The following is a 144,179-nucleotide window of genomic DNA, read 5'->3' as shown; positions in this document are numbered from 1 at the left end:
AATGTTATGTCAAAAGATCTCGAGTGATGGCTGCATTTTTTTTCAAAATCCAACATGCTCAATATTATCGAGATGTTGTAATTGACTATGATTCAGTGAATTCTCTTCCTAAAATATCAACATATATCTCCTCTAGGCTTAAATTTGTTTATTATGATATTGAAGATTTGAGATCAATGCAACTAATAATGAAGGGTTTCCTGCTGAGCATTTTCCCTCTCATCCTTCGTCTTTTGTTGCTCACCTACCAAATGAATGAAGAGAAGTGGAAGAAATTAGAGATTTTCTTCATAATGTTGATTCTTGACATGTTCAAGACATGGATTGGCCCAGTATTGGAACCTCTCCAGTGAATGAATATAATACAGAGGGGTTATTAGATATGGAATTTCCAACATTGTTCCCCACTAGTGATGTTGATTGGTTGCAACCACATATTTGTAGTGTTGAACTTCATGAGTACGCATTGCATCTTATTAGGTACTATGATCAGAGATTTGGAAGGCATCCTCGCTTTCAATATTACCTATTGAACATGATAATGTGGCATTGGAGCCAAGCAACTACTGCAGTTTTTATAAAGAAACATTTACTTGATAACTCACCTACAACAATTGAAGAGTTGAGTCACCAACTGTATGATTTACCAGATAATAAGCTGGTTGCGAATCTTATGCAGTTTGGTTCTTCTATGAGAGGTACAAGCACATACTGGACTAAGTGTTGAGCTGAATTGACTAACAAGATTACTCAATTGGGATGTCCGTCTTTATTTTTTACTTTGAGTGCATCTGACACAAAGTTGCCAGAGTTTCATAACCTCATGCCCATACATTCACATTCTCGTTATTTAAATGAGCATCATATGAAAATTGATATTGTTATCCAGTACCCTCATATTGTTGCCACATTTATGCACCATAGATTCAATATTTTTTGAGAAGAAGTTATACAAAAATATCTTAGAGCTAAAGACTTCTGGTACATGTTTGTGTTGTTGAATTTATTTTCTATACTTTGTCAACTTTTATTACAATTCTATTATATTTTTTGTAGTAACTATATCTTCATTTTCTTCAGATATGACAAGAAACATAGAGGCTCAAAACATATCCATGGTTTCCTGTGGTTGGAAGGTGCTCCTGACATGGAAAGACTTGATTGGTTAAATGGTTATGATCTACAACTTGCAAAGAGATTCTTTGACAAATATGTAACTGCATGGAATCCACGTGACATTCATCGTCGCAAAATAATGGTTCCAAGAAGCCTCAATGATGACCCTTGCCTATTGAATATTGGTTAGATTTTCTCTTTTAATCCTCATAATGATTATGAAGAATTGTTAAACCATGTCCAAAGGCACACAAAGTCTTGTGTAGATTCTTGTTTGTGCAAAAAATGCACTATTCTGACATGTCGGTACAATGCTCCATGGGATCTTTGTGATGAATCAAGATTATTCATAGATGATCAAGGAAGAAAAAATATGAGCCAGCAAGAAATGATGACATGTTAATGTACATAACATTGAAATTCTAACAATGTGGCATGCAAATGTTGATTTCCAGCCACGTTATGCTATCTTGAAATATATTTCTAAGTATGCATCAAAAGTAGAAAAAAGGTATGAAAGTTATCATTGTATGTTAACAAGAATTTAAAATTCTATTGGCTCTGAGTATCATGCTTTATGTGCATATATAAGGTTTCTTGCAGAAATGATTGTTGACCGCGACTTTGGAGCACAAAAAACATGCCATATGTTTCTTAAGCTACCTCTTGTTGTTTGTAGTCAGAAATTTGTTTCCTTAAATTTTGGAAGAAAGGTTTTTAGGAAAATTTCAAAGGGATGGCTTGCAATGTTCATCTAAGAATATTTTTATTCAACATTATTAGAAGAGACCTTTTTTCCTTGAACATCTATTTTTGATAGAAAAAACAAGATCTTGGACATTTGATATCAAGCATAAACAAGTTCCATGGAAGCCCAGAGATGTTCATGTTGTTTTCCGGGTTTGGCCACAGTTTTATTCTATTCCTGGTGAGGCTTCAGATGAATTTGAAACCTTTTATTGGACACAATTGCTCTTGTACAAGCCATTTCGTGACATTCCTACAGAAATTGGCCTTTCAGTTGAAATTATTATTGAAAATTGGAGGAATTTTTGATATCAAGCATGACATGTTGATCGAAATCCATCAATTTTCGACAATATCGAAGATGAAGAAGATGGTGATTTTTCTAACTAGGAAATGAATCTTGAATATGATTTTCAAGAATGGAAGATTTTTTGTCGCTTGGTTCCACCAAATGATGTGAATTTTTTTGATCTCCACACCCTTTGTCGAAGGGATTTTGATATATCCTTTGACTGGGAAAGTACAACTATTTCTGATGATGTTGCAGAAGAAGCTATTAATTTTATAAGGAATGCAAAATAAAGGGGTGATATTGTTGACCTTTCAAATAGAACATTTGCATCTCTAGATTCATTGCATCTCTAGACTTGGTTTTGAAATTTTTTTAAGGCACTTTTTTGAATATGATATTCATGAAGCTCTTATTATGATTGTTCATGGCACTACGGGCACTAGTAAGTCTTTCTTTATCCATTGTATTTTTGAAGCTCTTTCTAATTTGTCAAGTAATGGAAGAAGCCCTTTGCTTCTTCTTTACCCAACATGAACAATTGCTTTTAATATACATGCAAAAACAATACACTCAACTCTAAAAAATCCAATTAAATATATGCAACCACTACAGGGGTAGTCACTTGTAGTATTCCAAGAAGAAATGAGACATGTTAGATATATATTGATTGATGAAATGAGCTTTCTAGGATCAAGGTTGTTTATGCAAATAGATGCTCCATTACGAGAAGCATTTCCAAAGAAAAATAATTCTCCTTTTGGTGTAAGATCCATCATCCTTGTGGGTGACCTTGGCCAGCTACCTCCTATGAGAGATAAGCATTTGTATGCAGGTAATACAATAGGGAAAGTCTTGTCGAAAAAGTTCAACATTGTTGTCACTCTTGACACAATATTTCACCAACAAGGGAATAATGAGAAACAATGTTTTTCTCTTAGAGTCCTCAATAACATAAGAAATGTAGAACTTGTTCTTGAAGATTGGGAGTTTCTTATGTCACAGGCTAATATGAGGTTGCATCCTAGAGAAAAAGATTTATTTAATGCAGCAATTCACATGTTTCCAACAAATAATTTGGTCTCCTTCCATAATAGGCATATGTTAAAATCATTAGATTCTCTAATTGCACGATGTATTGTTGAGCATTCAAGGCATTCATAAATCATTGGTGTTGATGATGATATTGGACTGTGAAGTTTTGTTGTGTCGTGGTCAACGTGTTATGTTGAAATGTAATTTGTGGGTTGAATCTGGCTTGGTGAATAGTGCACTTGGTTATGTTAAGGATATATGTTATACACCTACCTCTAAGCCACCTCAACTTAAAATGTTCACAACTGTTGTTTTTTATAAGTGTGTTGGTGTTCCATTTGATGCAAGCAATCCGAACATTGTGCCTATCACACCAGTGATAAGAGGAAATCGAAAACAAATTCCTTTGAAGATGGCATAGGCTCTTACAATCCACAGGTCACAGGGATTGACTTTAGAATGAGCGTCAGTTGATATCAGGAAGATGGACTAGCAAGGCTTTACCTTCACAACCATATCAAGAGTGAAATCAATAGATGGTTTATGCATTGTACCACCTTTCTCTTTTCAATGTTATGCCAAGATGAAAGATAATGCATATGTTACAATTAGGAAGAAAGAATAGGAGTGATTGAAGTCCATATCACTATGACATACAAATAATAACATTGTGACCTTTTTTATAGTATGTTTTTTGAATTGCTTTTATTGTCCTCTTGATTTACTTTTAATATAGTAATCATTTTCATATATTTATGATATTAATACATTCATCACATTCATAGTAATATTTGAGAAAGTTGTTTACATCGTTTTTCATGTTGTTCAATTTACTTTTTTTTTTAAAGTGGTTATTGTTCTTTTCTTTGCAACAGACCATTCATACATAAACAACGAGTTATATGAACCAATCATTCAAAATCAATTTTATAATTGGTTCATATTGATATTAATATTGTGGATTCATATTATATCATGAAATGCAAAAATGGAGGTTTTGAATATTGGCCACATTTTATTCTATTTCCATGGTTTTTTCTATTGTATTGTGAAATGAGGCTTATATTTGTAGAAATTTTTATATCATTTCATTCATGTAACACTAAATTGTTTTATTTCATGTAACATTATAAGATTAAGTTTTTTAACATAAATAAAAATCGTGTGTTATGTTTTATGTATATATATCTATATATGTGTATGCCTATTTATTTGTGCGTGACTTTGTTGATTTCTTTTCTTGTTTAAATGTAGAAATGGACTATGATGATGGCATCTATTATTCTAGAACAGTGCGCAATATTGTTTGAGCGATAAGTTTTCTTTCTTATCTTCTAAACAAGTTTTATAGAAAACATGGGTCCCATCCTTCTTTTATTAATTAGCATCTTCGTGTGCTAGATGCAACAAAAACACACGTAAAATACTTGTTACATGTGCATGAGAGGGAGTCTAGGAGGAGAACAAGAAGGAATTGGTTGAAAAGTGTTAAGTATCGTGATCATTATCCTGTTGATTTGAATTGGTGTTACTTTTGTCATCGGTGTGGTTTTGTTTTGGAAGAGGATATTCCATGGATGAATTTTGATTGAGTGTTTCAAGTTGAAATTTTTAGTAGATTTTTTGATGTAAAGAAAACAAAAAATCTATGTTAAGACTTAATGTTATTTCTGTGGTTGCAATGTTGGTGAAATTGATTTTTTTTTCATTGTTGTTGTTAAGTAGAAAATTATATATCTCTGGTCTTAAAATGTCCTATTATGTTGTTCTTCTTTAAATAGAGTGTGTGCAATTTATGTGTGTTTTTTGCATTTATGTTCCTTTGCTCCAATGGCAATGTTACTATTTTATTTTTTTCTCTTGCATTTCTAATTGTTTTGGTCTTTTGTGTGGGTCCCTTCACTTTTTTCATGTCTTTCATAAATGAAAATAGTGTTGAAGTTTATAATATTATTGTTGGGCTTTCATGTTCTTGCTATTTATATCAATATTCTTGAGATTTATACTATTAATACATTCATGTATTGATATTAATGTATTTATGCCTTAAAATTTATTTATTGTTTATAATGTAGTGATATAAATGTGATGATGATTTGTCATGTTTTAATTCTTTATAGTGTATTATTATTAATGTATTCATATTAATTTTATGTATTGATGTCTTAATGGTTTACAACATGGTTCTTATATTGGTTGTGGTTTATGTTTATTATTATTGTTTTGTGTTATATCATTATTTACATTTATAATATTGATGCCATGGATTTAGGGCTTAGGGGTTTTACAATATTTAATATGACATATATTCTCTCATTTTCAAAACCAATCATCGTGAGCGTTGTCGAACATTGCGTTATAACAAAGATTGTCTTGAGATGAAAACCATAATCAACCATGGTGAATCATGGTCAACCATGGTCCAATGCCGCATTGTAACAAAGATTGTGTGAATATGAAAATCAATGATGGTTAAGGATGGTCATTGATATTTATTTTTTGATTTATAATATTTATCGTAGGGTTTAAACAACTTGGATTTATAATATTAATCCATCGGGGGTAAAATATCAATCCTTTTTGTTTTTAATATTGATCCCCTGCATTTTTTGATCCCTTTGGTTTATAATATTTTTCTCTTGGATTTATAATATTAAACCCTTGGGTTTATTTGTTCTTTGAGTTTGTAATATTAATAATTCCTTTGGTTTATCATTTTATCCCATGAGTTTATTAATATCGATCCCTTTTCTTCTTGATCCCTTAGGATTTTAAAATTTATTCCTTGGGTTCACTAATTCATTGGGTTTATAATATTAAACGGTTGGGTTTATGAGTTTCTTGAGTTTATAATATTAATAATCTCTTTGGTTTATTAATCCCTTGAGTTTAAAATATTAAATATTAGGGTTTATTAATCTCTTAGGTTTTTATATTAGTTTGTTGGGTTTATTAATTCCTCGGGTTTATTAATCGCTTGGATTCATTAATCCCCAATATTAAGGTTTAAATAATAGTCCTAAGGTTTAATATTAATCTTTATTTTTACAATGTTTATCCCTTCAATTTATTCACCTAGTGGTTTTATAATATTAACAATCCCTAGGGTTTGTTGATCCCTTGGGTTTATAATATTCATAGCCATGTGGGTTGATCAATCCTTTGGGTTTAAAATATTAATTCCTAAGCTTTATTAATCCCTCATGTTCTTAATATTGATCCCTTGCAATTCTTGATCCCTTGGGTTTATAATATCAAATGCTCAGGTTTTTTATTCTTCAAGTTTTTAATATTAATAGTTATTTTGGTTTATCATTTAATCCCTTGAGATAAAAATATTAATTCCTAAGCTTTATTAATTGTTTCGGTTTTTAATATTAGATCATTGGGTTTATTGAGTCCTTGGGTATATTGACCCCTTGCATTTATTAATCATTTGTTTTTATAATACTAATTCCTTTGGGCTTGTAATATTAATAATGCCTTGGGTTTATTGATCTCCTATATTTGTAATATTAATAATCCCTTAGTTTTATAAAACCCCAATATTAAGGGTTAAACATTTGTCCAACTATTTATGATTATTTCAATATCACAATAGATTAATCTAATATGCAAATGAGCCATAATCAACCATGTTTATTTTAGGGTTTATAATAGTCGTGTTAAGGTTTTGGTGGTCTGGTTGCAGGTGTAAGGGATAATCGTTCAAAACCAGAAACGATCTCCTCAAGTTCAGGCGGAACTTCTTGTATGGTTTCTTTTGGAAAATATGTCATCAACCTCTAATTTTAGATTTTCTTCTAAAACAATAGAACTCTTTCTTTTACCCGAAATAAGGTAAAACTTCAATTACTATAGAATCAAAAGGAATTAAGACTCCGAAACATAAACCTCTCATGTTCGCCTTTTCAACCAAGCTCTACCTTTCCCATGGAACCGAAAGGAAACAAAGCTGCAGTTTATAACTTCTCGGGTTCAAAATTTAGATTAAAGCCTGTGTACTTTTTGACACGATATCCATCGGATCTCATCACTTCATAGGGAATGACTGTGATCAATCTGGACTTCAACGGATTAGATCACAATTCATACAATACCATGTCCGATTTCCAAATTAAACCCTGTGTATGTTAACCATGCGATTGTTGTCGGGTCGGCCTCCTTCAAGCAAATAGTCTAGATGAACTGAGTTATTAACTTAGTTAAATAATTTCTCGCATCTGGTTTTAGAATTAACATTCGCTCTTGTGAGCTCGAGATCACCGTTAGATCTGTGCCTGTCGATTGGATGGTTCAGGTCATTTCCTAAGGTTTTTCACAACTTTTGTCGAGGTTTTCATTGTTCTGCCAAGAATTTTCCTTCCGCTAAGTTTAGACTATGTCTAAGTTATATTTATTTTAAACATATCTCGGCTATATCAATACACAGAAATAAAGATTTAATCGTGATAACACAAGATTATACCAACCTTTAATTCTAAAGTGCTAAACTGTAAATCAAGAAAACTCAGAGATATTTTGAAGGAAATTCGACCCTCTGGGATTGACCATTCATTCATAGAATACATAGAGACACAAAGATATTTCTATTTCTCAGTATAATATCCCACAATCAAATCCAGCGAAATCGCATTACAATAATTCAAAACTTACATAAATACCAGTACATACAAATAATCAGATCCTCAATCAATGGATCGAATATGTCTAATCCTAGATAATACCTACTCTGCATGATATTCTCCTCGAGAATCTCAACTAAGTCTAAACTACTTGAATTAATTACAAAATCATTCAAATCCCTGAATTCTAGCTCTAATCCAATCTAGAAAGCTTTGTAAAGTGGTAGCTAAAGGATCCCATTCCTTTGCTTCTAATTTTTTTTTTGTATTTTTGGAATAAAATCGAAGTCTTTTGTATTCAACCCTCATGCTCCTACATCAGACTCTTGAGGAAAAAATTCTTCATGGGCTCCTATCCATGAGCTCTTCTACAAAACTACCCAACTTTTGTAGCATGGCATCTGTCATCCAAGTAGCATCAGCAATTGGTTGATCCTTCCATTTGACCAAATACTAAAAGTACTCCTGTCCCCTTGTCCTTTTAAACACTCCCTTATCCAAAATATTTTCTGGTTGCAATACCTTTGTTGTAGGTAACTATTTTACCCAATCAACATCTTGTTCTTCTTTATCTTCTGTTGTATCATATGCATATCCACCTTCATACTTGTAAAAATTAGCAACATTGAAAATTGGAGATATTCCAATATCAGGGGGTAATTCAATCTCATATGCATTTGCAAAAAATTTCCTCAAGGCTTTGCATGGTCCAATTTTCTTAAATTTTAACTTGTTATACTCCCTTTTTTGAAATCTTTCCTTCCTCGGGTGTGCTAAAACCAAATCTCCAACCTCAAAATTAACTTCTCTCTTCTTCAAATCTACTCTACTCTTGTACTTTATTTTTCTTTCCTATAGCTATTGCTTTACCTGTTCATGGATTGCTTGAATCTCTTAAGCAAAATATTCTCCCTTAGCACTTCTCATCTCAAATTTTCCCAAGTCCCTCAATTCAGACACTCCTCTTGGGTGCATTCCATAAACTATATGGAATGGACTCTGCCCTGTACTCCTGTTAGGAGAATCATTATAAGCATATTTAGCCTGTGCCAATATTTGATCCCATTATTTTTAATCTTCACCTGCATGACTTCTCAGAAGATTACCCAAGCTTCTGTTTACAACTTCAGTCTGTCCATTAGTCTAAGGATGATAAGCTGAACTGAAACTCAATTTAGTACCAAGCTTCTTCCACAATGTCCTCCAGAAATGACCAACAAATTTGGTGTCCCTGTCTGAAGCAATGCTCTTAGGTAAACCATGCAACCTTACAATCTTCTTAAAAGATAGATTAGCAATGTGAGAAGCATCACTGATTTTATAACATGGAATAGAATGTGCCATTTTAGAAAATATGTCTACCACAACATAAATTGAGTCATTACCTCTTTGAGTTTTTGGTAAACCCAAAACAAATCCATACTTACCATGTCCCAAGGTCTATCTGGAATAGGTAACGAAACATACAAACCTATGTTTTGACTCCTTCCCTTCGTATACTGACAGACTTTACAAGTTTTCGCATACTTCTCCACTTAAGATCTCATCTTCGGCCAGAAATAAAATAGACTCACCTGCCCATAATTCTTGTATTCACCAAAATGTCCTCCAAGTCCACCACTATGTTTCTCCTTGATTAAATTTTATCTCATAGAAAAATTTGGTATGCAAAACTGATTTCTTTTAAACAACAATCCTTCTTGAAAGAAAAAATCTAGCCACATACGTTTGTCTAACAAAACAGGGTTTTCGCAAGCTTCAAATGCCTCTTTAAAGTCTAAATATTTCTCATATAACTCCTTAAGAAAATCAAAACCCAACACTTGAATTTGACATTCCTGAACTAAGATACATTTTTTGCTGAAGGCATCTGCTACTTTTTTTGATTGACTAGTTATGTGCTTCAATATAAAATTAAAACTTTGAATATATTCTACCCATTTTGCATGTTTCTGACTAATCTTTGTCTATTTCATAATGTATTGCAATGCATGGTTGTGTGAATATAGTATAAATTCCTTAGACATCAATTAATGTCTCCACTTCTTCAATGATTGTACAACTGCATAAAAATCCTTATCATAAGAAGAATATTTCTTCTTTGATTCATTCAGTTTTTCATTGGAATAAGCTACAAGTCTGTCCTCTTGACCTGAAACACTGCCAATAGCTTCTCCACTAGCATCACATTTCACTTGAAAAGGTTTATTAAAATCAAGCAAAATAAAAAAAAATTCTCAGTGATCTTCCTTTTCAACAATTGGAAGTTGTTTTTTGCTTCAACAGTCCATTTAAATGGTTGTTTATCCTTCTTTATAGTGTCAATAATAGAAGCATTGATCTCACTAAAATTCCTTATGAACTTTCTATAAAAATTAGTAAGACCATGAAAACTTCTTACCTAAAAAACACTTTTTGGTGAAGGCCACTCCATGATTGCCTTTATCTTCTCTAAATCCATCTTTAACCCATCAGTAGAAACAATAAAGCCCAAATATACCAATTCTTCCTTCATGAATGAACATTTCTTTAAATTTAACAGTAAATTTTCTTGTTGTAGCTTCTATAAGACATAATTCAGATGTCTCATATGTTCCTCTTTAGATCTACTATAAACTAATATATCATCCAGATATACTATTACAAATTTTCCAATAAATTCAACACTTCATTCATTAACCTCATAAATGTACCAGGAGCATTTGATAAACCAAAAGGCACCATCCATTCATACAGTCCTTCATTTGTTTTAAAAGCATTTTTCCATTCATCACCTTCTCTAATCCTTATTTGATGATAACCACTTTTAAAATCCAGCTTTGTAAAATATCATGATCCACTTAAATAGTCCATCAAATATTCAATTCCAGGTAAATGAAATTTTTACTTCATTGTTATTTTGTTGATGGCTCTTGAATCAGTGCACATTTTCCATCCTCCATCTTTCTTTGGACTCAACATTGTTGGCATTGCACAAAGGCTCAAACTCTCTCTAATCAGTCCTTTATTTGACAATTCCTAAACCTATTTCCTGATTTCTTCATTTTCTGTGCGAGTCATCCTATAAGCTGCTTTATTTGGTATATTTTCTCCTGGAATCAAATCAATATGATGACTCATTTTTCCAATGCGTGGTAACTCATTAGGAAAATCATCTAAAATGATATGACAATAGTTTTCTAGCATCTCTTGAATTTTAATTGGCAAATGAGAAATCTTATTGGAAGTCATTATTACCTTGGGTTTGCAAATTAATGCAAAATTTACCTCATCCTCTTCAATCTACTGCAAGTATTCTTTTCCACTAAGAAATAGGGTCTTTGGATCAAATTTTCCTTATGCATCCTCTTCTTCCATAAGCAACAATGTATGATTAACACCATCCTTACCAAACTTGTATGTGTTCTTTTTCCCATCATGCATAGATCCTTTGTCATACTGCCAAGGTCTTCCCAACAATATGTGACACACATCCATAAGCATCACATCACATAGAATTTTGTCTTTAGATTTGCCCAATTGCAACTCCACTTCACACTGTTCATTCACTAACAACTGATGTCCTTTTTGAAGCCATGCCACCTTGTAAGGTGTTGGATGTTTCTTTGTCTTTAAGTTTAACTTCTTCACCACTTCTGTAGAGACCAAATTATCAGTACTACCACTATCAATTATCATTTGGCAACATTTTTTTTGAACCTTGCACACAGTCCTAAACAAAGTCTTTCTCTGTGCTGGTTCAACAACTTCCTTTGTTGGCTTTAAGAAAACTTTGTTAACTACCAAAGATTCCCCTTTCTCTGGTACATTTTCTTCTTCTGGCACCTTTTTGCTTCCTCTTCAATCTTAGCAACAATTACATTTCTCTGATTTGTTCCTATGTTCTCTAGGAACTCATAGGCTGTGTGTCCCAACTTATTACATCTGTAACATTTGATTTCTCTTCCTCTTCCCCTTCCTCCTCTTTCTCTAAAAAACTCCTTCTGCCACTTGCATCACCTTCTGTGGGTGTATGCTGACTCGAGCTGCTGCTAGCTCCATCTCTAGGTGTTGTAGATCTTCCTCTACCACCTTGACTTCCCCTTCCTCGAAAAGTACCTCTACTTCTGGAAGATTGCTTCCTTATGAGTTTTTATTCAACTTTCATTACTATCTCATAAGCCTCTTCCACTATTTTAGGAGACAACAAAATTATCTCATCTTGGATCTCCATTTTGATACCATTTATGTATCTTGCAACCTTCTCATCTGTATCTTGAATTTGTCTAGATCTTACGCTCACTTTGTAAAATTCCTCTATGTATTATTTCACTGTCAAAGACCTCTGTCTGAGATTCTGCATCTATCTAAACAATGTCTGTTGATAATCACTTGGAAAAAACTTACCTCTCAACTTTTCCACCATCCTGCTCCAATTTCTGATTAGCTGCTTACCAAGTCTTTTTCTTTATGCCTACACTCCATCCCACCAAAGTGTTGCATGTCCTTTCAATTTTGTGACAACAAATTTCACTCTCTTTCCTTCTTCCATTTCTTCATAATCAAATAATTTATCCATGCTATTAATCAAGTCTATCAACTCCTCAGGGTTTCAACCTCTTGCATAAATTGAACCATCAAGTCCGGGTTTAGATGTGGATCCTAACACTGATTTAAAGAATCTCATTTTAGGAGTAATTACTGTAGGTTCCTCTGCTTCTGCAACTTCAACTTTAGGCTCACTGACATCTCCAACATTAGAATCTCCTTGATTTCCCATTTCCACTGCTTCCAATTTTGCTTGCATCTGTTGCATAGCTTCCAACACTTTCGCATTTGCAATTGGTCTTCCTATTCTTTGACCACGTCTTCCTCCAACTCTGAAAGCCATGTTGGACTTCTTTCTCTGATCTTTGATATCCTGTTCAGTGTCAATAAGTTGCTCTAATACCACTAATGGTGGTCTAGTTGCAGGTGTAAGGGATAATCGTTCAAAACCAGAAATGATCTCCTCAAGTTCAGGCGGAACTTCTTGTATGGTTTCCTTTGGAAAATCTGTCATCAACCTCTAATTTTAGATTTTCTTCTAAACAGTAGAACTTTTGCTTTTACCCAAAATAAGGCAAAACTTCAATTACCAAGGAATCAAAAGGAATTAAGAATCCGACACATAAACCTCTCATGTCCACCTTTTCAACCAACCTTTACCTTTCCCATGGAATCGAAAGGAAACAAAGCTACAATTTATAACTTCTCGGGTCCAAAATTTAGATTAAAGCCAGTGTACTTTTTGATGAGATATCCATTGGATCTTATCACTTCATAAGAACGACTATGATCAATCCAGACTTCAACAAATTAGATCACAATTCATACAGTATCGCATCCGATTTCCAAATTAAACCCCGTGTAGGTTAACCACAAGATTGCCGTCAGATCAGCCTCCTTCAAGCAAACGATCCAGATTAACTAAGTTATTAACTCAGTTAAATAATTTCTCACGTCTGGTTTTAGAATTAACATTTGTGCTTGTGAGAACGTGATCACCGTTAGATCTGTGCCTGTCGATCAGATGGCTTAGGTCGTTTCCTAAGGTTTTTCACAACTTTTGTTGGGGTTTTCCTCGTTCTTCCAAGAATTTTCCTTCCGCCAAGTTTAGACTGTGTCTAAGTTATATTTCTTTTAAACATATCCCAGCTATATCAATACATAGAAATAAAGATTTAATCGCGATAACACAAGATTATACCAACCTCTAATTCTAAAGGGCTAAACTGTAAATCAACGGGACTCAGATATATTTCGAAGGAAATTCGACCCTCCGGGATTGACCATTCATTCAAAAAATACACAGAGACACATGGATATTTCAATTTCTCAGTCTAATCTCCCATAGTCAAATCGAGCCAAATCTCATTACAATAATTCAAAACTTACATAAATACCAGTACATACAAACAATCAGATCCTCAATCAATGGATCAAATCTGTCAAATCCTAGATAATACCTACTCTGCATGATATTCTCCTTGAGAATCTCAACTAAGTCTAAAATACTTGAATTAATTACAAATTCATTCAGATACCTGAATTCTAGCTCTAATCCTACCTAGAAATCTTTGTAAAGTGACAGCTAAAGGATCCCACTCCTTTGGTTGTAAACTTTTTTTGTAATTTTGGAATAAAATCAAAGTCTTTTGTCTTCAAGCCTCATGCTCCTGCATCAGGTTTATATGCACGGGGTTATAATTTTTGTCCCTTGTGTTTATTATTCCCTTGGGTTTATAATATCAATCCTTTCGATTTATTGATATAAGGGTTCATATTCGTAGGGTTTAATATTATTCAACAATGGTCAACAATAAACAACCATGTTCGACCATGATCAACCATGGTCCAACATCGCATTATGATAAGGATTGTCTCAATATGAAAATCAACTGTGGTGAACCATGTTTATTTTAGTATTTTTAATATTTACCTAAGGCTTTTTATACCATGGGTTTAATATTATTCCATCGGGTTCAAAATCCCTTGGGGTTTTAGTATTAATCCCTTGGGTTTATTATTCCTTTGGTTTTATAATATCCACCCCTTGGGTGTATTATTCTCTTAGGTTTATAATATTAATCATGGTCAACCATTGTCAATCATAGCCAACCATGATCAACCATGGTTGAATGTCACATTGTGACAAGGATTGTCTCACCATGAAAATAAACCATGTTTATTTTGTCTCAATATGAAAATCAATGATGGTTAAGGATGGTTATTGATATTTATTTTTCGATTTGTAATATTTATCATGGGATTTAAAAAACTTGGATTTATAATATTAATCCATTGGGTTATTTTTCGATTTGTAATATTTATCATGGGATTTAAAAAACTTGGATTTATAATATTAATCCATTGGGTTTAAAATATCAATCCTTTCTATTTTTAATATTGATCCCTTGCATTTTTTAATCCCTTAGGTTTATAATTTTTTCTGTTGGGTTTATAATATGAAATGGTTGGGTTTATTAGTTCATTGGGTTTATAATATTAATAAACCATTTGATTTATTACTCCATTGAGTCTAAATATTAATTCTTAGGGTTTATTACTCTCTTCGATTTTTATATTGGTTTGTTATGTTTATTTATCCCTTGGGTTTTTTAATTGCTCGGATTTATTAATCCTTTGTGTTTATAATATTATTTTGTTGGGTTTACTATTTCCCTTTGGTTTACTATTTTCTTGGGTTTATAATATTAAATGCTAGGTTTATTTTTTCTTTAAGTTTATAATATTAATAATTCCTTGGGTTTATTAATGCCTAATATTAAGGTTTAAATAATACTCCTAAGGTTTAATATTAATCCCTTAGGTTTACAGTTTTTATCCCTTCAATTTATTAACATGTTGGGTCTATAATATTAACGCTCCCTAGGGTTTATTCATCCCTTGGGTTCATAATATTCATAGCCATGCGGGTTTATCAATCCTTTAAGTTTAAAATATTAATTCCTAAGCTTTATTAATCCCTTATGTTTTTAATGTTGATCCCTTGGGTTTCTAATAATTTTGCCTTGGGTTTATAACATCAAATGCTTGGGTTTTTCTTTCTTCAAGTTTATAATATTAGTAATTCCTTTGGTTTATCATTTAATCCCCTCATCTTTAAATATTAATTCGTAAGGTTTATTGATCTTGGGGTTTTAATATTAGTTTGTTGGGTTCATGGATTCCTTGGGTATATTGATGCCTTACATTTATTAATCATTTGGTTTTATAATATTAATGCCTTGGGTTTGTAATCCCTTGGTTTTATAAAACACCGATATTAAGGGTTAAATACTTGTCCAACTATTTATGATTATGTCAATATCACAATATATTAATCCAATATGGAAATCAGTAATGGAACCATGTTTTTTTAGGGTTTATAATAGTCATGTTAGGTTTTATATGCTTTGGGTTTATAATTTTTATCCCTTAGGTTTATTATTCCTTTGAGTTTATAATATCAATCCTTTTGGTTTATTGATCTAGGGGTTCATATTCCTAGGGTTTAATATTATTCAACAATGGTCAACAATAAAAAACCATGGTCCAACATTGCGTTGTGACAAGGATTGTCTCAATATGAAAATCAGTCGTGCTCAACCTGTTTAGTTTAGTATTTGTAATATTTATCTAAGGTTTCTTATTATAATATTACTCCCTTGGGTTTAATATTATTCCCTTGGGTTCAAAATCCCTTGGGGTTTTAGTATTAATCCCTTGGGTTTTTTATTCCTTTGGTTTTATAATATCAATCCCTTGGGTTTATTATTCTCTTATGTTTATAATATCAATCATGGCCAACCATTGCCAACCATAGCTAACCATGATCAACCATGGTTGAATGTCGCATTGTGACAAGGATTGTCTCACCATGAAAAAAACCATGTTTATTTTAGTGTTTGTAATATTTGTATTAGGGTAAACCAATATTAGGTTTATAATATTAGTCCCTTCGGTTCATAATCCCTTGGGGTTTTAATATTAATCCTCATTGTTTATGTTTCCATTGGGTTCATAATATCAATCCCTTGGGTTTATAATATCAATCATGGTCAACCATGGTCAATCATAACCAACCAGGTCAACTGTGGTCAATCATGGTTAGATCTCGCATTATGAAAAAATTTGTCTCCATATAAAAGTCAAGCACAATCATGGACACTCATGGTCAACCATGGTTGATGATGGTAAAACATGATTTATATAATCAAACATGGTCAACCATGGTCAATCGTGGTCAAACATGTTTGAATATTGCATTCTGAATAAAATTGTCTCGATATGAAAATCAACCATGATCAACCATGGTCCAATGTCACATTGTGACAAAGATTGCCTAGATATGAAAATTAACCATGGTCCAACATGGCATTTCTATAAGGATTTTTTCAATATGAAAATCAAACATGAGCAACCATGGTCCAGTGTCGCATGGTGACAAAGACTGTCTAGATATGAAAATTAACCAAGGCCAACCATGGTCCATTGTGACATTGTGATAAGGATTGTCTCAATATGAAAATCAACCATGGTCAAGCATGTTTATTTTAGTGTTTATAATATTTATCTTAGGATTGATATATGTTTGGTTTATAATATTAGTCCCTTGGGTTCATAATTCCTTAGGTTTTTAGTATTAATCCCTTGGGTTTGTTATTCCCTTGGATTTATAATATCAATAGATTGGGTTTATAAATATTAATCATGGTAAACCATGGTCCATCATAGCCAACCATGTTCAACCAAGGTCAAACCATATGGATATGGAAATCAACCATCCTCAACCATGTTCCAACGTTGTGTTCTGACAAAGATTTTCTTGATATGAAAATCAATCATGGTCAAGCATGGTTCACCATGGTCTAACGTTACATTGTGACAAGGATTGTCTCGATATGGAAATCAACCCTCAGGATTTTAGTATTAATCCCTTGGGTTTATTGTTCCTTTGGGTTTATAATATCAATCACTTGTGTTTATTATTCCACACTCAACCATGGTTTATTATGAGGTCAAGCATGGTCCAACATCAAATTATGATAAGGATTATCTCAATATGAAAAATCAACGATGGTTAGGCATGTTTATTTTAGTGTTTATAATCTTTATCTTAATGTTTATATATGTTGGGTTTATAATATTAGTCCATTGGGTTTAATATTATTTCCTTGGGTTCATAATCCTTTGGGGTTTTAGTATTAATCCCTTTGGTTTATAATATCGATGCATTGAGTTTATAATATTAATCATTTTCAACCATAGTCAATCATAACTAATCATGTTCAACCATGCCCAAACAAGACTGGATATGGAAATCAACCATGGTCCAATGTTGGCTTGTGACAACGATTGTCTCTATATGGAAATCAACCATGCTCAACGATGTTTCTTTTAGGGTTTATAATATTTATGTTAGGGTGTTATATCCCTTGGGTTTATAATTGTTATCCCTTAGCTTTATTATTCCCTTGGGTTTATAATATAAATCCCTTGGGTTTATTGATCATGGTCAACCATGTTTTATAGAATCAAACATGGTCAACCATGGTCAATCGTGGACAACCATGTTCAATCTTGGGTTTTTAGTATTAATCCTAATCGTCTCTCATTCCTTTGGGTCAAACATGGTGAATCATAGTCAACCATGCTCAAATGTCACTTTGTGACAAAGATTGTCTCCATATGAAATTCAACCATGGTCAACCACAATCAACCATGATCCAACGTCACATTGCAACAAATAATTCATTATTATTATTATTATTATTATTATTATTATTAATTTTACATTATTAATTATTATTATGTAAAAATGAATGAATTATTATTATTATTATTATTTAATTAATATTCATATTATTATTACTTACCAATATTTAAGTAAATAATTATTATTATTGTTTAACAATAATTCACTATTTTACTATTGTTTATTCAATTTTTGAGTAAATTATTATTATTATTGTTTTTTTTTGGTAGGTAACCACCCATAGGGGATTTAAACCAGTGACCTATCACAAGGAGTGCCTTAACAATGCACTCATTCACCGTCAATCCAAAGCCCTGTGGGCATTATTATTTTTATTATAACTTATAAAATAAAATAAGATAAAAATATTTATATTTTTCAAAAAAATAATTTTATTTATTTTTAATAAAATAAATAATAAAATATATTACTTTATTATGAGTAATAAATTATTGTTGTTGTTGTTGTTGTTATTATTATTATTATTATTATTATTATTATTATTATTATTATTATTTATTATTATTATTATTATTATTATTATAATATTAAATAATAGTCATTAATATATAAATATGTAAGAATATAGTTGTTTTTATTTATATAGTTATTAATAATCATAAATAGTTGATTTTAAAAAAAATACACATAATAATTATTAATGTGGTTGATATAGTTGATATAATCTTATCTGTGTATATCATCAATATTGGAAAATGTGGTTGTATATATGATTCATAATCCCAAGTATATCAACCACATTGGTAAATATGGTTGTGCTAGTATCTAGCATTGACTTTAACATTGATTTTATTTTACAGATCACATCTCATAAAGAATATTTGATACACACTTGATATAATATAACCACATTGGTAAATATGATTGTGCTAATATTTAGCATTGACTTTATGTTAGGCACCAACCACATCTCATAGAGAATAGAGAATATTTGATACACATGTGATGTAATGTAATTCAATGTGACTTTCATTACCACGTGCTTGTTTTTACATTCGTCGCAGCAATTATGGTCGCAGAGAGAAAAAGAGGACAAATTTGTGAGGTAAAATAGTCAATGTTACTTTTTCATTACTTTCATTACCACGTGCTTGTTTTTACATTCGTCGCAGCAATGATGGTCGCAGAGAGAAAAAAGGACAAATTTGTGAGGTAAAATAGTCAATGTTACTTTTTCATTATCAAGTGCTTGTTTTAACATTCGTGGAAGGAAGGATCGTCGTAGAAAGTAAAAGAGGACAAAATGGACAATTTTGTGACCTAAAAATTTTAGGTGGTTGTTGTGAATGAATATTTTGAAATTTTGATTTACAGGAATCAATTTCAATTTCAATTGCTTGAGATTTTGGATGACGTGCAGGCAATGTTTCTGAATTCCAACGTAGGCTAACATCTATTTATTATTGAAACCTTCGAAGATGGACGAACATATATTTGTTTATGTTGAAACCTTCTGTTTAGGTCACACTTTCTGGGCGCCACTTCTGGTTGATATGCATTACAGAGATGTATTAGCGGCCGCCCACATTCATTCGTTTTATCCCAAATTACAAGATTGCACCCGAAATTCATTCATTGGGAAATTAGAATATAGCTGCACATGATGGCAGACTTGCTCTACCTATAAATTAAGTAACACCACACCGCCATCGTCATCGTCAGTTTCCCTTACTCACCGATTTGGAGTGTGAAGGTGTCGGATCATAGCTTCGGCATTCCTCACGATTTCTCACTCCCTAGCATTCTCAAGTTTCTATGTTGTGAATTTAATTTGAGTTAGTGTGATTTTAATTTGTATACAGAAAATAATTAGTTCAGTATCCAAATACTCTCGAAGGAGTGTCTAAATACAAAAACAACTCCAACAGAGTTTTCGAGTACTCATAGTACTGGATACTGTGTCTAGATACATATACAAATCCAATAGATATGAATTTTCAAGTACTGATTAAATTTGGATTTTGATGCAGCAGGTGAACTCTTATTCTTCACCATGAGTAGCGCAAGAGAATCACCATCAGTGGAAATCACGTTACGGCCGTTCCGGGAGAGCGACTTGGAGGATTTCTATGCATGGGCCAGCGATGATGAAGTCACTCGTTTTATGACGTGGGAGACATTTACATCTAAAGAGAAGGCGAGAGAATTCTTGAAGAAAGTAATAATTCCGCACCCATGCTACCAAGCAATATGCACTACTGGCGATAAGCCCCTAGTGATAGGTCATGTTGTGGTGGAGCAAGGGAGCGGCATAAACAGATGCCGCGCAGAAGTGGGGTATGCCATTGCCAGAAAGTACTGGGGTCAAGGATTCGCCACCAAAGCCGTAACAAGAGCACTGCGCATCGCCTTTGGGGAGCTGGAGGGAGTGAAGCGCATTCAAGCTCTGGTTCTGCCAGAAAATGTGGCTTCCCAAAGGGTTCTCCACAAGGCAGGCTTTGTCCGAGAAGGTGTCCTCAGAAATTACGTCAACATCAAAGGAAATATCCGAGATTGTATACTGTATGGTTACGTATCACCTGCCTGATGACTACACTATTTCTCTCTCTATATAAAATACCTTAACTATTATGGTGTCTTAATACCATTCCCTGTGCAGCTTACGCTGTCGAATTCTGGGGCCGGTATACAAATATAAATAAGTCTACTCAGACACACTGTCATCTAATCAAATGTTACGATAATATAATCAATAATGATTATGTCACACGGTTTTCAACCCACTAGGTTTTCATTCGAGCTATTAATTTTCTTTGGTTTTTGAAATCAAATTTGTTCTAGTTACGATTATATCAAAAGAGGTAGCATGCATTGTACCTACTGTTTAACGGTTTAATATCAGAGTACATATCTATAAATTTATAATCTTTGTTTCATTATTGACCCCCAAAAACACAGTTGGATCTGAATCAATGATTTGTTCGTCGTTTCTATCTCTTTTCTTCGTGGTTTCTGTCTCTTTTCAATTATTAAAGCCTTGTTTCTATTGGAATTGCGGTGGATGAATTTTGATTATTAAAAAATTATTAATGGGTTAGATTTAATAGTGTAAGAATATTTTTGTTGGTATACAGAATCCAATAGATGAAATTAAAAAGTCTCCACAATTTTCAGTTTCAAAACATTGAAATAACAGGTGCAGACGTTATTAACTGGTTTCGAATTCCACACACCACTCTCGTCAAATAAAAGATATACAGTTTCCCTCAACTTCAGCCCTTCATTTCCTCAGCCACTATGTTCCAGTGTAAGTAATAGTGATGTGAATGGAATGAGTCTGGATTCACATCACTAATAACAGATATACAGAGAGAATAGAAGAGAGAATGGAATGAGTCTGGATTCACGTCACTAATATTTGACACTGATTTTAACGCAAATTGCAGGGTACGACGAAATCCGTGGATAAAAAAGAGCCGGCCTGAGGCTTCATTGGAATTCCTAGGAAGAAAGAACCGGTCCCAGAGAAATGGAAGCCCTGAACAAAAAATAGATAAAAATAGATATTGCCTCAGTGTAATTAAAAAAATGGCCATAGTGAAAGTGTTTGAGCTAGAACGGTGGAGAAGAAATCCCACATAGAAAAGGAGGCAACGCCCATGATGGAAGCCCTAGAGAGGAAAGAGTGCGGTATAGAAGCCCCAAAGAAAAAGGAGTCGTCCAGAGAGTAATAGTTGCAATGGCAGTAGTTTCATGCATTGAGATTCAATATTAGTTGCATTGGTAATAGTTTCATACATTGAGATTCAATATTTTCATATGTTGATATAGGGTTTTGATATATTTTGAATAGTTTATTAATAATTTGATATAACTAAGGGATATCTGAAATGGTATATTGAAACCCAATGACATTCCCAATAGCACTATCAATGTTAGACTAACTGAATCAACACTTTTCTTATTGTATTAATATGTATACATTATACATCATTTTTTGACACCATGATTATAATATAGTTGAATTGTTTTCTAATTTGTGTGCCTTATTGTGATATGAGAGCTGGCCCTCTTGAATAGATTGAATAGATTGAGGCATTAGTTTTGTGGCAAGCTAAGTGGAGTTTGCATAGATGGTAAGGAGATGAAATGTTGTCCCAATTTTTCTTCCTTAGAATATAAACTTTGTTATAAAGTTCTCTTCATATAAAAGGTACGATCATTCTTCTTTGAAAATTTTCTTTACATTACTAACATCATTTTGTCTAGGGTTTTGAATCTCAAATATTCTTGTTTGGGTGGTGAATCATTAGATTGAATCTACCCTCATTATATTATCATTTGATCATTCTTATGGAACCCTAAAAGTTTCACTATAAAACCCTAACCTAACGGTGTTTCAAAAATTGATTATGAAACCCTAGTCTACCTAAGGTTCTTGATGAAATCTAGAAAACCTATTCATTTCATGTTTAGGGTTTTGGTATTGTTATGATAGAAACCCTAGTACTTTAGGGTTTTCTATTGATATCTAAGTTATATATTGAAACCCTATATTTTTAGGGTTTGTGAACAAAATCCTTGAAAGTAAGATTCTAGGAATGAAACCCTGGATGTATGTTATTATGAGCGAAACCATAGCCCGATGAAAATGGTTGTATATATAACTTTGATGTATGTGTATTGGGTTCACTTAGTAGATATTTGTAAAATCAAGGGTTTGTGACAAAACCATCGCACAGATTGATATTGTAATATCTCTAGCATAAAATACCATAAAAACTCTCGTAAAATGAGTGTTGTTACATAATTAAATATTATTAATGCTTATATAGATATTACAAGAAGAATATTATTGTAATTCTTAATTACAAGAATATTATAAGAATTAATTCTTAATTCTTATATTGAATATAATTTATATTCTTCTATGTAAATCAATTATATTTCTGAGTTGGAATATTTTATGAGTTTTGAAGTAATGTGTCATAGTTTTAGAAAAACTATGGACAAATGTTAATTTTTTCATAAAGAAACAACAAATTTACCTTAATATAATATGAGAGATTTATGGATGATTTATTGAGTGATTGTAGAATTTAGAAAAATACGATTTATGGGGTGATTTTAAGGTTTAGGAGAAATATGATTTATGGAGCAAATTATGGGTGATTTATGGAATGCTTTTAGGATTTAGAAAATCTATTACATTTTATTAATTCTACTTGTTGTAAGCCTATGGGAAATTATGAGTAGAAAATGACAAAATACATATAGAATCAATCTAATAGAGAAGAATGAGTGTTTTTCAATAATGATATGTACAAAATTGGTTGAATGAAATTAAGTCTGGTGGGGAACTCAACACATAATTGCATCATCTCTTACTTGGCCACTGTTGACTACAATAGTGTGGTAGACATTATCGATTTGGCATAGAATACTACATCATAAGTCTCACTAGGCTGAGGGATTCCACGCATGCCTTAAAATATAACTAAATATGCTCTTTGAAAATTATTGTGTTTTCTATGTTGCATGAAGAAATAAGAATCAAATTTATTTTCTTGAATTTTTTCATATGATAAATGGTTGAGATTATTCTCTTGTGAAAACCTCCACGGGCTTTCATACATACATGAATAAGTGTTTTTTTCATTGAATTATTAAAATATTTCATGTGAATTGAATTCTTAAAATATTTTCAGGGCTGAATAATTGTGTGAATTGCATGAGTTATTGAAAAATAGGGTCCAAATATGTCTTTGTATCCCCCAAACCATGATATATGTGTAAAAAATGAATGAGATTTATCTAAATGGGTTTGTCATCGACAAAATCCTCTTTCATATTTTAAAAATTCATTTTCAACTTCTCGAAAACCGCACCCAAAGTTGATGGCTAAGACAAGGAATTATTTAATATTTAAATTTGGAAAAATGGGATGCAAAGATTCATTCAAACTTCCAAACCATGAAAACTTGGTAAACACAGAGAGAGGTTTTTTTAAGGAACCCCTTTCCAACAAAAACCTATTTTTTATTTCAAAAATTCGTTTCCATATGTTTGGAAACCATGGCCAAAGTTGATGGCTAAAACATGAAAAACATAGTAAAAGAGAGTGTTGTCATTTGATTTGTGAGTGCGATAAGAGTATTGGTTTATGTACATATAGAGATAACTGATAAGAGTATTGGTTTATGTACATATAGAGATAACTATTGTGTTAATGTTCTTGAAAAGAATAAATAATTTCATGCACGAACAACTAACTATTAGGTTTGATATTTCTTAAAAGTAAATAAGTTATTTGTATGCACAAAAATAGAGAAATTATGTTGATATTTCTTGAAGATAAATAAATTATTTGCATGCACAAAAATAGAACAATTATGTTGATAATTATTGAAAAGAAATTAAGCTATTTTATTTAAAATGTTACTAGGGGTTTTCTCATGATGCATATGCATTAAAGTTTTAAAGAAAATATTGGACTCTTAAAGAGATTATGTGCTTATGTGCATAGGAATAATATCTAGGATATTTTATCTATAGAAGAGTTTTTTGTTTTGATTAAGCAAGAGTCGTGCCTTCTATTTCATTAAATCAAACATTATTTACAATATATATACTTTTCCACCCTACTGAGTGGTGAAAGATACTAAAGAAAGATGTCCTAAAGAATCTTGGCTCTCCAACCTCAAAAAGTGCTCGCCAAACACATTTGAGTACAGTCAGAAACAAGCAACGGGAGACATAGGGCCCATGTACCCTCCCTACGAATACCCGCTCCGACAAACCCTTAGCCTACCTCAAAAAATCTACCATTCATGATCCTACTTAAATCGATGGTGGAGATGCACATCGCTCCAACAAGAAGCCAGATGTTTAACCCCCCGGCCCCACCAAACCACTCGCCTCAAACTGATTGTTGATCGGGCTTGCAAGGATCGGACGACAACGCTAATAATCGCTTGCCTGAAATAACCAAAGTTTAATGTGTGATGAGGGTGGTTTTCAGACCCCGCCCTCATCCACGTGTCAATAGATGTGTGGTATGGCTGCCCTGAATTCGAAACCGACTTCAGGTTAAATGCGGTGCGATCGCAACAAAACCACCCGAGAAGTGGTTTTATCTCCCAACGCTGGAAAAAATGGGAAGTGATTCCGCCCGAACAGGGCCATTGGTTATGTTTCTCATCCTTTCCCCTGGCCATGAGAGACAAACTCCCACCTTCGGGTATTTTCGTTATTATGGTACCTATAGTTGTTGAGGCCGCCCCTAGCGAGCAAGCTACCATAGACCTGTCTAACCAAAAATGCAAGTCCTGTATCAATCTGCTCATTGCGTATTAGCTTAGTTTTCTCCTGATATACTCTTTTATCCTCTTTCGCATGGTTATGGCAAAGTTCTTTTAGGCCGCTCTATGGCATTGCAAGCCAACCCCTCGAAATTTTTCTATCCTTGCAGTTGACACCTTGGTTGGCTAGAATATCTGCCAATTTGTTGGCACACATGGATGAATCTAAGTGTGTGTAGTCCCTGAAGATGATCTTGAATTTTATGGAGCACCCTTATGAACCTCCAGTGTTTTGTGACTTTCTTCGGCCGTGTTCCATGACTAATTTTCTTGGCTGCGTTGATGACTAACTCTGAGTCAGCTTCTATTATCACATTTTGGTAATTTTCCTGTTTCAGAAGTTCTAAGCATTGCTCCAATGCCATTAGTTCCGCCATGTTGTTGGTGGCTTTTCCTAAATGACAATGGAAAAGGGAGATGATGCTTCCATTTTCATCTCAAAGAACTCCTCCAAAACCAGCTATACCCAGGTTATTTTTTGATGCTCCATCGATGTTATATTTCAAAAAGCCTTCCAGGTGGGGATTCCAGAATTATTTACCTTTTTCCTTCATGCTTATTTTCCTATCCAGAGCTTGTGGAATTAGCCCCTGCATGTCTAACTGCTTGAGTATTCACAACTTTGTTTTTGAGGGAGGATTCTTGGGAGATCCCTAACTGTTGTGCTTACTGTCTCTTTTAACTATTTCAACATCTGTTTCAATAGGTGAAGAGAGGAATTCTTCTCTTCTTTGAAAATTATTTTGTTTCTTTCTTTCTACACATTCCATATTATGAAACTTGGCAAGAGAGCCCAGGCAGAGTTAAGAACTTCATTATCTGAAACATTATTCCTCCAATTGTTTAGGATGTTGGTGATACTATCTTTGTCTCTGTCAGACTGCTTGAAGAGGATGGCAAAAAAATCCCATAACCTTGAGGTAAAAATGCAGCTGTTGAGAAGATGTTCCATTGTTTCCTCTTGTTCTTCACAGAGCTGGCATCTGGAGGGCCCCAACATACCCCTCTTTCTAATATTGTCCCAGGTTAGGATTTTCCTATGGTGAACCAGCCACATAAAGAGTTTAATCTTCATCCAAATTTCGCTTCTCCACAGCTTCTGCCAAATTCTGACTGGAGCTTGTAATTCCAGCCCCAGGAGAATACCTTTTGCTTCCTTAATATTGAAGTTGCCCTCTTTGTTGCCACCCCATCTTAGTTGATCCTACCTTTCCGTGGCAAGAATCATCCTCTGATCCATCATCCGCTTTAGGGTCTCAGCTTTACTATTGAGGGTACTATCCTCTCTGCCATCTATTTTCTTCCATGTTCTCCATTTTCCTGTATAGTGAGTCTGATCCCAAAAGTCCTTTACCTTTACTAAACCTTGGTTGTTTGTCTCCTGCTTGAGGTCCATAAATTCCTCTTTCAAGAGTGCTGGTTCTTGTTGCCATTTATCCTCCTAGAATAGTGCATGATCTCCATCTCTGATTTCCCAGAAACTATTTTTCTATACCACCCCTCTATTCTCCCAAGCCTTGTTCCATATGGGAGAGCCCTTTATATTTCCAGACATTCTTATTAGTTCAAAAAAAGGCCAGGAGTTGGCACATCTTTCCTTCTAGATGCTTGCCCATTGAGCCTTAGGATACTTAACCCACCTCCACCAAAGCTTGGCCCCAAGAACCTTATTGAGAATCTCTAGATCATCCAATCCTAGGCCTCCTTGGTTCTTGGGTTTGCAGATCTTTTCCCATGAAACTAAAGCCCATTTTTTCCTAGTTTCCTCCTTGCCCCAAAGAAAATCTCTTTGTATATTTCTAAATTTTTGTAAGACTCCTTTTGGAACTGGGAGAGCTGATAGCATAAAGATTAGGATAGCTTGGAGCACAACCTTTGTAAGGACCAGTCTACTAGCTAGATTTAAAGACCTGATTGTCCATTTTATGACCTTATCTTGCATCTTGATGATTAAAGGTTTGGCCGTTAGAGGAACTCTCAAATACTTAGAGGGGAGGGATTCTCCTTGAAAGCCAAGAATTCTAGAGACATTTTTCTGAATGGCAATGTGGCTGTTGAAGAATTTTTTTTTATTTTGGAAAGATTGACCTCCATACTTGTTGCCATTGCAAAGTCATTCAAGATTTGTTTGTAAGCAAGCGCTTCCTTGACTGTGGGGATTCCTTGTAACATGGTATCATCTACAAACTGTTGGTGGGTCATAACTTGATCATTCTCCGATAATTGGAGTCCTTGATTTTTTCTCGTTACCTTGGCATGCTTAATGGACCACCCCAGCCCTTCCATCATGAGGATGAAAAGAGAGGGAGAGAGTGGATCCCCATGTCTAAGTCCTCTAGAAGGAAGAAAAATTTCAGAGGGTGAGCCATTCACTAAAATTGAAAAGCTGGAGGAAGTCACCAGGGCCATGACCCATCTGATCTAGTTATGATCAAAACCAAACGCGCTGAGCACTTTCTTGATATATGTTCAGTTTACTTTATCATAAGCTTTGGCGATGTCTAATTGCATTATCATACCCACTTTCCTTTTACTAGTTAGCAAGTGAACCACTTCGTGAGCTTGAATGATGTTATCTAGTATTTGTCTACCTTCCACGTACCCAGATTGTTCCCCCGAAACAAGCGTAGGCAGCAAAGGTTTGAGTTTGTTGGCCACTACCTTGGAAATTATTTTGTAGACTACATTGCATAAGGCTATGGGTCTATACCTCTTTGGCATTTGTGCATTATCCTGTTTTGGAATTAGGGCGATGAAGGAGGTGTTGAGAGCTTTCAAAATAGTTTTGTTCACCCTGGAATCTTCCACTACCCTTACAATATCCTTTTTGATAATATTCCAACAAACTTTGAAGAAATCCACATTGAATCCATCCGGACCTAGAGCTTTTCCATTTTTCATTTCCTTGAGTACCTCACTGACCTCGTTTTCAGATACAGGTCTGTTTAGATTACAATTGTCTTCTCTGGAAACCAACTTAGGGATATGTTTAGTGAAGTCCTTGATGAAAGGTTCCCCTACTAGGATGTTTTCCTGTGTAATGTCTCTGAAGTGTTTAACTAACACAGCTTCTATATCCTCATGCGATTGGTGAATCTTCTCGTCCTCATCCTTGATCGAATATATCCTGTTGTGAGTCCTATTAGCAATGGTGGGACAGTGAAAAATTTTGGTATTGCATTCTCCTTCCTTTAGCCATTGAACTCTTGATTTTTGTTTCCAAAAAATTTCCTTTTGTTTGCATAAATTTTCCTATTCTTGATGATGTTTCTCTACATGATCATTTTTGTTCTTATCAAATCCATCCTTGATCAAAGCTTGGTTGAGCTCCAGTATTTTTTTTTCAACCGATTTCTTAACTGCAAAAATATTTCCAAATTCATTCTTGTTCTAGTCCTTTAGTTTCATCTTGATGTGCTTTAATCTTTTGTGAAGCTGGAACATTGTTGATCCCTGAATCTGCAAATCTTCTGCCCACCATTTTTCAATGTTGCTGCTAAAATCTGGGTGTGAAAGCCAGATATTTTCAAATCTAAAAGGTTAGTTTCTTGGGTTTAATATGCCTTTGATCTCCATTTGAACCGGCCAGTGATCTGAGCCTCCAAAAGGTAGAATTTCTGCCATTATTTCCTTGTCTAAAAGCATGAGATCTTCAGAGATTTTGAATCTATCTAACCTGGAGGCTAACTGTGAGTCTCCTCCTCTTTTGTTATTCCATGTGCAGAAGCCATTGTTTGTCTTAATGTCAACAAGCTTCATGCTTTCTAAAAAGGTTTGGAAGGTTGAGGAATCTTTATTTAAAGCTCTTGTACCTCCTTTTTTCTCCGAGAGAGATCTGATCATATTGAAGTCTCCTCCTATGACCCAAGTTAACCCTACATGCCTGGCTCGGAGATCCACCAAGGAGTCTATAAACTGGATTTTGTCATCTAACCTTTGGAGGCCACAAACATTCGTGACTAGATAAGTGTCCCTGTCTCCTATAGGTTGTATGACCACTGATAGATAGTTCCTTGATGCCTCTGCATCAATTATTCCAATCTTTTGGGGATTCCAGAGAGTGAGGATACCTCCTGTTGTGTTTTCAGCTTTAACTTCTTGAAACTCAAATCTACTGAGCCATTTACTATGGATTTGTCTTAACTTTTGAATAGATCATTTCGTTTCTTGGACAAAAATTATATCCAGGGCTGCTTGCTGCATTCTATTATTTAGCAATCTCTGTTTTCTCTTGCTACCTATTCCTCTAATATTCCAAGTTGTGAACTTCATAATCAAAGATTGTTAAAGGAGTAACTGGTTAGATATTTCATCTTACCTGAGTCAACCATGAGCTTGCCACATTCCATCAGGAGCTCGTTCTACTTTTTCCTCCCTCTTTTTTTCCTGGATTTCTCGATGCTAACCCTGGAGTCGTTTTTACTACTTTCCCCCCTTCATTCATCTATCTTTCAGTGTTGTTTACTTGCTTCAAACCCTTGGCCTAAGTTTTCCATAGGAATAACTGTTGTATTCTATTGATCTCTTCTTGTGGTAGTGTTTCTACCCTGTTCATAGTTCCCTGATTCAAGAACCCTTCTAGATCTAGGTTTTCTCTATCAAGAATCTCCTATAGCTCATTGTCTTTCATTTCCATCTCATTCTGGTTCATTTCCTGATCCATTTCCAGTTCTGAATCACTCAACATGTTTCATTTCTGTTTTTCATTTTCTTGTGTATAGTCATTATCTTCTTCCTTATCCTTCTTCTCATAACCTTCCTTCATTTCTTGATCTTCTACTGCTATTTCTTCATTCTCTTCAAGAACTTGGAACTAATTTTGATTAGCCTTTTGTCCTCCCGGTTGGTGTTGCTTTGTCCCTTTTTTGCCACTTTTTCCTTTATAAACTACTTTGTGAAATCTTTCTGTGTCTTTCGATGTGTTAGTGTTTCCTTTTAATTTATCTTTAGTGAGAGGGTAGTCTCTTAGAAGGTGCCCATGTTCATGGCATCTATGGCATCTGAATGGAATATGTTCATAGTCTACTGTCTGCACCCATTCCTCATCAAAAGCTTCCAAGATAACTTCGTCCGGAAGAGCTCCAGATAGATCCTTCTCCACACAGATCCTTGAAAATGAGGTATATTTTCCCCTCCTTGTGGCTTCAGCAGCTTTGACAAACCTTCCTAATTTATTGCCTATGGCAGCTAGCGATTCTGTCTGCCAATAATCCAAAGGTAGAGAATAGAGTCTTACCCAAACTGGGACTGAAGTAAAAGTTTCCCTCTCGGGAATGAAATTCATCATCCATGGCCTCATATAGAGTCCTGTTGCTCCGTAGAAGTAGGGTCCACCTTCAAACACTCTATCTTTATCCTCAATGTTGGTGAATACTACAGTGAAGAAACCCTTGGACCCTAGATGAAGATCAATGCTTCCTTTGGGCTTCTAGTGGTATCTGATCTAGCTTTGTAATGCTTTTTCAGTGGGCCATAGCCCCATGAATTTGCATATGATTTGCATAAGTCTGCATGTGCTCCCTGTGCGCCTGCAACTCTGGATTATTTAATACTACTCTAGGAGTAATTTCAGCCTTGGTTTTGCATGGTCCCTTCTGTTTTTTGTCAGTTTCCTCCTTGTTTTCAGCGTTATCATTCTCCTTTAAAATGGAACCATCCGTATCCTCTTCCCCATTTCTCCTTCCTTCTTCGGCATTACCTCTGCCTCTCTCCGGCAGTTTCTTGCACTTGTTGGCCACCGCCTCCTTGTAGGAGGGAGTGGAGCTCCCTCCTTTGTGCCCATCGATGGGGAAAATTCCTCAGAAAACCTCAAACCCTAGACGCTCCCTCTTCACTCCCGCTTCTTTCTCCTTCATCAACAACCTTCTCCTGATCTATAGAAGAGTTATTCAAAATGGTTATTGTATTTAGAAATTAAATCTCTATTCCAAAAAAAATTAATATAATATGTGCTTATGTGCACAAGAATAATATCTAGCATATTTTCTTGTTGGGTTAGTTCTCTTGAAAGGTTGTTATACATTTTCATGCATAACAACAATATCTAGTATGTTAGCTTTCCTTTGGAAAGAATATGAAAGTGCATGTAAGATTATATTAGTGTTTTGTTGGAAACATGATTCTTGATAGTGATTTGTTTATTACAAATACATGTGAAATGATGTTAAAGAAGACATTTCTTGACATTATATTTATGTTTTATGCATCCCCACAAGTAGATGTTGAAGTGTCACTAATAAATATTGATTATTGGTTTATTAATATTTTATGGAATCATGATATCAAGTGTGCTGATGACATCAGTAACATGAAAGGATGGTGACTTGTGCAAAGGATAGTTCATGTTTAACATTGTGGTAGATAAATATTTGTGGGTCTATGAAAATTGAGAAATTCTAACTGCAGGCTAATCCACTACTGGAAACATTTAGACCACAAAGACATAGAGATTGATGGTTTTTGGGTAAATGATATCATCTTGATTGTAATATCTTATAGCTAGTTATGTTGCATTTAAGATTAATTTTCTATGTAATATTTCATGATAATGGTGAAGGGATGGTCTCCCTTATAACCATTGTGTGAGGGGTGAACACCCTCATGACCGTTTAATAATAAAATTAAACGTTTATTAGTTTTCACCCTATGAGTTTTCCAAGGTATATCGATGTCTAATGATGTGATTGTTCATTGTGCCATTTTTATGATGATAATTCCTTTCATGATGTGATGTTTATATTATAAAGTATGTGATTTACTAACTGATTTAAAATAATCATGGAACCGATGTATAGTTATAGAAGGAAATTTAAGTTAATATGCTACAAAAATGATAGTTAATGGTTGTGTAACCTACTATGATTTTACTAAATATTTCTTTATGTAATGATGATGGTTATTCTAATGATCATTGAGGTAATATATAAAGTAATTTGGAAAGTTACACATTGGTAAATGCCAAAGAATTTCCTAACTCCTTGCATTTTCCTGCGAGGTTTCCCAGGGGATGTTACAAGTGGTATTAGAGCTGAAGGTTGCAACATTGGCACCTTTTGGGAATTGGTAAGAAGAAAAGAGATCGAGCTATGATACTAGTGGGAATTAACCCATATATGATTGTAACTGAACTTGCAGTAGACTATAATTGACATGAGATGCGTGATGCATGATTAATGACATCATTAAACAATATAAATTGATGATGTTTCTTTAAAATATGTGCTCATGACATTTGAATATGGATGCAAATAAAAAACAATAAAACCTATGTTGCACCTATGAAAAATCTTGAGCACTCACTAGTTATAGTGAGGATTAATTACCAACATTTACATGCATACATTTATGACAATGATTATGGTACATAAAGAACAATAACTAAAGTTATAATGCACTACTTATAAATAATTAATGCATGTATGGTTTGTGAGATAACTAAAGAATATAGAAATTGGGGTTTTCCCTTAAGAGTACAGTAGAATGTTTGCAAAAAAACATTGAAAGAACCTCTTTAGATGTTAAAAATGAATAATGAGTCAAGTGAAATTCATATAGTGAACTTAAATTCAATAAAAAATACATAATATCATAATGTTGGGTTCTCTTTATTCATGTAGAGTTGTAGACAAAAGTTTGCATTCCATGTGTTTGACAGATAAGGGTAAATGTGATCCAAAGTTTTGTTGTTTTAAAGAATTTCATCCTGGGCATTTTGGATGCGATTCAACTTGAAATCAGAGGGTATTCATACCATTTTACCACATAATCCCCACTTTTATTCCAAAAAAGTTTTTTTCATACTCGAATTCCATAATCAAGTCGATTTTGTTGATTCAACGTTGCCCTGGAGGGATTGTTGATTTTGGTGTTTTACAGAAATTTTACCATTGATGATATTAATATGATTCATGCTATTTTGTAAATTATAGTTTTATTGTCTCTTTGATAGTTTAAACATATTTATAGCAATTTATTTCATGTCTGCTAGCTATTTGTTAAAATGCATCATTGGCTATAGATTGAATACTTGCAAACTGTTTGATAAAATTCCTCAATGGTTGTAGATTGCATTTGCAAACTATTTGATAAAATGCCTCATTAGTTGTAGATGGCATGCTTGCAAAATATTTGCCAAAAATTCCCCAAAGGTTCTAGCTTACATGGTCGCAACGAATTGTTAAAAAAAAAAATCCCCCAAATCTTGTAGTTTTTCATGTTACTAAAGTGGTTGTAGGAATGCATCAATGAAGTTGGCTTGTAGTTTTACTTGTATGTGAAGTATTGGTATTATTGTGATACAATAAAGAATTAGGTTATGTAATAAAACACATATTGATAATCATTGAAGACGTGATTAATAATGTGAGATCATGTTTGGAAAGGTCATTAAAGATCAGGTATTAATTATAGAGTTAATTTTTTATAAGATTTATAATGAATGCTTAGGAGTGAAGCAGGGACAAATGCTTTGAGTAAGAGTTTAATTCAAAAATGTTGTATATTATTTTATAATAAAAGGGCATCTTTTCTTAGCATCCAAAAATGTTATTACTGGACATAAAGTATCTTGAAAGATGATGGATTAAAGTAAGGGTACTAAGTAATTAATAAATAAAAAATTGTATCTTGTGTCTTAGTGTTGAATGGGAATGTTATTTCTCTATAATATTGATGGTTGGTAAGGTATATTCTTACATAAAGTATAATTTTATGGTATGCAAGATATGTTGATTTTTTTCTAAGTTGCATGATTGTTATTGTGTGGAAACTTGGAATGTATACCACTTGTATGACATGTGATGATTTTTTATCAATGTACTTTTACAAATTGTGTGACCCATGTTGAGGGTCAAGTATGAATGCATGACATACATAAATGTTATTTTTCTTTAAAGATAATTTGAAAATGGACAACTATGTAAATTAGAATGGATTTTTAGACATTAACAATTTTTAGACCTTGAATTATTATTGGATTGAATGGCTATGGAAGTCATAATGGGGCTTATGTGATGATGTAATATTTTATTTTATTATTGAGTTAATGAATACATTTTTTGGGATAGTCAGGAAAGAACACTAGAGTTTTATAATACTTCTTGTTAGCTTATGAAAAATTATTGGTGGTTAAGTCCACATGATGGACCTTCCTTAACACATTCCTAAAAATCTCTAGGAGAAAATCATAAAAAGGAAAATATTAACATAATGGGAGAGAAATATTATGTTAATCACTTAGAGAGAAATACTAAGGAGGGTGAAATAAAGCATAGTGGGAGAGAAAGACGTCTTCAAAGAAAAAAGAAAATAATCTTTCTCGAAAAAACTAAAACAAAAAGGCATGGACAAAATTATGGCAGACCTTATAGCAAGACGCTACTAAAACTCTCTTGGGAAGAAATCTATAAAATAAACCACCTAGGAGTCAATGAGGTTGTTGTTTCTAGTGACATGTATATCTTAGTTCAGTGGGGAACTATTGGAGATAGTTCCCATTTAGGTGGAACATGCTCAGTTCCTAAATAATTCCCAAACATTAACTACGGTTAGATGAAATTATTTCTATATTCTGCTATTGATTTTGAAATTGCCTAAATTGCATATCTCTAATCTATTGTATGTCTTATAGTTCTGCATGCATGATCTATTAATTTATCTAAGCGACAATTTCAATAAAATAGGTTATGTCTATAGGTCCGTGTAAGTAAATGAACATGTTAGAAAACAATTATCTATATGCATGCATAGAAGAAATAAATTGAAATATATATGTGGCTGAAATAATTCGTATTAGATAAAATAGTGAGCGATTGAACTTGAAATTCTTCAGAGAGGAGAGAAAAATGGCTAGAGGTCAATTCCATGAGTCTGAATTTGATTGAAATTATTGTGGGGGAGAAAGACAGTTATTTGAAAATGACACCATTGGGAGAGGAAGATAGGTGTAACCCCTAAATAAAAGACAATATGAACTTAATGCAAATTTTTTTGATCATTTTTTATGATTAGAGGGTTGACACTCTCTAAGTACTTGTGGAAGTATTATGATTATTGATAAAATTATTGTTTCTACTTATTAAACATAAAAATTCTTCATTTTTAATGGAAAGGATCCCACTTTTGGTTATTTATATTGTTATATTATGAGTAAAAGTTAATGTTCCAACAAGAGAAGAACACTGAGGATGGTGTTCTCTTTAAGGGGGGGAGTATGTAATATCCCTAGCATATGTTGTTGGGAAAATACTGAGTGGGGGGGTGAAAAAGTTTTTTAAAAGGTCACTTAAACCTTTCAGTTTCTTATGGATATTTTGGTACACTACTGTCATTAAGTAGACCAACATATGTATGTGACCATGACGAAGGAAAATTGCATATATCTAGTTAACTAACTTTTTCATTTATTTCATCATTCTTTCTACTTTATCGAGTGTATCATTACTACATTATCCTTTAATTAAACAATAGCCATGAGAAGTAAGCACAAAATAAATCTTCACACATAAGCAACACATCAACACATGAGGACACCAGAATTTTTAGGTGGAAATCCAATGTGGTAGAAAATCACCGTTGTCATCATCTTTGTCTTCATCTTTTATTATAAAGGAAAACATCTTACAATATTGTATTGGTGTAGACTCATGTCAGTATGCACGAACTGACCTGCAAAAGGCTACAACATTCTGTCGTTCTCTGGCACCCACTAGAAGGGAGCTTCAACCCCCTGATCTCATTTATCGGCACCCACTGGATGGGAGCTCCAACCCCCTAATCATATTTACCAGCTATCACTAACAGGAAGCTACGACTTACTCACTAAAGGATCCAACCCTCAACACCTTTGTGGACCACGTTTCATAATATTTCATACTACATCCACCTCATCGAAAACATCAAATTTGTAGGTCACTTTTCATCATATTTTCAGACTGCTCCCTCTTCCATCATTTAAGCCCAATATAAAATACAAATACTGAAATCAATCACTGAAAAAACTAAATCATTATATCAATCGTTGAGTCTAAATCAATCAATAAAACTAGATCAAGCTAAACTATGATATATCATAAAAATTCACAACTACTCATCAATAACCCAAACATAGTACCCATCACAGAAGCTAACTGCTACTACTGTAAAATTTGATCTACCATATGTCACAATATGTACGCTACTATTCTTAATCATACCTATGTATGTATGTGCTTCTCCTGAAGCATACCCATCTATGGATCTCAAAACACTAATACTTGAATCTGAATCATTGTAATCACTGAAACACATGATGAACCTATCACAAATCACTTAATAAAGTACACATTATCATGCAGTATCATCATCACTTAGTCAAATTATAATTCGTAATCAATTCAACCCAAACAATAATGTCAAACACATATTATTATAAGAGAGAATTCATCGACAGAAAACAAAAAAACATAACATAATTGATCAGACATCATTAACAGCTCATACTGCAAAACCATAGTAAATGTATGTGACTCTTATAAAGTACTTCCACATATACACAAGCTTATCATTCGCCACACCTGTGTATGTATCTGTCCATGCTGGAGAATATATACACGACTAGTCAGAAGAATATTTGTGTATGTACATGACTTTTCAGTAGAATGCCAACGTACATATATGTAATCACTGAGTGATACCTTCACTGTGCAACACAAGATTTGTCAAACCCAAATATCAACATGCAAAATGTTACATCATAATATCATCATCACAGATCTATCAAACCATAAACAGATTATTCAATATGTGGTCATTTCATATCTATTAGATTTGATCCATTTACATGCTTTGTGGTGCACAACTATTTCAGATCAATTCATTCATAAATAATCCATCACATGCACACACCAACACTTGATCTCCATCTCCTTATATATCTTTATTCCTTATCTAATACCTTAGGCTAATCCCTTAGTAATGTCAATGGTATTCTTTTATGGAATCAAATATTCATTGTCGTGCTCATTACTATGGGCCAATACCATGGTAAAGACCCCTGTTATTGAATATACCACGGTGTGGAAACTATATCCAAATTTTCTTCACCATACTCGTGTATGTACACAATCTTTATACATAGGGCTCATGCATACTTTATAAACATCACCTTTATCATTCCTCTGTCTCTGAACTAATATTCTTTTGTCTATCACACCTATAACATCTGCAAAACGATTATGTTGACATGCTTATGAAGTAGATTGTCATCAACGAGAACACATTATTCATAATTCCAACAATCTCCGCCCTTTGGACTTGATGTAAACCACCTTGGTGTTTGGTTACCACCACTTATAGATACCTATATAGACATACCAAGTTCCTTTCCAAGGATTCTTCTCAGAACACCAAGCTACTTCCCCCCTTTAACATCAATGGAAAAGTGTTGACCAATGTTGAATGAAGACTTATTTCTCCCTTTGTAGAGAGGATCAGTGTAGGTCTGATCTGTTGAATATGAACAATGACCATACTCCCCCTGAACATATGCTAAATATTCTTGGAATATTTTCAATGTAGTGCATGACTCTATGACTCAACCAAGTATGAACTTTCTTATCACCATGGACTCATGCTTACATCAATCACCCAACATAGTGGGGTTACATACTTGACTCAACATTACATCAAATGCCCAAAATGGGATTACATACATAATTTACTTCACCATGAATAGTCCAAACATGACTAAATATTACAATTATTACATCATGGGTCTTTACATGACCTTTACATGAAGAGAGAGATATGACATTTATGATCAAAAGCTGAGAGAAGGACCTCAACCATGCAGTAGCAATTCCATAATAGTCATCATAAGATCTTGCAACATATATAGCAACAATATGAACAATAACATGCACAACCTCATCATAAATATACAAGATAAGACATTGTAGCTTCAATATCATCAACTTGTGACCAAGTACGAAGCATTACCAAATTGTAGCAGGGTAAGCATGTGAAGCTGGATTACACTTTTGTGAGAAACACCCTTGAAAAATTCATAATCGCACTTTTTGACCCAACAATATTTTATTTTATTTTTTATTTTTATTTCTATTTTTTATTTATTTATTTTTATTTTGTTTTATTTTTATTTTTTATTTATTTATTATTTAATTTTTTATTTATTTAATTTTTATTTAATTTTATTTATTTATTTTCTTTCAGCTAAATTAGTAAAATTAATTTGGCCAAACTATTATTGTCATTTACATTAATGTCAACCATTAAACGAATTTTTGGCTAGAGGTGGAAAAACTGATAATAATTTTTTTTTGCCCAATCATTAATTCGATCAAAATAATAATTCAACCGAAATAATAATTTAGCTCAATTAATAATTCAGCCAAATTATTAATTCAGATGAATTAATGTTTATATTTATCAGGACCTTGATGCAAAAGAAATAATTTTTGTGATGTTAATTTACCATTATTTTTCGTTTGTCACTGGAGGAATTGATTTTCGTACAACGTATGTGTTGGCATGGAAGTTATTTCAAAATGTTTTAGCTTTTACTACATTTTTTACTGTTGTTTTTTTTATTATTTTTAATGGTTTTTTTTTAGGATTAGTTGTCACCATTCATCATCATCACTAGAGGAATTTCATAGCCTCCTCTTTCTCCTGTCAGCCTCCTCGTCCTCTTCCTCCTGTCAGCGTCCTCATCATCTTGACTAGGTATGCAAGAAACAACTAATACAATTTTTTAACTGGAAATTTCGAGAAAAACTCAAAAGGAAGGAAGGTGTGAGAGACATCTAATGTATTTATCATGAAGGAACTAAATTGTAATTTTTTCTTTGAGAGGGGAATTAATCTTCCATAGGACCTTCCACTACCAAATTTTGGGTCCCTCTTAAATTTTGCCAATCTATCACATATATGTTCAGCCATTGAATTCTTTCTACGATAGGATGAACATATTATTGCAAAGGGATTGGTGTATTTGATATGATTGTGCTCAAGACTAAAAAATTTAATTTCACTTTTAGTTAAATATATCGATATAAAATTTTTATCAATTCCTAGATTGATGGAAGCCACACAGATAATGATGTTTCACTTGCTGGTCATGAATACGCATGGAAGCCACACAAATAATGATGTGTCCATTCGTAGTCACGAACACACACATAAATTATATATTAAAAATGAATCACCTTTGACATGTGTGATATTGCACAGAAAGAACTATATATGTAGCCATTGAATCACCTTTGAAGCCTGTGACATTGCACATAAATAGTTATATGCGTAGCCATTGAATTCTTTTCGTAATAAGATGAATAAAGTATTGCAGCGGGATTGGTGATCCCGCTGACAGGTTTTATCAAAAGAAATCATCTCTAAGGATAGGCAGACATGCTAATGGGTTTTGAACATAGTGTGCATCAACTGTCCTTTCCAATTGCTTTAGCATTAACTAGAACAAGAACTTGAACCAATGGCAAAGGAAGCATGCAATGTTACTAAGCATGATGTTGCCTTCATAAGGCTGATGTCGTAGATAGAATCCACCATTGATTCTTCTCCATCTTGGCAGCAGTAGGCACTAGGCTCCAGGTTCAGACAACTTGTTGGCTTGACTAGCTCATAGGTATAATATTTGTCAATCACTTCATCAAAGATCCTACAACTATTTTCCCTACCAGGTCACAATGTAGTATATGCCCAGTAGCTTCAAACAATTTTTATGGAGATTCCCAACTACACCTGTGAGTACTTAGATTTGATTGGGATTTAAATTTTGTAAAATAAAAATTCAGAGATAAAATATGATCATCTTACATTCAATTTGCAGACACAATTGCACACAGTATGGGCAGTCAAACTTAGACACTATGACTAGCCAATATTAGATTTTGGAACTTTTCTTATATTTTTCTCTTTATGCTTTTCTATCATTGAATTTAGACATTATGACTAGCCAAAATTAGATGTTGTGAGTTAGCACGAAGAATGCTTGGGAGAACTTAGGGAACTACTTGTCTTGACTATTCTTGAGTACCATAGAAAAATTTCTTGAGCTTCTTATGACTCTCCTCAGAGCGATCTAGGAGAACTAAATCCTTACTAGAAAGTACAATTACAAATAGATTTCCATTCCAAAAGGCATTTGATATGATTAGTCACTCATAATACATTTAACAATAGTGTAATTAGGTTCGTTATAAGCCCTAACACATACAATCATTAGATATGACAAATCAAGTGTACTTGCAGATAGAAAGAAAATCCTGATAGAGATTAGTGTTTAGGGTTCAATGTAAAGCATCCAATTTAGAAAAAAAAGTATTTCTCTATTTACGGATTACATGAAAACAATCAGACCATTCAAATAATTTTTGAATCTAGCGGATCTAAGTTAGTTTGAGAGAAAATTAGCCTCTCAAAAATCAATCACTACAATAATCACACATTGAAATCTTTGTCATTCCAATAATCACACATAGTGAAATATCCAGATCAGATCAGTTAGCCTTCCTTTAGGTCCTGTTGAAGATATTAATAGAAACATGAATTGCAATATATGGTTTAAACCTTAACAAATTTAAGGCATCATACGAGCACACAACTACTTACCAAGTTACCATAAAGATACTCTTTAAATATGTCGTGAAGTATGCCCAAGTTATTTCTACACCTTCTAATGCACAACCACAGAAAAAATGGTACATATATTTATGTTTCTTACTTGAGAAATAGGTCAGGATAAAGAAACGCAAATCAATGACGTTGTCTATGCTACATGATATACAAAAGAATTTTGCATACTAGGAAGTAGTTGCAAGAGCATCTTAAGCTCTTGCTTGATGTTGGTCCATAAAACTATTTGCCTCTTGACCTTGTCATGATGCATTTAGCAATCCCACATTGGCCTGTAACCGAGGTTATCCACCTATTTAAAACAAAAGCCATAAATAAATAAAAAATAGAAATTGTTGTAGATAAATAATTGTTACAGGGTGAAAAAAAAACACAAAAAAGAACTAAAATCCCACCTCCCACCTTCTATTGCAGCATATTTTTGTTTAGGTTGTACACCCCGCTATGCTCCACATGTTATTGCTCTAGTTTATGAGGTAAAAGCTAGAGACCCACATGTAGGACAAGTCTAATTTCGTAACACCATTGGGGAAAATTACCAAATTCAATGGAGCTAAGAAAAAGAGTTCTAAAATTTGACAGTTTGATATGATTCAACCACTAATACTTCAAATTTGTATTAGTATGAGTAAAATAGTTTATCAAGTAGTCCTCCATTTCACAGAACAAATATTGTTTAAATTTGACCTCCTCCATGGCTACCAGATAAAAAATTCACTTCCCCCACTCATTACGTTATGTGATGCAGATGTACTTCATTCATTAATTCTGACATGTGCATTAACTCATCTCTCTATTTCAATTAGTCTTAATTTCATCATACAAAATAATTCCTTTGTTTTATCTCCATTAGTGTTACACATCCTAATTCTAATTGGTTTCTTCTCATCTCATTCGTTGATTTTCTTACCCTATTATTTTTGTAAATGTTCCCCTTCACTTAGTGAACTCTTTGTAACCTCCTATATCCATATTTTCGTATTCGATGATCTTCTACCCTATCATCTCTCTTACCCAACAACCTCTTTAATGAGCAGATATTCTCTCTTAACAATCTTCCTCTCATGATGAGGATTGTAACGCCTGTGAGTCTTGGGCAGGCGTGCACGATGGCGCGAGCGCCCCGTGCACGACGACGGGTGCGTTTTGATACGACAATGAACGGCGGGGCAAACCTCTGACATATGGGCAGACCCGACGATGGGCGGACCCGGCGAATGAGTCACCAGCGAGTTGGGATGTGAACACGGTGCAGCAGATGGGCGAGTGGGTGCAGCAGAACGACGAGCTGGGCGGCAGCATACGCAGGCGAGCTGGTTTACAGTAGGTGGGCGAGCGCCCCGGCAGACGACCGCGCACGACGGGCGGACAAACCGGGCGAACGACCCGACCGTGCGACAAAAGGCTGCAGATATGCGACGAACTGTATGACATTGTATATGCGACGAAGGGAAAACGTTGGACGAACTAAAACGTTGGGCCTTTAGCTATATACGATAGGTTATAAGTGTTGAGCGCATATATATGGTGGCTGAACGCACATATAAATATGTGCGTGGATCAATTAAAATAAAACACAGCATAATATGTCACATACGTGGCCTTAATATGCATAATGGGGTCGACCATGGGTAATACACCCCATTAAAATATAAAGAAGGGCGTATGTGGAATTAATAAGAATATAATAATAAAAATTAAGATAATACGTGGGCTTCACATGTAATAAGGGTGGTCGGCCATAAAATGAAGCAACCCCCTTGTGAACATGGAGAGATACGTATATATTGGAGGATGAGACTTCATTATCATCCATCATCACATCTTCGCTCACTTAACTTCACATAAGAGGCAAGAGAAAGTGCGAGGTCTTTGTAATGCGCATTCCTCATGCGCATGAGGAATAAGGTGAAGGGATCTTCACATATTTTCAGATTGACTTATGTGGAATGAAAATTCAGTTAAGGGAGATTCAAGGTCACGGTTGAGGAAGGTCTTGTGCGCAGGTTGGTGCAGATTTTCGTGAACGTCTTGGTGACTCGTAGGGGTGCCCGTTAATGAATAAAGGTGCAGAATTGTGTACGTTGAAAGGCTTCTTATGCCTGATTGTATATATTGTAAAAGATCTTAAGTGTTGGCCGTGGATTTGCCCGGCACACTTGTTTATTGTATTATTGAAGAAAGTTCATGATATAATATATTTGGGCAGACTTTCTGGGAGTTGCCCCTCCCATTCTTCTCGGTTGTGTTGCAATTGTTACTCGGTTAAATTGCATATGATAATGTTAAGAATGGTTTATGAAGTTTGAAGAAGATTTATGCTTATGGTAATAAGTGAAGATATATTTATATTGGTTTAAAGTTGTTGATATTGGTTAAGGCGTAGTCCATAAACGTGCACTTGGTTAAAAGTGAACGTTCGGTGGTGCCGCACCCCGCCCAATAAAAGAAAAAAAGATTGGGGGCGTGACAGGTGGTATCAGAGCCAGGTTGCTCGTTCAGGTGTTGAAGCTGCTACACACCTTTACCGGAGTAAAGGTGGTATCAGAGCTCGGTCAGAGCTGGTGAGCAAGATTTGCTCGTGAAGATTTCAAGACTCGGTTTGAGCAAGGTTGCTCGTGACAAGGTTATGGAGGGCGTGTTGGGCTACATAGACTTGATGGTTTATGGTAAAACCGTTCAAGCCTTGATAGACATGAATGTCGCACATAGCCTTATGACTACATGGTTAGCGAAAGAGACGGGGCTGACATTTACTATGGAAGCAGCAGACCCTAGCGCTAAGGTGGTCGGTTTGGTACACGATGTGCCTATACAGATAAAAGGATGGAGAGGTCGGTTAGACTTCATAGTGATGAAGTTGAATGGCTTCGACATGATACTTGGACGAGACTTCTTGGAGGACAACAAGATTATTGTTGACGCCCTTCGTAATGAAGATGTTGCAAGCTCGACTACGATGAAGGATGAACTTGAGGATGATCAGGTCGACCCAAGATCGTGCAGTTTGTCAACATGGATGGGTGAGGTCACTCATATGGAGGAGCCTCATATCGATAAAGTAAGTATGGATACATGTGTTTCATTTGATCATTTGGTAGATGGGCCGTGTGTAGGAGATGGCAAGATCAGCTCGCCTAAGCATGGAGACATTTTACCATGGATGACTATGATAGAGCCTTGCGTGGAGATGCAAGGGTTGTTACCTGCTGAAGGACTTGTTGAGGTTGCTTGCTACCTTGAGATGGAAGGTGCAAGGGCCCGTGACAAGGGTGGAACTTGATGACCGTTGTGGATGATTTGGGTCATGCTTTAGCCACATGGCTAAGTGCCCGGCATGACTCATGGACTGATTGAAGGGCACACCCTTGGGTGGACTTCTCATGGCCGAACCTTTGGTAAAGGAGCTATGGAGAAGGGACTCGTGATGACATGGCGATATGGTTGGTGACCGAGTTCACTAAACTGAAGACTGATTACTTGGATGATGCTAGATGGACTTCTCATGGCCGAGACCAAGAGATAGTCTTGGTGGACCTTTGGTGGAGGAGTTCATGATGACATGAGATCATTGTGACTTTCGGGACATCATACATGGTGGACTTAGAGATCTGATGCATTGAGGAGCTGAGGTCAGGAGACTTTGATGCAGTATGGGATGCATACTTCCAAAGTACATGTATGGGCATGGCTTGGAAGAGTGACTTGGTGTGGAGGATCGATGAGACACTTTGAGGTGATGGGGTTACGATGATGATGATGATGGTTGAGCCGAGACTCAACTACTTTACACACATGACGATGTTGGGGATAGGTGTGGCTGATTACTTATGGCACATTGACACCAACACTTCGTGGACAGCATGTTGCAGATGTGATGAATGGAGTTTTCATGGACCTGAGCATGGATTATGGGAGTGGATTCTTGATCGAGTTCAGGATGTGACAGGATGCTTTGAGGAACAACTAATGGTGACATGAGGATGTGAATTCTCATGGGTTGGACGTGACGGTTGGATTAGCTACCCAACTAGTTCAGACATGGGGGTTAACAATGTACAGAGATGTGTTGGTATTTGTTGGAGTATCATGGCAGCGGTTCACATGAGGACGACACATGATCGAGATGACTTCCTGTTGATAATGATCTTGGTAGTGAGTTGCCGAGATGATACGTTGTCGAGGACGACAACGACTTCAGGTGGAGGAGAATGTAACGCCTGCGAGTCTCGGGCAGGCGTGCACGATGGCGCGAGCGCCCCGTGCACGACGACGGGTGCGTTTTGACATGACAACGAGCGGTGGGGCGAACCTCCGACATATGGGCGGACCCGACGATGGGCGGACCCGACAATGGGCGGACCCAGCGAATGAGTCACCAGCGAGTTGGGATGTGAACACGGTGCAGCAGATGGGCGAGCGGGTGCAGCAGAACGACGCGCTGGGCGGCAGCATACGCAGGCGAGCTGGTTTACAGTAGGTGGGCGAGCGCCCCGGCGGACGACCGCGCACGACGGGCGGACAAACCGGGCGAAACGACCCGACCGTGCGACAAAAGGCTGCAGATATGCGACGAACTGTATGACATTGTATATGCGACAAAGGGAAAACGTTGGACGAACTAAAACGTTGGGCCTTTAGCTATATACGATAGGTTATAAGTGTTGAGCGCATATATATGGTGGCTGAACGCACATATAAATATGTGCATGGATCAATTAAAATAAAACACAGCATAATATGTCACATACGTGGCCTTAATATTCATAATGGGGCCGACCATGGGTAATACGCCCCATTAAAATATAAAGAAGGGCATATGTGGAATTAATAAGAATATAATAATAAAAATTAAGATAATACGTGGACTTCACATGTAATAAGGGTGGTCGGCCATAAAATGAAGCAACCCCCTTGTGAACATGGAGAGATACATATATATTGGAGGATGAGACTTCATTATCATCCATCATCACATCTTCGCTCACTTAACTTCGCATAAGAGGCAAGAGAAAGTGCGAGGTCTTTGTAATGCGCATTCCTCATGCGCATGACGAATAAGGTGAAGGGATCTTCGCATATTTTCAGATTGACTTATGTGGAATGAAAATTCGGTTAAGGGAGATTCAAGGTCACGGTCGAGGAAGGTCTTGTGCGCAGGTTGGTGCAGATTTTCGTGAACGTCTTGGTGACCCGTAGGGGTGCCCGTTAACGAATAAAGGTGCAGAATTGTGTACGTTGAAAGGCTTCTTATGCCTGATTGTATATATTGCAAAAGATCTTAAGTGTTGGCCGTGGATTTGCATGGCACACTTGTTTATTGTATTATTGAAGAAAGTTCATGATATAATATATTTGGGCAGACTTTCTGGGAGTTGCCCCTCCCATTCTTCTCAGTTGTGTTGCAGTTGTTACTCGGTTAAATTGCATATGATAATGTTAAGAATGGTTTATGAAGTTTGAAGAAGATTTATGCTTATGGTAATAAGTGAAGATATATTTATATTGGTTTAAAGTTGTTGATATTGGTTAAGGCGTAGTCCATAAACGTGCACTTGGTTAAAAGTGAACGTTCGGTGGTGCCGCACCCCGCCCAATAAAAGAAAAAAAGATTGGGGGTGTGACAAGGATTGTCTCAATATGAAAATCAACGAGGTCAATCATGTTTATTTTAGTGTTTATGATATTTATCTTAGGATTTATATATGTTGGGTTTATAATATTAGTCCCTTGGGTTTAATCTTATTCCCTTGGGTTCATAATTTCTTGGGATTTTAATATTAATCCCTTGGGTTTGTTATTCCATTGAGTTTATAATATCAATCGATTGGGTTTATAAATATTAATCATGGTAAACCATGGTCCATCATAGCCAACCATGTTCAACCATGGTCAACCATGTTCCAACGTTGTGTTCTGAAAAAGATTGTCTCGATATGAAAATCAATCATGGTCAAGCATGGTTCACCATGGTCTAACGTTGCATTGTAACAAGGATTGTCTCTATATGGAAATCAACCCTCAGGGTTTCAGTATTAAACCCTTGGGTTTATTGTTCCTTTGGGTTTACAATATCAATTGCTTGGGTTTATTATTTAGCACTCAATCATGGTTTATTATGATGTCAACCATGGTCCAACGTCGAATTATGATAAGGCTTATCTCAATATGAAAATCAACAATGGTCAGTCATGTTTATTTTAGTGTTTATAATCTTTATCTTAGCATTTATATATGTTTGGTTTATAAAATTAGTCCCTTGGGTTTATTATTATTCCCTTGGGTTCATAATCCCCTGAGGTTTTAGTATTAATCCCTTTGGTTTATAATATCAATACATTGAGTTTATAATATTAATCATTTTCAACCATGGTCAATCATAACCAACCATGTTCAACCATGCCCAAACAAGGTTGGATATGGAAATCAACTGTGGTCAACCATGGTCCAATGTTGCGTTCTAAAAAAGTTTGTCTCAATATGAAAATCAATCACAGTCAACCATGGTTAACCATGGTCCAACGTTGGCTTGTGACAACGATTGTCTCTATATGGAAATCAATCATGCTCAACCATGTTTCTTTTAGGGTTTATAATATTGATGTTAGGGTGTTATATCCCTTGGGTTTATAATTGTTATCCCTTGCATTTATAATATGAATCCCTTAGGTTTATTGATCATGGTCAACCATGTTTTATAGAATCAAACATGATCAACCATAATCCAACGTCACATTGCTATAAATAAATAATTATTATTATTAAATATTCACATCATTAATTATTATTATTTTTATTATTAATTAATATTCATATTATTATTATTTACTAATATTTAAGTAAATAAATATTATTATTGTTTAACAATAATTAACTATTTTACTATTGTTTATTCTTTTTTTGTAAATTATTATTATTAATATTACAACTTATAAAATAAAGATATTTATATTTTTCTAAAAACAATAATAAATGTTATTTATTTTTAATAAAATAAGTAATAAAATATATTATTATTATTATGAGTAATAAAATATTATTATTATTACTGTATTTTTTATTATATATCTATTAATGGTTTCTGTCATAGATAGAAATGAAATGAATCCTTATCCGTATATCAATAACATTTAAAAAATGATTTAAAAAATGATTATTGATATTAAGATTATTATTGTTAATTAATATTACTATATTATTATAAGTTAATATTATTATAATAATAATAATTATATTATATTATTATTATATCATAATTGTTATATTATATTTTTATAACAATAATATAATATAATTATTATTATTATTTTATTCTTATTGTAATATAATAATTACTATATTAATATTATAATATTAAATAATAATTGTAAATATATAAATATATGGTTATTATTATTTATATAGTTATTAATAATTATAAATAATTGATTTTAAAAAATACAATCAAATTAATGTTGTTGATATAAACTTCATATATCAAATAATGTATATCAACCACATTGGTAAATCACCCATGTGATTGTTATTGTGGTAGTATTTCGCATTGGCTTTATGCTGCCCACCAACAAATAGAGAATATTTAGTACTACCATATGATATATTGTAGATCAATGATACTTTCATTACCGGTCGTAGAAAGAAAAAAGAGGACAAATTTGTGAGGTAAAAATAGTCCTATTTTTAGGTGGTCGTTGGGATTGAATATTTTGAATGAGATTTTGTATGACGTGTAGGCAATGTTTCTGAATTCTAACGTAGACTAACATCTATTTATTATTGAAACCTTCGAAGATGGTGTTGGAATTTTCTGATAAATCCCATAACAAACAGACAAAAATCGCACTCTGTTTTTACACAGAAAAACAGAAAAATTCGCTTGCTGGAAACGGTGTTTCAGCAACACAGTTTTTTTTCAGTTGCTGAAACAGGTGTTTCAGCAACGTAAACTTTTTGACGTCAAGTAATTTTTGAGTTACGAGGTGTTTCAGCAACGGTGACGGTGTAACAGCAACAGGAAAAATTTAACTTGTATTTATCAAAATAAACTAACTGTTACAGATTTGTCTTCCTCATACAGAGGGAATTTCAAAACTTCTATTGCTGAACATCTACTTCAGAAATTCACTAAGGAACGAATCTGTTCCACACAGATGAACATAAAAACAAATTACATTCAAATTTCTGCACTGCTGTGCATTTCACTGTTCTGAAATTATTCTTCTTCTTGTTCACGCTGCTGCGTGCTTTCCTCTGCTCTGTGTGATTCTTCAGCTGCTGCTGCTGCTTCTAACTAACATTAAAACAGAACTGCTGTGCGGTATTTATATGCTGAAAGATATTTGATTAAAACAATAAAATATTACAAAATATCTTCTAATGTTTATCTCAGAATTTATTGCAGCAAGGCGGTGATGCCTTTATCAAAAACAAGTCGGCTGTCTGCAGGGGAAATCAACTCAAACTTTAATGCATATTAATGTCCAGAAATATCAAAGGCGACTTTGCTGCACCGAACACCCTTTAACATTTACTGCAAATCAGATTCATGTACAGCTGTTCATTGTTGCAGTTGGAATTAAATTCCAACACTCCCCCTTAATTTCAACTGCTGCATACCCAGACATTTTCTGAAATGATCAAAACATTTCTTTGCTAATGGTTTTGTCAAGATGTCTGCAAGCTGATCCTCTGTTCTGCAGTGCTGCAAAACAATCTCACCATTGTTAACCAATTCACGTATGAAGTGATATTTGGTGTCTATGTGCTTTGTTCTTTTATGAAAAACAGAGTTTTTAGATAATGCTATTGCTGAGCTATTGTCACAGTAAATGGTTGTGCCATTTTCTTGTTCATGACACAAATCTTTGAGAACTCTTCTCAGCCATACTGCTTGGCACGCTGCTGCTGTTGCTGCCACATACTCTGCCTCTGCTGTTGACAAAGCCACAACTGGTTGCTTCTTGGAAGCCCATGAGATGGCTCCCGATCCCATATGAAACACATATCCCGATGTGCTTTTCCTATCATGAACACTTCCAGCCCAATCACTGTCAGTGTAACCTGTCAACATGAAACTTTCAGAAGAGGAGTATAAAATACCAAACCCCTTCGTTCCATTCACATACCTTAGAATTCTCTTGGCTGCCTGCCAATGAGTCTCTTTCAGTCTTTCCATAAATCTGGAGATTAAACTCACAGCGTGCATAATGTCCGGCCTAGTTGCAGTCAAGTACATAAGGCTGCCAACTATGCTCTTGTACAATTTTGGATCAAAATATTTGCTGCTGTCTTCTTTGGTTAATTTCAGCCCCACTACTGTTGGAGTCACAGCAGCCTTGCTGTTCTGCATGTTAAATCTCTTCAAAACAGCTTCTACATATTTATCTTGAGAAATGAAAACACCATTTTCACTTTGGTCTACTTCAATTCCAAGAAAATATCTTAAGAAGCCCAAGTCAGTCATTTCAAATTCACTCTTCATGACTGCTTTAAAATCAGCAATGAGAGAAGCATCATTGCTAGTAAAAATCAGATCATCTACATATAAAACAACAATAATAATCTTACCGTCATTCTGCTTTATGTAGAGTGTGGGTTCACCATCACACTTAGCAAACCCATTCTCAATGAGATAAGCATCAATTCTGCTGTACCATGCTCTTGGAGCTTGCTTCAGCCCATAAAAAGCCTTCTTCAGTTTACAAACTTTATGCTCTTGTCCTTTAACTTCATAGCCCGGAGGTTGATCAACATAAACCTCTTCTTTTAACACTCCATTCAGGAATGCAGACTTAACATCCATCTGATAAATCTTCCATTTGTGTTGTGCTGCAATAGACAACACTGTTCTGACTGTTTCCATCCTTGCTACTGGTGCAAAGGTTTCATCATAGTCTCTACCTTGTTGCTGCTTGTAGCCTTTCACAACAAGCCTTGCTTTGTGCCTGTCAATCTTACCTTCAGCATTACTTTTGGTCTTATAAACCCACTTAACTCCAATGGCATCTTTGCCTTTAGGGAGATCCACTAACTTCCATGTTTTACTCTTCTCAATTGCACCAATTTCTTCATTCATTGCTTCAATCCATTTATCTTCATTTACAGCATCTTCAAAATGGATTGGGTCATCAATATGACAATACAAAGCAAATAATGAATTCAGACCGGTATTGTTACTTACCTCTCCTTGCTCATAAATCTCATTCAGATTTTTGAATCTTGGTCTTCTTGGTGTGCTTGGAGTTCCATCCGAACTTGAGGGTGTATTTGATCCCTGTGGTGTTTCAGCAGTTGCTGTTTGTGGTGTAACAGCAACTGTTCTTCCTTGACTTCTCAAGGTTGTTCGGATTCCAGCTTGTGGTGTGGTTTGTTGTACTTGCTGTGGTGTAGGAGGAGCCACCAAGGAAGGATTATTTGCTGCTGTCCCTTCCTCTTCTTCTTCATGAGACACTATTGTCTTCACATTCACTGTTTTTTCCAAGCTTCCATCCCAAGCTTCATCTTCAATGAACTGCACATCTCTGCTTACTATTAACTTCTTGGTGGATGGATTATAGAGTTTGTATGCTTTTGACTCATCACAATAGCCAATAAAGACACACTTCTCCCCCTTACTATCAAGCTTTTTTCTTAGCTGATCTGGTACATGTGCATATGCCACACAACCGAATACTCTCATGTGAGTGACAGTTTGCTTTTGACCACTCCATGCCTCTTCTGGTATTCTGTTCATGACAACTTTAGTTGGGCATCTATTCAAGATGTAAACTGCGCAAGTAACAGCTTCTGCCCAATACTCATACGGCAAATGTTTTGCCTTCAGCATACTTCTGACCATGTCAAGAATGGTCCTATTCTTTCTTTTAGCAACACCGTTTTGCTGAGGTGTATACCTTGCTGTGAATTGCTTTTGTATGCCATTCTCTCTGCAAAAACGTAGAAATTCTTGGGAGATGTACTCTCCTCCTCTATCTGTTCTGAGCACTTTGATATAATGCCCACTCTGCTTTCCAACAAGAGTTTTGAAGTGGCGGAATTTCTCAAACACTTCACTCTTCTGTTTCAGCATATACACCCATGTCTTTCTGGTGTAATCATCAATAAAAGTTAAAACGTATCTATTTCCAGCAAATGATGGTATTTGCATCGGTCCACACACATCAGAATGAACAATTTCCAATGGTGCTTTTGCCCTTATACTCTTTCCTGCTGGAAAGCTTTCCCTGTGTTGCTTGCCCAAGATGCAGCCTTCACAAAGGCTGTCCGGTTTCTCAATCAACGACAATCCCTTTACCATGCCCTTTCTGTGCAACAGATTCAGGCCTCCGAAATTGAGATGTCCAAATCTCAAATGCCACAACCAATTCACATCTTTCACCTGTTCTTGAAAGACTTCTTGTGTTACAGCCGCAATAGTTCTGCCTTCCTTCAAATCTGCCCTGAGTTTGAGAGGAAACATTCTATTGCTGGTCATCTGCACCTGTGCAATGATCTTCTTACTTGGAGGTATGTCTCTGATAGTACACAAATCATCTTTAAAGAACACGTTGTAACCTTTGTTCATGAGCTGTCCAATGCTCAAAAGATTACATTTCAGACCAGGTACATAGTATACAGCTTGCACAGTCATCTGTTCTCCATTTTTTGCTCGGATATTGACACTGCCCTTACCCTTGACAGTTATCTTATCATCAGTCCCTGTTGTTACCTCAGATTTCACATTTTCATCCAGATTGGAAAACATCGCAATATTTGCAGTCATGTGATTACTACAACCTGAGTCTAAGAACCAAAAATCATCTTGTTTGTCTTGTGCTATGTTACATGTTAACAGCACATTCTTTGGGTTCTTATCTTCTTCATTTGCAAAATTAACATTCTGCCTATTGTTCATGTCATTTTGTTTTTTCTTGCATTTATTGGCATAGTGCCCAAATTTTTTACAATAATGACATTGGACTTGGGATTTGTCATACCTTTGTCCATGAGCTTGCTGTTTGCTTGAACCTTCAGCTTGGTTCTGATTGCAGCTCCTTCCGCTTGTGCTAGCTGGATAATTTCTACCTCTGTTTTGGCTTCTTCCACGACCTCTGTAATTTGCTCTGCCTCCACCTCTTCTTTGGCCAAAAGACATCTGAGTCTTGAATGCTTGCTCAAAAGAGGAATCTATTCCTCTACTCAGTCTGTGTTCATGAGACAACAGAGAAGCACTCAGCTCATCTACCGTGAACTGTGAGAGATCTTTTGTTTCTTCTATTGCCACCATAATAGATTCAAACCTTGAGGGTAAACATCTCAAGATTTTCTCTATAACCCTTCTATCTTCAAGAATCTCACCATGAGATCTTATCTGGGTTATCAAGCCAATAACCTGGGTGAAGAATGAATCTATTGTATCAGATTCCTTCATGCTGAGATTTTCAAAGTCTCTCCTCAACATCTGCAACTTTGCAGTCTTCACCTTCTCCATACCTTGGTAGGCAGTTTGGAGAATATCCCATGCCTCTTTAGATTTTGTTGCTGCTGCAATCCGCGGAAAAACACTTTCATGTACTGATTGGAAGAGGAAAAAGAGGGCTTTGGCATCCTTCTTTCTGTCACTCTTCAACTGGTCTCTTTCTGCTGCTGTCAAAGCAGCCAGTGCTGTTGCATCTGCAGGTTCAGCATAACCTGTTTCAACCAGCTCCCATATTCCTTGAGAAGCAAACAATGCTTTCATTGTTATGGACCAATAACTGTAATTTTTCCCATTAAACTGAGGCAGTTGGGGATTTGTCAAACCTGTTCCAGCATCTGCCATCTTAACCTGTACTGGTAAAGAAAAGGTACTGACTGTATTTTGAAAAACAAGCAAAAACTTTCTCTGCTAGAAAAATCTGCTTAACAAACTTCTTACAGCTCCTACAGTGAAAAACAATCTCTGTTTTTGACTCACTGAGTGCCTAGACTAGCTCTGATACCATGTTGGAATTTTCTGATAAATCCCATAACAAACAGACAAAAATCGCACTCTGTTTTTACACAGAAAAACAGAAAAATTCGCTTGCTGGAAACGGTGTTTCAGCAACACAGTTTTTTTTCAGTTGCTGAAACAGGTGTTTCAGCAACGTAAACTTTTTGACGTCAAGTAATTTTTGAGTTACGAGGTGTTTTAGCAACGGTGACGGTGTAACAGCAACAGGAAAAGTTTAACTTGTATTTATCAAAATAAACTAACTGTTACAGATTTGTCTTCCTCATACAGAGGGAATTTCAAAACTTCTATTGCTGAACATCTACTTCAGAAATTCACTAAGGAACGATTCTGTTCCACACAGATGAACATAAAAACAAATTACATTCAAATTTCTGCACTGCTGTACATTTCACTGTTCTGAAATTATTCTTCTTCTTGTTCACGCTGCTGCGTGCTTTCCTCTGCTCTGTGTGATTCTTCAGCTGCTGCTGTTGCTTCTAACTAACATTAAAACAGAACTGCTGTGCGGTATTTATATGCTGAAAGATATTTGATTAAAACAATAAAATATTACAAAATATCTTCCAATGTTTATCTCAGAATTTATTGCAGCAAGGCGGTGATGCCTTTATCAAAAACAAGTCGGCTGTCTGCAGGGGAAATCAACTCAAACTTTAATGCATATTAATGTCGAGAAATATCAAAGGCGACTTTGCTGCACCGAACACCCTTTAACATTTACTGCAAATCAGATTCATGTACAGCTGTTCATTGTTGCAGTTGGAATTAAATTCCAACAGATGGTACGAACATATATTTATTTATGTTGAAACCTTCTGTTTAGGTCACACTTTCGGAGTCTGGGGCGCCACTTCTGGTTGATATGCATTACAGAGATATGTGCCTAAAAAGGGTGGTCGGATCACTAGATGTATTAGCGGCCGCCCACATTCATTCATTTTATCCCAAATTACAGGATTGCACCCCAAATTCATTCATTGGGAAATTAGAATATAGCTGCACATCATGGCAGACTTGCTCTACTTATAAATTAAGTAACACCACACCGCCATCGTCATCGTCAGTTTCCCTTACTCACCGATTTGGAGTGTGAAGGTGTCGGATCATAGCTTCGGCATTCCTCACGATTTCTAGTAACCCTCACCTATTATTTCTCACTCCCTAGCATTCTCAAGTTTCTACGTTGTGAATTTAATTTGCATACAGAAATAAACTTCAATAACTAGGAATAGTGGAAGAGTTGGTGTGATTTTAATTTGTACACAGAAAATAATTAGTTCAATAACTAGGAATAGTGGAAGAGTTAGTGTGATTTTAATTTGTACACAGAAAATAATTAGTTCAATATCCAAGTCCAGTGGATGGAGTGTCTAAATACAAATACAACTCCAACAGAGTTTTCGAGTACTCATAGTACTGGATACTGTGTCTAGATACATATACAAATCCAATAGATATGAATTTTCAAGTACCGATTAAATTTGGATTTTGATGCAGCAGGTGAACTCTTATTCTTCACCATGAGTAGCGCAAGAGAATCACCATCAGTGGAAATCACGTTACGGCCGTTCCGGGAGAGCGACTTGGAGGATTTCTATGCATGGGCCAGCGATGATGAAGTCACTCGTTTTATGAAGTGGGAGACATTTACATCTAAAGAGAAGGCGAGAGAATTCTTGAAGAAAGTAATAATTCCGCACCCATGCTTCCGAGCAATATGCACTACTGGCGATAAGCCCTTAGTGATAGGTCATGTTGTGGTGGAGCAAGGGAGTAGCATACACAGATGCTATGCAGAAGTGGGGTATGCCATTGCCAGAAAGTAATGGGGTCAAGGATTCGCCACCAAAGCCGTAACAAGAGCACTGCGCATCGCCTTTGGGGAGCTGGAGGGAATGAAGCGCATTCAAGCTCTGGTTCTGCCAGAAAATGTGGCTTCCCAAAGGGTTCTCCACAAGGCAGGCTTTGTCCGAGAAGGTGTCCTCAGAAATTAAGTCAACATCAAAGGAAATATCCGAGATTCTATACTGTATGGCTACGTATCACCTGCCTGATGACTACACTATTTCTCTCTCTATATAAAATACCTTAACTATTACGGTGTCTTAATACCATTCCCTGTGCAGCTTACGCTGTCGAATTCTGTGGCCGGTATACAAATATAAATAAGTCTACAAAGACACACTGTCATCTAATCAAATGTTACGATAATATAATAATGATTACGTCACACGATTTTCAACCCACTAGGTTTTCATTCGAACTATTAATTTACTTTGGTTTTTGAAATCAAATTTGGTCTGGTTACGATTATATTAAAAGATCTAACATGCATTGTACCTACTCTCTAACGGTTTAATATCAAAGTACATATCTATAAATTTATAATCTTTGTTTCATTATTGACCCCCAAAAGCACAGTTGGATCTGAATCAATGATTTGTTCATCGTTTCTATCTCTTTTCTTCGTGGTTTCTATCTCTCTTCAATTATTAAAGCCTTGTTTCTATTGGAATTGCAGTGGATGAATTTTGATTATCAAAAGATTATTAATGGGTTAGATTTAAATTTTAATAGTGTAAGAATATTTTTGTTGGTATACAGAATCCAATAGATGAAATTAAAAAGCCTCAACAATTTTTAGTTTCAAAACATTGCAATAACAGGTGTACATTATTAACTGGTTTCGAATTCACACTCCACTCTCGTCAAATAACAGATATACAGCTTCCCTCAACTTCAGCCCTTCATTTCCTCAGCCACATGTTCCAGTGTAAGTAATAGTGATGTGAATGGAATGAGTCTGGATTCATATCACTAATAACAGATATACAGAGTGAAAAGAAGAGAGAATGGAATGGGTTTGGATTCACATCACTAATATTTGACACTGATTTTAACGCAAATTGCAGGGTACAACGAAATCCGTGGAGAAAAAAACGCCGGCCTAGGCTTCATTGGAATTCCTAGGAAGAAAGAGCCGGTCCCAGCGAAATGGCAGCGGGGACTAAAATGGAAGCCCTGAAGAAAAAATAGATAAAAATAGATATTGCCTCAGTGTAATTAAAAAAGAGAAGAAATATGGCCATAGTGAAATTGTTTGAGCTATAACGGTGGAGAAGAAATCCCACATAGAAAAGGAGGCAACGCCCATGATGGAAGCCCTAGAGAGGAAAGAATGCGGTATAGAAGCCCCAGAAAACAAGGAGTCGTCCAGAAAGTAATAGTTGCAATGGTAATAGTTTCATACATTGAGATTCAATATTAGTTGCAATGGTAATAGTTTCATACATTGAGATTCAATATTAGTTGCATTGGTAATAGTTTCATACATTGAGATTCAATATTTTCATATGTTGATATAGGGTTTAGATATATTTTGAATAGTTTATTAATAATTTCATATAACTCAGGGATAACACTGAAATGGTATATTGAAATCCAATGGCATTCCCAATTGTATTATTAATGTTAGACGCATAATCTTCAGGATTGTAGTTTGGGTTAATGTGTGTTATGGTGAGTAGTTATGGGAGTGTAAGAAAACATGGTAACTGAATCACCACTTTCCTTATTGTATTAATATGTACACATTATACACCATTCTTTGACACCATGATTAATAATATAGTTGAATTGTTTTCTAATTTGTGTGTCTTACTATGATATGAGAGCCCGCCCTCTTGAATAGATTGAGCCATTAGTTTTGTGGCCAGCTAAGTGGAGTTTGCATAGATGGCAAGGAGATGAAATGTTGTCACAATTTTCTTCCTTAGACTATAAAATTTGTTATAAAGTTCTCTTCATATAAAAGGTATAATCATTCTTCTTTGAAAATTTTCTTTACATTACTAACATCGCTTTGTCTAGGGTTTTGAATCTCAAAGATTCTTGTTTGGGTGGTGAATCATTAGATTGAATCCACCCTCATTATATTATCATTTGACCATTCTTATGGAACCCTAAAAGGTTCACTATAAAACCCTAACTTAAAGGTTGTTTCAAATATTGATTATGAAACCCTAGTCTACCTAAGGTTGTTGACGAAATCTAGAAAACCTATTCATTTCATGTTTAGGGTTTTGGTATTGTTATGATAGAAACCCTAGTACTTTAGCGTTTGCTATTGATATCTAAGTTATATATTGAAACCCTATATTTTTAGGGTTTGGTGAATTAAAGTTTGTGACCAAAATCCTTCAAAGATTCTAGGAATGAAACCTTAGATATATGTTATTATGAGCGAAACCATAGGCCGGTGAAAATTGTTGTATATATAACTTTGATGTATGTGTATTGGGTTCACTTAATAGATATTTGTAAAATCAAGGGTTTGTAACAAAACCATGGCAAAGATTGATATTGTAATATCCCTAGCATAAAATACCAAAAAAACTATCTTAAAATGAGTGTTGTTGAATAATTAAATATTATTAATTCTTATATGGATATTACAAGAAGAATATTATTCTAATTCTTAGTTACAAGAATATTACAAGAATTAATTCTTAATTCTTATATTGAAAATAATTTATATTCTTCTATGTAAATAAATTATATTTCTGAGTTGGAATATTTTATGAGTTTTAGAAGTAATGTGTCATAGTTTTATAAAAACTATGGATAAGTGTTACTTCTTCGATAAGGCAACAACAAATTTACCTTAATATAATATGATATGTTTATGGATGATTTATTGAGTGATTATAGAATTTAGAAAAATACGATTTATGGAGTGATTTTAAGATTTAGGAGAAATATGATTTATGAGTGATTTATGGAATGCTTTTAGGATTTAGAAAAGCTATTACATTTTATTAATTCTACTTATTGTAAGCCTATGGGAAATTATGAGTAGAAAATGACAAAAGAAATATAGAATCAGTCCAAGGGAGACGAATTAATGTTTTTAAATAATGATATGTACGAAATTGGTTGAATGAAATTAGTCTAGTGGAGAACTCAACACATAATTGCATCATCTCTTACTTGGCCACTATTGGCTACAGTAGTGTGGCAGACATTATCGATTTGGCATGGAATATTGCATCATATGTCTCACTAGGCTGAGGGATTCCAAGCATGTCTTAAAATATAAGTAACTATGCTCTTTGAAAATTATTGTGTTTTCTATGTTGCATGAAGAAATACGAATCAAATTTATTTTCTTGAAATTTTTCATATGATAAAGAGTTGAGATTATTATTTTGTGAAAGCCTCCACAGGGTTTCATATATGCATGAATAAGTGTTTTTTTCATTGAATTATTAAAATATTTCATGTGAATTGAATTCTTAAAATATTTTCAGGGCTGAATAATTGTGTGAATTGCATGAGTTATTGAAAAATAGGGTCCAAATATGTCTTTGTATTCCCCAAACCATGATATATGTGTAAAAAATTAATGAGGTTTATCTAGATGGGTTTGTTATGGACAAAAGCCTCTTTCATATTTTAAAAATTCATTTTCAACTTCTCGAAAACCACACCCAAAGTTGAAGACTAAGACAAGGAATTATTTAATACTTAAATTTGGAAAAATGAGATGCAAAGATTCATTCGAAACTTCCAAACCATGACACCATGGTAAACATGGAGAGAGGCTTTTTCTAAATAACCCCTTTCCAACAAAAACCTATTTTTTATTTCAAAAATTTGTTTCCATATGTTTGGAAACCACACCCAAAGTTGATGACTAAAACATGAAAAACATAGTAAAAGAAAGTGTTGTCATTTGATTTTTCAGTGTGATAAGAATATTGGTTTGTGTACATATAGAGATAACTATTGTGTTAATGTTCTTGAAAAGAAAAAATTAATTGCATGCACGAACAACTAACTATTAGGTTTGATATTTCTTAAAAGTAAGTAAGTTATGTGTATGCACAAAAATAGAGCAATTATGTTGATATTTCTTGAAAACAAATAAACTATTTGCATGTACAAAAATAGAACAGTTATGTTGATAATTCTTTAACAGAAATTAAGCTATTTCATTTAAAATATTACTAGGGGTTTTTTCGTTATGCATATGCATTAAAGTTTTAAAGAAAATATTGGAATCTTAAAGAGAATGTGTGCTTATGTGCAGAGGAATAATATCTAGGATATTTGATCTATAGAAGAGTTATTCATAATGGTTATTGTATTTAAAAATGAAAGCTCTATTCCAAAAAAAATTAACATAATATGTGCTTATGTGCATAGGAATAATATCTAGCATATTTTCTTGTTGGGTTAGTTCTCTTGAAAGGTTGTTATGCATTTGCATGCACAACAACAATATCTAGTATGTTAGCTTTCCTTTGAAAATAATATGAAAATGCATGCAAGATTGTATTAGCATTTTGTTAGAAAGATGACGCTTGATAGTAATTTGTTTATTACAAATGCATGTGCAATGATGTTAAAGAAGACATTTCTTTACATTATATTTATGTTTTATGCAAACACACAAGTAGATGTTGAAGTATCAATAATAAATATTGATTATTGGTTTATTAATATTTTATCGAAGCATGATATCAAGTGTGTTGATGACAGCAGTGGCATGAAAGGTCGGCGACTTGCCAAAGGATAGTTCATTTTTAACATTGTGGTAGATAAATACTTGTGGGTCCATGCAAATTGAGAAATTCGTATTGCAGGTTGATCCACTAATGGAAAGAGTTAGACCACAAAGACATAAAGATTGTTTTTTTTGGGAAAATGATATCGTGTTGATTGTAATATCTTATAGCTAGTTATGTTGCATTTAAAATTATTTTTCTATGTAATATTTTTTGATAATGATCAAGGGATGGTCTCCCTTATAACCATTGTGTGAGGGGTGAACACCCTCATGAGCATTTAAAAATAAAATTAAACATTTATTAGTTTTCACCTATGAGTTTTATAGGGTATATCGATGTCTAATTGGTGGTGATCACGAGGAGGGACACATAGCTGTGACCGTTTAATTATTTCATTTTCGAATTAAAGTCAGTGGCAGGGTTTTGGCATATGGTTTTAATGTGATTTATCGTATTCTATTTTCCCTTTGTGTTGGCCTCGGGCTTGCAACCATGGGTTATCACTTTTGCCGAGTTTATTTGAAATTCATTCCTTCTTTGCTATGGTTTGGCTTTGTGGGTGTTCAGTGCCTTTGCTTGGTTCTTGTGATGGTTGGTAAGTGTCGTGCCTTGCTTGTCTCGTATGGTGGTTTGTTGTGCTTCGCTTGTTCCCTATGTTTTGTTGGTGTTGTGCCTCTACTTGCTCTCTGTGGTGATTCACTTCTCTAGTTTTTGGAGGGTTTCAGGTCATTTTCCACCTGCAAGTCTATTTGTCTCTGTCATTTGGCTCAAGCTTTGTTTCTGCTCTATTTTGTGGTGATTTGTGTGTTTGACGTTGGGTCTGGTGATGGTTCATCTCTGCAAACACAGGTTCTCGCTTAGCTGCTGCACAGGACAGCTCAGCGAACTCGCTCTCAGGTAATCCTCTCATTTCGATTGCAATTTAACCTTTTTTTTTAGGTTCTAACATTTTGGCTCCTTGGTGAGCAGGAAAAATGATTTCATAGCACTTCTGTTGGGAGAAACCCTCTGTTGTGGGTCTCAGTTCTCATCCTCCGTCACAGAATCGATCCTCCTCCAGGTAAAACCCTCGCTCCTCTTTCAATTTGTTGTTCATTGTGTTTTGGTATCGTGGCCCTATCTAACCACTGCCCTGTTCTATGGTGTTGTGCGGGTCCTTTCGGGGGAACGATGCTCCATGGCTTCATCCTTGGGATTGTTTGCGGGCTTAGGGAAAACTCGGGTAGGGTCTTTCCATGGCTGCAACTTTCTATTTCTTGCTCTGTTGCTTGTTCTGTCTATAATCAAGTATAACCCTTGCGGTTTCGGTTCCTCTATGTATGTGTGTGGTCTCAGAGGTGTTCATGCCCTTGTTGGTTGATTAGTGTTAAGCCTGTGAACTGTAATGTTTTTGGTTTGCATGGGTTTGGAACCTTCCACTATTTCTAGGGTTATAGATTTTGTACAGTGAACTGTTAAATGGAAAATGAAATGAAATGTATAGGAATGTTTGAATACTGAATATAATAATACCTAGTTTTTTTTTTGAGGAAAAAGGAAAAATGTATTGTATATGTTGATGTACCTTTGTTTGGTTCTCGGTTTGAGATGCTTCCTGTTACAAGATTCTTGTTGATGCTATTCAGATTCTTTAATGAATTGTTTCACTATCTTGCTTTCATTTCGATGCCTGAAACATCTATACACAAGGGAAAATAATAAAAACTACTATACTTCCTTAATGACAGATTTTAGAATTGTTTTCTTCTATAGAGATTCAAAATAATTGTAAATTACAATTTTTGAGCTCTCTCTCCTCTCTAGATGGCAGCCCCTCAATGAGCTTTGGTTTTTCCTTTTCAATGCATTATTAGCAGTTTCTTTACAGTTGAGGAACTGTTCCTCAGTTACTTTTTAGTTGTCTAATAGTTTCTTTAAAGAAGTCCCTAAATAATCCTAACTTTGATCTGCTTGCCTAATTTTAAAAACAAACAATGGCTAAGTGAGCCTTAATTTTAAATGAAACAAAATAAAACAAAAACTCAAAATGTTTTTCTCTCTGTCCAGCAAAATATAGTAAAATAAGAACATTTCCTAGATGTCACCTTTTCACTCGAATGCTCTTGCATCATTAATGATGTGATTGTTCATTGTGCCATTTTTATGATGATAATTCCTTTCATGAAGTGATGTTTATATTATAAACTATGTGATTTACTAACTGATTTAAAATAATCATGGAACCAATGCATAGTTATAAAAGGAAATTTAAGTTAATATGCTACAACAATGATAGTTAATGGTTGTGTAACTTACTATGCTTTTACTAAATATTTCTCTATGTAATGATGATGCTTATTCTAATGATCATTGAGGTAATATATAAAGTAATTTGTAAAGTTACACATTGGTAAGTGTTGAAAGAATTTCCTAACTCCTTGCATTTTCCTGTGAGGTTTCCTGGGGGATGTTACAAGTGGTATTAGAGCTGAAGGTTGCAGCATTTTTTGGGAATTGGTAAGTGGAAAAGAGATCGAGTTATGATGCTAATGGGCATTAACTCATATATGATTCTAACTGAACTTGCAGTAGACTACAATTGACATGAGATGCATGATGCATGATTAATGACCTCATTAAACAATATAAATTGATGATGTTTCTTTAAATGATGTGTTCATGACATTTGAATATGGATGCAAATAAAAAACAATAAAACCTATGTTGCACCTATGAAAAATCTTGAGAACTCACTAGTTATAGTGAGGATTAATTACCAACATTTACATGCATACTTTTATAATAGTGATTATGGTACATAAAGAACAATGAATGAAGTTACAATGCACTGCTTATAAATAATTAATGCATGTATGGTTTATGAGATAACTAAAGAATATAGAAATTGGGGTTTTCCCTTAAGAGGATAGTAGAATGTTTGCAAAAAACATTGAAAGAACCGCTTTAGATGTTAAAAATGAACAATGAATCAAGTGGAATTCATATAGTGAACTTAGATTCAATAAAAAATACATAGTATCATAATGTTGGATTCTCTTTATTCATGTAGAGTCACAGACGAAATCTTGCATTCCACGTGTTTGACAAATAAGGGTAAATGCGATCCAAAGTTTTGTTGTTTTAAAGAATTGCATCCCTGAGCGTTTTGGATGCGATTCAACTCAACATAAGGGTGTATTCATACCATTTTACCATGTAATCCCCACTTTGATTCCAAAAGAAATTTTTTCATACTCGAATTCCATAATCAAGTCGATTTTGTTGGTTCGACATTGCCGTGGAGGGATTGTTCATTGTGGTGTTTTGCAGAAATTTTACCATTGACGATATTAATATGATTCATGCTATTTTGTAAATTATAGTTTTATTGTCTTGATGGTAGTCTAAACATATGTATGGTAATTTATTTCATGTCTACTAGCTATTCGTTAAAATGCATCATTGGCTATAGATTGCATACTTGCAAACTGTTTGTTAAAATTCCTCAATGGTTGTAGATTGCATGTTTGAAAACTGTTTAACAAAATTCCTCAGTAGTTGTAGATGGCATGCTTGCAAAATATTTGCCAAAAATTCCTCAATGGTTCTAGCTTACATGGCAGAGCAAATTGTTAAAAAAAAAATCCCCCAAATATTGTAGTTTTTCATGTTACTAAAGTGGTTGTAGGAATGAATCAATGAAGTTGGCTTGTAGTTTTACTTGTGTGTGAAGTATTGGTATTATTTTGATACAATGAAGAATTAGGTTATGTAATAAAATACATATTGATAATCATTGAAGACATGATTAATAATGTGAGATGGTGTTTGGAAAGGTCATTAAAGATCAGGTATTAATTATAGAGTTAAATTTTTATAAGATTTATAATGAATTCTTAGGAGTGAAGCAAGGACAAATGCTTTGAGTAAGAGTAAAATTCATAAATGTTGTATATTGTTTATAATAAAAGGGAATCTTGTCTTAGCATCCAAAAATGTTATTACTGGACATAAAGTATCTTAAAAGATGATGGATTAAAGTAAGGGTACCAAGTAATTAATAAATAAAAAAACATATCTTGTGTCTTAGTGTTCAATGGGGTTGTTATTTCTCTATAATATTGGTGGTTGGTAAGGTATAATATTACATAAAGTATAATTTATGGTATGCAAGATATGTTAATTTTTTCTTTCTAAGTTGCATGATTGTTATTATGTGGAAACTTGGAATGTATACCACCTGTATGACATGTGATGATTTTGCATCAATGTACTTTTACAAACTGTGTGACCCATGTTGAGGGTCAAGTATGAATGCATGATGTACATAAATGTTCCTTTTCTTTAATGATAATATGCAAATCGACAACTATGTAAATTAGAATGGATTTTAGACATTGAGTTATTATTGGATTGAATGGCTATGGAAGTCATGATGGGACTTATGTTATGATGTAATATTTTATTTTAATATTGAGTTAATGAATACATTGTTTGGGATAGTCAGGAAATAACACTGGAGTTTTACAAGACTTCTTGCTCGCTTATGAAAAACTATTGGTGGTTAAGTCCACATGATGGACCTTCCCTAAAACTTTCCTAAAAATCTCTAGGAGAAAGTCATAAAAAGGAAAATATTAACATACTGGGAGAGAAATATTATGTTAATCACTTAGTTAGAGAGGAAAACTAAGTGGTGTGAAATAAAGCATAGTGGGAGAGAAATACGTCTTTAAAGAAAAAGAAAATAATCTTTTTTGAAAAAACTAAAACAAAAAGGCATGGACAAAAGTTTGGTAGACCTTGTAGCATGACGTTGCTAAAACTCTTTTGGGAAGAAATCTATAAAATAAACCACCTAGGAATCAATGAGGTTGTTGTTTCTAGTGACATGCATATCTTAGTTCAGTGGGGAACTATTGGAGATAGTTCCCAGTTAGGTGGAACATGCTCAGTTCCTAAATAATTCCTAGATATTAACTACGGTTAGATGAAATTATGTGTATATTCTGCTATTGATTTTGAAATCACCTAAAGATGGTTAATGTTAAAATAGACTGTAAATTTCATATCTCTAATCTATTGTATTTCTTATAGTTCTGCATACATGATCTATTAATTTATCTAAGCAACAATTTCAATAAAATAGGTTATGTCTGTAGGTCCATGTAAGTAAATGAAAATGTTAGAAAATAATTATCTATATGCATGCATAGAGGAAATAAATTGAAATATATATGTGGCTGAAATAATTCATATTAGATAAAACAATGAGTTATTGAACTTGAAATTCTTCAAAGACCATAGAAAAATGGCTAGAGGTCAATTCCATGAGTCTAAATTTGATTGAAATTATTGTGGGGGAGAAAGACAATTATTTTCAAATGACACCAATGGGAGAGGAAGATAGGTGTAACCCCTAAATAAAAGACAATATGAAATTAATGCAAATTTTTATATCATTTTTTATGATTAAAGGGTTGACACTCTCCAAGTGCTTGTGGAAGTATTATGATTATTGATAAAATTATTGATTCTACTTATTGAACATAAAAATTCTTCACTTTTAATGGAAATTATTTCACTTTTGGTTATTTAGATTGTAATATTATGAGTAAAAGTTAATGTTCCAACAAGAGAAGAACACTGAGGACAATGTTCTCTTTAAGGGGGGGAGTATGTAATATCCCTAGCGTAAGTTGTTGGGAAAATACTGTTGGGGGGGGGGGGGTGAATCAATTTTTTTAATAGTTACATAAACATTTTTGTTTCTTATTCAAATTTTTGTACACTACTGCCATTAAGTAAACCAACATATGTATGCAATCATGATGAAGGAAAATTGCATATATCTAGTTAACTAACTTTTTCATATATTTCATCATTCTTTCTACTTTATCAAGTGTACCATTACTTCATTATCCTTTAATTAAACAATAGCCCTAAGAAGTAAGCACAAATTAAATCATCACACAAAACACATCAACACATGAGAACACCAGGATTTTTAGGTGGAAATCCAATGTGGGAGAAAACCACCATTGTCGCCATCTTTGTCTTCATCTTTTATTATAAAGAAAAAATCTTACAATATTGTATTGGCTCAGACTCATGCTAGTATGCACGGACCGACCTGTGAAAGGCTACAATGTTCTGTCGTTCTCTACCGCCCACTGGAAGGGAGCTTCAACCCCCTGATCTCATTTACAGGCACCCACAAGAAGGGAGCTCCAACCCCCTGATTAGATTTACCAGCTACCACTGACAAGAAGCTACGACTTCCTAACTAAAGGATCCAACCCTCAACACATCTATGGACCACGTTTCATAATATTTCATACTACATCCACCTGCCCGAAAACATCAAATTTGTAGGTCACTTTTAATCATATTTGCAGACTGCTCCCTCTTCCATCATTTAAGCCCAATATAAAATAACAATACTGAAATCAATCACTGACCAAACTAAATCGTTAAATCAATCGTTGAGTCTGAATCAATCAATACAATTAGATCAAACTAAACAATGATACATCATATCAATGCACAATTACTCATCAATAATCCAAACATAGTTACCCATCAAAGAAGCCGACTGCTGCTACTGTAAACTTTGATCTACCATATGTCACAATATGTACGCTATTGTTCTTAATCATACCTGTGTATGTATGTTCTTCTCCTGAATCATACACATGTATAGATATGAAAACACTAATACCTAAATCTAAATCATTGTAATCATTGAAACACATGATGAGCCTATCACAGATCACTTAATCAAATATATATTATCATGCAGTATCATCATCACTTAGTCAAATTATAATTCATAATAAATTCAACCCAAACAATAATGTCAAACACAGATTATTGTAAGAGAGAAGTCATCAATAGAAAACAACAAAAATAACATAATTGATCAGACATCATTAATAGCTCATACTGCAAAACCCTAGTAAACGTATGTGACTCTTATAAAGTACTTCCACGTATATATGTGCTTATCATTCACCACACCTGTGTACTTATCTGTCCATGTTGGAGAATATATACACGACTAGTCAGAAGAATATTTGTGTACATACATGTCTTTTCAATGGAAAGCCAACATACATATCTATAATCACTGAGTCATACCTTCATATAAAATAACATTGATATTGCAACCCATTTTGAAGGAGATGTGAAATTAATTCCATGCTCAAAATAAAGTTGACATTAGTATTTAAAAATGAAATATTAATAACAAAGCAAGTTAACTGTGGGATGGAAGTAGCTAGAAACCTAGACTTGATCCCATAGCCACATGAATTAAGGAACTGCGAGGGTTGGGGAAAATAAGAGGGGTATTTGTGAGTGTCTGGGAAAGGCACCTTTTGAGGTTTGATAAACAGTTCAGGGTGTGACCTCAACAAGTGACTTGGGAATGGTGATTATGTGTGGATCAAGCTCGTGGTTTAAGCTATTGTGGGGCTTCAAAAATAAGTTGTGACTAGGGGATGAGAGAAAACCATTCTATCTTGAAATAATATGGTTCAAGTCAAGGGAGACACATTGGTTGTGTCAAGATGTCGTAATGGTTGTAAATGAGTGTAAATATTTAAGTTTAATCTTAATATGGTGGAGATTGTGTAGTGGTTGCAAACGAATGTACATATTTAAATATTGATTTAATATGAGAGATATGTTGTAGTGCTTGTAAAATGAAGCATTAAATCAAATAATAATAATAATAATGTAAACTCAACCAAAAAATTAATAAAAAGTAAAAAGTAATAAAATTATGTATTGTTTCAATTCGATATTTTTTTGTTGTAATTTTGTTTTTCTTAATAAGATTATAAGCGATTTTTAAAGAAAAAATCATAATATATTTAAATATTAATGAGTTTAAATAATTCATATTTCAAAACATATAATTAATAAACATGTAGAAACTTATAAATTTAATTAAAAAACCTATAATTCAAATTCTAGTCATGGGGGGCATTTTCGACTTCTAAGCTCAAGTCTTTTAAGGATGTTCTCAACCCTAACCCTAGCTCCCTGACTTCAAAAGATATATTAAGTCATTCTTTCATGGTAAAGAAATAAAAGGATACCCAAAGCTCAAGGTGAGTGATGTAATGGCCAAGATAAAGGTGGTATATTATAAATAATGGGCAATTATTTATAGATTTAATGGGTTTTGGCCCTCAGTATCTTCCCTCCACAATTGGGTTCATCAAAACGGGTCCCACAATGTAGATCTTATTTTTGTTCATGAGGTTGTTTTTTGGTTGTTTTTAAAGATATGGAAGATCAGAAGAAGGTTTTCAATGAAGGTCCCTAGTTTTGGGTTTGAGTTGGATTTTAATTTCATCCATGGTTCCCAAACTTTAATACTCTAACCATGAAATAGCTGTCTACTCTAGTATGGTTAAGACTCCCAAATTTAGCTCTTCACTAGATTTTACCAACCATCCTTCAAAATATTGGAGATTTAATTGGCCATTTTATCAAAATAGACAGAGAAATATTAGTAAAATGCTTCATCAATTTTGTCCGCATATGTGTTGAGGTGGACCTTAGTGAAGTATTACCATGCAAAATCCTTCTTAAATGTGATGATAAGAAGTATCAACAACCATTTGACTACAAAAATACTACTTTCAGGTGTAGAGGTTGTCAACATATAGGGAATCTCGAGAATCCATGTCTCTTCCCTAAAGGGAATTTTTCCACCTATGACCCAAAGAAAAACTAGGGATGGCATGAATTGAAGGCAGCGTCAGGTCCTAAGATTATTGTAGATCAACGGAAGGGAAACATTTAGTAGTAGAAGACATCTAGTGACAACCTAGCTTCACCATTTCATCAACGCTCAGCCAAATAGTAATATCACTTTGCAGAGGGGAATGTTTTGGACAAGGTTGATAAAAGAAAATTAGCTCTTATTATGCCAACAAGTAATGGCCAAATGTGCTCCCATCAGTCGAATCACGCATACAGTGAGAAAGAATTAATGAATAGGATGTGATGGTTATGGACCTCTCTCGAAGAGATGGGAACATGGTCCCAATTTCAACTATTATAGATAACTTTGTAGGATGGATTCATGTAAGAAAGATAAAGGGGAAAAAATAAACCTATGATTCAATCATTTCTGGTATTTGATACCATAAATGCAAAGATTGTATGATCTTGATGTAACATGTTTTTTTGGAATTAATAGAATATATATATAATCATTTCTATAAATATCACATTAAAAACTACATGTATTGTAGTTTTAATAAAATTAAAGATAAGAATATTTTAGTTTATAGATATGTGAAATTTATATAAATATAAATAATAATATTAATACTAGCATCTATTTATCAAGCATCAGGAGGAATAAAATTTCTTAAGATACAAAAATTTCTTCAAATTTAATACTAGAAATTAAGTTGACATATTAATTTTTTTTTATCCCTCTCTTTAATAAATCCAAAATTAAAATAAATCAATACTAATTAACACAATAATTGAAATATTTTATTTACATTTTTTTTTTTTCCTCTCATTAATTATATATATCATTAATCCATATTAAAAACTTACTAATACTAAAATATAAATTTTCTAAATTTTTAACTAATTTATTTTATTTTAAGCTTAAATGTACTTTTAAATATTAATTATTTAGCTCTTTCATAAAACTTCAGTGTATTATAATATTTTATAACAACAATTTATAAATATTCTGTATTCTGTTATTAATTCTTTCAAAGCGATGATATTATTTTTCATTTCATTCTTTCCTCATTACGATGATGTCTTAAAAAAACTTATGAATCACCATTTTGATAAGATATCATACCTTAATATTTCTTAATCTATAATTCCTATTGTTTGAATTATAATCTTATCCCATTTAAATTTAATATTTTCAATTTATCTTCTTAAAATCGATTAAAATTATTATATTGTTATGTCTACTCAATTATTAATTTAATTTTTGTATTTAAATATTTTTTTAAGAATAAAAGGAAAAACAATCAAAGAATTACTATAATAAATTACATATTTAATATTTTAAAAAATTAACATTACATTAAAAAAAATAATAATAATTACATTAAAAATTAATAAAAAAATATTTTAATATTAAACATAAATATTAATAATAAATATTAATAACAAAATATATTTCAATGTAAATACATCAACATCCACTTTAAATAATATAATTATATCGATTATATATAGAGATAAATAAATTGATAGTAAAAGATTCTAATTTTATGTATAAGTGTCTAATTCCTTTATTTTTTAACCTGAAATTTTAAATAATATTGATATTGCAACTCATTATGAAGATGTGAAACCAACACCAATAACACAATTATATCAACTCTATAAAGAAATATAATAATTGATATTAAAAAAGTTATAATTCATTCCTAAGTGCTTTCCACTTTTTTATTATGAAGGGATGTGTGATTCATTCACTACGTGAAATGGAGACAAGACATAACATTTAAAATAGTATTGATATTGCAACTCACCATTAAAAAATATGAAATTCATTCTGTGATCAATACAAAGTTTACAATAATATTTTAAAAACAAATATTAATGACAAAATAATTAATGTCACCCATAAATAAAATATTTCAATTTCCATATTAATTCACATAAGTTTACAATAATATTTTAAAAACAAATATGAATGACAAAAAAAAATTAGTGTCACCCATAAATAAAATATTTCAATTTCCATATTAATTAACATAATTTTATATCAATTTCATATAAAGATACAAAGAAAATGAATTTAAAATTTTTCTCATATTTTTATCTTTTCAATATGAACTTTTAGTATGATTTTAGAATAAACTAATACCAGCTTCATATACACGTATATAGAAAATCTAAAACAATATATTCTAATGTTGACCATAAACAATGAAAAAGTTAACAATGAAAACATTAATAATAATAATAAAATTAATGGTTCATCATTGGCAACTCCTCCTTTGTCCAGAAGTAACACTAACACTGCCCGTCCTTGTTCAAACAATAAAGTGGTCAACATCTCTCACATGTACTAAGAAACAACAAAACTGATGTGCTTAATAAGGGCCTAGGATTCGCTATTGCGCCAAAACGAATCCCTTTGAAAACATCATATGTGGTGTGGAGGATAACATTCAAGGATTAAATGATGTAGACAAAGAACACATTCATCAGGATTGCGCTTTTATCATGAGAAAAACCAAATCTCAAAGCCCAATCTAAGTAACAAATTATTATTGGCTCTTAAAAACCTAAGAAATAATGACAATATTGTTATTTTGAAGGCGACTAAAAGTGGAGCAATGGTAATTATGTACAAAGAGGAATATAACTTAGAAATGAGAGATCACCTCTACAACAGTGGAAGTTACAAGAATTGTAACATAATATGATTTAAAGAATTATTAAAGAGGTTAAAAAAGTAGTCAAAGAATCAAATCTCAATGAATATCTGATAAAGAGATTATCTCCGTGAAGTGAAATCACCCTAAGAATTTATGGTCTCCCTAAAATTCACAAAGAGGGAATTCCACTGAGACCTATCGTGAACACCATTAGTTCTCCCACATATATGTTAGCGAAATATGTTGTCAGTATCCTTAGCCCTCTTGTTGGTAACACTCACTTCGTCATTAAGGGTATCAAGCACTTTGTTGAACTGATCACAAATGATAAATATGAACCTAATGATATAATTATAAGCTTTGCGTTATTTCACTATTCACCAAAATTCCTCTTAATGAATCAATGAAATTTGTAAAAGGTGTTACCGACCCTCTAACAACTAAACTCACAAAGATCTGTCTTAGATCAAATTTGTTCACTTTCCAAGGGGAATTAATTGAACAAACTACTGGTGTTGCAATGGGCTCTCCCTTATCACCCCTTGTTGCCAACCTTTTTATGGAAATGTTTGAGAAGAAGACCACCAACACCTATCACTTAAAACCAAAAAGATGAAAGAGATATGTTGATGACGCCAATGTCAAATAGCCCCATGGTGAATTGGAACTTAACAAGTTTTTGGAACATCTCAAAGGAATTTATGAGAATATGAAATTTACCATGGAACTTGAAGACAATAATACCATTCCTTTTGTGTATTTTATTCTCACAAGAAAAGAATATGGAAGCATAAGACATCAAGTATATAGAAAGAATATTCATACAAATAGATACCTCCATGTCGATCCGCATAAAATGGGGATTTTAAACACACTCATCACTAGATCCTCTAGGTTATCTAATAAAGAACATTTCCTGAAAGAAATTGACCACCTTACAAAAGTGTTTCTTGAAATTGGCTATAATTACAAATACATATGCATAGCTATTAGGAAAATTAGAAGAAACTCTCCCTCTCTTAAGTCTTCTTCCCCTTCCCCTTCCCCTTACCCTACAAGTAAAGCATTCCTCCCATACATTCATGGTACCACTGACATAATTGCAAAAATACTCAAAAGAAATGGTATTATTACATCATTCAAGCCCCTCGAAACCATCTGACATAAGATAAAGATAAAGTTGATTAATTTTAGTTCAAAGGAGTTTATAAGATTAACTACTCTTGTGGAAAGTGTTACATTAGGGAGGCTGGTCGGTCATTCAGAATAAGACTCAAGGAACATGGGTCTGACATAAAGAAGGAAATAATTCACTTCTTCGGTTTTGCTGAACACTCATAAAAAACTAAACACCACTTATGCCTTGAAGACACTGAAATTATCACTAAGGAATATCATTATTTCAAGAGAAAGTTTAGGGAAGCTTTAGAGATCATTAAATATCCCAACAATATTAACAAAGCTGGAGAGGGTGAGATCAATAATAGTTGGATGCCTTTAATCATAATCATTTAACTTATTCTTCTCTTTTCTTGATACTCTTCTTCTCTCCTCCTGAAGCTCTTCCTCTTACTTTCCATACACCTCCTTTCCCTTCCCCTTCCCTCTTCTTTTTTCTCTTCCTTCCCCTTACTGTATTTTTACTATATTTTTACCCTTTCCTTATTCCTGCTTCTTTCTCTCCTCTTGTCTGTATTCTCTTCCTTGCCCCTAGTTTGTATAATATTCTTTTTTACTTTGATTCTTCATTATCCTTTATTTATTTTATATTATTTTCATCCTTCTTACTTTATCCTATTATTTTATAAGACTTCATTTCAACTTAATTTTATTGATTTGCTTCATTTTAATTTTGTCCTATTATTCTTTCATTTTCTTTAGTTTACGATAGATTTTTGTTTTTGTTTTTATTTTATTTTAATCTTATTATTATTTTAATCTTTATGAGAGATTTTTTTGCTTAAATCACAAGATATTTCATTTGTCGACGCGTTTTGAACCAACCAGTGTGGTTCATCGTCAGGACAAGTTGAAAGAATAGATCATGCTTTACATGTTAAATAGATAGAGCAGAACCTCCAATGGCTATATTCCTTGACCAGGTAACGACTATATTGACAACGGCTAGATTTGACTGGATCGCCAACATCCTTTGATGGATTTCCATCCTCGGATTCCTCCTTAAGCGTTTCTTACCCGTTCAATGCATTGAACTGTGCCATTAGCCGGGTCTCATCCAGTCCTATAGTAGTCGGTGGCAGTTTATCTATGCAGGATTCAGGCGTGCAGGTTCCGATTGAAAGAGTGCATGGTAACATTGAGCGCGGGGTTAGTGGGCCAATATCCCTCGCTAGTTGTCCAACGCAGAATTCTTCCCTCCGTGTGTCTTGTCCTGATAGTACTTCGATTCTTTCTGAGCCAATTCGGAGCTGCAACTTGGTTCCTGCCATCCGGATGGGCTCTAGCCTCCCCTTGCATTGCTCTCTTGGTAGTTTATTGTCTAATTTTAATATTAATTATAATAATAATAATAATAATATTTTTTTTTTATCGTTAAAAGACTATCTAGGCTATTATATTATATTTACAAATAAACATTACAGACAGTGAGACAGGCATTCCAGGGCCAGCAGTTGCACCTTGGATAGTTTAACCTTGAGACAAAAATCTCCCTCGCAGGGGCAGCACCTACAGACCTTCCAAAATTACCTTCCAGACTAACAAAGACCCTCCAAAATCTATTTGCTACTGGAGGCCCAAAGGATGTGAGAGTCAGCATGCTAAGGGACCTCATTACTCTGAACAGACCCAAGACCGCCCATGCAAGGGCTTCCGACATACACTAACTGAACCCAACAGTAAAGAGAATTGAGACTAGACTCGACATACATAAACCAGAAAGACAGACTCAGAAACTGCCAACCAGCAAGCATAGTGAAATCCGGAACCGACATACCCGCAGAAGCATTAGTCCTGGTTTCTAGCTGAGAGAGGAGGAACTGAATGGAGTCGAGGCTCAGTGTCCTGGTCCTCGCAGAGGCTTGGGTCTTCCACCACGTAGCACCATCCCCGTCCCTCAGGGACTCCTTCCCACATCGCTTTCCACTTGTCCTCATCAATGCCCGGAGGTACTGGCCCCAATGGGGGTGAGGTGCGTTGCACAGTCTCCTCCCCCAAATTGCCTGCCTCATTCGGCGGCAGCACCTCAGTAGTTTCCTTAACAGGGCTGTCCTTACCGGAACTTCCTGGAGGCTTCTCCATCGCGTCCTTACCCGAGCCTTCTGGAGGTTGCTCCATCGTGCCCAGAGGATTTCCGGCTCCAGAATCTTAAGGGATTTTTGTGAAGAGAACAGAAATGTGGGCTTTGATGCCTGCATTGTCCATTGAGCTACCCAGAGTGAACACCACCGAGCCAAATGCCGGAAGCAATGGCCCTCCCTCGCTTGAGCTACCGACCTCCAAGAATTGCCCACATGGGAGCTGTGTGGCTCTTGCCCGCCTATGACAGTAGCAGCAACAACAATGGTGATGCTCGTCTGCTGCAGGGGTTCGAGAAGAGGATCCTCTCCCTGGTCCTCGTTTGCTGGGCTGTCGCTCCCATAATTTGACCATGTTTTCTTCATTGCCACCCGCGTATGCCCACACCAATGGAATGATTTCTGAGCACCCTCCTCCTGCACGTGAGTTAGCCCTTCTCGCATCCAATTGAACCAGAAACCCTTCGAATTGCCTCCTCTGCTTCCGTCTACAACCTGAATTGCAGCGGCCGACCACAGCTTGAATTGCAGCAAGAGGCCTAACATCCACCACCTCGCAGCCTCTCTGCTCTCGCACCCGTCTAACTTTAACCTGCCAATGCACCCACATCCTCTGTTGATAACGTGTGCCATTCCCTCTCTGCATCCGAGCATTAACTACACTCTGCGCCACCATCGAGAACCTCTGCCTTGCATTGAATGCCCTTTGCTTCTCTGCTTAACCATTATACTGTGACGGCGGTCGAACCAGGCTCATTAAGGTTACCACGGGGCGGCACATGCTGGGCATGTGGCACGTCCCCCCTTGACAGGTCATCACCCGCATCCGGGGATTCAGCATCCCTGTGGAGTATGCTTTCACAGTCCTGTTTCTGTTGGTTGTTTAGGATGCAATCCAGTTTGCCTTCTAGGAAAGGCTGGTCACAGTCTACCCCAATATTTGCCAGGAGATCAGCTATCTTATTACCCTCTCTTTTGGTGTGATGGAAGGAAAGGGCATTGTGATTGCGCAGTTCATAAGCAATGTTGCTTAGCCTGGCCTCTAATCTCCAGCTGTTAGTTACCTTCCTGGCTTGAGAGCCATTTTGAATGCGAGTTGCCATGTTTATGAGGATTTGTGAATCGCCCTCTACAATCAGCGGTTGAAGATTAAGGCGTCTTGCTACCAGGATCCCCTGCCACATCCCTTCCAACTCCGCCGAATTGTTGGTATCCCATCCTATATTGCCGAAGTAGATCTGTAGGGGAGAGCCGTTGTGGTTCCTTATGATGCCCCCAAATCCTGCTGGCCCAGGGTTGCCTTTCGAGGCTCCATCAAAATTAAGTTTGTATGAGTTGATGGGTGGGGCAGTCCAACCAGTAACCTCCTTGCCTTTTCGGTTCGCTGTCTGATGCATGGTAGGCTCTTGTAGCAGCTGCAACTTCCAGTTGTCTAGGATGTTTTTCTCGTTGTCTGTTGTAGGGAGATCCTCTTTATTCCATGTTCTCAGAAGCATGGTTTCTTGGAGATTGCTATGAATGTTGTTCCAAATGTTCTCAGTGGTCCTACTTTGATTTTTGAATATGCGCCTGTTCCGCTCCTTCCAGATGTTCCATAATAGAGTGCCCGGGATAATATTCCACAAGTGGTTGAGAATCTCACAATTGTAAGGTCTTTTCGGCCATTGACGGATGGTGTCTATGATACCGTCAGCTTCTCTGCATCGCCTTTGGCATCTGAACTCTACCTTTTCCCATAAATGAGTGGCTATTGAGCAAGTTTCCAGGAGATGCTGCAATGTTTCCTCATTTTGAAAGCAATTATGGCATATGGAAGGTCCTTGAAAATTACGTTTCCTTAGCTTGTCCCATGTGAGAATCTTCTTGTGCCCAACCAACCAGAGGAAGTGTGATATTTTAGGCCAGGCTTTGAAGCTCCATATCCTGTCCCATAGAGGATCCGATCTGATGGGGAAGTTGCCTAACAGATTGTAGGCTTCTGAGGTAGAGTAGGTGCCCTTAGGTAGGTAGCCCCATCTGAGAATGTCCTCATTGTTTTCATATCTGATTCTTCTTTTTTTTAACTCGTTTTCTAGTGCTGCTGTCTCCTGGGGGCTATTGCTGTTGGTTATTCTATTGCCTGATTGCCATTTCCTGAATCCGTTCTCCACTTCCTGTGTCCAGAATTGATGCACCTTGGCTTGCTGCTGCTCCTGGCTGCTTGGGATGGTCATTGCAGAGAGAACACTTGAGAGTTTGGGCATCTGGTTCCAGGCATCATTCCAGAACCTAGCACTGTGACCATTCCGTATTTCCCAAAAGCTATGTTTCTGAACGAGCTGATGATGCTGTTTGGCTGCGTTCCATATAATGGACCCATTGGCAGTGGGCATGAACCTTATGAGTTCTGCTTGGGGCATGTTGTTGGCGTATTTTGCAGTCCATATTTTGGCCCATAACTTGTCTGGATTAGTCATCCATTGCCACCATATTTTGGCCGTCATGATGGCGTTGCTGTACTCAGGGTCCCGAAGACCAATTCCGCCTTTGTTTTTGGGCTTACAGACAGTGTCCCATTTAACCAGTGCCCATTTGCGATTGGTTGCAGAACTTCCCCAGAGAAAGTCGCGCTGCAGATTTCTCAGTCTCTTTAAGACCCACTTAGGTGCAGCCAGGATGGAGAAAAGATAGAGAGGCATGGCTTGAAGGATGGCCTTGATAAGCACTACCCGGCTAGCCAGATTTAGGGAACGATTGGTCCATAGATTGAGCTTGGACTCAAGCTTCTCCAAGAGGGCACGCCATGCAGGCTGCTTTATAGCCGAGTCTGTGAGGGGAGCCCCCAGGTACGTGGAGGGGAGAGAAGCGGATTGGAAACCCAGGATACGGGTGACAGCGAGCTTAACAGATGGAGGGGTATGGAAGAAGAATATTTGAGATTTGGAGCTATTGACATGAGTGCCTGAGGCCTTTGAGAAGTCGTTGAGCAGGGTTTTCAACCTAGAGGCTTCCTGAGCTGAAGGATAGCCATAGAGCATGGTGTCATCAACAAATTGCTGATGAGAGGAGGCCGGTGTGCTGTGAATGGAGATCCCTTTAAGCTGGTTAGAGTGGAGGGCTTGCTTGATGTGCCTGCCTAGACCTTCCGCCATAATCACAAAAAGGAATGGGGAAAGGGGGTCCCCTTGTCTGATACCCCTGGAGGGTTTGAAGGGACGGGAGGGTAAGCCATTGACGAGGATGGAGAAATGAGAGGATGAAATGAGGCTCATGATCCATCTTACCCAAGAGTCACAGAATCCAAAAGCTTTCAGCATATGTTGGATATAAGACCAGCTGAGCTTGTCGAAGGCCTTGGAGAGGTCGATTTTGAGTAACATACCAGCTTGGTTGGATTGCTTGAGCGAATGTATGATTTCATGAGTGAGGATAATACCGTCCATGATCTGTCTACCCTCAACATATCCTGACTGCTCCGGAGAGATGAGCATGGGTAGAAGAGGTTTGAGCCTGTTGGCTATGACTTTGGATATGACTTTGTAAAGAACATTACAGAGGGCAATGGGTCTAAATTTATCAGGGGTGATGGAGTTTTCCTCTTTGGGGATGAGAGCTATAAAGGTGGAGTTAAGGGAGGGGAGCAGCCAACGAAGGGCTCTGGATTCTTCTACTATTTGCCAAACCTCCAGTTTGATCAGGTCCCAGAAAGCATGAAAAAATGTAGTTGTGAAACCGTCAGGGCCAGGGGCTTTACCTTCTTTGAGCTGCGCCATGGCTTCGTCTACCTCGTGAATGAGAATTGGGCGCATGAGCAGCTCGTTGTGCTCCTCTGTAACCAGCCTGGGAATGTTGCTGGTAATTTTCTCAATTGCACTCTTCCTATCCACCGTCTGCTCCTGGTGTACCTGCTTGAAGTGATTGATGAGGATTTCCTCTATCTTCTCATGATCTTCTTCTTTGGTTCCCTCTGGGCTTTGGATGAAAGGAATCTTGTTGTGCATTCTTCTTTGCACTGTAGTGTTGTGAAAGAACTTAGTGTTGCGTTCCCCTTCTTTTAACCACCTGATTCTTGATTTTTGCCTCCAGTAGATTTCTTCCTGCTTTCTTCGTTCTTCGAGCTGATTGTAGATATGCTTCTCTTTGTTCAAGGTTGCCTCCGTGTGCCCTGTGTTGATTACTGTCTGGTGTAGATCCTTGAGCTCCTGATTGAGCTCCTGTTGTGCTTCAAAAATGTTCCCAAAGGTCTCCCGATTCCATCGTTTAAGGTGGCCTTTTAGGAATCGCAGTTTCTGTTGTAGCTGGTACATCCTTGAGCCTTCTGGTGGGACAAAGGAGGTCCATATGGTTCTGACGAAGTCCTTGAATGCTGGATGCGTTAACCAAAACCCTTCAAAGCGGAATGGTTTTTTGGTTCTGTCCCCTGGTCGTTGCCAATGCAGAGCTATTGGCCAGTGATCCGATCCAGAGTGTGCCAAAATTTCCGCAGTGAAGTCGCCACCGAGATGGATCGCATTATCCGAGATCAAAAAGCGATCGAGTTTGGAGGCAATCTGGTGCCTACCTCCTCTATGATTGCTCCAAGTGAAGGTTCCATTGCAGAAAGACATGTCGATGAGAGAGGCGTTGTGGATGAAGTCCTTGAAATGTTCTGCTTCAGGTTCCAATCTGGATCTTCCTCCTGTTTTGTCCTCGATTTTGGTTATCATATTAAAATCACCTGCAACTATCCAAAGCGGATGCTGCCTGTTGGCGTTTAGCGCCTCAATGGTATCAAGGAGCATTTTTTTGCTGCCCCCGTCCTGCGGAAAGTAGACATTGGATAAATTTCCATGAACCTTGGTGCCCAGAATGTGAAAGGCAGCTTGAATGAGGTGATGGGAGGCGTGGAAGTCAGTAAGCGAAATTGCCTGTGTGTTCCAGGCGATTGCTAGCCCTCCCGAAGCCCCCGTTGCATCCACGGCTACTGAGCGGCAACCTGGCCAGGCCTTTGAAAGTATTCGACCTAGCGTGTGACTATTGCATTTTGTTTCTTGGAAGAAACACATTTGCGGTTTTTCCAACTTGATCATGTTTTTTAACATCCTAGATTTTGCGGGGCTGTTAAGCCCTCTTAGATTCCAGGAGATAAGCTTCATGGATAACTAGTTTGGGTGGGGCTGAAGTACTTCGTAAGCTTCGCATACCTCCCTGAGTCCACCAGGAGTTTGCCTACCTCCATTGTTCTCTGAAGATCTGTCTTTCTCCCTCTTTTTTTGGAATCCTTTGGACGTAGATTGCTGTCCCAAGCGCCATCAGGTTGAATGCCTAATTGCTGTTGGTGGTAGGCTCTGGAGATGACCTCTTCCAGCTTTTCTAAATCAGTCTCTGAGATGGAGTCATACGCCTCTTTCCTACAAGCTAGCTCCAATCCAATGATGTCCAAGCCATGGAGATCTATGCTTTCAGGTTCTACTTCCATGATTTGAGCTTGACTTGTGTCTTCTTGAGTGATCTCTGAGATCTTTATGGGTGTCGACGTCTCATTCTTCTCCTTTTCCTTGGGGATCTCCTCTGGTTCTTTCTGGTGCCTGCTTAGGATGGTCGGGATTAGAATGGGGGTTTTTGATTTGGGAGGGGGACTGGAAGGGGGGGGGGTGGGTGGAGGAGGATGGGCGAGATGGGGTGTTATTGTCATGTAAGACTTGATCTTCAGGGAAATCGCTGAGAGACTCAAAGCTGTTCTTGGAAGCAGGGTTGTGGGAGTTGGGAGGCTGGGGTTTAGAGGCGTTTGGGGGCTTCTTATGCGTGCGTTTTCTATAAGAGACCTGGGTGAAGCCATCATGAGATGGGGGATCAGAAGATTCAGGCGGGCTGGCTTTTGCAGAGAGAGGACAGTCTCTAAACAGATGCCCTATTGCATGGCATCTACGACACCTGAACGGCACATGCTCATAGTCTAGGGGCTGAGTCCATTCCTCGTCGCGATGGGCTAGGGTTATTGAGTCAGGAAGAGCTTCATTAAGACGGATGAAAACACAGATCCTTGCGTAGGATATATACTTACGAGTTTTTGTGTCTTCAGATGCTCTGATATATTGTCCCACTCCATTACCTATGCGCTTCAAACTTTCCTCTTCCCAGTATTCATCGGGGAGCGAATATAACCTGATCCAGACCGGAGCCCATGTGAGATCCTCCTTGTCAGGGTTGAATCTGGGTTTCCAGTTTGTGATATAAAGGCCTGCTGAGTTAAAAAAGTACGGCCCCCCTCCTAAGATCCTGTATTTATCTTCTAGGCAGTAAAAGATGGCGGTGAAGAAGCCCTTCGGCCCTAGCTGGAGAGAAACATCTCCCTTAGGCTTCCACTTTGCCGCGATCCATCCATTTAGGGCCCGTTCAGTTGGCCAGAACCCTATAAATTTGCCAATGATTGCATGATCTGTCATAAACTCAATCCTACTGTCAATCTTATCTCCAGGCAGTTCTATGCGCGGCCTAACCTTGGCTACCGGTCGGCAGGTGGAAGAAATGACCTGCGGTTCAGTCGTCTGGGTGTCTTGTGCTTCTGGTTTATCATTGTCGTCTTCCTGATGCTTTTTCCCTTTGCTCAGTATGTCCGGATCCACAGATCCAAATGTGACTTCAGGTCCCGTGCCATGCTGTGAAGGGGAGGGCTTTGACGCCCCCCCCGGGGGTTGAACCATTGTTGTTCGCTGCTCCCCTGCAGCTCTGTCACGCTGCAGCGAATAATGATCAGAGCTTGAGCCTGATCCGCCGTGCAGAGTACGCCGTCGAGGGTTTCGTCCTTCGAACCCTAGCTCAGTCGCTCCTCATCCTCTTCGAAGAACAATAATAATAATAATATTAATAATTATAATAATATTAGTAATAATAATCATCATAATAATCGTATTAATAATAAAAATTATAATAATATTATTATTAATAATAATATTGATAATAATAATAATGGTAATAATAAGGATAATAAGAATAAGAATAATAATATTAATATTAGTTACAATAATAATGTGGGTGTTAGTAATAATAATAATAATAATATTATTATTATTATTACTAATATTAATAATAATGAAGAGGACGATGTAATTAATTTTAGTTTTAGGAATAATAACATATAAAGTAGTAGTAGGATCTCTAATAATAATTATAATAAGTTAAATGTTCTTAATATGAACAGTAATTCTAGGTTTAAGAAGAATCATAGTTTTAATAAGTTTAATCCTCCTCCCCCTCCTTCTCATGGTAATAAGAAGGTTGTCAATTTGTCTAGTTTCTCCTTTCCCCCTTCTGTTTTTAAGGTTTTAGGCAAAGGTTTAAATTTTGCCTTGGCCCCTAAGAAGATCCTGGTTGATGAAATTATTTGTGACATAGAATTTGGGATTCGTGGTTTACCTGATAGTATTAAAAACACTATTAGGCAGGATTGTGTTGTTGTCCTTAGGAAGGCTAAGCCTCCTAAGAGCAACCTTAGCAGGGACGAATTTGAAGCCCTAAGATCCTTAAATCAGAACAAAGATATTGTTGTTTTGAAAGCTGACAAAGGTGGGGCTGCTGTCATTCTCAACAAGGAAGACTACCGCAATAAAATGTTGGAGAATCTTCATAATAGTGGAAGCTATAAGAAGCTTCCCAAAAACCCGTTAAAGAAGATCTCCAAGAATGTGGCCCTTGCCATTAAATCTATTAGCTTGGTGGGCCCCCTGCACAATAAACTCATTGAGAGCAATCCTATCACTCTTAGAATCTATGGTCTCCCTAAAATTCATAAGGAAGGATATCCCCTTAGGCCCATAGTCAACACCATTGGAGGTCCTACCTATCTTCTAGCAAAGTTCCTTGCCTTGAATCTTAAACCCTTAGTGGGTCATACATGGTCCTTTGTTAAAGACTTGGCTTCTTTTATTGAGGAGCTCAAGGACATTAAGCTGGACTCTGGGGATATTCTGGTCAGTTTTGATGTTGTTTCCCTGTCACTTGCAACCCTATAAATGAGGCCATAGAAGTAATCAACCGTTTAACCGATCTGGATACTGCTCGGTTAGTTGAGATCTACCTTACTTCGACCTTTTTTAGTTTTGAGGGGGATTTCTTTGAGCAAACTTGTGGGGTTGCCATGGGCTCACCCCTTTCCCCCATTGTTGCGAATCTGTTTATGGAGGATTTTGAATCCAAGGCTCTTAACTCAGCCTGCCTCCTACCTAAGATTTAGATAAGATATGTAGATGACACTAATGTCATCTGGTCTCATGGTCAAGAGGAGTTAGACCTCTTCTTCGATCATCTCAATAGTCAATCCTCAACCATTAAGTTCACAAAGGAGCAGGAAGTCGATGGCTGCCTCCCTTTCCTTGATATTCTTATCTCTAAGAAAAGTGATGGTTCCCTCTCCCACGGAGTGTTTCATAAGAAAACTCATACGGAGCAATATCTTCATGCTAGTTCCCACCATTTCTCCGCTGTGAAGTTAGGGGTTCTCAACACCCTTGCTACTCGTGCCTTAAGGATCTCTGATGAAAAGAGCTTTGAGGAGGAACAATCTCATCTCCTTAATGTCTTTGTTGAGAACGGTTATAGTAAGAACTTGGGACAGAAGGCTTTTTTCAAAGCAGTTAGGAATTCGTTGACTAAAAGAGATAAAAAGGAGAGGGTTCCTGGTGTCCATCTTCCATTTGTTCAAGGGACCATGGATAAGATTGTGAGGATTTTTAAGAAGCATAATGTCCCCTTGACCTTTAGACCTCTTAACACCATTCGTAAGTCCCTCAGATCAGTGAAGGATCCTATCGACCCCGAGGACATAAAAGGGGTTTATATTATTCCTTGTTCTTGTGTGACCCCCTATATTGGTGAGACTGGGCGCTCCATTAATCAAAAGATTAGTGAGCACGCAGCTGACCTTAAGCATAGGAGAGCCAAGTCTTCTACTTTAGTAGAGCATGTGGAGAAGACCAATCATCATGTTTACATTGAGGAGGCTAGTGTGATTGCAAGAGTGTCCCAATTCCATCACCGGAAATTTAGGGAAGCACTTGAGATTGAAAAAAGGTTGAACAATCTCAGTAGAGAGGATGGCTGGAAGATCAGTAGCTGTTGGGTCCTAGCCCTCTCCTCCTAGGCGTTGTCTTCCTGCCTTCCCCTCCCTATTTATTGTTTTTTCTTGTTGTCTTTTAAGAAAATTTTCCCCTGGTTTCATGTTTCTTGTGGCCTTTGTTCTTTGAAGTTGATTTTGTTGGAGGTTTTGTAATAACACTTATTTAGGCTAATAACATAAAGAAAATAATCTTGAAAATAATCTATGATAATTTTAACACTTAAATAAACCATTAATTTTAAATATTAAAATATTCTTTCTAACCCTTAAATTACTCTAATATTTATATATTTATTTAACTTTTATAAATAACTTTTAAATTAAAATTACTTTATTTTTAAATTATTTTATTATATAAGTCCCTTTAACTTACATTTTAATAAAATTATAACTTACTATTTATATATTACTCTAATATTTATAACTTTTATAACTAACTACTCTAATATAATATCTTGATAACTTACTATTAATTTATATTAATTTATTTAGATATATATTTATAATATTACTCTATTATCATACCCTTAAATCACTCTAATATTTATATATTTAACTTTTATAAATAACTATTAATTTAAAATTAATTTACTTTATAATTAATTTTATTAGTGTATGAAATAGTCCCTTTGACTTTTATTTTAATAAAAATATATCTAGTTATTTATATATTACTCTAATAATTTATATTTTTAATAATTTTATTACTAACTATTAATTACTCTAATAGTTAGATATAATAACTTTGATAACTAACTATTAATTTTAGGTTATAATTTATTTTTTTAATATATATTTATAATTGTAAGTGGATAAAAAGGGTCCATTTACTTAATAATTTAACTAACCAGGGTAACTTATTTAATTAATATACCCCTAATCCTGTCCTAACTAACTAGTCAAATCTAGTCGTTGTCAATATAGCGGTTACTTGGTCAAGGAATATAGCCGTTGGAGGTTCTGCTCTATCTATTTAACATGCAAAGCATGATTTGTTCTTTCAACTTGTCTTGACAATGAACCACACTGGTTGGTTCGAAACGTGTCGACAAATGAAATAGCTTGTGATTTACACTGAAAAATCTCTCATAAACTTAATATAGATCACAGAAGCCTCAATTCAACTATTTTTATCTTATTATTTAGTTTTATTTGTTATGATATTTATTAATCATTAATTTTGGTTTTTATTGTCTTTTTTGTTTGTTTTTTCATGTTTTTTTTTTAATTATTGATTTTTCTTTATATGATTTTAGTATTATTAATTGTTTATTACTATCCTTTCCTCTTTGGTCTTTATTTTTGGTTTAATATATTGATTCTCATTTTGACTCTCTTTCCTTATTCTAATTATATCTTGTTTTCTAAAATTTTACTCTTTCAAATCTCAACTACAGAAGCCTCTAAACAAAATCCAAAATATAAAAAATCAATAAAAGGTATCATTATTTACAATATTGGGTTATAAATATCTCTTTTTAATAGAGAAGCCTCTAAACAAAACCCAAAATATAAAAAATCAAATAAAAGGTATCATTATTTACAATATTGTATTATAAATATCTATTTTTAATAGAGAAGCCTCTAAACAAAACCCAAAATGTAAAAAATCAATAAAAGGTATCATTATTTACAATATTGTATTATAAATATCTATTTTTAATAGAGAAGCCTCTAAACAAAACCCAAAATGTAAAAAATCAATAAAAGGTATCATTATTTACGATATTGTATTATAAATATCTATGTTTTAATAATAGATTTCGAGTATAATTATTTTTACTTGATTAAGAATTAGCTTTCCTCAAACTTAATGAAAGAGTTCAAGATAATAAGAAATTTAGAGTGAAGATTTAATCCTTGGGAAAGTTAAGAGTAACAAGATGATAGAACTAAATTTGGGAACAAAATTACAATACATTTTTTCCACATATATTAATATTATTAACTCTCTATTCAATAATATTTAGCAATAATATTTAGCATAGAAAGGTATGTTTTACACTTGTTATTGAGTCTATCTTATCTCACTTTCCCATCAGCATGCCCCCTCAAAATCAACAAAATGTCAAGAAACAAGCTGGGAGCTCGATGGATCTTTCTGTTCTTCCTCGTGCTTATTTTGACGGGGCAACCTTGAATGGAATCTGCGCTTGTGGGGTTTACATAATTCCTCATGTGGACCAGCATATTAAAATCTCATGGAATGGCCGGAAGGAATCGAATAACAAAGCCGAGGCAATGGCCTTGGCTGGTCTCCTGAGCTTTTGTGACTTCCTAAACATTCAAGGACTGCACATTTTTGGTGATTCCAAGGTGATCATAAATCATGTGAGATCTGCTCATATCATTCAGAATATCAATCTTTTGGGGTGGTTGGAAAGAATCACATTTATATGGAATTCTCACAAGGATTACTCAATTCATCACATTGGAAGGTCATTCAACAAGGAGGCAGATGCGCTATCCAAAGAAGGTCTTTCCTCTCCAAACGAATTATGGCAGGTTTCCATCACTGTTGGAGAAATTCGGCACAACATCTAGGAATTCCCTCTCCCCATAACATAGCATAATAGTTTTCTCTTCTCATATCTGGTACTTTGTATGAACTTGTTTCTTCTATATTTTCGATTCCTTCTCTTCTCATATATGGTACGTAGCATGAACCTGTTGTCTTCTATGTTTCTTCTATTTTCTATCATCCTCTTCTATTACAGATGCTATTATTCAGCATATCTTTATATATTTTGATATGTCCATCATATTCTGTTCTGATATAGATCTATATCATTTCACTGTTTTGCATGTCAATGCTCAGGCTCTTATAGTTTTTATTCTCATGATCCTACTTAATGAGCCTATTGGCTGACTCCAGCTATCTACCACATATTGTATATTCCAAAATATCTATGAATGTATATTCCAAAATATCTATGAATATAATACAGTTTTTTTTTCTTACTGGAAAAAAATATCTAGCATAAAATCTATGCTACCGACTACATCACACAGAGAATATTTGGTACTGAAATATCTAGCATAAAATCTATGCTACCGACTACATCACACAGAGAATATTTGGTACTGAAATTTATAAACGACCTGTGATATTCAATAATATTTAGCATAGACTCTATGCAGACTACATCACATCGAGAATCTTTGGTACTGAAATTTATAAACGACATGTGATATAAAGTAAGTCAATGTTACTTTAATTAGCACGTGCTTGTTTCTATATTGGTGGCAGGAAACGAGAAGAGGATCGTCGTAGAAAGAAAAAGAGGACAATTTTGGGAGGTAAATAGTCCTCTATTTTAGGTGGCTGTGAGTGAAATTTTGATTTACAGGAACCAATTTCAATTCCCGTGAAGAAAAAGCCCGTCGCTAAGAAATGGCAACGGGGCCTAAAATGGAAGCCCCGGAGAAAAAAAGATATAGCCGCAGTGAAATTGTCTGAGCCCCCACCGTGGATAAGCAATAGCTACAGAGAACGCGAAAAATAGGCAAAGCCGAGGATGGTTTTGAAAACGATTTTTTCATACAAATCAATAATCTTGTCTTTCCTTCTTCTTAATAGTTAAACACATTATTGATTTAAAAAATTATATATACGTTATGAACTCGGTTAACCAGATCTTTTTCTATAAACTTAGCTCAAATTTAATATCTGGATTGGTGAACCATCTAGAAGAGAAATATTATCTTTAACCAGTAGTTTCTAGAAGATACATTTACTGTAACATTTCTGTATAGTCAGTTTGTAACTAGAAGTGTCATGTTGCATTCCAAATCTTTTAAACTTGAATGAATATATATATTGCATCACAAAACACACTTAAAGTTTCAATAATTTTATTTATAGTTTAATAATAATTTAATAACGTGATAATATGGTTGAACTCTAATCTTATGTTACAATCTCCCTTTTGTATACAACACCTAAAATAAATGAATAGCATAGCTTTCAAAGTATGCATCATAAATCGAATTATTACAACATACGAATTGGTTCAATCTGCATTTCATATGCACCATATAGTAGAATAAATGGATTATATAGTTTGCAAAGTGTTCATCTTGAATTGAATTATTACAACATAGGAATACCCCAAGCCATCTAACCATTTAGCAATTTGAAAATTCTTATTATATTAAATATTATTGGATTTTGAAATATATTGAAATTAATGCATTATCTTTTATTTTTTGACAGAATTAAAAGTTATGGGTTTATGATATTGATTGATTTTTTATATTAGGTTTACAATATTAGGGTTGTAGCGGCTATAACCACTGTCTAAAATTTTGGCCTACACTCGATTTCAGAGCTTCTTGAGAGTTTCACTCGATGACTGCACACACTTGGGTTCACTACGTGAGCTCGTGTGAGTTTTAGCATTCGCCTTGCCTGTTCATTTCACCAAGTCTTGCATGTTGATGTCAAAGTCATGCTTGCAACCATTGTTTTGGTTATGCTCAAAGTCTTCACTTCTTGTGTACTTTTTGTGTTATCTATGAAAGCATTTGTCGTTCTCATACATGGAGTCACATCCACTTTCGCACAAGCATCGTCACGGTCAATCACGAGTTGTCGCTTGCACCGTTGGTTAGTCATATCGAACATGTGTGTCTAGTTGGTTTGAGCCATCATGTCGTCAAGTCATGTTGGTGTGTGTTTGTAAGATCACATTTGCATCTTTCACTCGTTCACACACTTAGTCAATTTGCTCAGTTTTAACGACTGGACTTCCTTGTGACAGCCACACCATCACCCCGCCATCGACTGTCACCCAGAACAATGCAGAAGCACCAAGCAAATCTTTTCAAGTTGCATTGTCCGCAAGCAATTCAATCAACCTTCATGCTGGCCACCCGGAGAGTTGGACCTAGTAGCCACCCCGTGACTAACTCCCCTGAAAAATTGCGTAGAGGTTGTTGACCTTGCTCGTTTCGCTGACTGAAGAAATTGCGTAGACCTACCAAAAAGATATCTAGTGCCCGTCCCTGTCTCCCTCAGAAAATTGTGAAGTTTTTCAAGTCAGTCCTCCCGACAGTCGAACGACTCCTCATTCAGGAAATTGCACAGTTTTCATGAGCAGGCCCTCTGCTGCCCAACAGTCTGTTTAGCTCAGAAATTATGCAAAGATGATCAGCAAGCCAACCTCCCAACCCCAATGCAGTTTCTCTCGCCAATAGCAGATTTCCAGTTTCCTCCAAGAATTGCGTAGTTTCTGCTAACAAGCTCCCGGCAGCTGAAAATGCGCAGATTCTGCCTGCTTGCTCTTCCTGTAGCCCAGATTTTCCGTCGCAAAGTTTGCTCAATTTTTCCTACTAGCTAAGCTAGACCTCATGTACAGTCACTGTTGACTTGGACTGCCAATCTTTACCACACAGTGACTCTTGCACATTTTTCATTAACAGTGCCCAAAGCCATAATCCTACCTCACAACCTTGCTGCCTCTCTTGGTCACCTACATCTGAAATGATCATGTGTAATGGTAGACTAAGAGGTTTTTAGATTTGATGTCGTCTCGTCATGAGTGACTGTAGGTACAGGTACACCAACAAACATGGTTCGACGATGAATGAAATGAATGAAGGGAGCACATGCAGAAGGACATGTTCACTGACAGATGAATGAAAGATGCATGCGAAGATATGTGCTTGCGAATGAATGATCATGAAAAGATGTTTTTACATATGAACATATGAGAAAACATGCAGGACGTTCTCACAGACAGATGAACATGCACCTTTCACGGACAGATGAGCTTGTCAAGCCTTCCAACATACAAGCAAGGAGCAACGTGCCAAAGAAACATCAAGTGAGTGAAAAACCATCAAAGACTCCGTTCAATTTTCCATGCGGAGGTGAAGCTGTGATACACCATAAAGACATCCATCACCCAACAACACTGCAACTCGACAAGCACTCCAGCGGTAGCACGAATGTACCAGCACTGTCATGTCAAGTCATGCCGTGAGTCATGTTGTCCACATCTCCACTGTGGGCCATGTTCTCAAATCAATGTAATGTAACGTGGAAGTCCAAGAGACCCACTTGTTGTACAAAGAATCATGTAAAGTTGAAAAGTCATGGGAGTCAAACATTCATGAGGGTAGTTGAACAACCACAAGAGTCAGTGTCACCCTTGGCTATAAATACCCCCTCATTTGTACATGGAAAATACTTTTCACCTCAAATCTTCCCACATAGCCAAGAGATTTTGTTATCTTTTCTTTGAGGAGTAAGCAGTGGCTCCAACGCCCCTCACACGGGGTTTGTGATGTATGGTGTAATGATGTGCCTTGGAGCTTTCGCTTAATTCAAAAGCCTACTAATAGGACAACACATTTTCACACGTTCTATATTTGTTGTAAGACTAACATTTAACACTTGTAATGCATGTTGCTTGAACTTATGTTTAACACTTGAACTAATTCACTTGTTATAATACTTATATGTTAATGAAAATGTGTTGTATATGTTGTTAATGCTATCTTGCCCGTGTAGACTACTCTCCTGAACATCAAACAAACCATTCACATGGAACTTGATATAAAAACCATTGTACTCATGCAGACTAATCCACTGATTGTTATATGTGTTATCTTCCCTTGTGTGTTGTGACTGCCACATCCGTGTGAACTGTTCGGCCGAGAGCTGCACATGTCCTATTGTGTTGTGTGTTCCTAGCAGAGTTGGGACTTCTCCCAACCAACTTGGGACTCAGTCCCACCCTCTCCCTCTATGGTGAAAGAACCATTGACACAAGTGACACTTACACTCACTAGGCATGTGAACCTCACTTCTCAGAAGACAAAGCAAACCACTCTCCTATGCTGACAAGTAAGAGTTGAGGAAAATCATTAAGATAATGGCAACCAGACCATCGTACCGGATGGGACTCCTACCCAAAACGGTGTGAGGTCTAGTTAGGACTTCATACCTGGGAGATCCCCTGATGTTGGTGGGTTCGACACCGTTGACATTTTGGCGCTAGGAGGACAGCTAGATGACAAGTTGAGCATGTACATTTGGGTTGAACCTTTTACCCAATGAATAATACATAATTCGTGCTCCCAGGGTGTTTCTCTCATTTCTCCCTTAATCAGTTATCAATCCCCAATGAGCTTCTCAATCACTTGTCCTTGTTAAAGTTTGACAATGAGGATAGAACGTCCGTAACCGAACACATTTATGATTTTCTTAATTTATGTGAATCTCATGAAATCGATAGTGATGAGTTTGTATGCGTACTCTTCTTCCTCACCCTTGAAGGTTGTGCTAATCGGTGGTGTCATACCCTACCACCTACTTCCGTCCATTCCATTCTCACTTTCCTCAAGGAGGTCCATCAAGCTTTCGATGAGTGTGACCACAAAGATGTCTATGAAAGAATCTCTCGTTTAAGAATGAATCCCGACGAATCAGTTGAGGAATTTGCTACCCGCTTCCTTCCCGTATGTCACAAAATTATTGAGCAGTTTGTGGACCTTGACTTCATGAGCCAAGAGCTGAAATGCTTCGTTCATGTCTCCCAAAACGATGAAGTTACTGATTTCCCTTCTTCCTCAACTCTTGCAGATCACGAGACACCTCATGTCTCAAAGTGGGTGCCCCCTCGTAGCAACCGCAAAACTAAGAAATCTGTGCAGTGGGTCCCCCCCCGCAGCAGTTGCAAAGCTGAGAAATTTATGCAACACGTTCCCAATCCATCTTCTCAATGATCTCCCGCCCCAATGGAGGAAATTCCAGAATGTTTGGGAAAGCCTATGGCGAAAACTCATCCCTCCATTTCGCAAGAGGACATCACTATTCCTAACCCAAGTCTTGAGTCTAATATTCATCTCTGCCATCCTCCATCATCTACAAGCCATGACTCCTTGCACCATGATTCGCTTGAGTGATCTACTTCACAAGCTATCTACGCACACTATTTTGATTCTCGATCTGCTGGCTCAAGTTGCAGTCATGTGAAAGGTAGTCCCATGATACAAGCGGAGGAGCAAGACAGTGTAGACACAATCAATTCCTCTCAAAATATTGAGCTTCCATTCTTGATCGATCCTCAATCTATGAATCTTGGTGAAACATCATGCACAATCAATTCTTTCGATCAACCTCCAGCCTTGGGCTGTCATTACTCCCACGCTTCCATTTGTTGTGAGGAACTCCAAGCACATCATTGTTGTGGGGGAAAGTATCCAACTCGGAATGACCCTAACCCACTCTAAGGGTGACAGTTCCTTAGCAACAGCTGCAAGCAAAACTATCTAAAGTTTCTTTTTTATGACATGCAAGAGATAAAAGGAAGAGATCCACTTACCGATGTCTTGCGCAAATGGTCGATCCAATCTCCTTTGATTGCCGCTTGCTCCCAGCTCCAAGTCTTTTCACGGGCCCAGCTACACGAGATCCTGCAAATAAGACAAGAAAAGGAAACTACAAGAAGCATGCATGCATAACTGATTCAAGGATTAGCATAAATCAAATACGCAAGTAAGACAATACATCATTGAAACACATGCGAATAGAAGAACCTCAAAAGCTTTATTAATATATGGAAGTAAGGTTCAGGCGGTGATACAACCATGAGAGGTCCAATCCAGCATCACCTTCCCGACGGAGAGAAATCTCTTCTTCACCTCCCTCAAGCGATCACCCAATGCTCACAACTGTAAACCAACAGCAATTCTTTGCACTAAATTCCGGCCTCCAAGATCCCATGCGATGAGATCCTTATATAGAGTTTTGGAGTGAAGATAAGTCAGCTTGATGTGTGACTTGTTGTCCTCTTCAACTCCAGTTGTTCTTCAGTTCTTCACTCGGAGTTTCTGTCTTCCACTTGGAGTTTTAGAAGCTCTTAACTCATCATTAGGCGAATCTTATCATCAAGTGTCTTTTTAGAAGCTTCCTGGGCACTGGCACTTTGAGAAAAAGATTCCTCCACATGTCCAAGTACGCCCAACGCAGGTAGCCTTTGTTCTACTTGCTATGCAACGCAGGTAGCCTTTGTTGTACCTGCTATGCAGCGCAGATGCCTAGTGGAGCAGCTGCAATGATCCAAAATTGACCTGGAGTGTTTTTCAGTGGAGAACTGTTTTGCAGTGCTGTGGTTTGCTGACCTTGTTCCTCTAAGGGTAAGAACAACTTGTTTAGGGACTTTGGATCCCTCAGATTATTGACATTTCATGCTCTATGATGTAAGGCACAAAAATGTCTATAACAGTTGCCCCCTAAAGTATGAGGTCGTTTATCGGGTGAAATGCTTTATTAGGAGGATCCGAAGTTCATTCAATCGCCGGGAGGTGACCTGTAACAAAATACAATACAATACATTATCTTTTCATACTTTCTTTTCATGATCTAGCTGAGGCGGGCATTTCCCATGCTCAGCTTTATAAATACATTTGTTGTACATAAACAGACGATCATCTGATAATAGACGGATAATTCTCTGCTTTTAATTATCATCCTTTTAGTAGGATGATCATCTGCTGCACATGTCTATGTCTTTATCTCCTGAATATATATCGCAGCCCAGATGGATGAAACTAGATCCGGGGTCTTCAAACTTGTCCGATCTTCACATTAGTACAAGTCGATCCATGTGATAATTTCTTGAAGTCGAACATGGAAAGACATCGCTTGATTACCAGTCAATAATGTAAACTGTTAACAAGCACGAGAGGAATCACCGATAATGATGATGACCCTCAAGGTACTGCAACACAATTCACGTGGTGTGAATATAGGATCTGACGTCGAACACCACGCAAAGTCTCCTGGTCGAAGGTCATTAATGTATACCTATCGCCGGGAGTGAGAAACTTGCCATTGAGGCATGCAAGCTTCAAAGTACTGAGGAGGTGTTCCTAGATCAACTTCTTGGATAATGAGCTGATGTCGACAAGAAGTGATCCGTCAAAGGAGGGCCCTAATGAATCCCACATCAGTGACACGGAACGGAGCTAGTGATGATTGGTGAAAACAATTTGTGAAATATGATTCAGGGTGGCGGTCATGGAAGGATGAAAGATGATGTATGGTAGTGGATGGGACCCGGTTGACACATTCTGAATGACATCTCTTGAACATATAACGACACTGATGTGATGGATCGGTAGCATTACCCCATGTATGGATGGTATGGCGAGACCATGGTGAAGGGACCGGTGAATGATAATAACCCAACCCGATATTTACGGAGGCAAAAGTGTCATGTTCAAGAGCGACTTGCTACCATTAAGATTTGAGGTTCTTCCCAATTTTTCCCCAGTCATTTCTGACCAGTACCTCTTTATTTTTTGACAAGCTTGAGGAGGATAACATATGCTTGATCTATAACCTGCCCTTCGGGCAAGCCCATCGCTATGTTTTTAATGAGCCTAGCGATAGGGAAACTCGTTCTTGTCTAAGGACAAGTTTGTCGCTATCTAATATTTTTAACGAGCCCAACGACAAAGACAACTCGGTCCTTTTCATTTTTAGAGAGTCTGAAAAGTGTACATAAAGTAGACTCCAAGGGGTCCTTTTTCGTCATCTAATCCCTTAAGTCCGAAAAAGTATAAAACAATACAAAAGGGATGAATGTTCGATATCTTTATCGAGCCAAACTAGACAAGCGCTCGATATTTTTGTGCAATAATCCCTCAGGTCCAAAAAGATTAAAATCTAGAGGAGGGATAGCTCTTCCGATCCTTTTAACGAGCTGGAAGGCCAAAACTCGGCAAACTTTTCATATTTTACGAGTCAGTGAAAAGAGCTCAAAGAAGACTCGTCTTTTGAGGAACGAGTGATAAACAGGGATAGCAGCAGATTCTAGGTACAGGTTGGAATTTTCCAATCATGGCAGTATTACAAGGATGGCTAGGTGGAATCACTCTTCGCAGTTGTTCCTCAAAATAGGTAAACAATCAAGTGGATGTGAATGATCGGCCAAATGAGAAGTGGAGGTGATGGTGCACAAACACGACCAAGGCTTTTATGGCTGATGAATTTACGGTCTCAGATGTTTATTTACCGGTACTGGGTTCATTTTTTTTTAAAGAGCTTGAATGCGCCAAAACACTGCTCAATCTTATGTTTATTTTTTAACGAGCATGAACTATGCACTAAAACTGCTCGGTTCTTGCGTTTATTTTTTAATGAGCATGAACTTTGCCAAAACTGCTCGTTTTTACCAGTCATAAAGTAGTAAGGTCTCATGGAAGATTCCTATTTTTTAAGGAGCTTCATCTCCCTACGCTTTGCTCCATATCCTCTCTTTATGCAAGCTGGGTATCGGCCCATCCTACGAGTTAGAGGGGCTAGTCCTATCTAAAACTAAAAAGCCGCCCGCGCTTGCATTCCAAGAGGTTTGCATGCCCCCAGGTATAAGTTGAATTTCAAGGTTACCCCTCAATTTGCAGGTAAAACATTCGTTTTACCGGGAGAGGCCTACCTCTTTCTGGTTACCCAAAGAATGGTTTTATTTGCAGCCGCAAATGAAACTCTTTCTTCGGCGATGTCTATCATTAGGGTACACAAAGATGGTTACAATCTGTGGCAACAACAGCGTCTCTATCTTTGGGGGCTGCCCCTACTTATCCTTTAAAACATTTGTTTTAATGGGTGAGGCTGGCCTTTTACCCAAAGCCGGTACCTACTTGCTGCCACAAACGGATCCCCTTCTTTGGTAGAGCCTACCTATTTAGACAAAGGTGAATGACCTTTGTCAAACAAGTAACCTTGACAGAAGAATCCTTTTCCAGAACAACCCCATCCCTAACAGCCCCTTCTGAGAGTCCAACTCTCTCTTTGTCTTCTTGTCCTTCTTCTCCACGAAGATAGCTCAGAGGAAGATTCTCAAAGATGAAGGAGGGGGACGGGGTACGGACTAGTCATATTCTTCCGTGGAAATTCTACTTTACACCTAAGGTTTTTTCTGCCTCCAGAGCAGACCAGGATGCATGCCCCCTGGGCTCCTGCGTTCCTTTCCCGAATCACTCGCATTCATCAGGAAGAAGAACCGGGGGAAGAGACCTTTCTTGATCGAAAAGACCATTGAGGATAGGTATGTGACTACTTGCGATGTGTGATCCCGGAAGTGAAAGTTGGTCTACGAGCTTGACCATTCTTCCTTCGTATGGAAAACACATTATTCGAAAGAGTGAGGAGACTATTGCTTTCATGCAATATATGTAGTCTCGTCCAAGGAGTAGGTTATAATCCAAGGGTCCTTGGACGACCATCAAATTCATCTTGACAACCTTCCCTTTCAGTGTGATAGGCACATTAGGTAGAATCCCTAATGGTCGACTGGTTCCTCTGTCAAAACCCGAGAGACGCCTTGTCTCGGGCAAAAGCGTCGGGCAACCCAGTGCTTTCCAAGCAATAGAGGACAGGATACTCACAGATTCCCCTTCATCAATGATAGTTCCAGCCATCACCATTTTGTATATTTGGACTATAATTCTAAATGGTATGCTGGCTGGTAATCGGGGTCTGCCTAGTTGGTTCCAATCAAAGGACACAACTAGGTTACTTGGTGGTGGGACCGAATATACGGCCGGATATGATCCTGACGATGCTCCTTCCTGCGATAAAGGAGTGGGCGCTTTGCCCAGATGCTCATCAGAATCAGAGTTGATGAAAAGAATATGGACGGTGTCATCCTTATTCTCTTCGGCGGGGGTGTCAACTGAAGATGAATCCTCAGTGACTGTGGTGTTTGAAGATGAAACTTCTGAAGGGAGAACCGGGTCAACTGCCGTTTCGACCTTTGGACTTTCGTCCGGTCCGGATTCAGTAGGTTCACTTTCAGCGACTGACACTTCAGCTGGCCCTCTAAGCAAGACCGCTGTATTTTCGACCAACGAAGGACCTGGCGCGAGTTTTTGATATCCAGGAGGAAGTAGCAACGGTGCAATCGGTTGATCTTCCAAAACTCTCTTGGCTTCGTCTAAAAAGAGACAACGACGGAGGGTGTGATTGCCTTCACACAATTCGCAGGAGGATGTCCATCCTCTTCGTCGTCTAATACCTTCACGTTCGTTGGTCGACGGTAAGCATTCAACCTGACTGTCAGAGGTTGACGCTTCCGAACTGTGCAAGCGAGGGGACCAGTCCCTTAGTATCCGGGGAATACTGGGGCAATCACTGTGGAAGTGGTTCCCTCTACATATGACACATGGCGACTTGGGCCCGGTCCGTGCTGTGTGTGGGTTTTCGTTAGATACCTTCTGCTTGCCCCCAGGCGCCTTTGGCTCCTTCTGCTTCTTTTCTTTCTTCTTCTTTTCCTTCTTCTTTTCTATGGGAGCTGCGCTTTCGACGGCTTGACCTTTCGAAGAAGAAGGATCGGAGGAAGGCTCATAAGAAGTGGAAGGCTGGAGGGTAGTTCTAGACTGGTCTAACTGTTGACTCGACTGTTCAGGAACTGTGGTGGTCTGAACTACAGCGGTTGAGAATAGCCAAACTGGCAGGCCAATTGTCAGTCCTGGAAGCGACAATGTGGCCATGTGGGGCGCACCAACTTCTCCCCAAGAGGAGAAAGGGCTAGGGGTCCCCCCCTGTGGGATCCCTTGGTTGGTGTGTTCCATGTTCTCAACTTTAAAGATCAACGTAGGAATCAAGGGTAATTATGTTCCGTTTAAGATGAATTTTATATGACGACGCTTTAGACACAACTTGCTTTTTCACTTTTTAAGAGTCGAGAAAAAGCTAAAGATGACTCTAGTCTCCTTCGATGTATTAACGAGCCCGAAGTGACAAATGCTCGGATGGACTTTTTCAGTTATAGAGTTTGAAAAAGGCCAAAAGAAACTACTCTGGAGTTCTAGGCAAGGGTGTGCCAAACCTTTCGCGAAACCACAGAATACGTTTTACGGTACGAGTGGTCGATCTTCGTGAATGCTGTGTTCACTGCATCGCGATCAGTAGGGCGGCCGACACGGCTTCCTATGGATAAAGGCTTTGTTCCTATAGGGGTCCCCCAATATACGCGACGGTACGGGGGGGCACAAGTCCGTATTAGTGCTATCGTCCCTCAGGAGGAATCACCCACCTTCGTAGAGATCGACAGTCACTATGTTTAACGACGTCGGTTCACGTCTCTACCTAGACCTCTACTGTGTTTCGTTATGTTTCAAAGCGTTGTTAGATAAATTCAGTTCTTTTTAGGTTGATCTTGCTTAGCAGTTTGCCTTTATGGATCACCATGTGATGTATGAGACAACTCCTAAATGCAGTCTAAGAATGATAAGCAAGCTTTTTCAATTCTTTCAACTTATGAAAACCTTAACTACTGAAGGAAAAGAAAGACATCATCTTTTCAAACAAATCATAGAGCACACACTGACGCACTTTTCCTAAATCGACATGCAAACTGTCAAAATGCACATGCACAATGCAAGTATTTCTTTTCTTCTTTCTTAATGTTTGGTGTATGACAAAAAGAAAGCTGTTGTACGATTTCGAATTCAATTTCAAGCGAAAACAAACAAGTATTGTCCAATAATCAAAAGAACACCTTAATATTTACTCGTTTCAATCACAAGAAATACTGAGATTCGAACCATATAACGAAAGCAAATGCTCAAGCAGCTATGAACAACAATAAACTAACTCTTAGAATCCCAACGACACTTTCTCACAGGTCTAGATTCAAGAGGTCATAGCAAGACTAGTTCACTTTCGCTATGGGAAACTGTGAATGACAGCAAGAAATACAATAAGAACAATCACGGTTTCTTCACACAACTGAGGCGGAATGATGGCAAAGAGAAGTGGTTTCAGCTGGGTATACAGGTTGACAACAGGCTGCAAAAACAGTACTGAAAACTGGGCAACAGACAGTGGAGAATCCCAGCTGCACAAGGCAAGACTGGATCAGCGCAGGTGCTGCACTGTCAATCTGAGATGCAGCGCAGGTAGCCCCTTCGGGACCTGCGTTGCAGTGCAGGTAGCCTTTGTTGCAGCTGCACTGAACGAGACAACTCTCGTCTCTCTCAGATTCCGGCTCACAGTTTGCTCAAAAATGAGCGGTTTTTGGCCAAATCAGTTGCTATCAGTCAAGTATACTCTAGAGGATGATTAAAGGAAGATGAACACTATCACAAAGAGCTAAAAAGAGTCCTTGTGGATCAGCTCTTCAAATCATAAACATGCCCAGCACTGGGCTAGAGTAGCTGCCCTCTACTTTGCATTCGAAGGACTCACATGCAGTTCGATTCGGTACTCTTTTGTTTAAGAAATGAATAGCAAGAAACACAAGCTACCAACAAGACACGCTCCCCAGCGGAGTCGCCAGTCTGTTGTGGGGGAAAGTATCCAACTCGGAATGACCCTAACCCACTCTAAGGGTGACAGTTCCTTAGCAACAGCTGAAAGCAAAACTATCTAAAGTTTCTTTTTTATGACATGCAAGAGATAAAAGGAAGAGATCCACTTACCGATGTCTTGCGCAAATGGTCGATCCAATCTCCTTTGATTGCCGCTTGCTCCCAGCTCCAAGTCTTTTCACGGGCCCAGCTACACGAGATCCTGCAAATAAGACAAGAAAAGGAAACTACAAGAAGCATGCATGCATAACTGATTCAAGGATTAGCATAAATCAAATACGCAAGTAAGACAATACATCATTGAAACACATGCGAATAGAAGAACCTCAAAAGCTTTATTAATATATGGAAGTAAGGTTCAGGCGGTGATACAACCATGAGAGGTCCAATCCAGCATCACCTTCCCGACGGAGAGAAATCTCTTCTTCACCTCCCTCAAGCGATCACCCAATGCTCACAACTGTAAACCAACAGCAATTCTTTGCACTAAATTCCAGCCTCCAAGATCCCATGGGATGAGATCCTTATATAGAGTTTTGGAGTGAAGATAAGTCAGCTTGATGTGTGACTTGTTGTCCTCTTCAACTCCAGTTGTTTTTCAGTTCTTCACTCGGAGTTTCTGTCTTCCACTTGGAGTTTTAGAAGCTCTTACCTCATCATTAGGCGAATCTTATCATCAAGTGTCTTTTTAGAAGCTTCCTGGGCACTGGCACTTTGAGAAAAAGATTCCTCCACATGTCCAAGTACGCCCAACGCAGGTAGCCTTTGTTCTACTTGCTATGCAACGCAGGTAGCCTTTGTTGTACCTGCTATGCAGCGCAGATGCCTAGTGGAGCAGCTGCAATGATCCAAAACTGACCTGTTTTTGAGTGTTTTTCAGTGGAGAACTGTTTTGCAGTGCTGTGGTTTGCTGACCTTGTTCCTCTAAGGGTAAGAACAACTTGTTTAGGGACTTTGGATCCCTCAGATTATTGACATTTCATGCTCTATGCTGTAAGGCACAAAAATGTCTATAACAATCATATGATCTATTTTCATCTCATGTACACTCTAACTCAGATCTGGGATGTGCACCAGTCAAAGAAGACATCCATATCGAAGCTTCCTCTGCACCTCACTTTCCTATGTATCCTATCATTCACAACTCATCAACATGTGTCGGAGGCACTCTGCATTCTCTTGCTTCTTCATCTTCTGATTTATCTCCTCGATCGACACAAGGCAATGAGGTTTTCCATGATGAAAATAGTCTCAATACACAAGACTCTTCCCACTCATCATCATCTTGTGTGTTGCATGAAGACATCTCGTCAAGTCAGCTTGTTGAAAATTTTGATGAAGCCTGTGAAAGAGATGGCTGTCATCCTAAGAGAAGTTTTGAAATCAGTAACAACAACCATCCTCAAACCATGCATGATATGGTTCACATCCCAAAATGAAAATTTTCAATTCTGGAATGTTCCGGGACGTGCCAGGGAGTCGAGGCACTTCAACATCGGTTGATGGTTATGTCAGGACCTCATGACTTTGGTAAGCCAATCAAACCAAATCAGATCTCGTTTCTCATGCACAATCCATCAATCTACATGGTTTCACTCGACGTGGATCCCTGTGTAAAGGATATTTACTATTCAGGGTATAATATTTCAAAATTTCAGATTTTCGCTAATGATTGAATCCACGAGTCCATTAAAACATGTCTGTCTTCATACACCTCTCTTACATCCAATTTGGGTTGGGAGTGTCCATCCCTCATCCAATCATGGGACGATGAAGTTGATCATCTCAAAGACTATCTCTATCTAAAATTTTACTTATCAGATGTTCTCTCTCGTAATCAGCTCCTTAGTCTTTTTGCAAATTTTACACGTCAAATCTGCCCACTCATTACACCAGAAATCTCCCTGTGTGATGACGAGTGCACAACTTATCGCATGAATCAAGTTACTCTCATTTCGCCACACCCCAACCAATTCCACACATTCACAGTTCCAACATCCTTTCTACATTTCTGTGATGACCATTATGCCTGCATACTTTTTCACTAGTTGCAGGTCGGTGTTCTATCATGCTTAGCACACAATGAACTTGGTTCCCTCATTCAGAGCGTTCACACGATTGTTCAAAATGTTTCTTTGTTCATGTCAAACTGGGAATCTGTCATCTCGACCGACTGGTCTGATTTCTCTTCTATCTTGGGTGGTTGTCATGCAGTTTATCATTTTCCCAACAATACATCCATTGACATTTGCTTCACGCACTATGATCTTCACCATGTAACATCTCTCTTCTTAGACTTATGTAAAGCAAGTGAGGCACTTAGGCCTGCACTGATGTGTTGGAAATAATACTGAGCGGGGGGGTGGGTGAATCAGTATTATCTAATTCTTTTAATGAACCTTCCTTATTTGATCTTTGAATTATATTTGTATGTCAGTACCATAAATAATGTGCATGAACAAAGAAAACAGATAGTCACACCAAAGAACACAAGATGTAAGGTGGAAACCCAATGTGGGTGAAAACCACCTGCTGCAATATGTCTCTATCTTCTTTCAAATTAGAAACTTCTTTTACAATGGTTTTGTACTAGTGCAGTCCTTTACCAGTACGCAGGCTGCAACCTGCAGAGAGCTACAACTCTCTCTCGTTTTCTAGTCTCTCCTGGAAGGGAGCTACAACCCCCTACTTCTTTTCTTACAAGGACCACTTTTCATAAATTTTGAAACTGGATCCATAAGCATCAATTGATCATCAAGTATGACAGAATCACCCAATCAACTGTAGTAACTAGATCAACAGTAATAGGACCAAACCCAGAACACAACAATGATAAACAAAGATTTTAAGAGAAGGAAGCACCCTGCTCCACTGCTAGCCTGCTTCCGGACTCACCTTGCTCAACTGCTAGCCTGCTTCCCGGACTCACCCTGCTCAACTGCTAGCCTGCGTCCCGGACGCACCTTGCTCAACTGATAGCCTGCGTCCCTCGCTCTGAGTCTATTGAACTGCCTGCGTCCCGACGCACCTGAACCCTTCTGCGCCTGCGTCCCGATGCACCTGAACCCTTCTGCGCCTGCGTCCCTCGCTCTGAGTCTATTGAACTGCCTGCGTCCCGACGCACCTGAACCCTTCTGTGCCTGCGTCCCGACGCACCTGAACCCTTCTGCGCCTGCGTCCCGGCGCACCTGAACCCTTACTGCACCTGCGTCCCTCCGGGCATAGATGATTTCAAGACTTCAGAAGTAACCCAGACAGTCAGATCTATAGATCTGAACATGCGCCGAAGAGATCTCGGTCCATCAGTAGATTCGCCTTGTCTAGACCAGATCTAGCCCTCATAAGATATTCAACCAAAACCATGCTTAAACCAAATGATCTCCTTTGCTTTATATAGGCAAGCTCCTTCTCAAATCATGGAACAATACCACGAGCCGACACCATAATAACACAATACCGTCGGCTAGATACCAAGAGTAAAACACAAGAAACCCCCACGTGAGCTTTTCTCTACCTTGAAATGTGTGCACTGGGTGGACGCACCTCCTGAATGGCTGGCCTGCATCTCTGGACACGGTCCCTGCAAGGTGTACCTGCGGGTACACACCTTCTGAACTGATATCCTGCGTCCTTCTCATTTTTCAATAAAATGAGAGGCTTGTCATGGGAGTTGCCATCAAGTACAACATCTGTAACATATAGCCATACCAGAGAACATAATGCCAACAATCTCCCCCTTTGGACTTGATGGCAACCTTACAATCTTTCTTCAGCTTCATTCTCCCCCTTTGACATCAAGGGCAAAGGGGTATGCTCCCCCTAAGATCATGCTCCTCCTGAAAATGAACCAGATCTGCAACAAAGAACCATAATCCACCATGAAAGAGATAGAGACATATTGCAGCAAGATCTCCTTCTGACCATCCTCCATAATGCCAACAATGCATTATATGCTCCCCCTGAACCTGTGAGCTAACCATGACTGAACCATTTCCTGAGTCTGTTCTGCTCCCCCTGAGCCTGAGCCAACCATGACTGAACCTGAGTCTGTTCTGCTGCCCTTTCTTCATATACGCGACTTTGCAGCCTGTAACTCGTGTATATACGCGACTTGTCTTCATTATATCAGCGTATGCAAGATGGAATATTGAATTTCATCACTTTCAGATTCCCCTGTGTCTGTTATGTCCGCTGTCTGAATTATGCCACACCTTTCTGTCTCTGTCTTCTTCAATTCCTGCAACTGTGATGATGTATGGTCCTTTTGTTTTGAATTTTGAAATCTGCTCCTGCATTCCCTTGCTTTATGCCCATAGTTGTTGCATGTATAACATCTTACATTTTTCATGTTCCTTCTATCACAATCAATTTCTTTGTGTCCATATGCATTGCAGGCAAAACAATATCCTCTGAAATACCTGGGATGCGATGATCTGTCTTGAACCATTCTACTTCTACATCTGGCTGCAACATGTCCAAGATTATGACATACATAACATTCAACATTTTTTAGTGGAGGAAATAATCGTCTATCATAGTTAGGAGTAAAGGATCTTCCTTGAGGAATTTCTTTCCTTGGTTGTTCCTCGTTGAGCATTTCAGATTTCTCATTAGAGTTTCTTGCCTCACCTTGTGAACTAGATTCACCTTCAACATATTCATGAAAACCAAGACAAGTCTTGATAGCAGGAGACCTTTGACTATTAAGAATATCATCCAAGACTTTAGTACTATCTTGAAATCGTAAAAGCTTATCCTTTTCTTCTATTTTACCTTTCAAGATATTTACCTCAACTTGATGTTGTTCTTCCTTTTTCAGATATTGATTCCTTAGGTCTTCTTCAGCTTTTCTTCCTTCTTCCACTTGTCGCTTTAGTTTGATCACTTCATGTTCTTGATCTTCAAGATCTTCTCTGTTCTGTTCTCTTCATTTTTTAAGATCTTCTTTTAGAGAGAGGATCCTTGATTCAAATTTCTGAATAGTTGTACTCTGATCCTTTACTATATCCTGCAATTGCTCCCTTACCCTGATTTCTGTCTCCAATTGTTCTTTTAATTTGGCAACTTCTTCAGTTTCTGCATTCTTCTCTTCATGTGCCATGAGACTTTTAATATCTTCGCTATTATTGGATGAAGCATTCTTCTTCTTATGTGCCATGAGACTTATAATATCTTCACTATCATTGAATGAACTTTTAATATAGGTATAATAGCTTCTACCATCTTCTTCAGATATCTTTCCTTTGTTATGAGGACATCTAGCAGCATAGTGACCAACTCTACCACATAGAAAACATTTGAAAGGTAGCTTACCTTTGAACCGTCCAGTTCCCCGTTCAAGATTCTTGACAAAATTTACCTCATCTTCTTCCTCTGATACTTCGAATGCGGCCTCTGGTGGTACCTCTTGTCGCATTTCAAAAGCAGTTAAGATCCCATGAAGTTGTGACATGGTGATTTTCTGCACATTCTCCTTTTCTTCTATGGCAGATACTTTAGAGTCAAATTTAGCAGACAGAGATCTCAAAACTTTTTCAACTAAGACAACTTCCTCAAATTCTTCACCCAGATCCCTCATACAATTCACAATCTCATCCATACGCAGGAAATAATTAGCTATGCTTTCATTATTACGCATCTTAAGAGTTTCATACCGGATTCTGAGAGTTTGAAGCTTTGCTCTTTTTACCTGATCATCTCCTTCGTAGCTTGTGACGATTTTGTCCCATATTTCCTTAGCTGATTTGAAATGCATGATCTTCATAAATTCTGATTGAGTCAAACTACTCAATAGGACAGTAAGAGCTTTGGCATTGAGCTCATATTGCTTTTTCTCTGTTGGATCTGTAGGAGTTGCTGATGGGAATTTGTATCCTCCTTCTACGATTCCCCAAACTTTTGCTCCAAGTGATTGTAGATATGTAGTGGTTCTTATCTTCCAGTGAGTAAAATTGTTCCCGTCAAAGACTGGTGGCCTGATGTGTGCCTCTCTTTCTGGATTAGCCATTCTGATGGATCTTTTCCTTCAAGCGATCAAGCTTCTTCAGAAGGACCTTCTCTGATACCAATTGTTGGAAATAATACTGAGAGGGGGGGGGTGAATCAGTATTATCTAATTCTTTTAATGAACCTTCCTTATTTGATCTTTGAATTATATTTGTATGTCAGTACCATAAATAATGTGCATGAACAAAGAAAACAGATAGTCACACCAAAGAACACAAGATGTAAGGTGGAAACCCAATGTGGGTGAAAACCACCTGCTGCAATATGTCTCTATCTTCTTTCAAATTAGAAACTTCTTTTACAATGGTTTTGTACTGGTGCAGTCCTTTACCAGTACGCAGGCTGCAACCTGCAGAGAGCTACAACTCTCTCTCGTTTTCCAGTCTCTCCTGGAAGGGAGCTACAACCCCCTACTTCTTTTCTTACAAGGACCACTTTTCATAAATTTTCAAACTGGATCCATAAGCATCAATTGATCATCAAGTATGAGAGAATCACCCAATCAACTGTAGTAACTAGATCAACAGTAATAGGACCAAACCCAGAACACAACAATGATAAACAAAGATTTTAAGATAAGGAAGCACCCTGCTCCACTGCTAGCCTGCTTCCGGACTCACCCTGCTCAACTGCTAGCCTGCTTCCCGGACTCACCCTGCTCAACTGCTAGCCTGCGTCCCAGACGCACCTTTCTCAACTGATAGCCTGCGTCCCTCGCTCTGAGTCTATTGAACTGCCTGTGTCCCGACGCACCTGAACCCTTCTGCGCCTGCGTCCCGATGCACCTGAACCCTTCTGCGCCTGCGTCCCTCGCTCTGAGTCTATTGAACTGCCTGCGTCCCGACGCACCTGAACCCTTCTGCGCCTGCGTCCCGACGCACCTAAACCCTTCTGCGCCTGCATCCCGGCGCACCTGAACCCTTACTGCACCTGTGTCCCTCCGGGCATAGATGATTTCAAGACTTCAGAAGTAACCCAGACAGTCAGATCTATAGATCTGAACATGCGCCGAAGAGATCTCGGTCCATCAGTAGATTCGCCTTGTCTAGACCAGATCTAGCCGTCATAAGATATTCAACCAAAACCATGCTTAAACCAAATGATCTCCTTTGCTTTATATAGGCAAGCTCCTCCTCAAATCATGGAACAATACCACGAGCCGACACCATAATAACACAATACCGTCGGCTAGATACCAAGAGTAAAACACAAGAAACCCCCACGTGAGCTTTTCTCTACCTTGAAATGTGTGCACTGGGTGGACGCACCTCCTAAATGGCTGGCCTGCGTCTCTGGACGCGGTCCCTGCAAGGTGTACCTGCGGGTATGCACCTTCTGAACTGATATCCTGCGTCCTTCTCATTTTTCAATAAAATGAGAGCCTTGTCATGGGAGTTGCCATCAAGTACAACATCTGTAACATATAGCCATACCAGAGAACATAATGCCAACATGATGGTTATGGAAGGTCCTCATTGTCTCGAAATGACTTATGAGAATGACTAGATCTATTTATCTGTATTAGATTCCCATCGTGATCCCCTTTCTCGAATCAAGAATCCATCTTCTCAAAGATCACGAAGCTTTCAAAATGGCCATCACGAATTTTATGATCCAATCGCTGAACGGCTGGAACAATCTTACTTGGCGAGTCATGTTGCAGGTAACAAGCTTCAGTCCTTCCTCGCACTCACTGAGAAACTTGGCGCAGAACAACACACACTCGCAAGAGGCCTCCGAGGTATGTTGAAAAATGGTAGTCATGGAAGAGGTAAGTGTGTGTGTTGGGTGTTTATGACACATTCTTCTGCCCACAGGTGAGACCTTCTCTCTTGTGTGCAAGTTTTTCAAGTTTTTTCATTTTCTGTTGCACACAATTTTTTATGTGTTTTAATCACTCGTATCTTTGTGACTGCAGGTTGGGTATGCCTACGGTGGCTTTATTGGAAATTTCATTTCACGTAACCCCAACTGTTTAACATAGGAGTAGGAGTAGTGTCTGTTTTTTCACTTGTCTTTGCTTTCTGGTTTGCATGTTTGTTTGCTTGATGACTTGATTGCTTTGCTTGCTTGTTGTTATTTTCACTTTGTTTTCTTTTCTTATTATTTTTGTTTTCATTTATTTGGTTTGCCTAATACCTTACTATTTTTGTTTCCGGAAATAATTGCTGCCAACTACTACGTTCTAGCTTTTGAATAGAGTATGTGGCCTAGATTTGAAGAGATTTGTGACGCTGCAGTACTTGGCCAATCTTGTATCTATCTTCTTTGTGATTGGTTATAACCCTCGGTCAATGAAGTCTGGACAAAAAATAAGAGCCATCTGCAAGGGAAGTTTTGGTCCAACCATGAACCTCTGTCCACATTGGGAAGCCTCATGCCTATACTCAACTATTTTCTCTATGTGTTCAAGCTCATCCAACTAGTAGAAACAGAGAAGGGGAAAATCTAAATGAGCAAACCTATGTCAGAGGTCTTACATGCTTCTCTGAAGGAACAACCCCTTCCTCTCTCAATAAGTTGGGATCCCTCTTTAACCCCAAAAATAAATAAGTGCCTATGCACAGTCCTATTTAAAAAATACAAAGGCAAAAGAAAAGAAAGGCTTCTTGTGCAGAGAGGTGAAGCATGCAACTCCAACGGGGTGCTGACCAGGCTGCCGGCAGTGGAGCAATGCGTGTGTTCTTGTGTGACTCCACCAGGGTATTGTTCAGGCCTGCTAGCAGTGGAGCAACAACAAATATGAAAACTTATACTCTGAAAATCCTCAACTCACAAGCTAAACTACCCTTCTCGGATTCAAAACACTATGATCATGCTGAAATTTTGATTGTGTTGATTGAGTTAGCAATAGGTGAACCATGTATTTCCATGGGGTAAGTGGGGAAGCTGAAGTAACCTGCACAATGATTAAATACTCTTCGAAAGACTAAGGTCCTGTGCTAGAGATGAACCAAAAAAGAGAATCTAGAGTTCTACCAGTGTGTCGCCAAGTGTTGTAGCGGCTACAATCACCCTCTAAAATTTTGGCGTACACCCAATTTCAGAGCCTCCCTTGAGAGTTTCAGTTCATGACTGCACACACTTCGGTTCACTTCGTGGCCTTGTGTGAGTCTTAGCATTTGCCTTGCTTGTTCATTTCACCAAGTCTTACATGTTTATGTCAAAATCATGCTTGCAACCATTATTCTGGTTATGCTCAAAGTCTTTGCTTCGTGTGTACTTGTTGTGTTTGCTATGAAAGCATCTGTCATGCTCACACACGGAGTCACATCCACTGTCGTACAAGTGTCATCATGGTCGATCAATGATCAATCACGAGTTTCGCGCTTGTCACTTGCACCGTTGGTCAGTCATGTCGAACATGTGTGTCTAGTTGGTTTGAGTCGTCGTGTCATCAAGTGACGTTGGTGTGTGTTTGTAATATCACATTTTCATCTTTCACCCATTCACACACTTATTCAATTTGCTCAGTTTTGACTACCGGAATTCCCTCTGACAACCAAACCATCGCCCTGCCATTGATTCGATTGACTGTCACCCAAATCAGTGCAGAAGCACTAAGAAAGTCTTTTCAAGATGCGTTTCTCGCAAGCAATTCAATCAACCTTCATGCTGGCCACCTGGAGAGTCGGACCCAGTAGCCACCCTGGGACTGACTCCCCTAGAAAATTGTGCAGAGGCTTCTGACCTTACCTGTCCCGCTGATTGAAGAAATTGTGCAGACAGGTCAGACAGACACCCAATGCCCGTCCCTGTCTCCCTCAGAAAATTGCACAGTTTTTCAAGTCAGTCCTCCCAACATTCAACTGACTACTCATCAAGGAAATTGCGTAGTTTTCATGAGCAGGCCCTCTGCTACTCAACAGTCCACTCAGCTCAAAAATTATGTAGAGATGATCAGCAGGTCGGCTTCCCAGCCTCAATTCACTCTCTCTCACCAGCAACTCCCAGCAGAAGGCTGCCATTTTCCTCTAGGAATTGTGTAGTTTCTGCTGCCAAGCTCTCGGCAGCTGGCTGCTAGTTCCACTTGGACATTGCGTAGTTTTTTGTGCCAATGACCCAGCAGCCAGCTACCAGTTCCCTCCAGTAAATGCACAGTTTTGGCTTGCAGGCTCCAAGCGAGTTCCTCCAAAAAACTATGTTCGCTCCGAAAATGCGCAAATTTTGTATGCCTTCCCTTTTTGTAGCCCGAATTTTCGCTCCCAAAATTTGTGCAGTTTTTCCTTCCAGTCGTGTTAGACCTCGCGGATAGTCACTGTCGAATTGGATTGCCCATCTTCATCACACAATGACTATTGCGTAGTTTTCATCAGCAGTGTCTGAAGCCATCATCCCGCCTCGCAACCTTGCTACCTCTCCCAATCACCTGCATATGAAATAATCATGTATCATGGTAGACTAAGATGTTTTTAGATTTGATGTCGTCTCATCATGAGTGACTACAGGTACAAGTACATGAAAAAACATGGTGTGAAAATGAATGGGATGGATGAAGGGAGCACATGTAGAAGGATCGGTTCACCAATAGGCAGACGAACGATGCATGCGAAGAGATGTGCTCGCAAATAGATGATCATGCAAAGATGTGTTCGTGGACGGACAGATGAGCAAACATGTAAGATGTGGCCATGGACGGATGAACATGTACCTTTCACAAACAGGTGAGCCTATCAGGCATTCTAACATATAAGAAAGGAGCAACGTGCCAAAGAAAGATCAAGCGAACCAATGACCATCGAAGACTCCACGCACCTTTCCATGTAGAGGTGAAGCTGTGATACACGATAAAGACATCCATCACCCGACAACATTACAGCTCAACATGCACTCCAGTAGCATCACGAATGTACTAGCACTATCATATCGATTCATGTCATGAGTCATGTTGTCCACATCTCCACTATGGGCCATGTTGTCAAATCAATGTAATGCAACGTGGAAGTCCAAGAGACCCACTTGTTGTACAAAGAGTCATGTAAAGTTGAAAAGTCATGGAAGTCAAATAGTCATGAGGGTATTCGAGCAACCACAAGGGTCAGTTTCACCCTTGGCTATAAATACCCCCTAATTTGTACATGGAAAGGACTTTTCACCTCAGCTCCTCCCACATAGCCAAGAGAGTCTATTATCTTTTCTTTGAGGAGTAAGAAGTGGCTCCAACGCCCCTCACACAGTGTTAGTGATCTATGGTGTAACGATGTGTCTTGTAACTTTTGCTTAATTTAGTAGCTTGCTAACAGGCCAACACGTTTTCACACATTATTGTATCTGCTGTAAGACTAATCTTTAACACTTGTAATGCATGTTGCTTGAACTTGTGTTTAACGCTTGAACTAATTCACTTGTTGTAATACTTATATGTTAATGAAAACGTGTTGTATATGTTGTTAATGATGTCTCACCCATGTAGACTACTCTCCTAGACATCAGATAGACCTTTCACATGGAACTTTCTATAACAATTGTTGTAATCGCACAGACTAATCCATTGAGTGTTATACGTGTTATCTTCCCTTGTGTGTTGTGACTGCCGCATCTATGTGGAATGTTCTACCAGAAGTTGCACATGTCCTATTGTGTTGTGTGTTCCTAGCAGAGTTGGAACTTCTCCCAACCGACTTGGGACTCACTCCCACCCTCTCCCTCTACGGTGAAAGAACCATTGACACAAGTGAAACTTACACTCACTAGTCATGCAAACCTCACTTCTCGGAAGACAAAGCAGACCACTCTCTTCTGTTGACAAATAAGAGTTGAGGAAAATCTTTAAGATAATGGCAACCTGGCCATCGTATCTGATGGGAATCCTACACCAAACGATGTGAGATCTAGTGTTTATAACTTTAATTTATGGGTTTAATATATTAATCTTAGGATTTATAGTTTTGGTGTTTATAATACTAATCTATGGCTTAAATATATTAATATTAAGGTTTATAATCTCGTGGCTTATACAATTAATATTTTTATATATTAATCTTAACATTTATAATTTTAGGGTTTACATATATATATATATATATATATATATATATATATATATATATATATATATATATATATATTGTAAATCAATATTCTATTCATTCATCAAAAGTAGAGTACATAGATATCAAAATGCAAGTAGTCTCACCCCGACTGATTTTGTTGACTAAAGCTAGTAGAAAAACTAAATGAATACTCCACAACTTGATAGGCCAAAAAGACCAAAAGACAAATAGAACTAGAACAACACCTGTGAGCATGCTCAATCGTCACAAGTAATAGACGCAGGGCTATCTAGCCCCGTCCCTAGAGGGGGAGGGAGACGATAAGTACACTAGGCATGTTGTTCAAAGTGAGCCATCCACATTTCTAGCTTTTCCACCTTTTCAAATAGTAGGTTTTGTTCACGCCAAACCACCACAATCCTTTTTCTCACATGGCATTGAAAGTAATGTAGTTATTTGAGTGTTACAATAACAACCCCATGTTCTTCCTTCCTAGACTAATCATAAGCTTCCACGTGATCCAGAATAGACTGGAACAAGTGAAGACAAGCCTCCGAGCACCGCTTCTGGCCAACAACCCCTGCAAGCCTCGACCAATGATTCTGACCCTGTACACCTGATCCTACCCCACGTGCCACACTACCCTTCTTTCCATTCCGAGCTGCCCAACCACCCCATACTACTCTCGCACCACTCCTTCCACCACAGACCCCCGATGCCACTTGGATCATACTTCGAAAAGTTAGACTGCTCTACCTTGTTGGTCAAAGATCCCCTTTGCTGGGGTTGGGAGCAAGAATTACGTGAAACAGGTCGCATGGTGAGGACCGAGGGATACACCTATAATACAAGAACAACAATGAACATTAGCACCTCTCGATGCACCGTAAATAGTAGCAGAGCAACATGCAGCCCTGAATTATCCAACAGGCTCCTACTTCTTGGAACTACCAAACTTCTCTCTCTCTCTGAGGGAGTTGCAATTGAAACCACAAATAAGAAATACACCAACCAGACTGAGACCTTTTTGTCGCCTCTACGGGAGGCAACGCCTAGGAATGAAGTCGCAGACAAAAAGATGTGACACTGAGGCACAAACACATGACGTATGAACCCAAGATGATAACCAGTGATCGCAGACACCTTCAGACCATTTTCCCAACACCAAACCCAATTTCTGCTCACCTAACAACGGGTCTGAGGAATCCATGGAAATCCCACAAAGGTAGGAGGATCTAAATCATAACCAACTAATAAGAGACTCAAACGCTCTCATGAGCACAGATATTATCTTGGAACAAAGCTAACAAGTAGCACAAAATTGGACTCTAAGGCCAATCAAATTACCATGTAGAATTCACTCAAACCTCCGAAAAAATTGAGAAACCATGGAAGTTGGTATTATAGAATAATAATAATAATAATAAATTCATAATAATTAATCTAATTATATTATAATTATAATTTACAAATGTTATGATATTAATACAATTAGAATTTATATTAATTAATATATGATTATAGTAAGTATGACGTTTTAGTGTTTAATATTATTACTAGGTTTTAATATTTAGTTTTTGTATTGGGTTTTAGTATAGAGTTTTAATATTTGGTTTGAATATTAGGGTTTTAATATAAGTATGGACAAGTTAAGTATTCAACTGGGTACGTAACTTTAAATTAACATTGAAATTTTATATTAAACTCAATATTATAAACCCTATATAATAAATCCAATAGTATAAACTTTAATATTAAACCTGATACCATAAAATTCAATATTTAAAACTCAATATTAGACACCTAATATTAAACCCTAGTATTATAAAACCAATATTATAAACTCTAATATTAAGCCCCAATTTTGTAATGCCACAATGCAATGTTGAACAAATTGCAATGTAATGTAACATTGCAACAACGATTGTTAGATTGATTGTCTCATTAGGACAATGTTTGTCACAATGCAATGTTGGATAGATTTTTGTACCATTCCAACGTTGCAATATTAAACCCTAATACTAAACCAAATATCATAAGACCAAACACTATAAAATAAAATATTATAAACCCTAACATTAATATTAAAAACCCTAAAATTAATATATTAAACCTTAAGTTTAATGTGTTAAACCCTAGGATTATAAACCTTCAAATCAATATTGTAATCCCTAGGATTATAGATTATACAATTAATATATTAAACCCTAAGTTTAATATATCAAAACCTAGTATTATAAATGTTAAGTTCAATATACAAAAAATTAAATTTTTCATATTAAATCCTACGACTACTAATATAAACTCTAGAATTAATATATTGATATTATAAAACCTTAACATTACAAAACCCAATATTATAAAGCTTACGATTAATATTATAAACCCTAAATTTAATATACTAAACCCTAGAAGTATAAACCCTACGATTAATATTATAAATCTGAAGATTAATACATTGAACCCTATGTTTAAAATGTTAAATCGTAGGATTACAAACCATGAGAATAATATTATAAACTCTAAGACTATACACCCTATGATTAATATATTAATGTTATAAAACCATAGCATTATAAAACTCAATATTATAAACCCTCATATTAATATTTTAAAATTTACGTTTAATATATTAATCCCTAAGTATATAAAACCTACGATTAATATTATTAACCCTAATATTCTAAACCCAATATTAAATCTTAATATTATAAACCATATCATTAGACCCCATTTTTTTGATGTCGCAATGTGATGTTGAATAAATTGCTATCTAATGTAACATTGCGAAAATGATTATCACATTAATTATTGCATTGAGACAACATTTGTCACAACACGATGATGGACAAATTTTTATATCATTCCAGCATTACAATATTAAGCCCTAATATTAAAGTAAACATTATAAACCATAGGACTAATATTATAAATTACATAATATTAATATTAAACCTTAATATTAACATTACAAACCCGATAATTAATATTATAAACCTAATTTTAAACCCTAATATTACAAAAACAATATTATAATCCCTAATATTAAACCCCAATTTTATAATGTCACAATGCGATGTTGAATAAATTGCAATGTAATGTAACATTGTGACAATGTTTATGATATTGATTTTTGCATTGAGACAATGTTTGTCACATGCGAAGTTGGATAGATTTATGTATCATTCAAATGTCACAATATTAAACCTAATATTAAAAAAAAAAATTATAAACAATGATAGTATAAAAACCCAATATTACAAACCCTAAGATTAATATATTAAACCCTAAATTCAATATATCAAACCGTAGGATTATAAACCCTAATATTAACATTAAAAACCCTAGAATTGATATCATAAACATATAATTGAAAACCAGACATTCTAGATCGTAATATTAAACCCTAATGTCACAATCCGATGCTAAATAAATTGCAACGTAATGTAACATTGCAACAATGATTTTCAAATTGATTGTCAGATGAAAACTTGGAAATTGAAAACACTTTTTGGTATGTAGGGATAAGTCACGTTATGTTTATTGAACTCTCTCTTTTTTTCTTTTTTTTTTAATGTTCAAATAGGTTCTATTAATTCTTCAATAGACTACCAAAAAAATTCTTATGAACCACTTCTCTCCTCGCCTCACTCTAGCTGGATTTATCGGTCAGGAGGGAGATACAAAAAATGATAGCAAAATGCCAAAATTTACAACATTTTTAGAAGAAAAATGCACAAAACATCCAAAACACTTGGAGAATACATATGCAACCCACCACCATTAAGGATTAGGAGGAAGTGTCATTTCCTGTCCAACATAAAAAATGTTGAGGGGTCTAGGGCCCCTATGAGCATGAAACTCCAAGTGATCAATCCGACCCTTAATATCATCTAGTTGCTCATGAGTTCATCTTTGGCTTAATCTAAGTGAGGTCATCCTATCCATAATTTCCCGTTGATTGTGTTGTAATTTGTTCATGAATGCTATCACCTTGTTCTGATCAACATGCCTCTATTGCCCTAGCTCTTTTAGGCGCAAAATAACACTCTTAAGCGACATGTTTAAATATTCCAAAGAAGGTGACACGTCAACTTGACCAGGTTAAAGAACATGTTCATGTGCCAATTCACCCTAGGAAATAGCCTTAACACCCCTATCACCATCCAGTTCACCCACCTTTTTTCCATGGCCTACCAAATCTCCATGAGGTCTCCCACCTCACCCAACACACCTACTTTTCTTAACCATCTCTCTGAATAAGAAAAACCACTAAGGCTACTTTAAGTCAACTACCCAAGTTTTGTGGCTTGAAAAAGGAAGTCGGATTCAAATCCCAGTGAGATAAAAACCATCTAACACCATGGATTCCTCCACTAGAGTCACCGAACGATAATCCCCAAGAGCCTAAGGTTGCTTCTTAGGAACAATACCCCAAGCATCTAAGGAAGAAAACTCCCAAGGATAGAGGCAAAAATTCCAAGACCTCAAACTCCCCCCCCCCAGGCCCAAGAAAACTCAAAAATAGAGCAACGCAATAAATACCATTGGAGACTATAAGGACCCCAATGAAATTCATAAGGAAGAAAATTGAAGAAACACAAAAAGAATGGATGTCCACACTGAGACTTCCAATTTCAAAGGATTTCCTAGGACCTAGATACGAGTATGTATTTCTTACCAGACCATCAAAGAAAAACACCCACACCCATTTGAATTATGTTGTGAAAAAATTCTCAAAATTACATGTCCTACCCACTTCCAACCAACAACGAGATATTTCGCCACCCTTCAATTCTCTGGGTCCCATACCCTGCAAGGTAGCACACCAAAGTAGTCGAAGCACAAACCCCTCTAGCCTTCACTAGCCTTACACTCAAAAATGATAATTTTAGTAAACATGCACAGGTTGTTGGCCTGTGCCTACTCAATGTTTTCCATACCACCTTCCTAATCACCCATAACAAAAAAAAATAGTTTCCAAAAGAAAAGCAACATCAAGGCTATAAACACACTACCTTGTCTCTCGAATGTTCCAAGTGCCCTATGCCACTTGTTTGTGACATTCATCATGCATAATATCTTAACGTGTGGTTGGTTCACATCCCCTCCCCCTATTATTTATGTTTCCATGTTCACCCACTGTCATCGTGGTTTCCTCATCATTACCGATGATGCTTTTTAATTGGTTTATCCAACTAGAGGATACCATAAGAGGTCAATATTGAGAGGTTGAGTGGTTTATATCCTAGATATCCTAGCTTGAAAGCCACTCACTAGACTTATTCCCAAATTGCAATGAATGAGTTGTGATAACATCAGGAAAATATAACAACATAAATTGGATTCAATGGACTAGAAGATCAAATCTCCAACTCTTTATTACTTTTTGCACAAGATATTTCTTGAGAAGTTTCTAAAATGCATTAATCACCAACTTTGAATCACCATAAATATAAAGCCTATTATAGCCTTCCTCTTGAGCCAAAGATAAACCCCTTTCCAAAGCTTTAAACTATGCCACATTATTACTAGTATGACCACAATAACTTGCTTGAAACTGAAGTGGCTTACCTCTGTCATCCCTAAAAATTCCACCATACCCATCATGTCCTCCATTTCCCTTAGAGGCCCCATCGAAGTTCAAGTTTATGGACACCTAGGTGGGAATAGATAAAAATGATGAAGAGGCCCCCGAACATTAGACGATTGTGCTAGGTGTTGGGCTAACAAATTTTTTGAGAGCTCTAGTTCTTTTAAGATGCATGTCTCCTCTCCTTTAGTATTCTAGTCATCATCAAACCATTTTTACAAGATAATTTTTTCTTTAATTATCATCCTCATTCTCTTACATACCTATCCCCTTCCCCTTCACTCCTATATTTCTTGAGAATTATCCTGTTATGAGCCTTGAAGACATTCCACATCAAGGGTTCTAGTGCTAGTACTGAAGCCTTATTCACAATCAGATTTTTAAACATAGTGATTCTACATGATTCATTGGTTTCCCCAAGAATATTTCATGACCTATCAAGATGCCCAAATAAAGATCCAAGCCCGATCTAAATAGTTTCCATTTTTAAGAATGTGTTGAGTATATGTTCCATACTTTATTTTGTGCTTGACGAATTGGACACTGTGACGTGCCTTCAAATCCTTTCTTCATCAAGAGTTCCCAAGTTAGTAGCCTCTATCGTACAATAAACCATAAATTTTTTTTCCAATTTTAGCCACAACTTGCCAGCCCACACCCTTTGCAAATAATTCTCCTTTATAAATTCTTTATGATTTTCCACAAGATTGTATACTTCTTTAATGGAGAACATGCCATGAGTTCAATACCCCCATCATAGCTTATCCTGATATGGTGTCACTTGTATTTTTATTTCTTTTAAATGGATCAAGATAACTGTGAAATGAAAGGATAAGTTAAGTAAAGGGTAATTTGGAATGAAATACTAATTCCCCCCCCCCCCCCCCACAGTGTTTCTAACAATTGGTATCAAAGCAGGTCTCTCAAGGAGAATCTTAACTTCTTGAGAGTGGATTAGGGAAAATGGGAAGGAAGCACAAGAAGAAAGTAGCACAAAGGAAGAGTCCACGCCAATAAAGTAGTGGCAATGATGTATTTCATGTAGTGGAAATATCAACAATCATAGACCAAGGACAAATTGTATTAAAAGATGTCAGAAAATATTCAGATTTAGGAGCACCCCGTTTTTTGTTGATCAAGGATGAAGAAGATAACGATGATAGACAAGGTATTAAAAGGTATTGTTTTTAATTTAATTGTAGATGTGATCACCATTATTTAAATGATTTTCCGTTCACTTTATCATGTAGTGATGATGATAACGAATCAAGTGAAATTTCTCTCATGCGTAGAAGTGAAAGTAATCATTCTGCAAAAAAACTAAATTAAAAATAATGGCCCCTAGTAGAGATTAAAAGGCTCATAGCTAAAAATAGAGATCATCAAAAGCTACTACAATTTTTTTATGAAAAGGAAGGTTCCTACAAAGAATAAATTATTAGGTTAAAGACTCAGCTAGAAGAGGGACTTAAAATTGAAGAAGGAATTAAGAAGCAGTATAAGGAAAAAGAAGACCAATGTCAAAGACTGTAGGATGTAGCTTCATTGAGATATGAACTTGGCAAGAAAATATCTTAGCAGGAGGAGGCAACTAAAATTGAAACATATGCAACAATCAAGAAACTTAAAGAAATAATTAGTTACTATGAAGAACTTGAAGTAGAAATCATCTCTATCAAATATTTTCTTGAAAATTCAAACAAACAATATGAGGAGATACTTCAAGTATTTGAAGGACAAGAAAATGAGCTTAAAGAAGATATCATCAAGTTAATAACACAATTGGAAAACACAAAAGGAGAAAAAGAGGTTGAGGTAAGTATACTAGAAGGTAAGTTAGCGGAAAAGGATAAGCAATTGAGTATTCAAAATAACCCAAATATATTGGATAATCTTCATAATAGTCAATGTTCTTCATCTAATAAATCTGGTCTCAACTTTTATGAAACTATAAAAGGAGAATCTAGTTCAAAATATTATGCAAGAAAGAGAATTTTGGTAAAGAATCAAAAGGTCAACAAAAGCATCAACCAAGAAAAGGAAATCTTCAAAGAAAATCGTCTGCTATAAATGTTTTGTATGCCATAAATTTGGACACATTGTAGCCAATTTCAGAAGCAAATTCATAGGAAGGTCATTAGCTTTGAGCTACTCATGTTTCTCTAAAAGGATATTTTTTTCATGAAATTTATTTGGTCACAAGGCTATTGATTGCAATAGGAGGAATATTAAACAGAAATATCATGATCTTGCTCCATTTTCTGGCCATATAAGGTGTTACACATGTAAAAAGTTTGGACATATAGGAAAATAATGCAGGAACAAAACAAGGAATTCATTCAGACAACAAGTAGACTCCCGCCAAAGCAAGAAAACAAACAAGAAATTTGGATCCCCCAGTATTACTCATATTAGGAAGAAGGAATAAGAACAATTAAGGTGTGGTGTTGTTATATGTGCATTTGAAGAAGAATATCAGTGGTACATAGATACTGAATTCTCTCATTACATGTCTAGAAATAAAGACAAATCCTTCTATCTCAAAAACAAGAGTGGTAATATTATTCTTTGAAATGGTACATATGCAAAGGTACTTGGTAAGGGTAATGCTAATTTTGATATTAAGAATAAAAAAGTATCTAATTTACTATTGGTTAATGGGATGAAGGATAACATTCTAAGTGGAGGCCAAAGAGCGAATAAAGGGCATGGAATTGTATTTACATCATTTGGATGTAAAATTATAGAAGAATACACTTGAAAAACTATAGAAAAAGGTTATAGAAATTCAGGTAAATTATATGTACTAAAGAAGAATCCAGGTGGAACTAAGAGGTATAAATACTCGACTTTAGATCCAAAGTAAAGGAAAATGGTTCAGACCACAGTCTCTTATATTTGATGTTATTTATTAAAGGAATGCAAGAGTGCATATGGAGCAATAAGGTCCATAGTATCAGTGGTGCATGATCTTAGGGGGGGCCTTGCATTGACGATTTCACATTTTCTTTTTCATGGTTTTTGCTACTAATATTGAATCCTTGATGTATAGGATGAGATATGACACGTTTAGGGGGAGTTACTCATTTTCTTCCAACAATTCATTATTGGAATTATGGTTATAACTATTGATATATACATCTATTATGATCAGTATTGATTGGAACAGGTTTAGGGGGAGCTTCTATTATGCTTCAAATGGTTTATTATTGATTAACTATTTTTAGCATGGGCACATCTGATATATGATTATTGCTACTGTCATTTCTATGTTGCTTGATATTGAAAGATAAATGTTGTTGTCATTGTGGCCTAGTTGATGTTGATTATTGTTGTTGATTGGTCTTCTTATTGGAATTTATATTGTTGTTGTCTCTATTATTGATTGGTATGATGATATGTGGATATGAAGATTTCATATGCTATTCCATTAATGAGATACAGATGTTGATGTACAAGAACATTTCAGATGTTTCCAAGTGCCTACATTACATGAATGGTTGATACACTACTTTACATGCAATGTTGTTTCACATGATACTAATGATGGATATCTGATGACAATGAAGTTAGTCTTGTGGCAATTATCTGTTTATGGATATATGGTCATTTTATATTGATAAATGAATAGTTAATCATGCTTCATTCGTATATCTAAAGGATTTAGTATATGCTTAAGGGGAGCATGGTCAGTTGAGTCCTTTGTTTCATATCAAAATATCAAACTTATAATGTTGCATATGACACAAGGAGTTCTTCTCTCAGTTTGTTACAACCCTTTCCACTTGAGGTCAAAGGGGGGGACAAACCTGTTATTTTTTAAAAGGTTTCGATCAATTCCAAATGGGAAGGATTTCTAGCATTATGGATCTGCGTTTTTGTCAATGGAAACATACACTGGTGACTGTGTCAAATCGCCTATGGATCATTTACTTGTTTAGTTCGTTGCATGTCTCCATGAATGGTCATGTATATGTCTTCATATGATGTTTGTCTACATGGTGATGTCACAATATGGTTACTTGATGATCAATAGTGCAGGAATAATATGATGTGTAAGTATACTCATATGGAGGATTATTTGATGAATTTTTCATCTCTTTATTATATGTCTTCTTGTGGTCATTTATTAAACTAAAAGGTTAATGTTTTTTAATGTGATGATATGTCTATATGATTAATTAATATTTGTGTAGTACAAGATATATCAACCTTTAGTGCAAGAGTGAAGGGATATTGCAAGACTAATGTATCAGTGCAAGATTATAGTGTAGGATGATGTTTGATTGGTTCAATAAGTTTTGGATAAAATTTATATTTATGCTATAGGTGCCACAGATCATAAGGAATCCTGACTGAAAGTTCTAACCTTAGAAAAGTGTTTTGAACTTGTCCAAACCTTAGTTGCAGGGAAGCAAGCCTCTGAGTGTGGCCCAAATCCTCCTAGCCACATGGAAGAGGACCTATGGGTGTGGCTAGAGACTTCCCAGACACATGGAGAAGATGATTTGGGAGTGGCCAAGCCTGTGGGTGAAAAAATGAAAATTTAGGCATGAAAACCATGGTTTAACTACAAGAATTTGTGCACACAATGGGATTTATTTGGTCAAACAAATTACATTGGTTTAATGGCATATGGTATTGGAAATACTTTTGTTTTTAGTAAAGGTATTGAAGGACAAAATTTCTATATAAAGTATAGGAAACAAAGATAGTGTTTTCAATTGATGAGATTCTCATGATATGTTTTTGATATAGGAGCACACCAGGAGTGAGAGGGGAATCAGGTGTAATAAGTTTTTGAAATAGATTAAAGATCCAATGAAATATGTGTTTGAAATGTCGTATTCCTAGTTATCTAAGCCACTAATTATGCAAGACCAAGATCTAAAGAAAAAATCTTTGTTACAAAAAACTTGCAACTATTCAAGATTTCATTTTATTGAAAAATTTGCTTATATGCCTTTTATATTGTCACAAACCTTCAATTTACTTGCCACATAAATTCACGAATATTATTTCCCTTTTGGTGGAGAATTCACCACTATTTATATTTTTCGTCACTATGAAGGATCACGTCTATTCATCAGGCTGACATGACCATCTAGAGGGCCAACTTGGCCTTATGGAGTTAAATTTTACACTTTTTAACTAGACAAAAATTAGTACCTTTTTATTACAAAGAGTCCAAATGGACTTCGACTCAAATTTAATTATTTGATTTAGTCAAAACCTAGAAGCATGAAGAACATGATTAACCTATACTTGAGCATGAAACCCATACTTCATCAAATAAAATTATTTTTTATCATTTGAATAAAATACAAATTAATATGAATACCGAACCAAGTTAATTTTCCAACACTGCCTCTTAACTAGGGATATATTCATAATGAATCAATACGTCTATATAAATTTGAAATATTACCATAAGAAGGGATCCATATTGATAAGAATTAATAATGATATTATCATCATAGCCAACATTGTCACATTACCAAGGCCTTGATAAGTACACTGTAACAATATCAAAGCACAATGCTAGGAGGCATTCATGGGACACCACAACACCTCACCAAGTTACATACTCCACCAACTATACACGAATTATGTCTTTCATCGGACCATTTCGTTTAAGGAAATATATTTCTTTTAGACCATTCCTTATCCAAGTCCATGTACTTGACTTAGGACATCCATCCTAATCCATCACAATACATGAATCAAGAATGTCTATCCAATATTCTTATCTAATCCACCATTCTCCTTATCCATGTCCATATACTTGACTTAGGATATAAATCCTAATCCATAATAGTACCTGACATAAGGAGAACCATGCTTATTCAATTCATTCTCCTTGTTCATGATGCATGCACTAGACTTACAATGGTTAGTCCTAGATTAGTACATGACACAGGGAGAACCATTGTCAACCATTACTCCCTCCCAACTTGAGAGGAGAAATCCATGCTCAATCCCTCTTAAATAGGGAAAATTCATCAACAAGCCTCAACTTGTGTTGGAATTACTCATACTTCCCTTACGTAAGCTACATGTAATAATTCTAGCTTCCTCAACCAACCCTCTTATCATTGAGTTTCCCCTATTATAAACTACAAAACTAGGGCTCCCATTTTGTCCCTTAGTAGTCCATGATTCTGCACTTGAGGTTGTCACCTGTTGCATCCTTCACTGTGTCCAACACTACTTCCTAAATTGCTTCCTCCCTTGAATATAGTCCATCACATAATACTTCAATTGATTTATTATCAAAAGACAAGGTGATCCAATCCATTTTTCATTAAAATTTGAACAAAATTTGGATGACCTTTCCAATCAATCTCTTATCAATCAACACAACTACATAAATACAAATTATTCTACCCTCTAGTCACATCTCCTGTTTCTTCAAGATTGATAACTCTTAATGACTTTACTAAATATACCCTCTAGAAATGAGAAGATTTTTCTAACATCACTGCTCTTAGGGTCTTCAAACTCAACCCTCTTATCATTGATTTGTCACACATCAAATCATTGAACTAAGGCTTAAAGAATCTACCCACTAACCATATCCTTGTTGCTCATAGAATGACATAACTTATGGATTCTTGAATAACTTCTTACATTCAACATTCTAAAGGCTTCCACAAATATTCCCACTTATCAATGAACTCACTAAGCTAGGGCATCACCGAATTTTCCCTCTTGCTATCTCTTGGCTGCTTCAAGATGACTTACCTAAGACTTGAACAAATAATTCATTAATTGATCTCTGCCCAAAAATTATCAGTTCATAGGGTTTCCAAGACTTCCCTCTTAATAGTAGCAGGTCTCCTCCTTGTTCATTATACTAGGGCATAAATACTATTGTCTATAATCACCTTGCATTCATCAACATGAAAGAATAGATACATACCTTGAACTGAAGTCTAATCTACTCTCACAAGGTCTCAGTTCTTTGAAAAAATTATAAGGTATTTTAGTTCTCTTTAGGGTACCTGCAACAGCTACACGCCAACCCTAACTTGGCCAAAAAACCTCTTGTAACAACTTTGCATGCCTTAGAATTGGTTCCTCCCTTCTTCATTGTGTCTCTTAGAACCCTCGACCTAGTATTCTAGTGCCAACACAGGTCACATGACCTTCATCCATCCTTCCTACAAGGGATGTGGTCCTATTGAAACATATAGAAAACATTCGACCCTATTTCTGAGATATTCCTCCTATAAGTATACCCATAACCATACTAATAAACTTTGTCATTAGTTGTCCTAACTCATCCCTGTTCAAAACACAAGAAATCATAATGTATTATATTCTTCCTTCACTTTAGTTGAGCTCCTCAACATGTGCCGAGAGTTCCCTTCTAACTAGACATTCCATCCCCTCTTGTCCTTTGATTGTCTTCTTCAAAATAACCCAAAGAAAGTAGTCTTCATGTGATTAGCTTTCATGTGAAAAATATGCACCTGTGAACATTTTCTTATTATAGCTCTATTAGGGCTACTTGGTCTCCATAAGCACTACATGTATATGAGATATCTTGATTAAGTTAATCCCTTGGTTGCTGAATTGCAAGAGGAAGTACTTCATGAGCATAAATTTATTTTAAAAATATAAAGCCCAATGTACTCCTTAAGAACTTGATCCTTCTTGACAAGTCTTTTTAGAAAACTTTCATTAAAATGGAGGTAATGCATATTTTCATAGATTTAACACCATTAGAGATGTGTTGATGCTTCGTATTAGAATTTCAACTTAATTTCATATATGTATAAGGCCATGCTCCTACTCCTTAGACTTAAAAAACGTTTGGTTTAGTATTGTAGTCTTCTTCTTCTTTCATAGGAACATAACTCATATCCTTTTAGAGAGATAAGAGAACTTGGTTATTACCAACTTCTTCTATAGGGATCAATTTTGGAAACCTTTCCTTTCTTACAAATTTTAGTTCTTTGTTATGTCATAGGATTCATACCTTTATACTCATGAAATACCTCTATACTTCTTGTTTTATATGAAATAAAAGACAAGACAAACTTTGGCCTTTTAGATTAGATCACCAAGTGTAGAATTTGATTCCTTTTATTGACTTTGGATGACAGGAATAAATGGACTATGAAAGAGAAATCTTTGTAAGCCATATGAACCACAAATGAAAACCACAGGAGCGTAGCTACAATGAATGTGAACTTCAAATAAAATGTAGCTTTAGAAAAAGAATTATGAGTCCACATACATGAATTTTGAGCCATTGTAAGATGTAGTGACCCGTTGTAATCTTTCTATAAAAATAATTGAACTAATATGAAATGAATCACAGATTATAAACCATATTGTTGATCATTAGCGAGATACAATTAGGGTCTTCTTCATGTTACAAAGGTTAGATTGGTGTATCTACAGGAGATCAGGAATTTTGTTTAATCCGAATGCCAATAAGAGTGGTCTTCAAGCCTCCTTTTCTTGACCTTTGCTCGGATACCATGTTGGAAAATCAATGTATTTGTAGATTAATGTTGATTTTTCCCTACATGATAATTACTTGTGATATTTTGTTTGCTTCTTAATTTAATTATTTGTTTTGTTTTCTATCATAAAGAAATTATCAAAATATAAGCATAAATATCACAAGACACAATAAACATAAGATATAGGCTCCATGTCAGGGAAAAACCCCACAATTGGGGAAAACCCAAATAATCCTCTTCTTATGGAATCAGATCAAATGATATTTCCAAGACTATAACCAAGAAAAATGCCTCCATAAGATCGCCAAGTCAGCTCTAAAATCATTGTTAAGAGCCTTCTCTTTAGATTCCTTTGTATCATAGAGAAATTCACCCTCCCTGTAACTTGTGCTTCATTGATATCATGATAATTCTCTAGCTCGCATTACACAGTCAGTACAACCATTTTGTATCTCATGATACTATTCTTCTTTGGATCACATATTATCACAAAAGTAGTCCTTCTTCAACTCACATTTTACTACAGAAACATTTCCTTAGGAACTTCCAATTTTTTAGATCATATATTACAAAGAAACTTGGATCCTTCAAGATTGTTTTGTTATAGAAAACTTGCAACTATCCAAGATTCCATTTCATTAAAAATCTTTCTTATATGCCTTGTATCTTTACCATTAGAGGAAATTTCAGCCTAAAAGTGCCCATGAAATTTTCATGTAATTTCCATGTCAAAATATGTAAACCAACCAAAATCCTTTAAATTTAAAAAGAGGTACATGTAAATACTTTGGAAGGAAAAGATGATTTTTTTTTAATTGTATTTATGGCATATCTCCTTATAGGTTTACATAAATTTCACATGTAGACACTCATTCAATGAGGAAGTAAATTCCACATCCAATGAGTATGCATTATGCATACTTTTGAGAAGACTTACATTCATAAACATCAAAGATACATTAAAAAAACATGTTTCAACACACCTTTTTAATGTATCTTCATGTTTTTTTTTAATCAATTTTAGTCTTCTCAAAAGTATGTATAATGGGTACTTGTTGGATGTAGAATTTTATTTTGCATCCAATGAGTGTCTACACTTGAAATTTGAGTAAACCTCTAAGGAGATAAGACAAAAATAGAATTGAAAAGGTAGTTTTCTTCTTTTCCCTCGAAAATTCATCTCTTCTTATTTTAACTATTATTTTATTATGTTTCCTTAGGAGGCCACTTTTATGTTGAAAGTTCCTTTAATGACATACCATTAATGAACTTGCCACAAAACTTCACAATTTTTTTTCCTTTTTAGTGGAGGATTCACCCCTATTTATAATCGTTCATCACTATGGAGGGTCATGTTTGTTCAACAGTATGAATTAACCATTTGGAGGGACGACTTGGTCTTATGGAGGTAAATTTGACTCTTTTTACTAGACAATTTGTGTTTTCATTTTTCTTACAAAGAGTCCAAATGGAATTTGAGTTAAATTTAACTCCTTGAATCAATCAAAACTTACAAGCATGAAAAACATGCTTAACCTACGCTTAAGCATGAAACCCATGATTGAATAAATAAAATTATTTTGCTTCATTTAAATAATATACAAGTTAAAATGAAGACCAAACCTAGTTACTTTTCCAATAATAAAAGTGTTCCTTATTTCATGAAGAGATTCTTTACCTAGGTCATATTATATTTGGTGAAGGGATCTCAAAGCATCCTTGGAAGGTAAAAAAAATCATGGATTGGCCGATACTAAAATATGGGCATGAAGTGCTTAGTTTTATGGGTTTAGTGGGATACTATCAAAGGTTTTTAGAAGGATTCTCAAAAGTTAAAAAGTCGATCACAACCCTCCAACAGATAGATTAAAATATTGAGTGGACCAAGGAATGTGACACTACATTCACTAAGATTAAAATATTGTTGATTAGTTTGCCATTCTTGCAAGTACCTGACATGGAAATGAACTTTATTGTATGTATTGATGAATCCAAGCAATTATAAGGTGCAATATTAGTGCAAAAAAAAGGAGTAATAGTGTATGTATCAAGGAATTTAAAACCTCATGAGGAACTCTATGCCACACATGATTTAGATTTTCCCACTATAGTGCTATATTTAAAAATGTTGAGACACTACCTTATAGTAAGAGTATTTGTGCTTAAAAGTGATCACTGAAGTTTGAAATACTTGTTTACATAAAGGGACCTAGATGTTAGGTAGTGGTGTTGGAGTGAATTCTTAAGTGAATATGACTTTTGAAATTCATATATCAAAGGGAATAGAATGTAGTGGTGAATAATATAACTAGAAGATGAAGGTTATTTTCCCTTGTACCCGTTAAAGTGTATTTGAGGGAGCATGTGCTAGAACATCTCTTAAGAGATAACTACTATTTAAAAGAAAGATCCAAAATTCAAAGTAAAGGCCCAAGAGGAACTAGGTTTGCGGTGTATGAACTAGATAATAATGTACTATTATAATTTCAAGGAAAGATTTATACCCCTCATAATGGGGATATTCAAAACATCATCCTCATAGAAGCACATAGAGCACTTTATTTTGTACATATAGTTAAGAAAATGTATGTTGACACAAGGAAACTATTCTTCTTGGAAGTAATGAAATGTGATATTGCCAATTTCTTTGCAATATGGATTTAATGTCAGCTGGTAAAAGTTAGCCATAATCGCCCAGCAGGTCTGCTATACCCACATGACATTGATATGACCAAGTGGGGGGTGATTTCTATGGATTTTTTCATGGGATTACCTCTTACCCGACAAAGGCACCATGCCATTTTGGTCATGGTGGATAAACTAACTAAAAGTGCTCAATTTATCCCCATAAAATATACTTATGAAGTTGTTGACATGGCATTGGTATTCATAAATTAAATTATTAGATTCCATGGAGTACCTACAAAGATCATACCAGATAGGGATTCATGATTCACTTCAATTTTCTTGGACTTCTACGTAGTCTTCTTTAAGAGCTAAACTAAATTGAAGTATGACGTGTCACCTTGAGGCTAATGGACATACATAAAGAGTGAACCAAATTATGGAAGATACATTGAGAATTTATGTTATGGAACAACAAATACATTGCAAGAAGTACTTGAATTTAGTTGATTTTTCTTACAATAAAAATTACCATAGTTCAATTGTAATTCCCCCAGATGAAGTATTAATATGGAATACTCGACAAGACACCACTAAGTTGGGAGATGTTAAAGGATTGAGTGATTGGGGTGCTATATTTAATTCAAGATATGGAAGTGTAGGTAAAACAAATTAGATCATGTTTAAAAGAAGCATGAGATAGACAGAAAAGCTATGTTGATGCTCGCAGGATGGATAGGAATTATGGTGTAGAGATTAGGTTTTTATCCACATCACACGTAATAAAATCGACATTAGATTTGGAAATGGGACAAAGTTGTCACCACATTTTGTTGGACCATTAAAAACTCTAGAAACATTTGGACTTGTTACCTACTGTCTTGCACTACCACCCCACTCACATTAAAATTCATAATGTTTTTCACGTATCTGTACTAAGACATTATAGGTATCATATGAGGTAATTGTTATGGTTGAACCATTACGTATACTAGATCATATGGTTTGACAACTTAGGTGCCACCTAATGGACCAAGTTAAGGTCCAATGGGACAAGTATAGTCTTAGATCTGTCACATAAGTTATGTTACAAATGATATTTCTACATATTATATTTTTCTTATAAGGATGTGTGATTATGTTAAATACCATAGATTTATTGTTTTTGATGAGATGGATAAAATTATGCTGCTCACACTTGACTATTTGATGTGTTGATTGTAGGTATATCATCTAGACATAAACAAGTATGTTATATGAACTTAAAAATCAATATCCTAGATGTCAACAAAATTTGAAAAATAGGAAAATGTTATTTGAATATATTTTTCTTATGAATATATCGACACATATCTTATGATCCATGGAAAAGTATTTATGTTGCAGATGATATCATTATCTAGACTGATTGTGTGATGAAAAAAATCCAAGAACGGTTGGGGCCCAATGAGATTCCATGTTAGTGTGTTAAAAATGGTCCTACTAGGAGGGTTTGAGGTGTTTATCACTATTTATCATCCAAAACCTAAATTCATGCAAGGATTGTGAGACTTGTTCTTTCCTATACAAGTGACGATGAATATAATATTCTGACAAAGGAAGATGGGTTGATGTAATCGACACTCCCCCTTGGGATTTTATGGATGGTTAGGTCGTTATAGTGGACACCATGGCATATTCCAATTAAGGATGGATAAGAAGGAGGCGGAAGAGATTAGGATGGATAGAATGATTCTAGGAAAGTTTGGGATCTCTACTTGGGAAAGGTATGATAATTAATGTTGTAACTAATAAATGTTCATATTACAAATTTTAAATGTCCCCACATTATAGACAAGCATACAATCATAGAACACAATCCTTGTATGATTATATCAATCACTAAGATAACTACTAATATACTATATAAACCATATCATCGCAATGAATTTTTCTGAAGGATGGGTGCATGTAATGATCCATCTTCAATTACTTATGGAATATGATTATTAGCATATGTACGATGCATGTGTATGAAAGCTACATACACATGCATCACATGCATTGTACTAGTATACATACTAATTTGATTATATAAAATGTCTAAATGTACGGTAAATGAATTAATTGTTAAAAGTATTAAGTAAAACCTAATTATCAAAGAATAGAATAAAATATATTAATTTAATATTCACTAATAAAATTTAAATAAATAAGAAACTAGTATTATAATTGGACAAGATTAATATTGATTAATAAAATTTGTGGATAAACATAAGGGCTCTTGAAATATCCTCCACTCAAATAATACTTAAGAGGTCATCTAATATATATATATATATATATATATATATATATATATATATATATATATATATATATATATATATATATAATTGAAAGGAAAAATAACCAACTCAAATAATAATTAAAAGATATTTGTTTTTTGTCAACCAAAATAGTATTATTAATTCATCACAAATATACTACATCTTAGAGTAAAACATATTTTTTCTCTTTGAGCCTCAACCCAACCAAATTTGTTGGTGAGGAGAGAAAAACAAAAATCTAGAAAAAATTGTGAGACTTTACATAAAGACCATAATCTAAGTAGCTAGAGAGCCCAAAAATCACACAAAATAAGGAGGAAACCAATTAAAATCATGGAATAGGAGGAGCATTTGGTGCCTGACAAACGCCTAGAGAAATTGGTTGATCGAAATCTCAATGGGTGTGGAACTCCACATGAGCCAGGTGTGCCTAAAAATCATCCAAGTGGTCATTAGTACACCTTTGTCCTTGCCACAAAGGAGTCAATCAATCTCTAATATCTCATTAATTTTGTTGTCGAGTGTTAAATAATTCTATGAATTAGTTTTGGTTCTCATGGCATTGTTCATGCATATACTCCAACCAAGTTTGGATTATTATGAGTTACACATTCATGGACTCCAAGGTAACTAGATTGACAACTCGACCTAGGGAATGCAACAAATCCTTCCCTAGCTCGACTCGCCCGATGTCTGCCACTTCATCCATGTCATCCTTGTCTCCTCTTCCTCCAGGCGGACTGTGGGCCCCTCCACCTCTTTGGGCATGACCCCTCTATTGCAACATTGCACTATACACTTTAGAAAAATTTCCCGAAGGGCCCTTTCACCCATTATGCCTAGGCACTACTACCCCACACTCTTGGTGAGGGAAGTCTATAACAATCAAAAGGCATAACCCAATCACCACATTAACCCAATAGAATAATTCTCTCTCAACTAGAGCACATAAAACCCTCCCAACTAGAGGCCACCCCAACCAAGGTTGACCTTCCTACACCTACACCCCACATAGACACGTCTTCCAACCACTGGATGAACAGATCCAAGCCTATGTTGGGTGGACACAAGATTCAGATCCACAATTAACCCAAGATTAAAGAAATTGTACATACCCTGCATGCACCACAATAAAGATAGGACAAACCCAAATGAAGCCAAATAAGCCTAGAACCCTTACCAATTTCTTGCCTAGCATACCTAGAACTAACTTTTTGACAGACACTTCAGACCGAAAGGTCATTTCAGTTTCCCATTTCTTAGAAAACTAACCACCTGTGGAGATATCTCTCACCAGAGCTCCATTATCCCAAACAAAATGACACAAACCACAAATAACATCCCTAAGAGCACCTTGACTCCCAACAACAACTTCCCTAGTTGGAGATTCCAGGTAGGAGAGCATGTATAGGGTGATAAAATTATCATACTCTCGATGTTTTCATAACCCTCACACAATCCCATAACCCGAAGGAGAAACAATTCCAAAGAGTAGAGAATCCACCTTATAAGTTGAGGCGTCCTTCTCAATGATTCCCCACCACTCCGCCAGTTTTCCTTGTTGCCCCTATTGTATTCCACGATCATTGTTTACACAAGTTTTCCCTCTATTGGACATCGTCAATAGTTTCCAAGTTTGTTACCCCCATTAGGATCTAAGTAAGATATAATTTCATATATATAGATATATACATAAAATGAAAGGTTGTAGACTTGAGTGTTAGTATACATTTTTATTGATAATGTGAAGGGGATGGGACATTTAGGAGGTGGGGTTTCTTCACCAAGAAGAATCCTTCCTTTTATAAAGAAATCTAAATGGAGAAGAAGGAGGTTATTTGGCATGAGAAATTGGGAGAGGGAGGAAATTTGAGAATCACAAATAGAAATTATGTTAATTAATAGAAAACAATTGAGTGATGAACCTTGGGACTCATGATTCAACTATAGAACTATGATACTTGGGCTCTATTATTAGATTTTTTGGCTTGGTGGTTAAAATACTTTGACCTCATAGTATTTTAAGCATGGGATCTCAAAAGGTCGATCCTAGATAGGGTGGAAGGAATTGGTCAGTTTGGAAGAGAGAGAAAAGGACTTGTATTCAACCACAAATCATTGTTTCTCGAGGATCAACATCCACTTTGAATCTAAGATGTTTAAATTGGTATGTTTGAACTTTATTTTCAATGAAATATGCTAATATAAATGAAAACTTAATAATAGGTTTTAGATAAAGAAATTGAATTTAAAAACACGTATATATCTTATTTTTCCAGTATGAGCTTTTAATGTGTACTTTGAATAAAATAATATCCACTTCATACATGGATATTATGTATATATTATATAAAAACATAAAAATAAAAATAAAAAAATCTTATGGTTGAAACAGATTATTGTTGTGTTTCTCAAAATGAAAGAGGTGGAATTATTTTTATGCTTATATATACAATGAACCAACATAAATTGAGATATGATCCCCATCTACACTTTGTATATCCAAGGTAAAAGGGATCTCAATCTTAGTTTAGACCAGAGATTTGATCACTCGATGAGGCTTGTTAGATATGAGGTATAATGGATCTTATATTAATATCATTACATTATTATTTTTATTATACTATCGTTATCTTAATGTTATGATTAATTACTTTTTTTGTGGGGTAAACACCCACGGCAGATTTGAACCTTGAATCTCATAATTTAAATAGTAACCTTGAACATGCTAGGTGGGCTATATTTTTTTGTTTTCAAGTTCAGAAATGATGAGGCTACATCATGGCCATGTCTAACAATAACACTCGAATAGGGTGGGGAATTGATCCAGTGACTTAAAAACAAGGAGTTCCTTAACAATGCACCTAATCACCATCTATCTAAGACCTTGTGGATGCCGAGTAGGCTATCTTAAATTTGTTATTAAATTTAAATTATTTATAATATTAAATATCATCAAATAAAATAATTTTTTATCTTATGTACATAATATTTATAAACATTGTAATAGATTCTCTAATATTAAATTTACAATATGTTATTAACCTTCTAACTATAATTTAAATATTCTATATTTTAAATTTTTGAAATATATTTTTAATTAATTTTATTTCAAATTAATTTAAATTTTATTAAAACTATAAATTTAAATTATTAAATGTATATAATCTTAGTATTATCTCTCTCTCTCTCTCTCTCTCTCTCTCTCTCTCTATATATATATATATATATATATATATATATATATATATATATATATATATATATATAATTTGTTTATATATTTTAAAATACAATTTAAATAATGAGAAAGAAATTTTATCGGGTGCAGCTCAATTGGTCATGAGCATATTATGAAATATTGTATAAACTATGAAATTCAAGATTCAAATGCTAGAGGGTCAAATTAATCAACAAAAAATAATAATTGGAGACAATATTTAAAATAAAAATAATTATTATTATATCTGTAAATTCAAATAACACAAATCAAAAACATGAAATATTTAAATTCAATAAAACATATCATTATTTACAACATTGCATTATATCTATTTTAGTAATAGAATTGGATAATTAATTTTACTTGATTAAGAGTTAGTTTTACTCAAACTTAAATAAATCATCCAAGATCTAAAATAATTTAGAGTCAAGATTCAAAGACATATGGAAACAGTGAAAGTTTAATCACTTATCAACCATTCAAGAAAACGAGGAGTAACATACCCACCTAATGAGCTTCCTTAAATAAAAGTGAGTTATAAAACTAAATATTAAATTTATTTATATATTTTAAAATACAATTTAAATAATGAAAAAAAATCATATGATGACAACTCAATTGATCATGAGCATAATATGAAATATTCTGTTCATTATGAAATTCAAAGTTTAAATCCTAAAAAGTCAAATTAACTCTAAAAAAACATAATGACAAACAATATTTAATGATAACAAGAAAGGTTGATCCTAGATAGACTTGAAGGAATTGGTCAATTAGGAAGCAGGACCATAAGACTTGGATTCAACCACGGATCAACGTTGCTCAAGGATCAACATCAACCAGGAGAAAACTAGGTAAGATGTATAAATTGGTATGTTTGAACTTGATTTTGAATTAAATATGCTAGTGCAAATGAAAACTTAAGAATATGTTTTACATAAAGAAATTGAATTTAGAAACTTTATTATATTCTTTTTACCAATATAATATTTTAATGTGTACATTGAATAAAATAATATCAACTTCATACACACATATTTTATATAAAGAAATTAAAAATAAAAATAAAATTATGGTTGAACTTTTTATTGTTCCATTACCCAAAATCAAAGACATGTGGAATTCTTGTTATGCTTAGCAAGGAGTTGATATATGCAATGAACCGACATAAATCAAGAGATGATCCCTCTCTACCATTTGAATATCCAACATGAAGCATCTCCATCATAGTTTAGATTGAGATTTGATCCCTCTATGAGTGATGGGACCAGCCCATAGTTCCACGCAATAATACTAAACAAAACACAATAATGCACTAATCAATAAGTAAGTGATCAAATAGTGATTTTGTGACTTAACAATGGTGATTAGTGGTTAATCTTAGGATGATTCTAGATTGCATTTGGTGGCATTTATGATAGTCATTAATTTCGCTGTGCTGGTGGTCTTTGCCTTGGTTGTTGTTTCCTGCTCCTCAGTCTATGCCAAAACCCTGCCTTCTATTATTATTCTTTCATTTTTTTGTTTTGCGACTCTGCTGTGCTGAGGGTTTGATTTGGAAGCAAGTTTTTCATGTTGCAAGTATATGGTAGTAAGCCACGGCTCTACGTGCACCGGCTATGGGTTGTGCTGCTTGTGAGTATGGCACTTGTGTTTGTCTTGGTGACTTATAGACTCGATTCCTTGGGAACAGAGTGATGGTTCTGCTCGCTTGTGTAAGAAAAATGGCTACTGTATGTTTTTTCGGTTGCTCGACTTTTATTTTCTTCGCTGTTCTAGTTTTATTGTGGTACTCCTGCTTATTAAATTTGATAAATGGATGTGCACGCTACAGGTCACAGCTGCAATGGTTGGCTCTAACAAGAACGACTCCTTCGTCTTAGGATGTCACCATGGACTGTGGCTCAGTGGGTTTGCATTTCTCCCACGTGACTAAACCTCTAGGTAATCGATTCGTTCACTGTGCAGATAATACCTTATGCTTCGTTTGCTTTTCGCTGTCCCTTGCTCTTCATTTGGGCTGACAATGTTGCCTTGTTTTGATTGCACAGGTTGGGGGTGTGTTCTTTGGCGTGGTTAGTGTAAATGCTTCGGCTCTCTCTCGGTAGGCTCTACCACTGTTATCAACTTGTTTTTATTATTAGTCTCTATCGGTTTTGTTAGACAGAGTCCGAGTTCTTGTTCGCTTATGCTCCTCTTTCGTCACTATGCGACCTGGGTTAATTTGTATAGACCCTTGTTTGTAATCCACAGTTGTGTAATTGTAAAAATATTGCTTGAAGGCCATCCAGAATCCTCGTCTGGGGTTCTACTGGTTTGGTTGGTTCTTTAGCTGTTCGTTGGGTTATCCCTAGACTCTGTCATATGTATACAAATATTTTGTTTTTGGAATGAAAGTTAATATAGTGTATTTGGTTGTATTTGTTACCTCTGTCCTAGATTTTGTTACTCAACATTTATATACTTGCTCTTGGTTGCGCTATTCGTGATGTGCCTGGTTCTTTTAGTCGTGGACTCTATTTTTTGTTCGCCAGCCTTCGTACTGGAAGTTCTCGTGCAATTTTCCTTGTCTGCCTTATATTCCTTAGGAGAGAAAAATAAATGAAAAGGTTATGCATGCACAGTATCTGCTTATTTTGTTTTATTCAATGATTAGGGAAAAGTAGATAAATATTTCAATGACTGTTACAGATGGACTCGAATGAAAGAAAATTAGTCTCTGTATTCTATTACTGTTCTCATATGCTGAACCCCTCAGAATGATTTACATTTCATATTTGTACTATTTTCCCATAGTTACTTGAACTGTGCACAATTACGCTTTAGTTGTTTCTTTTATTAGTTACATAACTGTTAACTCATTTGGCTCTTCTTGCGCTGCAATATTTTACAATTAATCATAGATGTCTTTTTTTTTCTAAATGGAAGAAATAGTTATACGATAATCACTCACTAAAAGACAAACAATTGTTACAGTGACCATAACTAACTATATTGTTCCCTAACTAGTCATGAAATTAGAAAAAAACAAAAAGTCCCTACATTCTGCTTTGACCAATTAAACATAAAGAAACTAAACACTGATAAATCTTTCCACCTTGGTGGAGACCAACACCTGGTCATGGTGCCCTTAGCTGGATGCTCCTTCATCAGGCTCTCGGGGTAAGAAAAATTCATGACTCCGGTCCATGAGCTTCTTGACTGAATAACCCGCCTGCTCTATCTACCTGACATCAAGCCACAAACTTTCCTCAATAGGACGGTTCTTCCAATTGACCAGATATTGCAAATACTCTTTCTGTTGAGTTTGTTGGGCCACTTGAGTGTCAAGGATCCTCTCAATCTCGGGGGGCTGAACGTAAGGAATTTGTCTTATCCAAGTCTCACTTCTGTCTTGGGTGTCCCGTGTAGGTCGTGTTGTACTGTCTTTCTCTAGATCAGCAGTGTATGGAAACAGGTCTGCCACATTAAAGATGGGTGAGATGCATATTCCTGGTGGCAGCTGTATTTCATAAGCATTCGCTGAAATTTCCCGGAGAACTTTGTAGGGGACTATCTTTTTGTACTTCAGCTAGTTGTATGTGCCTCTAGGAAAGCTCTCCTGGTGCAAATGCATGAGGACTTTATCCCCTACATTGAACTGCACCTCTCTCAGTTTCAAATCTGCTAGCTGCTTATATTTTTTACTGTTGTCCTACAATTTTATGTTCAGTTGCTCGTGCAAATCATTCATTGCTTTAGCGAAATCGTCCCCATCAGCACTCCGTCTTTCCTGCTGTCCTAGATCTCGCAATTCATGCACTCCGCGAGGATGCATGCCATACAAGATCTGGAAAGGACTATAACCAGTGCTGCGATTGGGCGAGTCGTTGTAAGCAAAAGTTGCCTAGGCAAGTACTCGATCCCACATCCGCAAATTTTCGCCAATCAAACTTCGTAGCAAGTTTTCCAGACTTCTGTTTACCACCTCTTTTTTCCCGTCAATCTGCGGGTGATAAGTAGAGCTAAAACTTAACTCTGTGTCCATATTCTTCCACAGGGTGTGCCAAAAGTGCCCTGTAAACTTCACGTCCCTGTTAGAGAGAATGGACTTAGGTAGACCGTGTAGTCTGATGATCTCTGTAAAGAACAACTGGGCCATGTGAGTGGCATCGCTAGTTTTTCTGCAAGGAATGAAATGTGCCATATTTGAAAACCAGTCCACTACTACCATTACCGAATCATAACCTCGATATGTCCTTGGTAGACCCAAGATGAAGTCTAAGCTGACTGAGTCCTATGGTCTACTTGGAATGGGCAATGGCATGTAACGTCCCGTATTTTGACTGTGTCCTTTTGCCAACTAACACACTTTACATCTAGTCACAAATCTTTGCACATCCCTGTGCATTTTTAGCCAATAATAAAAATGGTTGAGATGCTCTATTGTCTTGTCGATGCCAAAATGTCCAGCTAGACCTCCACTATGCTTCTCTCGAATGATATTCTCTCTCATTGAGCAGTCGGAGATGCATAACTGTCCCCCTTTGAACAATAGCTTCTCCTGCAAATTATAGTCCAACCACAGACTATTGTCTCTCATTAAAGGATTCTAACACACTTCGTAAGCCTCCTTGAAATCCATGTCAGTTTGATACAAATCTTTCAAGTGCTCAAAACCCAACACTTGTATAGTACTCTCCTGCAAGAGTAAGGCTCTTCTGCTCAATGCATTCGCCACCTTATTGGCCTGCCCGCTGATGTGTTTCAACATAAAGGTGAAACTCTGCAAATATTCATCCCATTTAGCATGCTTGTGATTTAGCTTGTGTTGTTGCATCACATACTACAGTGCGGAATGATTCGAGAATAAAACAAACTCATTCCCCAAAAGATAGTGTCTCCAATGCTTTAGTGCTTGGACGACAACATAGAATTCCTTGTCATAGGATGAATACTTCTGCCCGATTTCGTTCAACTTATCGTTGAAAAATGCAACAGGTTTGTCTTCTTGGCTAAGTACAGCTCCAATGGCCGTACCATTTGCATCACAGCGAACCTAAAAAATCTTTTTAAAATCTAGCAATCTCAGGATCAGTCTCTCTGTGATCTTCTTCTTCAGTAGCTGAAAACTTCTTTCTATTCCCTCGGTCCAATAAAAAGGATGACTTGCCTTCTTTATAGTATCCAACATAGGTGTGCAGATTTCACTGAAATTTCTTATAAGTTTTTGGTAAAAACTTGCTAGCCCATGAAAAATACGTACCTCAAACAGACTTTTTAGGGATGGCCAGTTGACAATTGCTGCAATCTTCTCTGGGTCCATCTTCAACTCGTTTTCTGCAATCACAAAACCTAAATAAACCAATTCTTTTTGTAGAAAAGTACACTTTTTCAGACTTATCAGCATCTTATTCTGCTGCAATTTTTCCAGTGCTTTTTGAACATGTCGAAAGTGTTCCTATCTCGTCTTGTTGAAAATTAATATATCGTCTAGGTACACTATTACAAACTTCCCAATGTATTCTTTTAAGATTTCGTTCATTAATCGCATAAAGGTACTGGGTGCATTGCTCAATTTGAATGGCATTACCAGCCACTCATACAGTCCCTCATTAGTTTTTAAGGTTGTCTTCCACTCATCCCCTTCTCGGATTCGAATCTGATGATACCCACTCTTTAAATCAATCTTTGAAAAATATGCTGCCCCACTCAGGTAGTCCATCATGTCGTCCATCCGTGGTAGTGGAAACCTATACCGGATGGTAATCTTGTTGATGGCCCTCGAATCTGTGCACATCTGCCATTCTCCTCCTTTCTTGGGAGCAAGAACTGTTGGAACTGTGCAAGGGCTCAAACTCTCCCTTATCAGCCCTTTATCTAGCAATTCCTGCACCTGTTTTCTGATCTCCTCATTGTCTTTGGGGCTCATCCAATATGCTGCCTTATTCGGCAAACTTGCTCCGGGTATAAAGTCAATGTGATGACTTATACTTCTCTTAGGGGGCAGTTTATCTGGCAAGTCATCCACTACTATATCGTTGAACTCCTGCAGCATCTGCTAAATTTTCATAGGCAAATCTGACACCTCTATGTGTAGCAGCACTATCTTCATGCTTTTGACAACAACATAGCTCACTTCACTGTCTTCAATCTGCTTCAAAAACTGTTTTCCGCCCATTAACAACACTCTCGTCTCACTTGTTTCCACTATCTCTTCTTCCTTGATTGGCACAAGCGTGTGTTTGATCCCATCTTTGACAAACTTATAATAGTTTGTCTTCCCGTCATGTACTACCTTCCTGTCATATTGCCATGTCCTACCTAGCAATATGTGACATACATCCATCGGCATTATGTCACAAATGACCGTATCCTTATACCTGCTAATATGAAACTCCAATTCACATTGCTCATCCACCAACAGCTGATGGCCTTTTTGCAGCCATGATACGTTGTAAGGAGTGGGGTGTTTCAACCGCTTCAACCCCAACTTCTCCACCATTTCCATGGCAACCAAATTATCTGTACTCCCACTATCGATAATCAGCTTACAACACTTATCGTGTGACTTACAAACTGTCTGGAACAAGGCTTTCCTTTGAGTTTGTTCAGCTGTTTCTTTGGCTGGTTTCAGCAACACCTTGTTCAAAACTAAGGCTTCCCCTATTTCCGGCACATTTTTTGCTTCTTTGGGAGGTGCCTCTGCTTCCTCTGGCTGTGCGACATATGCACCCATCTGTCCTGCTTGTTCTGCCTCAGGACACTCAAAAGATTTGTGCCCCCACCATTTCCCCTTCCTCGTTGATATGGCCTACCACCTCTCGTGCTGTCACCTTCTTCTACTGTCCCGGAAGCTTTGGAACTGATGCCTTCCTCATTACTGCTGGAAGTTCTCCCTCTGCGATAAGACTGTACCCTTCCTCTATTGGTTCCCCATCCTCTCCTAGCATTTTTTTTTCTAGTGATCTTCTCCTCTACTTTCACAGCACTTTGATATGCTTCTTCTATGTTTTTCAGCGAAAGAATGCTGATTTCATCTAATATTTCTAACCTTAAACCATTCACATACCTGGCTGTTTTCTCCGGGGTGTCCTCCATATAGCTGGCTCTTAAATTTACCTGGTAGAATTCTTAAGTGTACTCTCTTACTGTCATCCCTTTCTATTTCAGATTCTGCACTTGCTGATGTAGTGCAATCTGGTAATCCTTAGGTAGAAATCTGCCTTTCAACTTGGCCACCATCCTTGACCATTTCTTGATTGGCAACTTGTTCATCCTCCTTCTCTCTGTTTGGACACTGTCCCACCATAGGGCTGCGTGTCCCTTCAACTTCGTTGCAGTGAACTTAACTCTCCGATCTTCACTGACCTCTTCACACTCAAAATATTTGTCTAGTTCACTGATCCAGTCCAACAGAACCTCTGTGGACAAGCTGCCGTCATAATTTGGGATTTCTGGTTTAGGCTTGCTGCTCACCAATAGGACTGACCTCAACAGTCTCATTTCCGGCCCTTCTTCATCCGATCCATCTGTTGTCACTATGGCTTCTTCTTCGCTGTCATATCCTACCTCTGGATCCATTCTTCTTCCTGCTTCAACTGCCTCCAAACAGGCAGTAAGGATCCTGATCTCCTCTCGCAATCCTTCATCTGCTGCTCTTTGAGCACCTCTTCCATGTCCTCATCTTCCAACTTCCATTTCTCAAGAAAACACTAAAATCCTGCTCTGATACCACTATGATGGGACCAACCCGTATTTCCACGCAATAATACTAAACAAAACACAATAATGCACTAATCAATAAGTGATTAAACAGTGATTTTGTGACTTAACAATAGTGATTAGTGGTTAATCTTAGGATGATTCTATATTGCATTTGGTAGCATTTATGGCAGTCATTAATTTCGCTGTGCTGGCGGTCCTTGCCTTGGTTTTTGTTTCCCACTCCTCAGTCTATGCCAAAACCCTACCTTCTATTGTTATTCTTTCATTTTTTTTGTTCTACAACTCTGCTGCACTGAGGGTTTGATCTGGAAGCAAGTTTTTCGTGCTGCAATTGTATGGTGGTAAGCCACAGCTTTGCGTGCACAAGCTATGGGCTATGCTGCTTGTGAGTATGGCACTTGCATTTGTCCTGGTGACTTATAGACTTGGTTCCTTGGGAATAGAGTGACGGTTCTGCTTGCTTGTGTAAGAAAATTGGCTATTGTATGTTATGTTTGATTGCTCGACTTGTATTTTCTCCACTGTTCTAGTTTTATTGTGGTTCTCCTACTTTTTAAATTTGATAAATAGATGTGCACACTATATGTCATAGTTGCGGTGGCCTCCTCCTGCTCGTAATTCGCTCCAGGCAAGCTATCTCTTCATGTTTTGTTTTTCTCCTCTGTCTTCCTCTGGCACTAACAATAATGGCTCCTTGGTCTCAGGATATCACCATGGATTGTGGCTCAGTGGGTTTGCATTTCTCCCATGCGACTAAACCTCCAGGTAATCGATTCGTTCACTGTGCAGATAATTCCTTATGCTTCGTTTGATTTTCACTGTCCCTTACTCTTCATTTGGGCTGACAATGTTGCCCTGTTTTGATTGCATAGGTTGGGGGTTCGTTCTTTGGTGTGGTTAGTGTAAACGCTTCAGCTCTCTCCTGGTAGGCTCTGCCACTGTTATCAACTTGTTTTTATTATTAGTCTCTATCGGTTTTGTTAGACAGAGTCTCAGTTCTTATTCACTTATGCTCCTCTGTCGTCGCTATGTGACCTGGGTTAATTTGTACAGACCCTTGTTTGTAATCCACAGTTGTGTAATTGTAAAAATACTATTTGGAGGCTGTCCAGAACCCTAGTCTGGGGTTCTACTGGTTCGGTTGGTTCTTTAGCTATTCGTTGGGTTATCCCTAGACTCTGTCACATGTATACAATTATCTTGTTTTTGGAATGAAAGGAAATACAATGTATTCGGTTGTTTTTGTTACTTCTGTCGTGGATTTTGTTACTCAACATTTATATACTCGTTCTTGGTTGCACTGTTTATGATGTGCCTGGTTCTTTCAGTCGTGGACTCTGTTTGTTGTTAGCCAGCCTTCGTACTGGAAGTTCTTGTGCAATTTTCCTTGTCTGCCTTCTGTTCCTTAGGAGAAAAAAATAAATGAAAAGGTTGTGCATGCACAGTATCTACTTATTTTGGTTTATTCAATGATTAGGGAAAAGTAGATAAATATTTCAATGACTGTTACAGATGGACTCGAATGAAAGAAAATTATTCTCTGTATTCTATTACTGTTCTCATATGTTGAACCCCTCAGAATGATTTACATTTCATATTTGTACTGTTTTCCCACAGTTACCTGAACTGTGCACAGTTATGCTTCAGTTGTTTCTTTTATTAGTTACATAACTGTTAACTCATTCGGTTCTTCTTGCGTTGTAAGATTTTACAATTAATCATAGATGTCTTTTTTATTTCTAAATGGAAGAAACAGTTATACGATAATCACTCACTAAAAGACAGACAATTGTGACAGTGACCCTAACTAACTATATTGTTCCCTAACTAATCATGAAATTAAAAAAAAAAAACAAGAAGTCCCTACATTCTACTTTGACCAATTAAACATAAAGAAACTAAACACTGATACATCTTTCCACGTTGGTGGAGACCAACACCCGGTCATGGTGCCCTTAGCTGGATGCTCCTGCATCAATGAGGTTTGGTGGATTTCATGTAGAATGGATCTTATATTAATAACATTACATTATTATCTTTATTATACTATCTATATATAAATTTTATTATTAATTTTTTTTTGGTTGGGTAAACACCTATGGGGATTTGAACCTTGAATCTCACAATTTACATAGTGTTCCTAACAAAGCCATCACCAATTATTCTGCCAAGTGAGCTATCTTAATTTTATTATTAAAATTAAGTTATTTATACTATTCAATATCATCAAATAAAACTAATTAACTTATAGCTATATATTAATTTTTTAGGTTATTACTCTTTTAATTGAACACATGGAAAGACACAAAGTTTGGTCATAACACAACAATTAGAGAGTTTCAACAATATGCAATCCTTTTCCAAGTCTCTATAATGACATCGATGATTTTGGAAATTACATCTAAAAATATTCCTTCTATAATTACATCCCAAGTTTTGGAAATTGCATCATGATTCTCAGTAATACCTAAGAATACCACTGAAAACCAAGAAAAACACAGCATCAAGAGAGAAACACCAGCGGAGAACTTTACTTTTGTATACTGGACATGCCTTTTCCATAGGGACATGATTTTAATTCATGGCTTTCATATGAAAGAATATCAAT

The 144,179-nt window shown here is 36.2% G+C and overlaps 1 protein-coding gene across 1 annotated transcript; it reads right to left on the bottom strand.

Annotated features, from left to right (window-relative positions):
* Positions 1-75,963: 75,963 nt before the first annotated feature.
* On the bottom strand, positions 75,964-80,262 carry LOC149192104 (uncharacterized). Its single transcript, XM_089406841.1, has 2 exons — positions 79,396-80,262; positions 75,964-79,122 (listed from the first exon to the last, which is right to left on the bottom strand). The coding sequence occupies exons 1-2, from the start codon at positions 80,260-80,262 to the stop codon at positions 75,964-75,966; spliced, it is 4,026 nt and encodes a 1,341-aa protein (XP_089262967.1).
* Between the last annotated feature and the right edge of the window lie 63,917 nt (positions 80,263-144,179).

This window comes from Pinus tabuliformis, chromosome 2_2 (genome assembly GCF_031772625.1).
Source record: "Pinus tabuliformis cultivar Carrire ecotype Pingquan chromosome 2_2, CPIR1, whole genome shotgun sequence".
Taxonomy (NCBI): Eukaryota; Viridiplantae; Streptophyta; class Pinopsida; order Pinales; family Pinaceae; genus Pinus; species Pinus tabuliformis.
This window is presented reverse-complemented; position numbering and strand designations above follow the sequence as displayed.

What these genes read in the sequence shown, in the direction of transcription:
- LOC149192104 (XM_089406841.1), bottom strand. Translation starts at nt 80,262, where the DNA reads ATGTGTTTCTTCCAAGAAACAAAATGCAATAGTCACACGCTAGGTCGA. An exon ending in TCAAGGATCTACACCAGACA is followed by an intron (nt 79,123 to 79,395) that starts GTAATCAACACA and finishes CACTTCAAGCAG; the next exon opens with GTACACCAGGAGCAGACGGT.